Genomic DNA, 106,065 nt, shown 5'->3' with positions numbered 1-106,065 from the left:
AGGCTAACCATCCAAGTAGCCTACACATGCGGAGTTAAGAGCTGTTAAGATTAAAACTGGCAACTCCGCAGTGAGTCATGGATTTAGGACAGAGCAAGTGTAAATATCTTTTCTAGTCTATATTTCCATCTTCAATGGTATACATATATATAATATAAATCATTTGTAATAGAGCAGCACTGTCTGACCGTGTCTACACCGGACGCGACAATTGTCGTGCCGCCCCGCTGCGCTAAATGTCGGCTAAAAGTCTGTCTACACTTGAATCCACAAAGCAACAATTGCAAATCATCTGAACTTAGCGTCAGTACAGTTCGTCATAAATAGAATAAGACATCAGTCTACTGATGGGGATCGTGTCGCGCCGCGCCACGCTGCATCGTGTAGACAACATCACTGGGTTCAATTGTCTTTTGTCGTATCGCTCCACTCGCGTCCGGTGTAGACGTGGTGTGTTTTTTTAATAAGTTATGTTATAGCCCTGCTTGTTTTTAATGTTTTTATAAAATATCTGTATTGACTGCATGATCATATCATCGTATTATTTACTGCCATGGAGCCACGCAATGAGTAACACTGATATAAATAGTCAAAAGTAGCTTACATTAGTGGTTGCTTAAGACCCGTTTACACCTGTTTCGGGCAACCGGTTTGAAACATCGGGCTCCAAAACAAATTCATCCACATGTGAAGGTGTTCAAAGTAATATTTAAACATTGCACTTGAAGTGTAAATGCTCATCTTTTTTAATTCAGATGGCTAATTTAATATAAGCGGTGAATTGATTTCAATTCATTATATTTGGAGATAGCTCTACTTCGAAATCTGCTGATTAGTGAATTTGAAATGCAAACTTCACATTGCCTGAGCTTCAGTCGACAGCTGTAGGTAGATCGATGGATGCCGTAACCTTATATAGAGTCATTTACATGTTGCCACAGTGACTCATGGGTTCCTGAAAGAAATGTGACAAATTACCTGAGTTTCATAAAGAGGCATAAGACCGCACACTCACTTGCAGGTGATTTTTTTTATTACCAACGTTTCGGCGCAACGCCTTTGTCAAGGTATCTGTTCATGTAAGATTTTGATCGTATTTTGCTGAAACAGGAAGCCTATTGGATTCATAGATTGAACACTTTGATTCCGAATGTGGATTTTGATCCGAGTTGTTTTCTGTATGATGTGTTTTTGTAAGTTAATGTGTACTTGGTCAATGTTTATACAAATGGACGAACTATGTGTTCTGATGGAGTGATTTTAATTCCAATTTCATTGTTAGTTGGACTGAGATTTATTGATTTGTTTACACCTGAGAGTGATTGTCTATTTATACCTCTCCTTACCTTATACGAAAATATACCTTGACAAAGGCGTTGTGCCGAAACATTGGTAATAAAGAATCACCTGCAAGTGAGTGTGCCGTCTTATGCCTCTTTATGCTACTTTGATATCTCAGATGGTGTGCATATGCATGCTTGTTTTACTAAGGAACAAATTAACTGAGTTTCCCATATTTAGGTGGGCTAAAGACAACTCTGAGAATATTTCCTTTTTTTTTGTGCGTGTAGCCTAATTATAAAGTTTTAATGTTGTTTCTGTGAAATGGAAATAAATGGGCTGTATAAACCAGTGACATTTTTTTGTAGGCAGTAATATTTTATTTTATGTTTGTTGTCATTCTGTGCAATGTGTCTGATTATGGTGTCTAATTTACAACTTTAAATAAAGGACTAAATCTAATATTCTGTAGCATTTATCAGGTTGATTTTATTTTTTGTCGTTGTTCTCAGGTGTTTTGACTGAAATTTTGTAATTTTTTTTAAAACTTCTTCTTCTTCTTCTTCTTCTTCTTCTTCTTCTTATTATTATTATTATTATTATTATTATTATTGCATTTACTTCAGTGCTCTGGTCTCAAAACTAAGACCAATATATAATCATGCATTTTCATCATGTAGATCTTTGTATTAAAGTGTACTTATAGCCGCATCGAGCTGGTATTGTCCCCTCCTACATTTTATGTTTCTTCCGATAGTCAACAACGTCCCCTGTCTCTGTCTCTAGAAACGCAAAACACACTGAGATTCTGAGGAGGCGACAGCTTTCGGTTGATCTTTTCCATCCGTTTTCCATCCACGCAGTACTCGCGTTCCACTGAAGCTAAATGCCGTTATGCACCTTCCTCTTACAAAGCCACAAGGCTGTTAACCGTTTGATTTAAAACTAGCATCTGCTTACTTGGTTTTGTGCTAAAGAAAAACTAGAGTTTGACTGCTTAGATAAGGCTTGTGATGACTTAGCCTTTACCAACTAGTCTACTGCAAGACTAATTTTATTTATTTATTTTTTGATAAATATACCAATGAGATGTAGGCTACCGAAGATGAATTTATGATATGTTATTTTTATCATGCGTTACTTATTAAGGGGGAGCAAAGTGGAGATAATTTCTATATGTGTTTTCTGTTTGTTTCAAACGCTGCTAATAAACTTTAAAAAGTGATGACGTCTCATTTTGCGTTAAAGTGCACAGAACTTTTTTGTAAAGGATATGAACTGAGAAATCAGGTTTTGTTAACCACAAAAATCCCTGACAGACCAGCTCAATCCACGAATTTCAGTGGGGGGAAATTAGAGTGGAAAGCATGTGAAAAACTGTATAGAACGTAATTTCCACATGAATACATAAGAGGATGTTCGTAGTAGCTAAAAGATTCTGATATATTTTCATTTCCTCTCTTCTATTCGAAGTAGCTACAGGGCTAAACGGCTGCAGATGTCAAGAACAAGATGTGCAGACAAAAATAACACTACTTCCTGGGGCCAGTTTCAATAAGGAGGTTCAACCAACTCTGAGTTAAAACTTGAACTCTTGAGTTGACTTACTCTGAGATGGGAAACTCTTGCGTTTTCGGGTTTAGAACAGCTGAATTGTGTAAGTTCATTCAACTCTGTGTAGGTTGACTCTTGAGTTTAGCGCGTGCACCACGACTATGAAAAGCCATGATCAATATTGAGCTCCGTTATTACGATTCGCCATAGGCTAGCAATAGCTCCCGCCAAAAAGACGCATACTTCAGACTCAATACAAGTTTAATTATTATCACTGTTATAATATCACAGGTGAAAACTGGCAGAACGGTAGGTTATTGAACTAAAATAATAATATTTTTTTATTTTTCTTATTTTACAAATGATCTGCCAATAGGGTAAGAAAAATATGGCAGCGGCTATTTACTCTAAGTGGAATTAACATAGCCTACTTTCTTAGCGATAGATCCTATTTACAGTAGGCTAAGTGCAAATAGCTCCAGGTGCTATTTACACTTAGTGAAAATCGTGATAGCCTATATTCTATTTACCATGTAAAAGTAGCAGTTCTTTGCAACAGGCTAAGTGTAAATAATAATTAGATGCTATTTATACTTTATACTGGCAGATACATACCATTTGCGCCTCAGTATTGTTGTACATTAACAGGATGCAATAATAACAGATTGTAAATAATTATATTTATTAAAATTATAAATACTTTTAGCATTATTAAACACTCGTTAGGCACTTTACTTCCACTTTTAGAACATTTTAATTTTTATTGAGAATAAATTCTAATGTGATATATTATCAAGTCAAGTCAAGTCAAGTCTGCTTTATTGTCAATTCTTCCACATGTACAGTACATACATACAGAGAATCGAAATTGCGTTACTCTCAGACCCCCGGTGCATACAGATAACACTAACAGTAGAGCCTAAAAATCTAGATCAAATATAAAATATAAGATAAAACTATACAATAAGGGAATGTAAAAAAGACATAATAGAAAAAAATGTAATAAAAATAAGGTTAAATAAAAGCAGCGCAAGGCACATCGCAGATAGAGTGCAAACCAGTGAACAAACAGTGCAGATAAAAAGATTTTTAGTGCATAAAAAAATTGCTTATTCAGTCTGATTAAAGTGACAAAGGGCTCAAGAGCAGTAATTTTATTTAAACTGACTGATGAGGTGGCAGAATGACGTCAGTTCCATGGTGAATGAGGTAGTGAGCAGACCAATGCTGCACAAAGTGACTGGTGCATGTCATCGTATGTTAGAGGGAGGGGGGGTGGAAGGACCTGGAGATGTGGGATCTGGGGGGGGGGGGTGGTTTCATAGTTCAGTGGTGCCTGGGGCAGAAGAGAGACGGGGGGGCAAGTAAGAAGAACGAGCTCGGCAAAAGCCGGATTCGAACCCGACCAATCGCTTTCCAAGATAGTTCTACGCGCCCAATGAGTTATTGCCTACACCATTCAAGCCGTTTGTTCACGTGTGTCATATTTAATTTAATGTGACAATGGAGGACGAAGCTCCAGTAGATTCACACTTAGTAATAGACACTCCGAATAATCTTGTTTTGCATTTGCATTAAGATTATTTTTATTACCACACTGGCATATAATTTTACTTAAGTAAAATGCTCTTAATTTAAATCGCCCCAGGAAGCAAGACTGCATCTTATCATTTTCTTATATAGAAAATCCATCTTGATTTAATTTATTATTATTATTATTATTATTTGTACTTGAAATAAGAAGAAAAATACTTAGTAAGAAAAGCATTTTTTCAGCGTGCATGAATGAATGAAGTATTCAAACATCGCTTGCGCTTTAAAAACGGGGAGAAGACCAAAAGAAACTCTGGGTTTATCGAAGAAAGCCTGCTCCTGACCAGGTTAGGTTCATAGAGTAAGTTACCATGGTAACTGTCTCCGAGTATAAGTTACCTCTCTTTCAGAAACGGGCTTGACTTACCCTGCTTTTTCGGGGTTGACAAACCTCCCATTCTGAAACGGAAAACCTAGAGTTTCCCTCATTTCAGGGTTAACACACAGTTTTTTTCAGTCACTTTGGTGCATTTCTCAAATCAGAAATGAAATTCTCAAAACTACTTGTACAACCTCCACATCATCTAGTCATTTATACACATCATAAAACCAGTTTCTCATTCTTTTGAACAAGTTGCGATTGCTTTTATACATTCATGTAATTGATTATGCACATTTATCTGCAGTTTCCTACATTATCAGTTGCTAATGTCATGTTGCTCAAAATGTATTATATAGTTTTCTGTGCAGTAGTCTTTCCCCTCAAAACATCTTGTCGTTAGTTCATCGTATAAGTCATTGAATGCAAAATGGTTCATCTAGTTGTCATAAACTGCCAAGCACATTTTTTTTACACATTATTATTAGAACTTTTTGTAAATTTGGCATGAATTGTGCAAGTGAATCTTGACTAATGGAGAGAATGCAGATAAACCAATGATAAAGCATTTCTCTGAAATAGCTCAAAGGTTCATCTCATGAATCTTCAGTTGGAAAGCATAGACAGAGGACAACACAAGAGTTACAAGTTTTGACAGTGGTCTTCTTCTTTATTATTTTCATCTTTGTGCCCATATTTCTTTTCCTTTTCTATATCACAATGACATTGTAAAGGGTTATTTATTATTTTATTTATTTGGTCAGACCACTAGTAAAAGTGTAACTAGGAATTCTATCCAGTCTCTTTCAATCAATATCCCACATACAGTAATGTGTAAATTTGTACTTTTGAAATGGATATATGGCATACATAAGCATATGGCATAATGTTCAATGCAGTAACTGTCATCCAAAATGTTGCCATAGTTTACATCAGAACATCCCTCCAGAGTACACTGTTATATTGATAACATGACTAAGTAATTTGAGTGTCTTATCCGTACACAGTGACACAAAGACTTGTCATTCTGATGGCACTGACATGTTCATTGACACAGATATTTATTTTTGGAGAGATGAACTAAGGATTTTGAGCAAGAGACTGGCTTTTGCAGGTAATCCATGGTGTTTTGCTATTTGTACCAGTTGTTTTGAGAAATGCACTTACTGTTTTGCAAATGTCAAGGATGATTCGAGAAATGTACCAAAGCGACTGAGAAAAACTGTAAGAGTTTTCACTTAAACTCCTTTCTGAAATGGGCCCCTGATCTCAAAGTCTGAGCTGGTTGGTTTTATTTTTTTATCTAAAATCAGTTTTCTGCAAAGATAACCCATGCTCTGCCGTGCTTGCATGACCAACAGAATTTTTGTGATACAATCTTTTTGCATAAGTGGTCTGAGAGCTCAATAATCTTGGAACCTGTTGATTTCCTTACTTCATCTGAGAAGGAACCACGTCCTTTGAATTCCTGTCAAAGAAGATCAGAGTTCCCCTCACGTTTTTAAATGGACTTCTTGTAACAGAGAGTAGGTTGTTGCAATATTACAACCAACTGTTCTTTTACTAAGAATAAGCTGAAATTATGAATTTAGAGAATCTTTATTAATATGCACCATTAAATTTAAACCTTGATAATACAAACAAGAAATTACAGACCCAGTCTATGAAATGGCCTTTGGCTTTTTGGAAAGGTTTTGCAAAACTTTAAACTCTCTATCAAAATGTGAATGTAGTTGTGGATGGACATGGAAGGAACATTTCAAACTAAATTCAAGAGTAAATTTTTCGATAGTACAAAAAATTTAATAATTTGTTTGGTCTATTTTACAGGAAGTGGTTAAAAATGTTTGAATTGATGCTTTTTAATGTGACTGATCTAGTGTAAGTGGCATAGCCAAAATACATTTCATTTACGGGTTTGTTTTTAACAGTATTTTAAATAAAATTTCTATGAATGGCTATATGAATGGCTTTATGTGAAATATTTAATAAAAAAATCACATTAGTTAATATTTTTAATATAAACATTTTTATATTATTGTATGTTTTATATTATTGTATGCTAAAGCTCACAGCTTTTTGTGTACGTTAGACTCAACAACAAAAACATGAAAAAAAAAAGTATGTTTTTCATGGTTGAGTTGAACTGCTTGCAATAGTTGTATTTTTAGTTTTGAGCTGCATGTATAATAAATGAGTATGACAATATGTAACATGAACTCTGTGGTGCACCGGATGTGACATAGGTTTGCTCATCAATTTTAATAGCTTACATAAAACCGAGAAAGAAAGGAAAAAAGTGTGAATGTGTCATAGTTTGATGTACGCTTATGTGACGTAAACCTCATGCAGAGCATGACATTTCACATAGACCACTTCAGTCAACTGCACTGAAACGGCAACAGCTCTGCTGGGTGTATCCTTTGTTCAAGAGACTTGTGCACATGACACCTGCACATGACACCTGCAAGACGTCAAACACACACACCTACTCAGTGATCAAATATATATATATGTGCACATTTGTTTCTTAACAAATTCACAGTTTTACACTTCACATAACTTTAATAGATGGACTAGAGTCATGTGGATTACTTGTTATGGATTATTGTGATGTTTTTATCAGCTATTAAATGCTCATTCAGATGGCACCCATTCACTGCAGAGGATCCATTGGCAAGCAAGTGATGTAATGCTATACTTCTCAAAAACTGTTCTGATGAAGAAACAAACTCATCTACATCTCTGATGACCTGAAGTTGAGTACATTTTCAGCAAATTTAAATTTTTGGGTGAACTGTTCCTTTGACATATATGACTCCTATAAAATGGTCCAATCCATCTGATTCAAAATAGACGATATCTGCATATAGTGATATTATGTCACTTCCCTAGATACAAAGGTGCAAATTTCTCTCAAGATTTGGTAGATCTCAGGCTTTTCCCTCACTGTTCATGATTTGTAAAAGATGGATGGATTTAACACTGCCAGTACAGTGACGTGACATATATTTGGAGTTAATATTTGTGGGTGGATGTTGGTCTTTAAATGAAAGGTCACAGCTTACTTGCAAATCTGAGCACACAAAACAAGAGATTTTTAAGCTTTCATCAGCTTTCAGTAACTGTAGATGTTTGTAGCAATAGACTTAAATTAATAGACTAAAAATAAATTATTACTATTCTTTTAATTACAGGTCAAGCAAAAGAAAAGAATATAGTATTATTCCACTGACATAACAGAGCAAATGACTATGGAGCAAATCAGCAGTGGTTGTTTATGGAAACCATAAAAGGTCATGCATTAGTGTTTTTCCCCTGTATTCTGTATTGACAATGTTGTTTTTCCAAGACTTAATTTTAACAGATTTTAATTAATGTTGTTTTCTAGCATTTTTATTGACTCTGAACATGTGGCCAGTAGCTATTGGTAACACTATCTAATAGCCTGTGTGGCATTTCACAACAGGAAAGTCCGTTCAGAAGAAGAGCATATATGTTTATTTACTGTAGTAAAATGGGTTGTGCATGCTATTTCACATTAATTTTAAGTAACCTGACAAATTAAAATAAAATTTAAAAAACTGTTTCCGACTCTAAATTTTTTTCAGTCTGGCACAGACGTTATCAACAGAGGTTTTAGAGATCCTTTCTGATGCTGCGGTCCTTCCTTTTGTACTACGCACTATAGATAACCTCGATAATGCTGGTGACTGCAATGTTTTTATTACCCATAGCAGAGAATGTAGGTGGAGAGAAGTTGTCTATCAGACAGTATTTGAATACTTCTGTGTGATGCCTGTCAAAACCGGTAAAGATGGTGGTTTGCTTAGGTTTCCTAGATTCTTTGAAAAGTGAGTATTACTGCTGATGCAGTGGGCTAGTGGTTGGTGTATGTGGTACTGTGATGCTGGAGAGTTTGATTCCAGCCCATGTCGTGATTCTACTCTTCTTCTGTTTATCCATCACTTCTTCTCATCTCTGTCTCTGTCTCTGAATTTAAAATGCCAAAAGTCCTCAAGCAAATAGTTGCTGTGTATACTTACAAATTTATGATGGGCCACAGTTGCCCCATCCATCAAAGAGGCACACAAACGTCCCCAACATAATCACCCTTTACTGCATGTCTGATGGGTCCTGGTCCAACTGACCCCTGACACCACTGAAGTCACGTCATCCGCCACTTACTGCTTAAACTGTAATGAGTACTTGTGTTTTTAGCTGACATGAAAAGAGAGAAGTTGTCCTTTCACCAGACTGGTACAAACCTGTTCCCTATTGGGGCCTCATGTGGTAAGATGCCACATGATTACTATCATGCATGGTGATACAAACTGAAAATGTGTACGACTGTTTTACTTCTGTGGAACGAACACAAGATAAGATTTTCTGGAAAATGTGTCAAGGTTTTGTCCATATAAAAAGGTTCCAAAATAATCTATCTTTGGGTTCCCCAAAGAACCTTTCAGTGAACAGACCTTAAAAGATATATTTTTTTTTCCGGTCTGAAGAACATTAATATAAAATATAGCCTCAAGCAGCGAATAACAGGGTTCAAGCACTTTAAGGCCTTTATGCATCAATGCTGTTGTGGTCTAGGCCAACCTGAAATTTTAGGGTGACATCAGAACACATCAATGATAATGAATAATGTAACACTCACATACACACACTGAAATCAAAGGGTTTATGTATAATACTTAATACACACTAAGCATACTTGCACACACATGCAAACATGTTTTGTTGCAGATATAGAGATCTGAAGTAAATTATAGGTAACAAAATGCTTACTGCATGTCTTCTTTTTATAACACAATTTTCAATTGCACAGTTTTTCACTGCAGTCATAATGAGCCATAATTGTAAAATGTGATTCCTCAATGTATAAGTAAAATAGTAAACTTTGACAAAATGTGATTTTACATGATATGATAGTGATTTCTTAATGTATAAGTATGAATCTAAAAGCAAAACATGTGAAAATAATTAACGAGTACAATGAACCAATTAGTTATTGAGTACTATGAGCCAATTAGTGGTCCTCTGTTGCCATCTATTCGTTATAATGGCAATTTCCGGGAATTTGCCATTGAAACATATGGTTTTCACCATTTTAACTGTTATTAGAGGCAACTATTGTCCGAGCTCCATCAATTTTGCATTTTGCATACTTGTTCTAGAATCATGACACATGCATTTGATGTGATTTACAGGGAATTGGGTACACTAGGTAAAGACCATATTATTAAATGGCCCTGTTATAACTGTTCAAATGCAAAGCTGTTCAGCGTTGCTTTGATAATTATTGACAATGAGAGTCCAAATAATTGTACTGCACCTATTTTATTTAGGTTGAGCAAAAAAACCTATGGCTAGTTTGCAAAAGTAGATTTTTTATATAATCTCAAGTATTTAAGGAACAGTTTGATTGACAGCAGTGGTCCAAGAGTCAAAGCTGATCAGAATGAGGAGATCTATTGTATGATATGAAGATCCAGTGTATGTGTGAATATATGAACAGTGTGAATATATTAACATTTTTTAGCAAGTTAAGGTCACCTATCATAGCAATATTGTGTTATAGCGCCACCTAAGGTCAGATCTCCTTGAAACTTTACATACTTCTTTAGAATCAAGAGTTGCATGTGCTCACCTTTCATGGTTTTGAGTTTTCGTTTAGGATTTATAGGCTTTTGGTATATTTGGCCACAAACATATTTTTAAATGTCCCTCTTATAGCTGTCCAAATCAATTTTTTTATTATTATTATTTGGACAGAGCTCGTCATGAATGTTTGTCTGTGATATGTGGATATTTTGAAGGGGTAAGTGAAAGAGAACTGTACAGTATGGTGGAGAAATCAAAACAAATGAACATAACTGCACACAGAAGAAACATACTGTGGTTAATACATAGTTTCAGACAAAGAGAGTGCAGTTTTCCCTGAAAACCACTACTGCAAATTTGAAATTGATTTAATAAAAGAATTCAAACGAGTAGTGATTATTAAGTGACTTAAATTTTAGTACAATATTGTCAGTGTTGACTCTTTTTGGTACATTTGCTTAACGAAAATAGTTCCAAAGATCACAGCAGAACAGTTGCGCATCTCTGAGCAACACACAGTGGTGGTTCCTTACTGAATGATTCACGTTTTTAAAATAATAATTTGAGTCAATGATTCAGTGATTCATTCTTGAATGAATCAGCCGTCTGAACGAATCGTTTGACTCACTGCTCAATGACTCACTCATTACAGTTTTTTTCAATTGCTAACATCCTTTTGTCCAGTCTGTAGTAACATTTTCAAAACACTATACACAATTAGCACAACATCAGTCTGTTGTGACCATACCTTTAACAAAATTCATGTTGTTTTCACACAATATTCAGTAAGTTAACACGTTTCTAAAATGCTTAAATTTTATTTTCACACAAGCTTACCCCATACCAAAATCAAAGATCTTTCTTATCTTTTTTACATATGCTTAAACACAGCATGACAGAAATGAAGACGTAATGTTCCAAACTTTAAATATAGTGTAAAGCCTCTACTTCTGCAACAACAGCAACTCAAAAGTATTGAAAAATATCTCTATACAAAATATTGTAACAACTGATAAGCATTTTTAAGTAACAGATCACTAAAATATTTAAAAATAGCTGATTCCAGTCTCAGTGGGAGGAATAGTCAGGTGTTGATGCTCTTTCAATTACGTCAACATAGAGTAAAAAAGACCTATTTGAACTGGTTTTGCTGGTGCAGAACAACACAAAGAATCAGAGAGAGAAAAAATAATGCCTGGGAGAGGGAGAGGAATAGTTAGGTCAGAAGAAGATAGGTAAGGGAGAAGAAGAGGTAAGGGAGGGGTAAGAATGTGTGCTGGACTGTGCATTTTTATGTTTGTTTGTTTTTCCCTCTTTCACATGTGGAACCTATGGAAGCTTATTTCTGCCATGGAATATAAAGGGTAAAGGGTAATTGTGACTTTTTTTCATCTCACAGTTCTGACTTTTATTTCTTGCAGTTGTGAATTTATCTCACAATTCTGATAAAGTCTGAATTGCAAGATGTAAACTCGCAATTCCAAGAATAGAAGTCCAAATTTTGAGATAAAAAGTTCAAAATTACTGTTTTTACTTTTTTATCCTGTGATGAAAACTTGCATAATAACCAAAGGCCATGTATGTTGTAATTTTTGTTGATCTCTGGCATCAGCTACCATGGGGCTCCATCCACATCCAACCCCCTCCCACTGGAGAGCAATGTCAATCAAGGTTCCAATTGAATTTCTGCATAGATGACGCTATTTTTTTCTATTGTACATTCTATAAAGTAATGACTCATTCAGTTTTAGATAGTATTTTGCCAAGAATTAACACATTCAACACTTAAAAATCTAAAATGGGTTTCAGTTGAAGGTAACTACAGTTTTATACAGACGCTAGGACACATTTCTCAATACTTAGTTCACTTTTGCAAAACTCTTCACACAGTTCTCTTAACCAACTTTCAGCTTGGCAAATCAGTTAATTTCACATTCAAAATGCACTGAAACTACCAAAACACTTTATTCAGGTCTCAAATCAACTCATTCTTCCAGAACGCTAGCAAAGGTTGACAGCCGACAAACACACTTTGTCACCCACAAAACAACGACCTAAAAAACACTAACAACATGTAGCATTATACAGTGTTTTCTTGTGTAAAACAAGGACACATCTCTGTTTATAATTCACTGCAATATATGTTACTGGAATGAATCAGACATGATGCAGAATTCATCAATATTTTATGTCGTTTATTAATTTTTATTTTTTATTTTTTGCACTGAGTAATTCCAAAATACAAGAATTTGTATACACACCATCCACTGATACAGATACAATTGTAATGCTAATCTACTCGGTCTTCTCCATTTGGCCACAGGTTCTCATCCACATCACATCTTATGTCATCTAGGGCAATACACCTAGGAAAGAATCTTCTGGCATGCCTGATCCATCCCTGGCAATCTTCTGCTGATACGTCCAGGCATCCAGCATTCATTGCGTCCAGGAGGGACATTTGATCATGTGGATGGTCATATTTATAATTGTTTTTATAGCATTTAATTTTAAGATTTAAAATATATTTCATTCAAATATTACTGTAGAAATTTAGCAAATTGCTGTCTTACACATTTTTATAATATTTTTGAACATAAAACAAAAATTTAACAAAACAGAAAACAATAATTAATAAATTGTAAATTGGCCTGTTTGTACAAAGAGTTTTTGGCAGTTGTTGTGTCTGAGTGAGAAAAGAATTCATGAAATTTGAGAGATGTAGTCATTGAATGCATTTTGTGCCAAAACAATGATAATTGATCCTCAGTTTAGCCCACATACAGTATAGACTTCTGTTGTGCTCACTGTGTGAAGAATTTTGCAAAAGTGGCCTAAGTATTGATAAATGTGTCCTAGCGTCTGTAAAAAACTGTAAATTACAAAAAACAATGGATTTTTATATTGTCTATATGCAGGTAGAACTGAAACATGTATGTCAAACGTACAAGAAAGTTATGCAGTTTTTGTAAAGCCATAAACTGTTAGTATTTTGACAGTCACTGTGCTATGATTGACTATATATTCCTATTGGATAGAAAGGTAGTTATAATGTTTTGTCTGAATTACTCAATTTTGAATTGGGTTTGCTGTGTTTTGATAGAGTTAGTATATGTAGAAAAAGGTATTCAGCATTTTGAAATGTAGAGTTTGTATTTATTTAACAAAATGTGGTTTTGGCCAGAAAATTAACTATTTGGCTAATTGTGTGATGTAGTGTTGCTGTGTTAAGAGTTTAGAAAAAGTACTTTAAGTATTGGTAAACGCTTGTTAGCAATTGAAAAAAAATTTAAGACGGTCACTTACTTACTGCCACCTACTGACGTTTTTCTTTCATATTTAAAAGTAGCTTATCATTGCATTTTTTCCCCAACATTTCGTATTTGTATATTAAAAAAAAAAAAAAAAACTGATTTAAAACACCAAGCTCATAACATTTGTTAATACTGTTTTCATTTGATTGGTAACAGCCCTATAGTGTCTTATATTAAATTAAATTATTAATAACATAAGAGTTTGAAATGAAAGATGACACAGGCATTTAATGGAAAAAAACACCCTTTTTATAGGCAAAAAAAAAAAAAAAATCATTTTAAATAATTTTTAGTACACAGTAACTTTAGTCATATAAAACCTAATTTGCCAGTGAAAATACGTGATTGGCTAATTTTGGAAAACCCCTAGCCACTGTGGCTGGAGAGCAAAAAAAGTTAGTCAAGTCCTGCATGCAGTGAATATTTACGATTGCAGTTAAAAATGTGTTTTTTAAAGGGGTCATGTGATGCAATTTAAATTTTTCCTTTCTCTTTAGAGAGTTACAAGCTCTTGGTGCATAAAGAAGATCTGTAAAGTTGCAAAGACTAAAGTCTCAAACCCAAAGAGATATTTTTTATAAAAGTTAAGAGTCAACCACGCCCCCCTAAAACGGCTCGTTCTAACACACCCCCACATGGCTACGTCACGATGTGGGAAAATTTGCATAACACCGCCCAAATATTCACGCAAAGAAAGAAGGCGTAACTTTTATTCTCGCTTTGTTCCGACGCAGTTTTCAAACCACTATTGTATCACACACTGTGCAGGTGCTTGTATCAAAATGGCAATACCACGTGACTGATGACGATGAAGCGTCGAACGTCATGCAGTATATCGGAAGGTCGGGACAGCTGGTTTGAAAAAAATGGTGCTTCACGATCCCACCCGATGCATAAAATGATTATTCAGCCACTTTGAGTGCAGTCAGTACATTTATTCGTGTTTTATAAATGGGGTCTCAGAGACTCAGAACAGAACATAACCGTAACAGTTTACCCGAACTATTTTTTCAGCTACACACGTAAATGATTAATTATGATCACGTTTGTGTATTTTATAGGCCTATTATTGATCAGTATGTGAATCCGTTGACCAAGCTATACATGACACGAGTTGTGGTCTTACTGGCACAAATTTCTATCTAATTATATCATATTAGATAGAACTGTATTGATCCCAGATTGATTCCATTCTTGTATGTCACGGACTCGGACTTCCAAAGCTTTGTTTGGTCACATGCTTTTTCAAACCATCCTCTGTGAGATATTGTGGAGAAAACAATTCCGACCACCAGATGTCGCTAATGTGCATTGTATTGAAAGCTTCGAGTAATGAACCGTTTTTCGGCACAATTTCATGAAAGCCTCAAACGCGTCAGAAAGCCTCGGTTTCTCATCACTAGATGGAGCAGTTGAAAACAATAATAAAACAGCACTTGGTGTCTAAAAAGACAACACGGCAAGACAAGGCAAACATGACAAGATTGTCACGAGCGAAGCATTGCACAACATACAACTACGGTCTGACAAAAGACTAACCACGAGAGGATCTAAGATAGGGAGGGCTAATGAGGAATGAATGGCAACAGGTGTGTCAGAAAACACTAATGAGAGTTAAGAATAACGAGTGGGAAGAGAAAACGCCACACTGACAGCAGAGCTCATAGCGAGCTGTCAAAACAAAACCCATGTGCTCTGAGACAAGGCACACAGACACTAACAAACAACAGAACACGGCAGATCAGACCGAAGTCACGACACAAGTGTGTACAGTGAACGATGGACAAAAACAAGTTACTTCAAAATACATTCTCTTCTGTTTCACAGAAGAAAGAAAATGCAAGTTTGGAAATAACATGAGGGTGAGTAACTGTTGACAGAATTTTCATTTCTGGATTAACTGTGACCCACAACCTTATATGATCTGTGAAACTGTGTTTTTCATAGATATTTCCTGGATATTCACATCCAGCCAGGGCCGTAGCTGGGGTTTGCGGGGCCCCAGTGCAGGTTCCTTGTTTGAAATTGTTTATTTTGTATGTTTGTTTATTTATTTATTTGTGCTATTTACATAATGTTTAAGTTTTTTCAAGTTTTTCAAGTTATTCAAGGTGCAGAAACTGAATAATCAAATGTTAAATAGCACTGCATAGTCGTCACTGTAAAAATTAAATATACAATCAAACCAAAATTTATTCAGACACCTTCAACATTTCTCAACAGTCCACTGTATGAAGAATTTTTGGGCATGTCACAGTTTACTTTATTTTGCTATACTCACTTTCATAAATGAAATAGTGTCCTGCACCCACTAGTAAAAAAAAAAAAAAAAAAACTGTTAAAACTGCTAAGTAATTCAGTCAAGAGCAGTGAGTGAGCAGTGAGCAGTGAGTGAAATTCCTATGATATAATTGCATCCTTTCACAGTAAGCAAACCATGCACACATAGGATGGTATTGCCTTCAGATACATGCAGTTGCAAATTATACAAGATGGAAAAGGATGAGGACTAGGAAGACCCTTGCAAGCATGATGTGCACAGCTTTCCTTGAAGGTTCTCTGTAATGTGAATAACACTGCACAAAGGTGTCATCTCAGTTTCAAAACTGATTCATAAGGAGGAATGAGCAGAGGGTGACGTTTATGTTTGCCAAAAAATCCTATCAACTAAACATATTAACTGAAGACGTGCAACGGGAGTGATGCTTCCTGTTAATTTTATATGTTACCTTGTAAGTGTAAAAACTGTTAAAAGACAGGCTTTCAAATTTTCTACAAGAGAAGAGAACAGTTTGCATTATGCAATTAAGTAACGCGTGTAATTAAACATTACAAATGTAAGGTTTCACAATTAACCACAATTAACAAGATTAACCTGGGGACATGGTAATGAATATAGAAGAAATATGTATTAGACCAAAGATTAACAGACACAACGGCCAGCCTTATTAATATGTATTGTTTCATATATGTCTTATTTTTTTTTATTTTTTTTTTTAAATGATGTTCTGATTTCTCTTTTGTCACATGTGAATACTTTCTATAGTCCACTTTTTATAGTCTAGGTTCTTCTGTACATATAAAATCCATCATTTGAATACTTTTGCTAAAAAAAACTATTTGTCTTGTTGTTGCATGTTAGGTTTTGACTATGCTTTTGTATGTGTGAAATATTTTAAATATTGTCACTGGAATTGTGTGTACATCTTATTTCCAATTATTAAAACTGTATTAGGGTCATCATTTTATTATTGTTTAGTGTACCGTAACACATGCTAAATATATTTTAGGTACAACATAACTTGCATAATGGGAACAACAAACTGGGACATCAAAACAAACACAGTTAATAAAATTAACATTAATATATTAAAATTTTAACATTAATTAACTATATTAGTTAACATAAACAATGAAACATATTTCTAATTTATTATTTTAATTTAATAATTTTTTTAATTTAAATTTTATTTAAATTTTTGACATTAGCTTAAAAGACTTTTCGCCGGAACTGCAAGCCTGCGCAAGAGTGGTGCAGCTTTAACGCTTTTGAACACACACTGAGTTCGCAAACGTTTCACAGTCATATGACAGTGGCCAGTTCCTCTCAAACACTACGTTACGATTCTAGTTGTGAAAAACATTGCAAACAACACAGACCTGTTTAATCAAGCATCAAAATGTTGGCACTCATTAACCGCCTCCTGGACTGGTTTAAGGCTCTATTTTGGAAGGAAGAAATGGAGTTAACCCTCGTCGGACTGCAGTATTCGGGGAAAACGACGTTTGTTAACGTAATCGCGGTGAGTGCTTGCGGTTAGCATGAGCTAGATCCAAGGTACGGAATGTCAGTCCAGTACACCAGGCACGTAACACGCTTGCTTACAGATAATAGATAATGAAGCTAAATTTATTTAAATTTACAGTTTATGATTAGGCAAGACCTACTCAGGGGCCGTAATTCTACGGTTTTGGGAAAGCTACCCGGCTAACATTAGCTCTTAGATGACCACCAATAATTTGATTGCGTAGTGTTTTGACTTCTGTTGACAGTTTACTAAATACATATGGCAAAATGAGCTCCCCATATCTCTGACGCGAAAAAATCTTGTAATAATGTCAACTCAGTTTAATCATTTGTTTTCTAGATCTGAGTTCTAGAGAGAAATTATAATCCTACTGCTTGTGGCAACTTAAACCTACTGGATGTATTGATTGTGTTATGGATGCATAAGGAGTGTTTTGGTCATGAAAGAGCCGAGAAGTAAAGAATAATTCACGCGGGAATGATTAGAGTGACATATTCAAAAAACATATTCCGAAATCAACAACACTTTTGAGAAACATGATGATGTAATGACTCCGGGTGTGTGTGTGTAGCTTTTGTTTTATTTTTTAAATCAGGTTTATTTTACATAGAGTGGGTCACCCCATCATGGGCCCCACCATGTTGGCTTTACATGATCAATCATGCAATTGATACATTTGCTATTATTAATAATAACAATTAAAAGCAACACAACCATTAAAGATGCACCATAATGGTGTCCTGAATACAGCCATACCTTTCTGGTAACAGAACATGGTAGCAGTCATATCTGCATGAAACACAAACTACCAACAACATGAAATTGGATTAAAGAATGTCTATTATATGGAAGTGTATGAAAGTCAGAAAAACAGACACTTTTCAAAGTAGCAACCATTAGTAAACAGACTTCATGCATTTACACTAAAAGTTGTCCGTATAAAGTTCCAAATCACTGGTACTATACGAGCAAACAAGAGCCACATAAACATGAACAAAAATGTACTGCGTGCACCCTTAAAGAAGAATAATATTAATCAAGGCTGTTTAATATTTCAGTTAATAAATCAGTGGTTGTACAGGATTTCATGCTCAAATATCCTGTTGTTGTTGTTCCTTTGATGAGCTTGTTTTTGCTGTTGGGAAACTGGATGTGTGGTCTTGGAAGCACATGAGTCATCTTGCTTTCTTATCTTCTCCGCAACATCAGCATTCACCCATGCAGGTATCATCGATCAAAAGTGAGTTCTTTGCACATTATATAGGCAAGACGGTGACATGCTGCTTGATGCTTGTTCTGCATAAGCCTAGATGTCACTAATAAGTTCCTAATAGTAAGTACTGTTCATCTGTGTTGCATTGTTGGTGCAACTAGTGCCCTGTGTCTGACTGGACCACATTTGGGGACAAAAAAAAAGTATATAACCTACACCCTCAAGAAAGTAGGACTTATTCTGCAAGATCATTCCTAACCCTGATCTTAATCCTATCTAAAGACAGAACAAAGCACAAAAGTGATTTTTGTACATAGAAAATACAGTTCAGCTGGTCAGGTAGTTAAAGGTTTAGTGTAATTAATTATAATAGTATTGTGCAATAATGAAAAAACATTCATAAATGGTGAAGAAACAGATTTTCTGAGTTATTTGATCTGTCTTTAATAATTTTCCCATTAAGATGGACATTTTACATTTACATTTAGACATTTAGCAGACACTTGTATCCAAAGCAACTTACAAATGACGACAATGGAAGCAATCAAAAACAACAAAAGAGCAATAATATACAAGTGCTATAACAAGTCTCATAGAATCAGTTCTTATCTAAAGAATAGTTGCAGAATTGCAGTACCTTGTGTTTTGGTGCATTTTAAAGGCATTTTATGTTTGGGTGCCAGTCTGATTTTGTTTTTAGTGCATGGTATGGTGTGAGAGTCATTCAACCTCTTTTTTTATGTCTTAATGATAGTGCTCTGCATAGATAGTGTTCCTTGGATGATCCAGGGTTTTTTTTCTATTATTACAAGTTTCTTTGAATCAATGTTGAAAACAGTTGTGCTGCCTAATTTTTTGTGGAAATGGTGATAATTGTTTTCAGGAGTCTTTGATGAATATAAAGTTCAAATGAACATTACCATTTAAAATTTGTCATGGTTTATCAATCACCTAAAGATCAACATGGAGTACCACCATTTGTCTGTGTCTGCATTTTGGGATGCATTGTATATATGTGTGTGTGTGTTTGTGTGAATTTAGACAATGTGGGAGTTTCTGGCATTAGTCACAAGACTCAGACACATTTTAATGCGGTTCTTCCTGGTCAAGTGTCGTCCCCATCATGTGATTTGGTGCATGAGTACAAAATAACATAATGTGCCAGTCACAGTATTTCAGTTACATTTCTTTGTCTGCATTGGTAGAAGGCTAGATAGTGTAAGGTTGAAATGTGTCTTTTAATGTGGTAAACTAAGAAAGCCTTTCAGATTTCAATTGTGTCTCTCAAAAGAGGTGTTCAGTGTGCACATTTTCCTAGTATGATGTTTTATTTGTAGTTCTGTTTTCTGTAATCACTTCCCTCAAACTGTTGGAGAGCATGTGTGGAATTTTCAGAATGTTTCTCTCCCAAAAAGGTCTGATTGACCTTTTGAGGGAGAGTTCTTTAAGCTCAAGGTCTTCTGCATTTCTGGCATGATTATGAATCACGAGTATGAAAGGGAAGTCTTAAAACCTGGAGCCCCTTCATAAGCAGTGGCGTACATATCATGTGACTATATAAGTCAGATTCATCACCTAAACTTCATGAATTGGTCACACATTTTTGCATTTTGCATCATGTAATATGAATATTCATTGGTTGGGAAAATTTCCCTTGGATGTTTGATATTGTTCGGTTCAACTGAAGAGGATTTTGATGTGGAGACCAGTTCATAGAATTGATGTTAATGTTGAGTAGCTTCAAAGTAAATGCTTCATACAGTGAAAGATAGGGATGTAATGATTCATTCAACTCACGGTTCGATTTGATTCACGATTTTGATTTACGATTCGATTCGATTCACAATTTTTCTTTTAACAAAATGAGATTTAAGACAAATTATAAATTAAATGTGTCCTTTTATTATTGCTTGGACAAAATTCTGCACATTTCTTTGTGAAATTGAAATATAATACTAATAATCATATACTAACATAGCACCTGCATACTATTGCTTTTTTGTTGGTTTTGATTGCTTCTATTTTCCACATTTGTAAGTCGCTTAAGTCGATAAAATCGTCTGCTAAATAACAAAATGTAAATATAAGGTAAATAACAAAACTAAATTGAAATTTTTAAAACAAGCCACAAATCAAATAAAAAAGTAACACAAATTAAATATCTTCATATAAACAAAATAAGGCTTTGTCTGTGCTCTTTCCTTTAAAATGAGAGACAACCACTGCATTTTAATCATGATCCAAACAAAGATGCTGCACAAATGCAACATGAGCAGTTTTTAATCTAAATTAGATTGTATAAATTTGAAATTTGAAGCAAAAACAGAATAGTTTAACTTCAGTTTTGTGAAACTATAAATAAAAAATATCTGCATGAAACAGAAACAGCAGACAAGCTGAATGAGATGGAGATTCACTCTCTGCCAGCAGGTGGCGCTTAAAGTGTTTGCTTGGTTTCCGCTGTAAACAAAGCAGCGCTGCACTTATGAACTTTAATATGCATTATACAGTGGCAAGATGAAAATAAAAAAATACAATCTAAACTTTTCTAAAGACTTGCAATTTGTTTGGAATCTCAACTGGTTTGAATAGTCACATATTTGAGTCGATTTTCAACCAGCTCACGGTTAATCGTTACATCCCTAGTTAAAGACAACCTAAACTCATGACGAAAACATACCTGTGGGAACTTTTTTTAATTTGTTTTTGGATTGACATTTTTATAGCCTAAACTTGAGAGGATTTGTTTTGGAGAGAAACTAATAACTGTTTTTATAATGTTTGTAATCATTTTGCTTTAACCTACAGGCATTTTAGCCTTCATTTTTTCGGAAAGTAATAGGCTAATAAAATGCGACGTGAGCTGCAACTTATGTTTTTTTTTTTTTTTTTCAATCTCAAAACGCAGTCTTTATACAAGTGTTTTTTTTTAACAATGCAGCAAATATTTTTAAATATTTTAAAAATACATTAATGTTTTTAAAGTGTTGATAGATTTTTTTTGTTTGTTTGTTTAGTAGCCTACATTTGGCCAAAATCTAGAAAAGATGATGCTGTATTGGCTGTGACTAAGAGCAGCGGGTTATAGGCTAACGTTACCAGATCTCTTCCTGTTTTTTCTTTTTGAGTAAAGAAAACGCTGTACTTTATTATTATTATTATTATTATTATTATTATTATTATTATTATTATTATTAGGCAAATTATAGTCAAAGAAAATCGTTTTTAAAAAAATAACGTTATTAACCAGTATTTCTTCCACCCGAACCGTTTTTTAGAACGGTAATAATATCAGAGGAACGCAGGAACAAAAACATTAAAATATTGATTCTGTTCGGAGCGAGCCGATTGAATTTTTTTTTTCCGTTTTCAAGTCCTGATCAAAACTGATTCATATCAAGAGAGCTGGTCTTGTGGTTGAGATGTGAGATGTTAGAATAGTCCTGGCTCATTAGTGGTTATCAGTGACGTGACTTATAATAAAAAGAATTAATTGCTAAATGGGTGAACAGATTTCTTTTTGAGATTGAATAAGTTGTTTGAATAAACATGATGAATGTAAGAAATTCTAAATTACAAGTTCTCAAACAGTTAACGTTTGGTGCCATGATGGTGTCGATTGCAAGTTTTTGTGTACAATACTGTAGTGTTGCTCGATTATTGCAAAAATCATAATCATGATTATTTTGGTCAATATTGTGATCACAGTTATTTAACAGGATTATGAGGGGGCCATATGACCAAAACTTTATATGAGTGATTTATTTAAAGATAAGTGATACTGAATATGTATTTTCTGTAAATAAGGTTGCTATGACATCTACATTGCAGAGACCAGCGGAATTTCAAACAAACAAACAGACAAAAAGTCATCAAAATTATTGAAAATAATTAAACTGTCAGACAGTAATAAAAAAGCAAAGGATGAATACAATAGCATAAAAATATACAAATGAAACAAAATGTGCTTAAATGTTTTTTTTTATGCAAGTGTCAAGCAGTTTACAGCCAGAAATTAATAATCAAATGTAAAATAAAACAGCATAGTAGTCTTCACTGTAAGAATGAAACTTTTTTGTTTCTTATTAAAGCTACAAAAATCCTTCACTCAAAAGAAGTGTGTGATTTTGAATTTGTCTTTTGTTTTTTGATTAATAAGCACACAGTCGCAGCAGGAAAATAGCCTGCTGTCACTTTAAGAGCTGCATGGATCCAACTTACCGTTACACGTTTCATTCTCAACTCTTTAGGTTAATTTATTACATGACTGATGAATGTATACATGAATAAACACTAAGCGCAGCATTTGTACACATTTTTTCATGTATTTGACCATTTAGGTGTGCACCTTGAGCTAAAAGGGGGCAGCTGTGGCCTAATGGTTAGAGAATTGGACTTGTAACCAGAAGGTCACAGGTTCAAATCTCTGTGCCGGCAGGAGTTGTAGGTGGGGGGAGTGAATGAACAGCGCTCTTTTCCACCCTCAGTACCATGGCTGAAGTGCCCTTGAGCAAGGCACTGAACCCCCAGTTGCTTCCCGGGCGCTGGATATAGCTGCCCACTGCACCGGGTGTGTGTTCACGGTGTGTTCACTTCTCACTGCTGCAAACTGCCACAGAAACTGTACAAAAACCTGTCTCTCCATTACACATATTTTTCAATAAAACAAAGTTATACATTGCAGATCACTTTCATGTCACGACTTTCACTTTCAAAAGATGACTTTACATGTGTGTTCTGAGCACATATATCTTCCTGAGGAGCAGCACAAGTTCTCAGTTTTTAGGTGAGATAATGAAAGCAATTCACCACAAATCCAACTCCATGAGTTAATATTCTCTATGTCTCCCCCCCCCCCCCCCCCCCAGTCAGGCCAGTTCAGCGAAGACATGATTCCAACGGTCGGGTTCAACATGAGGAAGGTCACGAAAGGCAACGTCACCATCAAGGTTTGGTCCTAATGATTAATCTTGGCTTCTTGGGATTCAGGAGAAATATAAGGTGCAAGATTAATTGTAAATAATACATATTGAAACTAACATGGGTCTGATTATTGTGCAGGTCTGGGATATAGGAGGTCAGCCGAGGTTCAGGAGCATGTGGGAGCGATACTGTCGTGGAGTGAATGCAATAGTGTAAGTATCTATCCATCCTTCTTCAATGAGGGAAAGAGGCAAGTATTCTCAGTTATCAAGTAATAAAATGTGCATCCTTTCATTTCTCCACTTTCTCTCAAAGGTACATGGTGGATGCAGCAGACCGGGAGAAGGTTGAAGCTTCCAGAAATGAGCTGCACAATCTTTTAGACAAGCCACAGTTACAAGGAATCCCTGTAAGCCAGTTGTCTTTGTTTTTACAGTGCATCATTGCTCAGACATCTTCATTGCATCAGTTCTTATGAATGTATTTGTGTTTTAGGTGTTGGTGCTTGGGAATAAGAGAGATCTACCTAATGCGTTGGATGAGAAACAGCTAATTGAAAAAATGTAAGGAGCTGCGTGTGAAACACTACACATGCAGTAGATGTTTCCCAGTTGGCTTTTTGAATTAAAGTAATAAAAATTGAACATACTTACTTAAATAGATTTATGCACACTGTTTACATTAGAATGTTGAATGAAAAAAAAAAGAAGAAAATTAATTTCATTTTCAGCCAATGTCATCTTGGTCACGTGGGTAGGTGGGGAAATAAACTTTTAACCAATATAGCTTTTTATACTAATCAATAACTGGTCCATTCTCATGCATGTTCTTGAATTTGAAGGTAAGGTAGGACATTTATTACTGAAGCTGCTGCATTGAGAGCTACTGGAATGAAGATTGCTTTTACAGTCTCTGATCACATTCTGCCAAATCATATGATGCTAATAAGATTACCTTGCCATTATAGAAAACTGAATATAATTGCATTACTGGCTCTGGCCATCTCAGTTTATTTATTTTTATCTTCGTTTTAAAGGAATGCTCTATTTGTAAAAATCAGGTTCAGTTCTCTCTTGAGTAAAATAATCGCATACATTTTATTCACACAATGTCACCACATTTTTTATGCCAGTGTCAGATTGAGGTTTCTTTTCGTGTTTTCAGTGAATTGTGTGAGAATGAGATCAGTCACAATGTCTAGACCGGATTTTAACCAGCAGTCTGTATGAAAAGGAAAGGTTGTGTGATTTGGGGGTCTCATGTTGTTGCAAGAATTATTGCCATCTACTGGCTAAGAGTTACATGTGCTTCATTATTTCCTGTGTGCTCTTGTTGCAGGACTCAGTTGACAGTTTATCCTGAAATAACTAGTTGGCCTCAAATGAAACCATGCCATACAAATTGTTTTATTTATCCTGTCTCCTGTGCTATTTCTTTAGGAACTTGGCTGCTATTCAAGACCGGGAGATCTGCTGCTACTCTATTTCCTGCAAAGAGAAAGATAACATTGGTAAGTAATGAGGATGAGTTGTTTTGTCTGCTATATGATGTTGCTAACCTTTTCTTAAATTACACTGTTATGTCCCCTGAACCTCACAGACATTACACTTCAGTGGCTAATCCAGCACTCAAAGTCAAGAAGAAGCTGAAAGTGTCTTCAGAGGGCCCAAGTTTATCCGCTGCCATGTTACTCTCACACCACATCCTGCTCACTTTGTGAAACTGTACAGTTCTCCATACTGCCCCCCCTCACACTACCCTGCTTGTCTGTTCCCATAATTCTTCACAAGCTCCTCCTCCCAACTGCATCAGTTATGTCAAAGGTACATCAGTCGCTAAAAGACAGTAGTCTGCAGAATGAGTTTCTCCACCTCTTACAGCCTGCTGTCAGATGAACATTATGGATTCATGGTTTTGCAAATCCCAGCAGCTCCAGTGGTCTCCACTTGGGGTTTCCTGAACAAATATATTAAAAAACTGAGAAAAAAAAAAAAAATCAAACTTTAATATCGTGTTCTGCCTTTTTCCTCCAGTCTGTCAGATTATGCTCTTGAGAGCGTGTAATATCGTTTGGACTGTTGCTTTTATTTCTTTCCTTTTCTCCCCGCCCAAATTGTCTCTTGAGCAGTCTGTAATATTTAAATATGAGGAGCAGTCCAGTAAATAAACAGTTTAAATGAAGATTCAGAAAGATTTTTACAGAAGTGAGTGTAATTATATTTGAGAGGATGAATGTTTTGCTGGTAAAGGTATTCATTGAGCTCGATGAAGTCTTTGCATCCTGTTGATGAGCTGAGAGAGAGAGAGTAGGTGAAGTTAAAGTGCCTTGTGCAGTGTATCTGTCCCTCAAGATGAAAAGTATACCGGGTGTGCCTGCCTGGAACTAGATTGGATAAAGACAGCTTACTTTGAACTGCAAGAACTGAAGGCATGCTTTTTAAGGTAGATTATTGTACTGTTGTCATTATCAATTAAATATTTGTGAAAAGAGGCAAATGTTGCAAACCCCACTATTATCAATGCACTTTTGTAAATATAATGAACCAATAAATAGATTGTCAACATGTAGGAGGAATCTTGCATTGTTGTGGTTGATTTTTATTTTTATTATCTCAAGTTATGGTGAATCAAGTATGAAAAAGCTATACATGGATATGCTATCTCAGGTTTTCACATTCCAAGTTTGAAAGGTGCAGTACTTTTTTTTTTCTTTCAAACAGCTACTGCTAATTAAATCTCAAAACACATTGCTAGTGCTATTTCTATTTAAAATCAGCCTACATGTTTTAACGGTTTTGGTTTAAAATTTTAACTTGTAAAAAAATTCTTTCTAATTACTAAAAACAGTTAATGTGGTATTTGTAATTAAGTTTTTTGTGTACTTTATAGTACTAGTACTGTATACAGTGTGTGTGTGTGTGTGTGTGTGTGTGTGTGTATATGTGTGTGTGTGTGTGTGTATATATATATATATATATATATATATATATATATATATATATATATATATATATATATACAGTACAGGTCAAAAGTTTGGAAACATTACTATTTTTAATGTTTTTGAAAGAAGTTTCTTCTGCTCATCAAGTCTGCATTTATTTGATCAAAAATACAGAAAAAAAATGTAATATTGAGATATATTATTACAATTTAAAATAATTGTTATTACATTTATTATACTTTAAATTATCATTTATTTCTGTGATGCAAAGCTGAATTTTTAGGATCATTATCACATGATCCTTTAGAAATCATTCCAATATGATGATTCATTATCAAAGTTGGAAACAGTTCTGCTGCTTAATATTTTTTCAGAATATGTGATACTTTTTTAGGATACTTTGATGAAAAAAAAAGTAAAAAAAAAAAAAAAAAAAGAAGCTATGTTTTTAAAATATAAATATTTTGTAATAACAGTATACACTACTGGTCAGTAATTTGGGGTCAGTCATTTTTTTCTTTTTTTTTTTAAATAAAATCAATACTTTTATTCAGCAAGGTTGTGTTAAATTGATAAAAAGTAATAGTAAAGAAAATATATTATTAGAATATATATTATTAGATTTTTTTTTTTTTTTGAATAAATGCAGTTCTTTTTAACCTTTTATTCATCAAATATATTAGACAGCAGAACTGTTTCCAACCACTCATAATAAATCAGAATATTAGAATGATTTCTAAATGATCATGTGATAGACTGGATGTTACATGTGACACTGAAGGCTGGAGTAATGATGCTGAAAATTCAGCTTTGCATCACAGGAAAAAATATTTTTTTTAAAGTATATTCAAATAGAAAACTATTATTTTAAGTTGTAATAATATTTCACAATATTACTGTTTTTTCTGTATTTTTGATCAAATAAATGCAGGCTTGATGAGCAGAAGAGACTTCTTTCAAAAACATTAAAAATTGTAATGTTTCCAAACTTTTGACCTGTACTGTATTTTTTATACGACCTATACGATTTTTTTATTAACCAGTATGTGAAGTATTTCACTATTTATTTCAATATCAAATTCATAAAATACTGAATAAATTCTCAAATAGGGGTTTTTACCATTAACATTTATTATTATTATAATTATTATTAATAATAATATTATTATTAGGTAATTGTAGCATTAGTAGTGGAGGTGGTAGCGGTTTACTGTGGGAGTAGTTACAACTAAACAGATAAGACTGTGTACATTTTCACAGCACACATGTGATTTTCTCATTGGCTTAGAAATGCAGGGATGCTTTTATCTGAGCTGCCACGACATTTCCGCTGCTTACTTGTGTGATTGGCCTGTTTTTCAATCATTTGCTCTCTCCGTCATGACGTTACCGGCGGCTGGCCAATCAGCGTTGAGGATCAGGGAGGGGCTGGTTTGTTGACAGGAAGTGTGTGAGAACTGAAAGCAGGAGGAAAACTGTTGACTTTTGCACTTCGATAAGTCGCGACGTCGAAGTGAATTATGACTTTTAAGGCCGACAGCAGGCAAAGATGCAATGGAGGTCAATAGTCGTGGGTCTTCTCGTTTTGAGGGTGCTGCTGAATTGCGCGGTGTGGCTAGTATTTGGACTGGGACCCAGCTGGGGCTTTGACTTCCCCATCAAATTCACGTTCAACTTACACAAGATTGAACTTCTCAAGGATGGCGACGGAGCCACCGTCAAAACTAACGCCTGGTCACAGCACATGTACGATAACAGAAACCCCCAAGCAAATACCTGCTCCAAGATTAGTGGGAATTCACCGAAGAAGTCCTACCTCAGCTTCTTTCAGGAGGGCAGAGATGAATACGAAAGAAAGTACAGCTCCTTTCCTGACGCGCTGAAAGTGAAGATGAGGGGAATGGCGCGAGACATGTTTTATTTCGGATATGATAACTACATGAAATTTGCCTTTCCAGAGGATGAACTGAACCCTATAGCTTGTGAAGGTCGAGGGCCTGACGTGCTCAACCCGTAAGTTACTGACTAATCCATAGCTCCCTTCAAAACAGCCACCTTGGTGCAGCGTAATGTCATTATTATTGCTCTTAGGTCTTTTGACTGCTATAAGCTTTAATATATACTCGGGAAGAACTGACTGAGATCTGAATGTGGGGGAAAAAAATAATTAAATATGGATATATTCATCTACACTTTAACTCTGTATTTCCTTCTTCATACCTGCATTGTTCTGATAAAGAAGTGCCCTGAGTGGGAATGACATTCCTAATTCACAAAAATGTGGCTCATCAAGCTTTTTTCTTTAGTCTTTTGATAACAGAAGTGTAGCAATTCGATGATAATTAAAAATAAACAAACGAACAAAACATTTATTTGTGTAGCACTTTTCATAGTGATCTTTTATCAGAAATAATAATAAATGTACATTTCTAAGATTGTACAAATCATGCAGTTAATGTCACTTGTATTTAATTAGAACAAGTAACAAGTTGTAACTTTCTAAATCAGCCCCAAGGTCTGTGAATATGAGATCTAAAATGTCTGTCATATCCAGTACCTGGATTTATTATAACCCAATGTATTTGAAAAATGAACCTAAGATACATTTGCTTGTGTGTTTCTCCTAGATCAAATATCAACATCAACGATGTCCTTGGAAACTACTCTTTGACCCTCATCGATGCTCTTGATACGCTTTTGGTAAGTCAGCCTATTGTACAGATGGCTTGAGTTTAACTTCTTATAAAAAAAATTGTGAGATAGTTTTAATAATTGAATAAGCTTTTTAGTTTTAAAGTAATGTTTTGGGCTTTTATACTGTCAGTAAAAGGATGCTTTAGTATTTGTAGTTTTGTCTAAGCTGCAACAAAATTCAGCTGAACTGCTTAATAGCATAATCTTCTAAACTGCTGGTTTATGATTTATGAGAAAAGGTCTGTGGTTTATTTTACTGGAAGAGACTTTTTGTTCTACAACATAAATTACACGGTCATGTTTCGAAACCGTTGCTAAAATTTGTTCTGCTCATGTTTCATGAATAAGGCCCATTCTGTGTCCTTCACTAGAAGGCAAGAGAGAAAAGGAGTAGCTGTTTTCATAAGTGTGTTCCAGTAAACAACCTTGAGTTTATCTGAGCTTGCGATTTACTTTGTTATCTGGTAAAAAAACAACAACAAAAGATATGGCCTCAGCTGAACAAACTATGCATCTTGTTACAGGACTATTAATTACAAATGATCTCAGGAATTTTTCACTTCTGTGTCACCTCAGCATAACTCAGTAGTCAGACATGTACATTAATGCACTATGTACTTAAAGTTTTGCTGTCCATTCCTGCAGATTCTTGGAAATGTGACAGAGTTCCATCGAGCTGTTAGGCTTGTGATTGACACTGTCTCTTTTGACAAGGACTCCACTGTTCAAGTCTTTGAAGCCAACATTAGGTGCAGTAATTCCCTTTAATGGATCTTTTTAAGTGAGTCTGTTTAGTGGTTTGTATCATGAGAGTGAACAAATTATGACATAATTGTCATTATTGAGTTAAACTTTTTATATAAAAAGTTGTTAGATAATGTTAATAATTGACTTAACTTTTTTTGTTTTAAAGTTGGGCTTTTCTGTAGAAGAAACAAATCCTTCATAAGGCAATGCAATAATTATGCTGATCTGCTACTATTGCCTTCCTCCTAAAAAAAAAAAAAAAAAAAAAAAAAAATGTTTTCAAAACAGGATCTGTGTTGTTAACTTGTGTTCCCTTTTCAGAATTCTTGGCAGTTTGATCTCGGCCCATATTCTGCTGACTGATCCACGGAACCCATTTGGGGACATAGCACTGAAAGACTATGATAATGAGCTGCTGCACATGGCACATGACCTGGCGGTTCGACTACTACCTGCCTTTGAGAACACTAGCACAGGCATCCCCTATCCCAGGGTCAGGCCAACTTGCATAGTACTATTTTAGAGAGATGGTGCCTCGTATTTGCTTCATTTGATATTGGTGTCCTACCATGTGTTTGTGCAGGTGAATTTAAAGAAAGGCGTCCCTCCTGACAGCATTAATGAGACCTGTACAGCAGGGGCGGGCTCTCTGCTCGTGGAGTTTGGCATTCTGAGCCGTCTGATTGGCGATTCTACATTTGAGTGGGTTGCCCGGCGGGCTGTTAAAGCTCTTTGGAACTTGAGAAGCAATGAAACTGGGCTGTTGGGTAAGTGGTTGCTTTTTTGATCTGTTTTAGTCCTATCTTAAAGGGAGAGTTCACTAGGGCTGCACGATTAATCGCATGCATTTGTCATGCGTGTCTCATCAGTAAAGCTGGTTCCGTGATTAGCGGTAAATATCCGTCACCTGTTTTCAAATGCACCGGGAGTTCATACACAGAGCCGTAGTTCACTGACAAGCTACGCGATATCGTGTTCATAATCGAATGCCATTAATCTCAATTATGAACAGAATATTGCGTAGCTTGTCAGTGAACTACGGCTCTGTGTATTAACTGCCGCTCCCGTTTGAAAACAGGTGACAGACATTTACCGCTAATCACGGAACCGGCTTTACTGATGAGACACGCATGACAAATGCATGCGATTAATCGTGCAGCCCTAGAGTTCACCCACAAATTCTGCCATTAATTACTTACCCTCATGTCTTTACAAACCTGTAAGACCTTCATTGATCTTCAGAACAAAAATGAAGATATTTTTGATGAAATCCAAGAGCTTTCTGACCCTGCAAATAGACAGCAACTCTTTAAACAGTTACTTGACTTGATCTTTTCTTTTTCTTTTGTTTTGAATCCAGTGTCTTTTATTTGTGATCACATCGCTTTTGTCTGACCAGTGCTGATTCTCTTGTCCATCTTCCAGGGAATGTGGTGAACATTCAGACTGGTCAGTGGGTGGGGAGGCAGAGCGGTCTTGGTGCCGGCATGGACTCATTCTATGAGTACCTCCTCAAGTCCTACATCTTGTTTGGAGAGAAAGAAGACAACAGGATGTTCTCTGCAGCTTACGAGAGCATTCAGAGCCACCTGAGAAGAGGGTGAATATAAACGTGTGCATGTGTGACCACAGCTGCTTGTGGCTGCAGTTTGAGCTTCAAAGGGAGTATTCATGTGGGTGTCTAACTAAACTGCAGAAAAAGTGTGTCACTTGGGATCTGTGGTTAAGTGTGACATGGTTTACAGTTGATGAATGTACTGGTTGCAAGTTTATTTATTATAAGCATAATTGGATTTGTACTTATGAATTCTTTGTTCTGATTGTTTGAAGTCTGGGTTGACATTTAAGGTTGTTATTAATTATCTGTAACTGCATGGATATGCAAAAGTTATAGTGTGAGACTTTAATCTCACACCTCAGGGTGTTCATTCATGAATTCTTATTAAACTGTTATGTTTTTGTTGGTAAAACTTGGGCCTAAATGTGCACTTTTTTTTTCTATTTACAGAAGAGAGGCATGTAATGAAGGAGAGGGCGACCCACCACTTTATGTGAATGTAAACATGTTTAATGGACAGATCATGAACACATGGATTGACTCTCTGCAGGCATTCTTCCCTGGACTGCAGGTATGACTGTGTCTTAAGTGACTTTTGCATCTCTCACTCAATTTCTCAATTGTCATTTTTTTTCTTCTTTTTTAGGAAATTAGTATAGCAAGGATCCATTATATTGATCAAAAAACTTGTTTGCTCTGTATATTTGTTTATTAGGAAAATAACCCCGACAAGATTCTGTTTCTGTTCCACCTGTGTAGAACAGAGCATTTGAATTAATAGTGAACATGAACTTTCTGATGTAATATTAAAAACTAGTTGTAGTGTGTTTCCGTTAAACAGGTGTATATACAGAGCTTTTTTAACCTTGTACATCCTGACATACTTTAGTACAAGACTGGACTTTGGATTGTTGAACTAAAACGAGACCTGCTGATAGGCTTTATTTTTCTTTTTCCATTCAGTTCATTTGTGTTCTAACCAGGGAAACACATCTCTGTTTGTTCAGGTTTTGAATGGAGATGTTGAAAATGCCATTTGCCTTCATGCCTTCTACTATGCAATTTGGAAGCGTTTCGGCGCTCTTCCGGAAAGATACAACTGGCAGCTTCAGGCCCCAGATATTCTCTTCTACCCTTTAAGACCAGAACTAGTAGAATCCACATACCTACTCTATCAGGTACAACCTGCATTTTTTTAATTATAACCATATTTTTAAACTTTACAGCTTTACAGTATAATTAACGATAAACTTGACTTTCTACAGGCAACCAAGAATCCTTTTTATCTTCATGTTGGGATGGACATTCTTGAAAGCCTTGAAAAAAATGCCAAAGTCAGGTATATGGTTTAAAATGCTAGGAAGTGATTTGATTGGAATTCTGGCATGTTCTCAGGACAGATGTTTTGTTTATATGCTTCTCAGGTGTGGTTATGCCACTCTCCATCATGTGGTGGATAAGTCCAAAGAAGATCGCATGGAAAGTTTCTTCCTCAGCGAAACGTGCAAATACCTTTACCTGGTTAGTTGTCTGCTGTTCTCGCTTCTTGCATCTAGTCTTTTTTAGCCATACATTTATTAGAAAAACTACAAACATTTTTAGTCAAGTTTATCAGTCAAACATTGTCAAGTTTTATGCAGCTGACATGTCCATCACTGATTGATATTTTACAACCCTTTATAGCTTTTTGATGAAGACAACCCACTGCACAAGTCTGAGAGTAAGTACATCTTCACTACAGAAGGCCACATAGTGCCAGTAGATCAGCGCTTCAGGGAGAAAAGTTGGGAAGACCAATTCCCATGTGAAGAGCCTATCAACAAGCCCCCAGCCAACATAAGCAACGTAAGAAATTGATTTAATGCACAGTATCTGTCCTTCCACTTATGAATATGAATAGTGATGTTGATCTTAATAAATGAAACCAGTTTTACTATCTTTTACTAAAATTTGTTTAGGGGTAAGTTTTTTCAGTCAGCTTGTCCAGTCAATTATATGCTCCTTCAAAACTTGCCCTTTAAGGATATTTGCTTAAATGCTGCTTTCTCATGCTACAGTCAAAAAACAATAGTGCATGGATATGAATGATAATGATTCATTCACTTACAACAGTCATTCACGACTGCACTAATAGTAAAATTATGTTTATGTATATATCACAATTAATTGATTTGACAGCTCTTATTATTATCTATTATCTATTCCCAGCTTTTTGTTTCTTGATCATTTAAACATAAAACTGCTAAAACATAATTTACAATGTACTTACAGTGTTTAAAGTAGTATTTTGTCAGGAACATGACAATAGATCTTGAAAGTGGTCATAGAAATAAGAATGACTTATTTTCATTTGTCTAATAGTGTGAAAGGATTCCTGAAGAGCGACGTTACAGCCTTCCGCTAAAGAGCATATACATGAGGCAAATAGACCACATGGTGGGGCTGTCCTGACATCAGTACTGTCCCTGGACATCTCAACACACATAAACCCCCTGGAGGGGTTCAGTAACTCTCCATTCAGAGAACTTTTCAGTCTCTTTTTGCACATGAAGTGGCAAGATATTCAGTCAACAAATCAACCAGTGCCAGTTGTTTTTTTTTTTTTCATGAAAGTTGTCTTCTGTGGTCATATATTGTCTAAATTTGGACCAGGTGTTAGGGTTTGGCTACATATTAAGATCCAGCCAGCAAAGGTCCACAGCATAAAAAAAAACACATTCAGGGCAGTTTGGCTCTTCAGAATCCTAAATCCATTACAAAACTGCGTCTGATTCTTTGGGCTGATCGATTTCTGTATTGTGCAATCAAGTGTGTTTTCACACACTGTTACATGTTTTCTTCAGTGCCATGTTTAATGAAACTTGATCTAGTATTATAAAGGGCTCTACTCGGTTGAGATGATATGCATGTTTCAGATTTTCTTCTCAAGGAACAAACTCTCAAATAAGCTTTATATTTCAAAAAGTTTTTTTTACACCTTTCAGGAACACACACAATAGATGGGCTTCATTTCATACAAATCAAACTGCATTCTGAAAAAAAAATCACTTTGCAATATGACATTCTTTGTTTTTTCACACTTTATGCCTTGGTTTGCAAGGTGTAACCATTTTGTTTTTCTGGTGTCAGTCTATTGTGATAAAATCGGAAAGGTTTTGTTATGTAGCGTACATGTTTGAGGTGTGAAATCTCCACTCACAAGTTATTTTGACAGAGCAAACCTCATAATTTGGTACATTTTACACAGTAGGTCGAGGAAGTGCTGTAGATTCTCTCTCAATAAGGTCTGGACATCTAGTAATTAGTCTCCACTCCTGTATTTTGTATGTAAACAAACATGCATATTAACAATGAAATACATCAAAAATGTGACATTTTTTGGACCAAATATTACATTTAACAAAAAACATGTGCCTTGAACAAATCTCATTTTTATTTTTCTTCAGTCCTCAGGATCAATAGTATGCCATAATGCAGTCACTCAGGTGAAATGCATGTGTTGTTAACACTTTTAATGCTTGCGTGTTGGTGCAAATGTTCTTTGAACAAAAGTCAGAAATAAGGGATTCTGAGAATGATCAGTATGCTGATAAGAGAATAAATAATTTCCTTGATATAACAGATTATAATTTCCTTGGGGCACATACAGAGGATACTCTCAGTGAATAGGGGTTGATATTTATTCAGATTTGTTTTTATCAGATGCAAGTATTCTAATTAAAGTTGATTAGATTAATGTTGATTTGCTTGATGATTTCATTGTGATTTAATCTTTAGTCTAACGAGACAAAGGTGTATTTGATCAAATCAAAATTAAAACCATGACTTTGCCAAACTGTTTAACAATCTACCTTGATGGAGCTGCAAAAGACACATAATACAGTGTTTTTCACATCAGTGAGTGGTACAGTCAGGTCTTGATATTCTAAAGGAAATGTTCTGGGTTAAACAGTTTTAACTGTACAAGTACTGTAGCATTTCTGGCTTACAATCAGTAATCACAGAAAACAATGTCAAAGTTATTTTCTGGGATCAATAAGTTGTAGCTAAATTTCTCAAAATTAATAAACCTGGATATAAAGGTGTTAAGAGGCTTTTATTTTGCAGGTTGTGTGTGTATTTTATAATATACAAATGATACAAATATTCATAAAATGATAAATTAAAATCTAAAAATTCTCAAGATTTTTTTTTTTTCGTATATTATGTAAGTAGGCTATATATTAAACACTCGACCATCCCAATGTGGTTTATGATGCTAAAGCCCATTTTTCTCTCGATTTAAGTTGTTTATTGGATCACATTCGTTCAGGACACTTAAAGGACAAACACATCAGGTTCAGTCTTTTCTACAGAAGCTTTATTCATTCAATTTACATTTGCTTGGTTGTTTATGGTTTATGTGTCATTTTAATCAATATTCGCTGTTGTATTTTTATCAGTGCACTCAAAAATTGTGTTCTTTGTCTCTCAGCTATAGCTGCTCCTGAGCTAAACAACTAAGTAAATGCTATCTTTTCATCAAAGTCATCCATCTTACATAAAGATTCTGATGGGACATAACGTGATATAACTCCTCTGTAAAATATATAGAACTTTGTATCCCAGTCAAGTCGCAACTTTTCTCAATCAGCTTAAAAGCCTGAACTTTACGCAGTAACTGCTATAAGGTATAACTGAAATACTTCAGAATGTACTCTTGCAAAACATTATCTTGAAGTGCATACGCAGGTGTTTCAGAAGGACGGTTATTTGGTTTACAGCTGTGTGAAGTGTAGTCGTAAATCTACAGGACAGATCACTGCAAAAAATAATAATAATAATACTAATAGAGCCGAACACACCTCATATATGTCTTGGTATATATGACTATGCTATGAATTTGTATAAGGCTCAGATATTTAATTACATGCAGTGTGTTCAATCAAGTGTAGAGCCCAATAACTATATATACATTCATCTTAAAGATTTAATCAATTCAGTTCCCTCATGCATTTGTATATGTGTGTGTGCACTAAGGAGAATTCCTTATTGCCCAGGGAGGAAAGCAGGCTACAATGGGCAATGGGTCAGTATTGGGTTTTGTTGATTAAGCCGCTCTGTAAATGAAGAAAGACTTTTTAATTATGCACATATTGAAATTGTATATGCTACAACAACATAATGCAATACTATTCTTATATTACTACTTAATATTTATGATATTATATTATAATCGTGTCTTTTCACACATTGCTTGCTTAGAAGAGACCGCAGTCTTTGAGATTTTCTTTGATAATAATGTCTGTTACGGCATCAAACACAAACTTGACGTTCTCTGTGTCTGTGGCACAGGTCATGTGGGAGTAGATTTCTTTGATGTCTCGTCGCAAGTTCAGATCTAAGAACTGCGTCTTGATGTAGTTACCAGCATCCTCAAAGGTGTTGGGACCTGAGAGAAACATGGCATTGTCATTTTTAGCATGATTTTGCATATCAGAAACCAAAATATTTATATCTTAATAATTAGAAGTGATGTTCCATGATAAATCCCTACGGAAAATGTGTTAATAATACTCTTTAAAGTAAAATCTTTAGTTTTTCTCTTTTACTGTAAAAGTCAATTGTAAGAATCTATATGTTAAAGAATGAATTTTATATTCTTGTTTGCAGACAAAATGCTGTCTCACCATCATAATCAGGGAAGCACATGCTCAGATGAGCTTTCTTGATCTTCTCCAAGAAGACGTCCTTCTTGTTGAGGAAGAGTACAATGGATGTGGTGGCGAAGTAACGGTGATTACAGATACTGTTGAACAGGTGGAGACTCTCATGCATTCGGTTCTTTGGTTGGAAGGACATGGAGAAACGGTTTATTAATAAAATGCCTCATAGTAATAGTTCATGTAAAACTTCCATTGATGGACCACAAATGACAACCTACCACTTCATCATCCTCCACCAGCACCATGTCGTATGCGCTCAGAGCAGCGATGAAGATGATACAGGTCACACCTTCGAAGCAGTGGATCCACTTCTTCCTCTCTGAGCGCTGACCGCCCACATCAAACATTCTGCAGACCACGAAGAGCAGATTATTGGCATTGGTGTTACTCAATTCTTCTTGACCCTTTTGCATTCTTAAACTTCCTTGGATTTTTAAGATGAATGATGATGGTTTACTTTATGCCATAGTTAGGACTGAGGAGGCTCTTTGTATTTTAGGTGTACCTGAAGTTGAGGTCCTTCAAGGAGAACTGGGTCTCGATGATACCGGTGGTCTTCACTCTTGATCGCAGGACGTCCTGCTCAGTAGGGACATACCCAGGCTTGACCAACCTCTCCAGGTCATTCAGATACTTGGAGATAGAGTAAGAATCAATACAGTATTTCCGCATACTTAATGTTTCAAAGATGATTTGATTACTGTTTTGATCATGTACATGAAAACCTTGTTAACTGTCATTTTTATGCTTTAAACGACTAATTCTAAAGCCATACTATCCAGCAGAGTCATTGAGCTGGTATTCGGAGGCTCTGTCAAAGCACGCCTGGATGCCTGAGTCCTTCCACAGCCTCAGGATGATGTCAGACATCTCCTTTGGCATGCTGCCTTCCTCAATGGTGTCTGCTAAGTGCATCAGCTTCCTTGAATCATCCTGAAACAAACCGGTAAACAATTTTTTTTACATATTTGTCAGCTTGTATGGATTTGGGCTGGTGTAACTAAAGGTGTTTAAGCATTAAGCATTAGCTACTATACAGACTTTTCCAAAGGGATGATGTGCGTGACTGTAAATACTGTAAAATTCTTCATCATGATTTAATAGTCTCTTTTAGATGTGTAGCATTCATAACCTCTGCTAATAGTCTATTTTTATGGTTTTGTTTTGTAGTATACAAGATAATACTAATGCAGTCTTTCTACTTAAAAATTTCACATTTAATTCAATGTGTTACTGTGAGTGAAAACTGTTTCAAAGGAAAAAAAATCATAATACATTGTATACTCTAGGGTGAATTTAGTAATTAATCTGGGACATCTACGCTTTGTCACAGTTACAGTTTTGTGCATACATTTAAAAGAAATATCTGTATGTAATTATATCTATAATTCATTACTGGAATTACAATTGTAATTAATACTTTTGAACCTATCCCTGCCCCTACCAAACAATGAATGTTTTTGACATATATAAATACACAGTAGTTAAACACACCTATAGTAAAGTGGGATTCTATATTTTTGGACAAGGCAGATTGCATAATCATTCAATACCGTAGTATTACCATCTGATATCATCGTTGTGCCATGGTATCACCACAGTTCTTTTCCAACATTTAATCTGTTTATTTATGCAAATGACTAATGGATGCTTGAGTGTTTGAGTAGAGCACCTGTGCAGCAGCGTCTCCAAAGGAAATGTTGAGTGTGGTCATGGCTCTCACAATGGCCAGCATCGACTGCATGGTGTTACTGTAGATGATGACAATGAACTCCAAGAACTCTTCAGGGGTGTAACCATCTTGGTGAATAATTCTGTCATGAAAAATACAAACAAGCATTTAATGGACCAAGCTATTCATATGCAAAAGCACTGAATATGAGTTAATAGTGAGTATAGACTCGCATTAGCCAATTTATTGTATTAACATACTTTTTTTTTTACTTAACACTTACTTCATCTGTTTGACAATTGTGCTTTTCCCCGACTCACCAGCACCTGAAGATGATAGTAATTGATTTGGTATTGCAGTTATTGCTTTAATTCATTTTTATTACATACGTATTCACCGCTGTTCAAAAGCGTCGTTGGTAAGATTTTTAAATGCTTTTGAACCAAGGCTGAATTTGTTTGATAAAATATATAGTAAAAACAGTAATATTGTGAAATTATTACAATTTAAAATAACTGTTCTATTTTAATATTTTTTGATGCAAAGCTGAATTTTCAGCAGCCATTACATCAGTCTTCAATGCCACATGATCCTTCAGAAATAATTCTAATATACTGATTTAGTGCTCTAGAAACATTTCTTTTTATTATCAATGTTGAAAATAGTTGTCCTGCGTAATATTTTTGTGGAAACTGATATATATATATATTTTTTATTTTTTGTGATTAATCCCACCTAACATTTAAGTTTTAAATATACTTTTACATTGCAATAATTTTACATTCATGTGAACTTAAAACAATCTTCACATAAACGCATTATAATAAATGCCATATTTAGCCGTGCCGTTTCAACAAGTAGGAAATATACAGAAATTGAGTAAAGTTATCAAACACTAAATTTTTTTCTTTTGTTCTTTGATTAACAGACATAAAAAAGAAATAATGCAGTTAAACGGAAAAAATTCATTGCATGCATAAACATGCTAATTTTTACAGCACCAGTACATATATATATATATATATATATATATATATATATATATATATATATATATATATATATATATATATATAATATTATTTTTTATCTATTCGAAAACCATAAATCTACATTGTGCCAGTGTTTTGAGGTGTAACACCACTAAGATTTGTCAAACTGTAGGCATTCAAACAGTAAGATTTATTTATTTATTTATTTTGGCATGCAAATGTGAATTAATGAATACATCCTTCTCCTCTGTTGTGTTTATCTTTTGGAGGATTACATTAAGAGGCTTATTATATTTGTCCTAAGCCTTGTCAAAGCTTGACGTCCCATGTCCCTGACCCACATCACCTCACGGACAAAGACAAACACAGTTATGATAAACAGAGATACAACTTTTGTTGAATATAAATGCATACTTTTAATCCGTCTTGATTCTGGCATGCAAGTTGTTTTCTAGGCATACATGTTGTCACTTTTAGAGTCTTTTGTAACAAGATTTAGATATTGAGAAATATCACATCTATGAGTCTCCAGTTTGACTCCACTTTGGTTTGAATTTCCGTAAGGCATCAATTTTTATCTTGAGCTTTATATAATTAATGTTCCTTTCATATGACAAAAAAAAAAAAAAAAAAATGGATAAAACAAAATGTGAAGTCATTGCCTGATTATTAGGAAGTTTTAAATGGAAAGGATTCGAATCACATCTGCAATATACTGTTTTCTAAATCTATGCTATTCTAGAAGCTATTCTTCATGTTTTGACTTGAACAGTCATCTGAGTCCACTTGTGTGTTGTTACCTAGCAGAAGAAGTTTGACGGTCCTGGCATCTTTGTCGGCGTCCTCTTTCAGTTTCTTCTCTAGCTCCTTGGAGTGTTTCTCCTCGGCGCTCGCCCCTGCCCCCATACTGACTCTTGATTAGGGAAAAGAAGTCTAGATGCCTCCAGGTGCTGGCAACGATACAGCTCACACCTCGACTGGATCTTGGAATTGTTTTGAATTGTTTGGAGTTTTAGAAGGATTTTGGAGATGTCTCTGACCACCTGGGGGTTGGTGGGGCCAATGAAGAACAAGGACAGAAGGCATTGAAAGCGTGGAGAGGTCATCTAACCTCAGATTTAATGAGAAGGTGCTGTGCTTAGCAAAAGGTGATAATCTGGCCAGCATCTTCACAAGCACGTGAGAAAGCCATGGAGAATGTGTGAGTGGAATAATGTGATGTTGCAAATGTTACGATAGTTTGTCATCAACTGCTGATGACTATGTTATGTTATTTAAGGTAGAAGCTCAAAGTAAATGGGTCTCATAAATGATTGGTTATGTTGACTTTGAACTTGATCAGTTTTCCTATATCTATATATATCTATAAAATTACATCTCTGTGGCTTTTTCAATAGAACTTGGACTAAATGTGAAGGTGTTTTTGATGTTGAATATTGAAATCGCCATGAGTAATTCTAATCTCACCATCCCACTGTAGTCATCAGGATCAGTTGACATTTTCCAGCAGACAGTGTGCAGTGCAGCGTTTAAAGAGCTTTAGTCTTTTACCTGACAGAGCATATTGACCCTAATCTGAAGATTGATACATTTTAATCCACAGGCATCACAGATGAGAGAGACACTTTCTCCATTGTACTTCATCAGTAGCAATTCATTTCATTTTTGAGAGTTTGTTTAATACATTTTTAAGATTAAATTATCTTGCTAAACATTTAGTTTAAAAAAATACTCAAAAAGTAGTGTTAATAAAACCTTTCTTTGGACACACTCTATAACACAGTTTCCATAAAGAAACGTTAACATCCATAAAACCTTTCCACTGCTCAAAAGGTTCTTTGGGATGGAACCAAAATGGTTCTTCTACAGTATGGCATAGTACAAGTTACACTAACATTAATTAGAAAAATGGCTAAAACTTTCACAACTAGCAGACATCATCAAACCATACCACATTATTTCTGTTACTTTTGTGAATTACTGAAATTATGTTTTGAAAGATTTTTTTTTTATTTATTTTTTTATGAATGCCAGAAATGAAATAATGCAGCATATAATCTTATAATCAGTATTTAAAAAGATACATATCACACTAGTTCTTGTGAATGACCCTAATGTAAAATTACCAAACAATGTACTGTTTTCTCAGTTAATTAAATAAGCAAATCAACATTTTAAGACCACCTTCCTTGGTGTACTTTTGGTGTAAAGTGTTTTACAACAAGCTATTTTCTGATTCATCCTTCATTTTCATTATTCATCCCTTCAGTGTCTCTTTCAATATTTACTTTAAGTCTGCAAAAGAAAGGAAGTATAGGTTCACCTAGTAATATTTCTGCAGAAAGGCCAACCTGTATTTGTTATAAAATATATAACTTTAATTAGTCAACAACAACAATGAAAAAAAAAATACTATAATATTAACTGTTCATAACATCTAATTCTGGATCTTTGTCACATAGAATATCCTAAAAAAGACAAAACAAGGGGACAAACCACAGTGATGAATAATGTCTTACAAATGAAAGAAAAAAAAACATTTACAACAACCATTTCACACAGCCTGTTTGCCATGCGTGTTGAAAAAACAACGGAGGCGAAACAGACACATCAGGTAATTGTGCTTGAGTTCAGTAAAGTCCTGTCTTTAAAAAACAGTCTCTCTTTCTCTCTCTCTCTCTCTTGATTCATTATGTCAAAGACCATACAGCAACACAGCAATATCCAGAATTTGACTACATATTTGTACAGTACAAATACAATTCATGCAAACTCAAACAAGCCCCCTAAAGTTTAGTTCCAAATGATTTAATGCTTTCGAATGATCACCTGTTAAATGTTTAGAGGTGCTTGCTTGGACGCTTATTACTGAAAATGTCTGGAGAGGTACATATTTAAAAACAACGCTTTAAACAATTCTGCTTTGCAAAGAGATGGACAGGTTTTAAACCCTCCGCTTTTCGACATTCTTTGTGTGCAATACATATATAAATGAAAAGAACAGAAAAGTGATGTACAGGAGGCTGTAATCAATAATAAACCAAACGTATAACACACAGAAACGACTTTATATTTTACACACATTAGCATAGCAACATATGGAAGATCAAGAAGATTGAAAGATGAGTTCTGATGATATTAAAGTGTTTTTCAAAGTCTTTTGGGAGGTCACAGAATACTCAGATGCGCCAAATATACGTAGAAATTCTTTATCCGTACATCTCCAGAATGAGAACACGTGCTGGGCTGAACCAGTCCGCTAAATGTACAACGGCTTTAGTCCCATCTTTCCTCCAGTATCAAAACATCAAGTGCAGTCAAACTGTCCATCAAGAGTTTCAAATGTCCAACTATCCCGTTTTAAGTTTTATGATAACAGTCACATGTTATGTATGTGAATACCGTTGTAATAAATATATTGGAAGAAAAGTAACAATGATAAAATAATTGCACAGATCTATACACAAAATGTTTTTTGTCTCTTCTTTTTTTTTGCTATTTCCATACAAAGATATCCACAGAATCTAACTATGTACAGCCTACAATAAATACTATGAATTTTCAAAAACGGATTGTTTGTTTTCTCCTCGGTCATCATGGTCTATGTTTGTGTGTTATTGTAGTCAAAGACCTTGAGGTCAACCTCAAGTCTCATTCATTTGGATGGAGTGGGTTTTTCCATCTCATGTCTCAGACATGCTGCCCTGCTCCTGGTGGTGTCTCCTGTTTCGTGGCTTCTGGAGGTCCTTCTGTACTTCCTTGAGGTCTTTCTTCTTGTGTGCGTGAGCTGCGGGGTCGTCCCCCAGCTGCCAGTAGTCCTGGCAGTACTGGTTGATGAGGCCCATCTCTGGTTGGCTGAGGATGGTCAGCAGGTCTTTATACTGCTCTGCGCTGGGCGTCCAGGCGCTGGACTGGAGAGGCGGCGCAGCGGGAGGGGTGGATTCAGTCTGGATGGTGTTGATGGTTCGGGCGGAAAGGACCACCAACTGAAGTTTGACCAGCGTGTGCTTGAAGTTCTTCTCAGTTGAGGTGCACAGGTAAACCCCTCCATCAGAGAGCTGGAGAGAGCGCAGGAGGAGACCCTGCTCCATATGAACGACACGCCCATCAGAACGGATCTGAAATGCATAGGTTGTTGAAAAAAAAAAAAAAAGATTTTAGGTTCAAATGTACATTAATGCGAAAAGGGATTTTTTTTATGTAATGGTCATCATTTTTTTTCCTTCATCGTTTCATTCACATAGTACATGTATCAATAAGCATTAAGTTATAACAAAATCCTATGCTCATCAATACTGCATTTTTTTATGAAAAATGTCATAAAACAGTAATATTGTTAAATATTATTACAATTTAAAATAATTGTTTTCTATTTTCATATATTTTACAATGTAATTTATTCATGTGAAGGCAAAGCTGAATTTTCAGCATCATTACTCTATTCTTCCGTGTCACAAAAAAAATCATTCTAATATGCTAATTCAGAAATATTATAATTATCAATGTTGAAATAAATTTTTGCTGCTCAATATTTTTGTTGAAATGACTACCATTCAAAAGTTAGGGTACATAATATATATATATATATATATATATATATATATATATATATATATATATACATATTACTTTATTTAACATGGATGCATTAAAGTGACAAAAACATTTATAATGTTACAAATGATTTCTTTTTTAAAATAAATGCTGTTCCTTTGAACTTTCTATTCATCAGAGAATCCTGAAAAAAAAAAAAAAAACAAGTTTAATGGTTTCCAAAAAAATAAATAAAAAAATCAACATCGATTATAATAAAAAATTTTTCTTGAGCAACAAATCAGCATATTAGAATCATTTCTGGTAACACTTTAGTATAGGAACCAATTCTCACTATTAACTAGTTGCTTATTATCATGCATATTATTAACACATTGGCTGTTAATTAGTACTTATAAAGCACATATTCTGCATGAACATATTCTACACCCCATTACCTAAATTTAACAACTGTCTTGCTAACTATTAAAAAGCAGCAGATTAGGAGATTATTGGGGCAAAAGTTGTAGTTAATGGTTTGTTAATAGCAAGAATTGGACCTTAAAATAAAGTGTTGCCTAATTTCTTAAGGATCATGTGACACTGAAAACTGGAGAAATGGCTGCTGAAAATACAGCTTTGCCTTTACAGGAATAAATTACACTTTAAAACATATTAAAATCTAAAACAGTTATTTTAAATTGTAATAATATTTTACAATTCGACTGATTTTGTGGTATTTTTCATCAATTAAATGCAGCCTTTGTGAACATAAGAGATTTCTTAATTATTTTTCAATATTTGACCAGTAGTGTACAGGATTATATTAAGCAAATAAAATCACTGGCAAAAAAAAATGCATTATTAAAATGACACAACATACAGAATTTTGATTTAAAATTACATCACTTATGGTATAACATTATATCACACACACCTCTCTCCTCCTATCGCTGTTCTCCTTCTGGAAATGCCACTTGATTGAGACATGAGGAGATCGGGCCTGGCACTCCAGGAAGGCTGTGCTTCCCTCTACTCCATACTGCACTGCCTCCAACGTGTTCTTATTGGCTGGCAGGAATTAAAACAAAATACCATCTAAAACAATAACTAAAATCAAAAGGAGTTCTTTTACTTCTTCCAAAGCATGTTTTAATAAACTAAAAGAATCTTAAGACTAAGTGTATTTTTTGGTTTCTCACCATTGGAATTATAGCCCCTGCATTGTCTTATAGGGTTGCCATACTTCACATCTTGCCTCCGACTCCGCCTACAAGATTCAGAAAACCAATTTCAAAGGAGAAAAATGAATTCAAACAAATCTTGTAAGATATATTAAATTGTATTTTAAGTATAATTATCTGATAATAAAGATATTTACAGACATGCAGCTCTCACCTTTTTTGGTTTGCTGAGTAGCGAGAGCAGGACTTTCCATCCCAGGCACAGTAAGGGTCTCTGGCCAAGCAGCAGTCAGCACAGGCCTCTCCGTACACATCACACCTGTGCAGCGCCAGATGAGTGACGCCCACCACTGAACTCACATACAGCTGTTGCTACACAGGAAGACAGGGAAAAAAAGAACAGTTAGAAGAGTATCATTCACACATCATATAATATGTCATTCAAATAATATGTCAAGAATATAAACATAAAACCATCTGCTAAATAACAATGTAAATAATCAAACTATTTAAACTAGATTTAATTTTATTACTATTAATATTTCAAAATGTATTTTTAAAAATGTTGTGCTTACCCGTTTTGGAGAAATTTTCATAGTAGTGATTGGAGTTGGAACCTGAAATAAGAATTATAATTATATTTTATGATTTTTCTTTTTTAAATAGTATTTAACAATAAAGAGATTTTAGAATTGTATGAAATATAACAACATAAAATATTCATTTTAATAATAAAAAAGTGTTCCTGTGGCTCAGTGGTAGAGCATTGCGTTAGCAGTGCAAAAAGTTGTGGGTTCGATTCCCAGGGAACACAGACAGTATGTTGTTCTCAGTATGTTGACACAAAGTGTAATGGAAATATAACAAAAGAGGATCTTACTCTGAAGACCTCAACCTCCTCCAGCACCAGCTCTTCAGTCTGTAGATCATCTCTGGGCAGTACGATCACTTTATGAATAGTTCCTTTATCTGTAATCAACCAGAATATAAGAGTCAGAGCTATTTATAAAATATAATATTCCTTTTGAGTGAATAAAGAATAAAGTTTCCTTAATTCTTCTGAAAAGCTTTATAAAAAGGCTTTTAGACCCCATAGTATGTATACTGTATACGTATAAAATAAATATATAACTTAAAACGTGTATCAAGTTCACCTGTTCCCAAGAAAAGAACTTCATAGTTGCCATCAGCTGCAGCCACTTGGTCCACTGTGATGGTGGTGAACTCATAATCCACATTGGTACGGACCACTAGGGGGCGCTTGTGGACTGGATAAACAGCATTGAACATGGTCGGGTGGTTGCGCATGAAGTTGATAACCTCATCGGGGTAATCTTTAGTAGATTTCATGTTGGGGGTGAACGTCCCTCCTGGACACTGAAATCACAGGGATAACATTTGTATTCCAGCATTTAAGACTGTCCAACATTAACTTTCTTGTTCATATGATGTATTACAGTTTTTCTGAATTGCTAAAACACATTTCTTGAAACCATTACTCATTTTCTCAAAACCTTAAACACAAATCCACACCATTTAGACTAAATTCACAGAACCCGACTCTTCTGGCAAAATCAAACAATCGCTTCAAAACCATTTCACCTGTACTCAAAATCAAACAAAAGCTTTTGAATCACATTAGTCAATAATATACACACTACAGATCATTCATTAGACATTAAAACAATAAAACACGCACACACACAAACAAAAGAAATCACACCTACTGGTTTGGTGAATATGTGTGTATGTGTGTGTGTGTGTGTGGGGGGGGGGGGTCATTTTGAGTGAGAATGTGTTTAGAGTTTTGCAAAAAGAGTGCATGAGGTCAGCAAACAAAATATTGATTTATTTGACAAATATAAGGTTTTGCAGAAAGAGTGATTTATTTGACAAATTGGTTTAGGCTATTGAGAATTTGGTTCAGAGAATGGGGTTTAGTGTCTTAGCAAATGTGAAAAACTGTAAATTTTAGAGATGACACTCACTGTTCCTGGTCGGGGGTAAGGAATTTTACCCTGGTAGGCAACCCACTGGTAGTTTGGCCCTTCCTTATGAGCAAAAGGGCCATTGAAGACCATGCGGACATCAGCCATTGAATACACACATACTGCTGAACCTTTAAATACAGACCTAGAGATGCAGAAAGAGAAAAATTCATGCATTAAAACAAAAAGATAGACACAGAATTACAGCAAATCACTCAGGCCTTGTCACACAGATATTGCAATATTGATGTACAAAGTAAAATATATCTATCTAATTTATATATATAGAGTCAACATTTGAAGTAGATCAAAAAAGTTCATCAAAGCTGTTCTAAGACCAGAACGGGTATTGTTTTGGTTTTAGGACAACTCTGATGAAAGGTTTTGATATATATATATATATATATATATATATATATATATATATATATACACATATATATTTATATATATATATACACATATATATTTATATTTATATTTATATTCTAATACATGTGTGCACACAACTTTAAAATTCACACAAAATCTCTTTATACACATTTCCTGTGATACTGTGCAAGATTCATCATGTGCATTAAATAAAATATGCTTGTCTTTATGAAAATCTGCTGACCACTATAACCATTTGGCTTAATTTTGTATGTAATGTCACAATCCAATCAATTCATTCTGGTTAAAATCAAGCCTTAAACAAAGTGGGATCCAAATGTATGAACACACTGAAAATATGCAATTCAAAATCTAATTTATTTAAACTTGGAAATAAACAAGGTTTCTGAAATATTTAAAACAAAGTAAAGTTATACCCTAAAATGACTAATAAATACACAAGGTTCTGCACTATTACTAGGTCAAAAATCAAATGAAGATAAAAGACTTATTATGAGTAGAGAATGCAGTTTTACAAACAACATGAATACAAATACAGAGAGGGAGAGGGAGAGAGAGAGAAGAGACAGAGGGACAGACAGAGCTGTGAAATCACTTGCAGTTGATGGAGAGAGTTTTCACTATTATCACCAAGGATGGTGCTTTTGGGTTTAAAGAGCTCAGACAGAGCCTGAGGGCTTCACTGATTTTATCTGAAATCTATAGGGATACTGTGAATTGCTCTAACACACAAACAGCCTTGTGTATTTACACTGGATTATTAGCATGTGAACCTGATCTAAAATGTTGACAGAGCCCTCTGAGGCCAGTTGTATAATATTTTAGTGTGTACGAATATCCTCTCCTAACCACATCTGATAGTGGTGGTATTATATACTGTAGGTAAGTCCTTGCGAATATGCGAATATCACATATCAGATTCACAGAAAGGCTCCTTCCTTTCTGCTGTTGGAGGACTTGTACTACTGTCTGTGAAGCCTGCCAAACACTTGTTATTCAGTATGTTAGAAACAGTCTTCAGCAGTGGAGAAAATTGGGGTGTTGCCCTATGGGCAACTGGAGTGTGAATATGAAAGCAAATATATTCAAGCTCCCTTGCCAATCTGATAAGTGGCCTGATTAGTAAGAGGCATCGAGGAGATGTGAGGATTGGATCTCGTATTTAGGAAAAGACCATCGAGAACTTACGCACCCAGACACGGAGAAGACGCCATAGATGACGGGATTCTTGGTGTCTTGGGTTTTCTGGATGTACACGTCCCCTGAAAGGAAGATTAAATTACTTTAGTCAATTTAGCTAATCCACATACTTAAGTGTGTACTTTTATGGTGAGAAGAAAGCAGATATAATGAGTATGTAATGGGACATATTATATTATAACATCATATGATTGTGTCCTGACACCACAGATTTCTACATTTCAAAATGTCAAGGCGGCTTTGGGTATTGCCTTCCGTACTACTTTTGCACTGGAAAAGTCACAAATTCCTCCCTTGTTACACAAGGGCTTTAGGGAAAGATTGGCACATTTTGAAAATTCACTGGAAATCGTATGCCATTCAGACACCTCTCTGGCATGCTGTTTTCTGCGGAGCCTGAAGGGACATGGTCTTGGAAAAAAATGAGAGGTGAGGCAAAATGATATCACTGCTTTTGTGTTCTCTCACAAAACTGCTGCGTTCCCCTGAGAAACTGTTGTTGCTCGCAAAACTTTTTGTGATGGAAATAATACAAAGTGAGAAGGAAAACCATGTTAAAAGCTTTAGCAACAAATGCAAACTTTCTTGGTTAAATGCAGTACTTTTGTGAGAGACCACTAATGCAAATGAATGCAATGTTTTTCAAGAGAATTCTGGTGTGAGAGAACACATACATTTTGAGAACAAACGCAAAAGCACTGGAATATAATTTTTCCTCCCATCTCCCATTTTTCCATCACCAGAGAGGGCTCCATAGTTTTCGATGGAGAAAACTATGGGACACACTTATTCCAATTTTGAGCTCTGTTTGTTTAAGTGGCTTGGTATAGCCACAATGGCTAAACCAGTGTGGGGATGGATCTTTATTAATTTTTTTTTTTTTTGAACAATGAAAGACTGGTGGATTATTGGAGAAAACCTGTTTGAAAACATTCACTATTTTTCCAGCTCAGTTTAGCACCACCAGTGACACCAAAAGTCTGCGAGTGTATGTGGGAAGTCATCAAATCTATCTCAGTTCAGTTACATCATACAAAACCCATCACATTAAGAGGACAATCTTTCTCTCTCACTGTTCATCTTTGTTTTTGTCTCAGCTTCCAAAGTTCTTCTTTGAACCCAAATTAACCACAAAGGACCAGTGATAGTCTGCTAGCCAAAACGAGTAAGATGAAAAAGGCCATTGGGAGAAAACAAGTATAACGGGCAGAGCAGGACTTTTTTTTTTTGCATTTGAGCATCATTAACGTTTTAGTTGAAGGACAATGTTGGGGGGATGGGAGATAGAGGTACATAGAAGAAGGTTAAAAAAGGGGCAGAAGGAAAGAAAACAAAAGGAGACTCAGATAGTTTAGGGAATAAGGAGGGCAGGCGGTAAAAGCATAGACAGATGTCCTATCAAAAACAGAAAGATGATGATCTCAGGCGGATAGTCACGGCTAAACGGACTAAGTAATCAAGTGCTGAGGGAAAATCCCACACTGCAGTGAATGAATCTCACTCTTGCCAAGCCACAAAAAACAACCCATAAAACCTCACTGCCCATCTGAGGAAAAGGGAAAACAACTAGTCAAAAACTCCACTGACAAGTTCATTCCTCAAACACAGAGGCAGAGGGAGGGTGAATGACCAACCAAGTGAGAAAGAGAGGGCAGAGACGAGAGAAAGGAGTCCTGAGGGTACCTTGTGCGCTATGTTACGGGAGCTGTGAAAGGAAGCAAACACAGAACGACCGCTTACTCAATTTAGGCACATTGCAAAAGCAATAAAATTGCAGCATTCATGTGCTTGCGTTCATTTGCCTCTGAAGAGTGGCAGAGGCTGTTACAGCTGGTTTGTCAGCCAATCCTATTCAGTCCTGTCAATCAAACTCTCCCACACCGAGAAATGGCCATTTTGTGTAAGCCTGTTAACATGCAGCTTATATGCATGAGTTACCTCACACATGTGTACATAAATGCACAATCACGTATGAAGCATAACTTAAAACCGCAAAAAAGAGAGATGTTTTTATTTTCAGGCAGTTGTAGTACAACTTTTTAAAGCCCAATTTGTCATTTTAAGCTCTACAGGAACTTCAATTTCATACTCAGAACTGCTTGCCTCTATATATTTCTCATAGGCCCTTGTGGCACTTTACACTTAAGCACAAATGCTACACGCTGCACATACAGGAAAGAGAGGAAATTACTTTTTCCAAGTTATACCCTCTGGAGAGACATATCCATTGAACCATCAGACATGAGCGGTTTCCACAAATGAGCTATATCATGCCCTATCCTGAAATAAGAGGCCTCTTATTTCAGTGAGTATATTGTGGAAATGAACACAACAGAATTGAATATAATGCACCTTGGGTGAACACCTCACTGTATATATGGAGTCAATCAAATGGTAAAGCTGTTTTATGTCATGTTCTGTAATCTCCACAGAATCATAGAACATAAAATGCCCCCAAGATGGAATGAGATGGAAGTGACATTGGGTACCATATAAAACTCATACATTTCAATAACAAGATATATGCAAAGTACTATAGTAGTACCATAGGATCACTCATGGCAGCACCAAAATACAGTTCTTTTTGTACTTTTTTTTTTTTTTTTTACTTTTTAAGTACACTGACAAAAAAAGTAGTGTGGTATTACCACAGTATTTTGGGCATGTGCAAAATAAAATAAAAAATCATAATTTACAAATTATAGTACCATAGTACATTTGAAAGTTCAGTACCATGCTTTTATCTAATGATGCTAACACTTTACCATGGTACTGCCACAGTACTAAGAGTAAGTATCATGTTATATATCAAAGTACCATGGTATTACACTTACAAAAAGGTAACAAAAAAGTACTATGATATTAGCATGGTATTCTAAAAATAATAAATTATAATTAGTACAATGGTGTATTTAAAATATTTAAAAGTACCATGGTTATTCTGAAATAACCAATACTTTATATGTAATTATATGTATATGTACTCAAATTATATTCAAAAGTACCATGGTTTTATCTGATCACACCAGTATTTTACCATGGTATCACAGCAGCAGTAATTCAACTATATAGAATTGTCTTCTTGGACTGCTTGTATTTAATTTAAAATGTCCTGTACTATTCATTCAAACAGTCAAAATAACAATTAAAAATGGGCTAAACAAAAGTAAATCTGACTTAATATTGTAAAGCGTCCTGGTCTAAAGTTATCGAATCTAGATCAAATGTCCGTATTTAATACAAGAAATGATCAGATAACAGGAAATTATACAGAATTTACAGCTGAGATAAAAGAGAGACTTACGGAGCTCATCGAAATGTGTCTCAATGCCATCAGAGCCAGTCACAGAGCAGATGAGCCGAGCCTTCAGGAAGGTACTCCACTTATTCACCAGACAGCAGTGTCCTCCGTCATCATTCTGTAGATGAAGTGAGGTCATGTTAGCCATGAAGATTCACCGTTAGACACCACACAAATTCTAGCAGTAAAGTTTGATTTGATGGACACCTTGACACTCTGTATTTGTGAAATTAAGGCATTGCTTTACATCAGGATCCGTCCCTCTCTCAGGGCTATTTCTGTGGGTTTGCATTAACTGGCTGTGACTGGGTTGTAAACATTGGCTTTGAGCACTTCTCAGCCCCATCTGCTGTGGACAACAGCCAACTTCAATAATGAGACGCAGCGATGCCCAGTGACCAGCCGCCAGCAGCTACCCACACATTACAAACATGCTGCTTTGATTCACATTACAACAGCAAAAAATAACCAAGAAACAAGCGGTTGCTCATGTAGGAGGCATTGGACAATGATGGATCCCGAGGATCTGCCAATCAACAGTTCAGTCCTAAATGGACATCATTTCTTTAATATCATGTTCTGCATAGGAACACCAAATAATCGACAAATGTGTATATTCCATTATATATAATTTTGTATATAAAGGAAAAAGAAAGTCATGTGGGTTTAAAACAACATGAAGTTGTGTAAATATGTTTTACTGGAATATAAGACAAAGGTTAAGAAAATGTCTCACCAAACAAATCCTGCCAATCCTAGACTGAGCCATGGGAGTCTGACCCATCTCAGAGGCCTTCTCACGGAAGAAGAAATACAGCTTGTCATCATTCTTTTCTGCACTATCAGGGATGAGCTGAGCGTGGACGAATGTTGGATCTAAAAGAAAAAAGAGAGAGAGGAAGGGAAACAGCAAAAGAGATGAATTATAGTTGGAGCAGAAAGCAAAGAGAAAATAAAAAAGGACAGCAAAGGGATAATATTAAATAACACTAGAAGGTGCAACTAATGCAAAGTGTCTGATGACCTCTCTCACGGTTAGTCTATCCTCTCATTCACTACACTGAACAGTCCACATGTAAGACATCTGTATGAAATTTGTGATGGTTATCACAGTGGACACTCATGATTTAAAAAGGCAAAACTAAAGTAAAGAAGTCACGTGTTATATAAGGGAAACTCTGTTTAAAACACTCGAACAATGCTAATGAAAACTGTGAAATATTTTTGTTAACTGAAATAAATATAATAGTGTGAGTTTGCAAAAGAATATGAACATGCCTTTAATGTGACAATTAAGGGTAAATAAAAAAATAGAATAGTTAAATACATTTCAGAAAATACAAAAACTAACTAATGAAATCACAGCTATAATATAGTCAGGGATTATAAAAAGGGTCAAAGATTGAGCTTAACTAAGCAGTAATTGCTTGAGGGATATATTTTGCAAAAGCCTATGAAATATGAGGTTAGTTTGCAGGATTTAGGATGAAGGGTCAGTGTGGAATATTCATATCTGGCACTTTCCCCAGTAAACAAAGAACTTTGTCTTGATGGTACGCCATGGTTCAAAAATGTTGTGTGTACCGTGAAGCCAGCGGGAGTTATACTGGTCGGTCCTCATGGCCGTGTGTTTTCCCAACGTGCGAAAGATGGCCGAGTCTGTTCCCATAAAATCGATGTAGACGCCGGCGTACAACTGGCCATCTGCCAAAACAAAGCGAGCACAAAGGAGATAACGAGAGATAGATAGATAAACTTAAGAAAAATGAGTCTGATAATAAATTATGTTTTGTTTATTTTATAAATGTATTGAGAAGTAGTATGATGGCAATGAGCAGTACATACTTATCAAAGCTGAGACGCTGTTTAGTTTGGGGTCAAAGGGGCATTTCCCCTTCCCAGAATCTACCTTACCAGGCTCCAGGCGGAAAATGTATTCCTGGAACAGGGAAAGCATGAAGGTTTCATTAATGACAGCACAACAGATCACATTAGATCAGCAGTATTGATTCTCAGCTTACTTGGATACTTTAAGTTTCCAGTGTTTAAGAGGTATAGCCAGGAAGTGAAATGCACATAGGTTCACTGGGATAAATGAAAACAAAAACTAGCTGAGGTTGTAACATAATTAAAATATCTTAAGGTAACCAATTGTTTGTGCTTTTTTAAATGTTGGAGTCTAACATATTGTCTAATGCCAACACCAATATCTTGCCATTTGACAAAAGAGAGCTTGTGTAAAACTGCCCAGAAAAAAAGAAATTAATGCCAAAATCCAAGGTTTCCAAGGTTCTTGGTAGTTGCCAAAGAAAATGAACAGTTTCTCACAATCAACTTCTCAACATATGAATCTAAAACAGTCTATATGGTTTTGTTGGGTTAGTGACAACTATTGCATTCTGGTATTTAGAAAACAAAATCTTTTCAGCTAATAGTCCACTTCACTCCATGCAGTCAAACAGATGCAAAAAATATTATTAAAAAGCTTGGTGACTGCTGGATTTGCACCAGATATGCACAACAACATCTAACATGAATTAACATGTTAACTAAAATCTAAGCAGAGATGTAGAAGGACATCTTAAAGAGTCTACAACATGTTGCAAAGAATTTATCAGCAATTCAGCAAATTCAAGTCTCAACAATGACTTGCTTTGGATAATATGCAAAAAGTTTTTGGAACCTTTCTACTTTCTAAGCTTTACACGCACACCACAAATGTAAAATAAGCCACAGATAAATTTTCTGCTGACTAACCACTTTCAAACATGATGGAGTTTGGGTGTGGGAGTAATTTTTGCATGTTCTGCTAGAATTCTGCGCCAAAGGCAGGCTCTAGACAAGTGTAGGCAAACTTGAGAAAGACAAGCTCTAAAGACAACAGTTCCTCTGCTGTTTCTCTCAACACCTTTAGTGGCTGAGGTAACCAGCTGCAGAAAATCCAAATACTGTGAGAACAGAACCTTTCCTTAAACTTCTAAGTAAAAATATATATTGTAAGTGCATCTTAAGAAGAAAAAAAAGGCCACAATTAAGTACAAAAAGGACCTCATCCCACAGAAGAGTTCATTTCCCACCTTGGGTGCATATGGTTCTGGTGAGGTACTAGGATCTGCGGCTCGACTGGTTCGGCCTCCCTCATGAGGCATCTGATCTTGGAGCATGCCCTATAAAACAAGGTGTGTGCCTCAATAAAGGATCCAAGAGAACGTTTAAGGCTGTTTCCAAACAAGAAGATGTTGAGATGCTAGAAAGATGGCTGCAGTTTGGTATATCCATAGTGGACAAAGAAGAGTTGATGTTAAGTTGTCTAAAACATGCACATGCTGAAAATCCTTATTAGCACAAGTAATTCCCTTTGCATATATATATTTTTAAAAAAAAACAGACATGCATATTGCAGAACCCCACAAAAGAACAAAAAATGCTGTAAGACACAAAAGCCTGAGACCAGTGAAAATGCTAATTTTATAATAATAATTTAATACTATATTTTTTTTATCAACTGCTAATTATTTCATCAATATGTGAGTGGAAAAAGAAATAGGTTCACATCATCAATGTCACAAATTTGCTTATATTTGAAAATTGACCTAGAAATAGCACATCATTTTACATTTTTCATTATGCTTTTTTTTTCTTTCAGATCTTTATTTCCAGTTTAAAACTGAAAGTTTAAAAATAAAAAATAAATAAAAAACTTTCGAGATTTCCAATCTGATCTCAGACTTTTTTGAATGATGTTCTTATGGACAGTGGTTAATGATGGGACATGGTCATGGGAAAGAAGGTAGGTGAAATTAGGACTATATTTAAATGCAATTACCCTCCTAATCACTAGGAAGAGTTTTTGAAGTAACAGAGTCAAAAGACATGCAGGTGGTAAAGATTATCCTGTTTGTTCCAGGGTGGAGAAACATTCCTCTCTAATGACATAATACCTTTTGACTAAGGTAGCAAACCATTTGAACCCTTGACCTGCAAATGGTAGCAGGTCACCTGCAAATGACAGTTTACCTGTGCTCTTTGACCTCTGTCCACATAGGTACAGATGGGGTTGTAAGCTCCCGTTCCGCACACATACAGGTGAGTCCTGTTCCATGGCTCTATTAGACGGATGAAATTGCCACACTCGCCCTGTTGACACAGAACAGAACGATATCAGCGGTGCTGTCATGGCGAAATTATACTTTCAGATGGATATTGATTACTGACATGCTCACGTTGGAATAACTAGTTTAGGATTGACAAAGATTGTGGTAATTAGTAGTGATCCACCGATATTAAAATTCTGAGAAAAAAAGATAAAAAATGGCACCTATAAAAATATAAACAGAGAATATTAAAAAAAAAAATAATAATATAAATGATTACATACTACAATTCAAAATATTTGTGTTGGTAATATTTTTTTAAAAATATTTTTGAAAGAGTTCACTTATTTTTATTTAAAACTGTAATATTGTAAAATATTACAATTTTATATAACTGTTTACTATTTTAATATATTTTAAAATGTGATGAATAAAAAGATCAAAAGAACAGCATTTGTTTAAAATAAATCATTTGTATCTTTGTGACTTTGGATTGATTTAATGCATTCTTTCTGAATTCAGGTATTAATTTCCTTTAAAAAAATCTTACTGACACCAAACTTTCATAAATAAATAATTACAGCAGAAAAGAATATCCACATTTTTCTTGGCAGATTCTTACATTGATGTCTTTTCCTGAGAGAACACACTCAGTCCTCCTCTGAGGAGCCACAGGCCAATGAATCTGAAGAAAAAGACAGTGATAAAACAAATGTGAGTCATCCTTATCTACTAACCAGATTCAAGTTTACCACTGCCACGCCTTGCTTGTAGTTTGGTTTGTTGTTGCAATCTGTATTGTGTAACTGATAAATCTTACTATGAGGGGCTCTTTGTTGATGTCGTTCAGGTCTAGTGACAGGATGTAGTCCTTGCTGCCCACGTACATGCGATCATGGTCCTCGTCCATACGAAGGATTCTGTAGTCCGTCGAGTTGAGCAGAAAAGCAAAGTGATGTGCAGTTCCAGTAGACTTCAGCTCTAAAAAAGGACAGAGTGAAAAAGTTAATTTATTTATTTAGCAGATGCTTTTTTAAAGTGACACACAAACAAGGTAAAAAAAAGTTTTTAATATTTTTTGTAATAGAAATGCCTTTTATATGGTTATGGAAATGCTGAAGGGTCTGTTCTGCCACAAGCAGCACCAAATATAATTGCAAAAATAGTGACTGTTTCAAACTAGTTTCCACATCTGCCAATGGTAAAATGATATGCTATAAACATGCTATTGGTTAAAAAAAAATGATGGGTTAGCTACATCAACTACAACAACTCATCCCAGATAAGACTTGAACCCACAATGCTCAGCTTAGGAGGTTAGAGCTTCCCTGAACTGTTGGTCACATTGTTTTATTGCCCATTTGTTTTACTCACAGTAGTTTCTGGAATTCATACGGACACACTGACTTGTCAGTGCAATTAGGATTATGAACATTAAAGATAATAAAAAAAAAGAAACAGAAGCAACCTGAACGCTTATCAACACCTCAAAAGATTTATTAAATATAATAGGCTTTCCATTGGATGCATCGCCACACTCCAAATCTGCAAACTCTACAAGGACCCACATACAACTAATCCAAACACCGAACGTGTAGCCAAGTCACAGAAGTTCTTCTATAAAATGGCATCTGTACTGCTGCATGAATATGACCAGTCTTAAGTTCTTCCCCAAGGTTCAATGCCCTGGCTACATTCCTACGTCCTTTGTTATTATTATTGTTACAGTCCTGTTTTTACATTATAGGTTACGGTTCATGGAGTTCACAGCACAGTCCCTTTGGATGACCATAGAGGACTGTTTCAGATGCTGAAGGAAACCTCTGAAGAATGTAATGACACAATGTTACTGTAACACAACATATTTGCTTCTGTCTCTGATAAGGTCTACTTGAGAATCAACTGCAGAATGGCCGATGTTGGAGAAAGAAATAATTAATTGCAGATAGTTGGCAGAGCATATACAACAAAGACTGGCCAAGCACAATTGCAATTCCAAATCTACTGTAACAATTCCCCATTCTATTGTGAAACAGATCTATGCTAAAACTCTGAAGCACATACTTACACTTAGCAGCCCAAGGTCAAATTTGCAACTTCATAATGAAAAGAGACACCAGACCACGTAACCACGTTTTAGAAAGACATAATTTCTGATTGCTCAAGGCCCAATGGATGGAAAAGTGCCATTAAAGTCTTTTTTAAAAATGAATGAAATGGTCTGTATTAAAACCACAAGAACATGATGTCTACATAGATGTAACAAAAAACTTTTAAAATTGGATAAATGCAACCTTGGCTTGACAAAAAAAATGACATAAAACATCTCCAATTTTACTTTCCTTAAAACATGTTGTAGATTGATATAAAAAGAAATGGACTTATTCATGACAGGAAAGGTTTTTTTAAGCATGTTTAATAATAATAATAATAATAATAATTTTATAACAAGATCCAACAGTCAAGCTTGGCAGAATGTTTCGCAGGGAAGTTTGGTAATTTAATGGAATGTGCAAGCCATAGAGAAGCAACCGTCTCTGCAAAGTACCAGTATATGAACATTCTATCAGAAGACACAATCTACACCACTCTTATACAAAGAGATTTACCATTCAGTGCAGACAGCATAAAATCTCATTTACCTGTGTGGGCATTCCTGGCACATAGCTAGAATTCCTCATCTCTATCATTTCAGGTTTCTAATTAAGCACAAGGGCAGGTCCACCATGTTCCAACAAGTTGTCAACCATGTCTGGCGTGTCTTTGCAAGCACTAATAATGCACTCAAATAACAATCTCTATAAAGAAAATAGCAGGATTTTTGATATCAAGTTATATACTGGCACAATATAACACGTTGTCTTAAACATTTTACATCTGAAACTGGGGGAAATGTGATCGCATTGTGTTGCAAACCAAATCTGAACTGGCTTGTGACTGGCAAAGACACTGGAAGGACATCTGCAGCAACTAGTTTTTAATACTACTTTATTATCTACTGTCTGCAGTGACAACCTAATTTCATCTTGCACAAACATACAAACATTTTATTTTATCTTTGGAGATTGAGCTTTATCTTCAGCTGTCCAGCCTAAAGGATCACTTAAAGATTAGGTCTTATCTCATGTCTTTAAAGGGCTGTCACTTGACAGACTGCATGGATTAGAGTGACCGGCTGAAGGATGGTGGACCGAATATGATGGAGGGAGAGACCTTACCTGTGTGTGACTTTAAATGAATGAAAACTTTCCTCTAACGTTGAGCATGTGAGGCATTGATTTTAACAGCCCTCATCCCTGACAGAGGATTATTCCATCATCCTTATCTTCTGGGAAGACAGGACGGGGTGATTAAAGCAAAGGATTTAATCAAACCACACAGATAAAATGTCTTTTTTCTCTCTCATCTGTCCATCAAAGTCTTATGACAAATAAGGGCAAACATACAACTTGCCGAGTGTATGGTAGAGGTACCCTACTATATCAAAAACCATGAGGGATACATTTAATCTGCAACATGATATATACATATACTTGGCTCCAAGTAGTATTTGAACAGTTAAGCCACAATTTAAATACATCTATTTCATAAGGCATACTGTATGTATATGACAAGTAAATCATTTCACTATGTTTAAACTTTCACAGTTGGAATGACTGTGCACACAAAAGTAAAAATGCACTACCTGATTTTTATAAGAAAATATGTACTTTGGACATTTAAGTCACATATCAAACCAAGAATCCAGTTTCCCTTAAGTTAAGAATACAAGTGTCCCAGCAGAATAACCACCAATGTTCAATGTATTAATGTTCCACAAAATATGACAATTTTTTTTTTTTATTAAATAGTGTTTATTGAGTAAAATAAAAATAAAAAATAAATAAATATTTATATATACTACAAAGTGATACAAATATTTGTGGCTTCAGTAACCAAATTCTTTTTGTGGCCACTGTATTTTCAAAACCAGGCATGTCACTGGCAGGCTGTTTAGTATCATGCACCTACAGGGAAATGCTCCTCATGTGAGGAGAACTTGTAAAGCAAATGAGAAATAAGTCAAAGAAAGAGTGAATTGTGGAGAACAGTGATGAATTAAAAGAACATAGATGGAAAAAGGAAAGAAAATAGCACAGATGAAGCAAGAGAGGAGGAGATGGGGTGTGTGAATCTCTATGGTTGGGAGTCTCCCCTCAGGGATTGGTGGGAGCCACTGTTTGCTGTGGGCCACAGTTTCAGTGAGAGTCATAGATCATGCTCACAGACACAGGCACACACTAAATGACAAATCGAGCACCACGTGTTACCCTGAGCCATGTGATTCTACAGTGAATTCTTTTCTGAAAACTCTTCATTTATCCCTTTTCACAAACAGCAGCCCAACAGCAGAAACATGGTAATAATTAACGGGCCACGACTTCATTTGGTGCGATGACCCAAAGTCCTTGCTCTAGTTTAAGAGCTTATTTAAGATGTCAGAATGTGTTTTCACAAGATCACAGCTCATAATACGTTATAGTTAGGCCTATTTATTTTACATCAGGATTTGATGCGACAGTCTATTATATATGGTACTGTATGTCTGGTAAGCCCTGACCTTCCTCATTTTGTCTTGTGTACTGAACACAGCAAAAAACAACACCTCAGATTATTGATTCATATCACTTAATGTGCTTGAAGAATCAGGCTTAGTCTTGGTGAATAGTTAAACAAACTGTAGCACTCCTTTTCAGGTGTCAAACATGAAGTGTGGGAAACAATGTGTGAAAAACAATGCTAGCTTGTCAGTGTTGTGGAGAAACAAAATAAAAAAGTAGCTACACTGGTAATTTAGCTAAATTTGTCCCCAGTTTGTTAGCAGCTAAGTTGTTTTCAATAGTGCAGCTTTTAGTAACTTTCACAGTAATTCCAATTTGCTCAAGCAGCAATAAAGCACAAATTCAATTTAGCTGACTATATAGCTTTGCAATGTTCATGCTGCAAAATAGCTAGCATTTTTTTCTACTTTTTCTTGACTGCAGTTTAAATCCTATAAGTCTATATTATTTTAGTATTTCTTTATTAATATATTTTAAATTAGCTTTTAGTTATTTTCAGTTTTCATTTTAATTTTAGTTCAAATTTAAGTAATTTTGTTAGGTGCATTTTTAGTTGTATGCCTTTTTATATTTATTTATTTATTTATTTATTTTCAGTTTTAGTAATTTTTGTACTTCAACTTAATTACAACATTTTTAACTGTCATTTGATTTTAAGTTTTGTATTTTATTTTATTATTTTATTTAATCTCAATTACTAAAAACAAATTTGAATAGCTTTGTTTAACAATAGGCAACAACATCAGTTTTAGTTATGAATAGCTTGGCAATAGCTTCCACAACACTGTTGCTAGTAATGTTTGCAATCAACTTGGCATGCTGTGAAATTATGTTAGGCAAGTCTATTCATAACAAACTTTTCTGAGTTTTCGTGACCAAAAAAAACTTTTCCCCAAGCATGCATCTAACATAGCCTTGTCTGATGACCCTGATTAGCTTCCACTCTACACTCTAACATGCAAGCGTGTTAGAAGACCTTGAGGTGTTTATCTCACTATCTTCTGATATCACTGGGATGGTTCTTCTTAAATGAGGTTGTCAACATACAGACACAGATAAGTGCAGCCTCTCTTCCTGTTCCATGTTATCATATTGGTAAATCTGATGGTTGCGGCAGATCTTTCAATAAGCATTCCAATGAGAAACGCAATCAGTGATCTGCTTGTTTCCTTCCCTCCTTTAATCTGTTTCCTTTTAACGCGTTTCAACACCAGATCGGTCCTGCCTCCTGTGTTTCACACCATCATAGTGACACTTCAAAAAACATAAAACATTAACAAAACATCAAAGCAATTAAAAGAACACATCTTGAATTTGAAGTTAGCAAATTGCTTTCTACTTGTTTTAAGCATAAATCTAAAAAAAAAAAAATAGTGAGGTTTGTGCTTAAAGCAAGAAAAAAAAAATCTTAGAACAAAAATTTAATTCAAGATCATATCTCTGAGTCAGGATGTATTGTCTTGCATAATCTTGCATTTTATTTCATTTTAAAGATGGATTTAGCTGGGGGGAAAAATGATTAAGACAATTATTTTTGTAGTGCATTTCATCAGCCTGTTCTTTCATTTTGCCTCTAGCTTTCCTCTCTCTGATTCTTTTTTCATTGAGTTTATATCTACATACCAGGAAAAAGATGACAGATAATTCTGATCCTTCTCACTCAATCTCTCTAACTTTCACACGCTCATCTCTACATCTTTCCATCTTCTTCTACTTTTTCTGGGTCAGGTGAGAGTGTTAAATAAAGAAGAACATAAATGCAGGTGTAGAAGATAATTCTTCTTCACTAATTTATGTTTTTTTTAATGGTATTTAGCTTAAGGACGCTAAAAGCCTTTTGTTCACTATGCATTATGCAGCACATGCTGCTCCTATAGAGCTATTCATACAGGGATTGCAAATCCCATTATGATAAGACATTTTTGTAGAAAGCGTGATGCATTTTATTTAAAAAAAAAAAGTATATGCACACATTATTTCTATATCAAATACAGAAATATTTAGCATGGACAAATTTGAAATATGTCTCAAAAATTTCTATTGTTACAACATCACTCTCTCTATCTTTCACACAGGTGTGTACAAGGACCTTACTTTTGACTCCTGACCTGTTTTCAAATTAGCAACACTTGAGTTGAATTAACATGTAACATACTGTGACATTCAATCTTGAATCCTTATTTCAATGCTCTCATTTGTGTATGTCTGTCACAAGAGATGCAAAGAAAGGCAATTCAGGATAAGTAAAATACTTTTTAACAAACCACAAATTCATAGAGGCTTTGTTGATTATACCAGGGTGTATCTCAGGAATCTTGAGAAGCATTTTCAATAAAACTAAGGAAGAAAGCAAACACTTTTTGTTTGTTTAGTATCCTTTTATTTTAAATTAACCTGCTTGAGTGTGAAAATCAGTCTTTTCACAACTTTATTGTGCTCTAGTTGGGTGTAAGTCTCTCTGACACCACAAAACCACTCAACACACAATGGCTACGCTGGTTAGCTAGATCAGGGTCAAGGGGTCACAAAGGTTATCATACACACTAGCACTAACTAAAACTCCAGCCGAGGTCATTAAAAGTGGGGTCAGTGGGTTGCCTACTGAATACTCAGCACACATCCACTTGACCTCTGTTGCTTGGAAACAAGGGAGAGGTCATACCGGGAGTGAATAGTCATAGTGACCCGTAACCAAGCGAAAGATCTTAATGGCATGTGACAGGCGAGAAACAAGCATCTGAAAGCGGCAGCCGCTGCTCGTCTGCTGATTAGGAGTGTGTGAGAGAGCCTGTAAGCTTTGATTTGGCTGTTGTGGTCCACTCATTCACTGAGTGCCTTTCACCTCTGTCTTTGGCTTGATTGTGAATGCTGTAAAAGCATGGACAGGCAGTGGATTTAAAGGGATAGCTCGTGCACAAATGAAAAAAGTATTGGTCTGCATACCCTAATGTCGCTGTAAACTCTTCTACACTCTTTCAATCAAACCAGGAATGTGTTCATGAGAAGTTGGAGTGTCATTTCTCCTCCTGATATGGTGTCAAGTGTGCTGTGCTACCTGTTTCCATATTTATCATCATTTAAATTCCCTTCTTTATTATGATTTAAACTATCACTTTCATTCTTTAGTATAAAAGAAGCCTTCACATTCTACTAAATCTGTCCTTTTGTGTTTCACGAACTCAAATCAATCAGGTTTAGGAAATCAATGAGGGTAAATTAATGATTCGATTTCATTTTTGTGTAAACTATGCCTTTAAAAAAAACTTTCCATTATTCACTCAGTGTAATAAATAAATAAATAAATACCTTTATAAGGAAAGCTTTTACAAAGTTTTACAAAGTTGTTTTACCCCTAAAGGTACTAATTTTACAGTGTAATGTAATATCATTAACTTTCATTTTCAATATGAATCATTAAGTTTCAAAATATGCATTAAGATCTAATTACACTCCACGCTCAAAAGTTTGGGTTTGGTAAGATTTTCTTTGTTTTTGAAAAGTCTCATCAAGCCTGCATTTAATTGATCAAAAACACAGTAAAAACTATCATTTAAAACATGTATTAGATTTCAATATAAATTTGTATTTTTTTTCCTGCAATATCAAAGTTGAATTTTCAGCAGTCATTACTCAAGGCTGATTTGGTGCTCAAAAATCATTTGTTATTATTATCAATGCTTGAAAACAGACACACTGCTTGATGTTTTTGTTAACCATACACTTTTTTCAGGAATCTTTGATGAATAGAAAAAACAGCATTTATTTGAAACGGAAACATTTTGTAACATTATAAATGCCTTTTTTTTTGTCAATTTTGATCAATTTAATGCACCCTTGCTTTTTCAAGAAAAAAAAAAAATCTTCCTTACCCCAAACTTTGAACGGTAGTGTAGGTGTGTGTTAAAGGGGTGGGATTTGTATAATTACACCATCAATATTGACAATGCAGTCCAACATAACATTAGTTCTCAAAACTAATTTCTAATATAATGTCACTGATGCTCTGGTGCACTCTCCCATACTTTATTCAAAAGCAGAGGTTCTCAAAGACACAACATGATATGCATCACAATGCCACCATACAGTGCCAAAACAACCAAGCTGCATCAGTGTCTCTCATCTTTTCACTGTTTCTCATACTCTTGCATGCACAAACATAAACACGTGTGCAAACTCAAACACATCAACATACGTAGCTCAGTCTCATGGGCGAGAGACCATAAGAATTGGAAAGCATTTTCCCACTTTATAGGAGGTGTCAATCAAAATGCATATTAACCACTTAAAGCACTCAAATGCCTGTGAGAAAAAGCCTGCATGAATTGACTCTATTTGATAAGGACTGATGCCAGCAGCAAGCCATCTTAAAGATAATAAATTAGATGATATGGCAGAATTATGTAAATTCATATGTGGAATGGAAGAAAATATAAAGGTTTACACATAAAAATGTTAGTTATTTTTATAGATGTACATGTTTGTATGACTAAAATTCTACTGTATCTAAACATTACATTTATTTTCTATTTCCTTGAGTTAATAAAGACGATACATTAATCAAATATGTTGATGCCAACTTCATAGAAACAGTTCATACAATGAACTGCATTGCATTTAAAAATGCACTTTAAGATTCAAACATTTTGAATTATATTTCAGCTGAATGCATAATTTTTTTAACTATTTATATAAAAACAGATTTGTTATTGCAGAACTCTTACATTTTTTGTTGCAGTGCTAATATTGCTCATTTTCCTCATTTGTAAATCATGTTGGTTAAAAGCTTAATTAATAATTTAAAGTCAAAGTTGTTTACATTTAAAGTACTATAAAAGTGGCCTGTGGAAGAGTGAGCATTTAAAACTTAATTACAATTCAAATGTCCATCACCTCTAGACACTGACATGAGCATATGGAGAAAAAACTAACTCACAACAGCTCAATTTCAATAAAGAAAGAATTTCAATTAAAAAAAAGAATTGCAGAGTCATTGCATACTGAAAACCATTCTGATTAAGAGAGCAGTCTCTAGCTTTTATCTTCTGCACAAATACATAATACCCCATGCTATGCTAAGCTGATTGATAGCTTGACAAGCAAATTACTGCCTCTTTGCGGTTCCTGGTGACAGACAAGCTAACCCCGCCCACTAAAGGCGAGCATGAGCTTTAGGGCTAAATCCCCCTTTCTCATTTGACAGACAAGTGGGCAGTCCTTTCCAGTGCCCCATGACCTCTGAGCCCTGACAACAAAGATCATGTGATTTTCACAGAGAGATGGCATTGAACTTCTCATTAGTTCTGCTCTTCCTTTGTTACATTAAGCTCACTGTGTCCAACACGAGCTCTTCTAGAGGCACTTCAGCTGACAATATCCAGCAGAAACAGAAGGAGCAGATGAAAGAAACAGAACAGTGAGTGTCTCAAAATGGCTAAATTCCTATTATTAGCATGATGGAGATTAACATGAAAGAAGTAAAAGAATAATGTGCAAAATCACAGCCAGTGAATAGAAAAAGTTAACAAGCTTCAACAATGAGAAAAAACATCCTATTTTTCTCTTTTATTTGCTGGTTTGACATCAGCAATAGATAGTCCCAGAGGTTAGATGTGCCCCATAAAAATGGATCACCTTACATGTTTTAATAAGACCAATTATTTAAATCTATGTTACAGGCAATTAAATCCAAACCAGCCATGAAATTATATAATGGGATTGTCTCTTGTTCGGTTAACTAATTGAATTCACGAGCCAAATGAAACAAGCTAGTGATAAACGGCCTGTGAAGGAAAACAAGAAAAAAAAAAAAAAAAAAAAGAAATGATAGGGATTAATAAGGTATGCTTTCATTGGCAAAGTCAAGATGATCAGTCTTCAGGAGTTATGATGTGGGAAATTGCAGAGCAAAGTCTCAACATGAGGACTTAATTGGGACATTTTGATAAGGAAGTTCAAATACACTGTTTCCTTTTTTCTGTGTTTAAACTGTTGATTACTGGTTTAATCAATTGATTGAACATAAAGATGCCAAATATAGTTTCTAGCACTTGAAATGCATGTTAGTCTATATATTTTCCAGCACACACATTTTCTGGGTTATTTTGGAGGGGGAAATCTGTAGAAATGGGTTCAAAGGGGTCATATGATGCGATTTCAATTTTTCCTTTCTCTTTACAAGCTTGTTACAAGCTCTTGGTGCATAAATTAGATCTGTAAAGTTGCAAAGACTTAGGTCTCAAATCCAAAGAGATATTCTTTATAAAAGTTAAGAGTCAACCACACCCCCCTAAAATGGCTCGTTCTAACATACCCCCACATCTCTACATCACTATATGTGGGTAGATTTGCATAATGCCGCCCAAATGTTCATGCAAAGAAAGAAGGCGTAGCTTTTATTTTCTCTGTTGCTGCAGCTGCCATGTTGTGGAGTCGCTGTGTGTTTCATTGTGAAAGCAAAACTACTTGTTTGGCCTTCCAAAAGAAGACACGACTAGAAATCAGTGGATAAGTTGTATTTCAACACTGTTCCAGAACAGTCCAACCCAAATATTCCGATGTGTGCTGCGCATTTTATGGAGGATGAGGACGGTTTCCTGAACCAGTAGCCTGCACTGCGTCTGTGGCACAACGGCTGTTTCTATAAAGTTGGGCAATTCAAACTTTGCAAGGACAGTCTGGCGCTTCTGACTCACAGCCTGTAAGTAAGTTTTTTGTATTTAAATAATTTGTCAATGATGATTCAAATGCGAGTTTTGAGCAGTAGAGTAGGCTTGTTGTTTGTTGTTTCTCAGATCACAAATGCAGACATGGTTTTATGTTTACACAGTGCGATACACAACACGTAAAAAGACAGTATAAGTCATTATAATCAGTAATTATGTCCCTACTGGTTGCAACAAATGCCTCGTTTGTAATGGGTTTTATTGGTTTCGTCTCGTCTAGTGATGTCCGGATTGCGAACAAATCTTTCTATTTAACCGGATCTTCTTAGTGAACCGGTCGAACCAGTTCACCAAATCGAATTGAAAAATTTAAAGACGGTTCGCATCTCCAGTATGCCCTAATCCACAAATTACATAAGTTAATCTGTTTATAAACGTGCCTTACACTCCCTCTGGTGTGAAATAAACCAATATCCCAAGTTATTCAGTTACTCCTAACAGTACATTAACTGAACTGCTAAAAGAGAACTGATGATGGGATGTGCACAAGCAGAGCAACTGGACTGAGTCTCGTGCTGCTGGCTTGGGAGACGGCATATGTTAAGTGGGCGTAACATTTCCGTCACACGCTTGAGGTATTCGGCCAATCACAACGCACTGAATAGCTGGCCAATCAGAGCACACCTTGCTTTTTTAGAACAATGACGTAAATATATTGCATGCATGTGTGTAATATGTGAAAATTGTTATTATTTAATCATCCTCTTGTCATTCTAAACTTTTATGACTTTATTCTGTATAACACAAAAGAAGTTATTTACAATGAAGGTCAATGGGGACTAATGTTGCTTTTGAACCCACTGACTTTCATCGTATGCACACAAACAGTTGAAAAACTCTTCAAAATTCCTGAATTTCCCAGAATCTTATGGTGCCTCTGAAACCGTGTACTGTCTGAGTAGGTACTACGTTTGAATTTGGACTTACTTCACAATCGTTAAGAAAGTGTGTTCTATATAGTATGAATATGAATAGTAAGAATGTAATTCAGACATACAACATCTGCAATGTTGTTACTATTACATGAGAGTGTCATTTGTATTGCTTCACCGCCATTCACAAATCCTCTCCCATGGCCTCATAGGATAGTAAAGTGTCCATTGACTGCACACTTCAGAATCTGGGTGGAAGTAATACATCATCCAGGTATTTTTCGCCTATGCATTTCAAATACTATGAATTCAGACCTACTGTACTACACTTTTGGCATACTGTATACTATATAGTATGGAAGTACTCGATTTCAGACGCAGCGTTAATTTATGGGTGAACTACCCCATTAAAGCCAAGACAAAAATGGCATTTGTTGCTGTTTTCATAATCAATTTTATTAAATACAGTAGATGGTGCAGCCCTAGGTTTCACTTTTTCATAAAGTTTGCACTCACAATAATCAGTATAGATCATTGGTTGCTTGATAATTGAGAGAAACAGCTTCAGTACTTCATACACACATACTGTATGACCAGAAAAAATTAAGTTACAATTTTATACATGTGATTATAATGCACTCTTGGGTAGCCACCCAACACACACACACACACACACACACACACACACACACACACACACACACACACACACACACACACACACTTATGTCAAAGAAGCAGATTAGAAAGCAGTAAATATGTTTTCACTTGATTGTCTCTGTAACAAAATCACCAGGCAGCACAGACATCACATTTAAAAATTGCTGAAACAGATGTTAGCTGACTCTAGACACACATTCTTCCTGCCGTCTCTCCAGCATGCACCTCTCTTATCATATTACGTTCTTTTTCCCAATACATCCCTTCTACATTTCCATCTTGTTATCGAATCAATGTGTTCTCTGCTTACAGGAGACTCACAAACAGACATGAATTGTGGGACATTTAACGTTGGGACATATGCACAAAATCTTTCTAGCTCTCCTTTTCACATCTGTTTGTGTCTTTTTTCCGGCAAAAGGTATAGTTTAGCATATCTATTTTGCCTCCAATGGGACCATTTTGACAGACTTGTGATTCAAGCTGTAAATCTGAGCTGTAAAAAAAAAAAAAAAAAAAAAATCTGACCCCTGTGCTATTTTTCGAACTGTCGGGGGATGATAATACTTAATCTTGTGGTTTAAACCTATATGTGTCTGTAAGAGTGATGATTTTGACTTTATAGCTTTAACGTTTCTATAACGTGAGGCTCTAAAAGTCTTTAGAGGTGAAAATATGATCCAATATCCTGTCCCAAGTACTGAACTGAATCAGACCACAATTAATGAAATCTCGTCAGGCTCCATTCCAAAAGACTCACTACTTCTGGCAGATATTCTTGACATGCTTATCAAAATTATGTACTTTCATCTTCTGTCTAACATTTAAGTGGTAACGTTCAACTAATCCAATAAGAACATTTTAAAATCAGGGGTCTCAAACTAAGGGAGTCGGGTTTGTACAGGACGACCCCTTAAGTGTTAATAGTTTATCATTAAAAACAGCCTGCAAATCAATTATCGTTGTCTGCACTGACCTTCAATGTTATTTAAGAGTTTTCTTAAAAGATTGTTAAACAGTAGCCTGATGTATATTTTTTTTCTTTCACATAAAGTTTAATTTACTTATTCATCAAGTTGTACACTGTATATCTGCAAAATAACTATATACAGTAGATAAAATTAAATTAAAGAGTGTAAAACATTTATATTTGCTGCTGGCCCTGGAGTTTTTTTTTTTTATTATAGTTTTTTTTAAATGGTTAAATTACAAGGATTGTTTGGCTGTTCAGTGTTCACACTTTGTGTTGTTTTAAACCCTAATATCTCCTTCTCATTCTATTATTCTCTTCTGATTAAAAAAAAAAATGTAACCCACTTGTCAGCATCAATTTATATCCAAATGTGATAAAGGCCTAAGTCTGGGATTGAAAGAGAGTCTGGAGTATTCCCATCTTATGTAAGAAACAGAGGGACCATCTTTTTTCATTAAAAGTGAATTTCCTGAGTAATTGTAGCCAACAATATTTCACTATAGCAATATCAGCATGTCAGTCAAAGTTTCATCTGGGTTTTTTTTGTAAGCGTACACCTGTGTGTGGAAACTGACCTCATCCCAAGACCTCACTGGTGAATGATTGGTGATGTGTGTGTAAAGTTCAATGCGACAAAGATTATAAGATGAACATTTGAATTGGGTCACAATAGCATTTTGTACAAAAATGTACTGTGGTGGCAGGGCAGCATGATAATGGTTCAATGGTTAAACAATTATTTTGCTCAAAAAAAGAAAGATAGAAACAAAGAAAACAGACTGAATTAGACTTTTATTAGAGCAGATTATCTCAGTAGAGATTGTTAAACTCCAGCTTACATGTTTGCCAGTGTCTTCAGCTCATCAGCACTTTTCTGTAATGTAGAGAGAGAGAGCATGTGTATGGTTGCCAGGTTGGGAAGCTTAAGTAAACCACTGAACAGAAAACGTATTGATTTAAAGTGCCTCTATTATGCCATTTTAAGGTTCCTAATATTGTTTTGAGAGTCTCCAACAATAGGTTTACAATACAATAGGTTTAAATGCATGCAAGGTCTTTTGGAAGTGAAAAGAAAACAAATTTACTTTCACAGCGTAGGACACAGCGTCTTCTTGACATGAACAAGCTACAGTATTTGAGGGTGGGTAAAGTTGTTTGTGGCCAGGCAGCCAACATAGAACATAGGTGGGCATTATATGCAAATGTGTTACCCCGTGATGTGTAGCCATCACGGTAGTAGGATTCGAATTACTGACGACTCGTTTAAGCTGTTCAGAGTCGATTCTTTTCTTTGGGAGACAATAACTTTATTGTCATGCACTTTTGGCTTTACAACTATGCAGATCACTTACATTAACATACAGTTACATTATGAAACTGATGATGAATATATGGTTAATTTACATGGTACTCCACAGTATCTCACAGAATGCAGTACTGAACTATACTGTAGTATCCGAAACAAACTTTCAAATTTAGTTAGAAAACCTAATGTGATACTAAAACTAATGTGCTGTTGAATACAATTCTATTTATAGAGGTGCACAGTGTTATATAGAAAAAATAAAATAAAATGTATTGTACATATTTAATATGATTTATATTTTTATTAAAACACTTTTATTTATAAAGTAACAAAGAAATATGTAATATGTAAAAAAGCATTAAATAAAAATGGGACATAGTCTTAGTGAAAACTGCTTCAGATTTTCATATTCAAGAAAACATCCAGAAATAAAATAAAAGTGAAAAAAATTCAAACAATAAAATTTTAGTTTTGTAAGGCAAATACTAAGAGATAAGGGAGGGGGAAATGGGAATGAGACAACAGGGCACAAGAAGAATAGAAGAGACACAGAAAGACAGACAGAAACAGTGGCCAAATCTACAAGAACCAATGCAGCCTTAGGGGTGTCTACATTCACAGCCCTTTACTTCAGAGTACAAAAATAGAGACACGTCTGAGGAGGACAGGAAAACGGCATCATCTCACTGACCTCCTGAACAAACTTTGCCTTTAATGAGCATGAGATCACTTCATCACACAACAACATGAACAGACAGCTCGCTGCCACCACAGACAACAACAACAATTCCAGTCTCATCTCAGACACTCACAAACATGTACACAATCTACACACCATGTAAAGTCACTTGAGACTCCAGCAGAATTTGGCTCAGAACCACACGCCCATCTTTCCCACCCATCTAACTCTCTAGCCCACATGTGCCATTCCTCTGAAATGACGAGGAACATCTGGAGGAATAACTTACCTGAGAGATGCACAGACACGCACTGATGCATACTCTCACTGAATTAAACATAAGAGTAGTTTACCAGTGTGCTTCCAATGATTATGGTTGTTACCGCTTATCTAACCTATCATTAAATTGTCAGGTATGTAATTCGCTCTAACTTGTATATACTTTAGAAAACACTACATCAACATTTAACAAGCCCAGTGAAATCAGGTATCCAATTCTCTTTCACTATGTCATTGATCCCAAGAACATTAAAGAGCAATATGGTTACAGCAGCATTTCCCCCAATCCCCCTACAAAACAAGTATTATGGAGGTGCCATGGTAGTGATAATTCCATGATACTTTGATATACACTGTGATATAGCTAGATAGCTAGATAAATAAATGCAGCCTTGCTAAGCACTATAAACTTCTTTCAAAACAGTTTTAAAAAAACTTATTTATTAAGCTATTCATCCATCCATCCATCCATCAATATAAACTAAAATTCATCAATATATTCATCAATTTATTTCTATTTCAAGGATAAACAAATGCTGTACATTTTTGTTTTCTCATTTTCTTTTCTGTCCTTATCCTCTAAAATGATGAACAAATGCCAGCCAGTCAATGATGGACACATTTTTTCCTTTTACCACCCAATAACCCCTGTTGTGAATTCACATTCTGTTCTCTCCATCCAGTGGTGTCCCTGCGCTCTGATTGGCTAGCTCCCCCTCTGTTTCCTCTGTCATGATGCTTTGGTGTGTCAGCACAGGTCATTGTCTGAGTCTAAGTACAGCCATGGAATTAAAGTCCATGCCTGACTGACAGATGGTAATAAATGGTGGCAGTCTAAAACAACATGAAGGGAGAGGCGCCCTTGACCCCTCGCCCACCCTAAGGTCAAGCATGTCTGGTAACCTCCAGGCTGTTACTCCCACACCCAAAACACATCTGGAGGAAGAATCTCTCTCTTTCTCTTTTGATTTGTGTGTGCGTGTGTGTGCGTGTGTGTGTGTGTGTGTGCATGTGTGTGCATGTGGAAAGAGAGAGACTGTGTGTGTGTGCCATGTGCCATGTCTCCCATGGCTATACTATAAAATAAGACCTCCTCTATTCGCTTAGATCAAAGTCTGAATTTTGAGAAATTCTGAGAACGAAAACACAGCTATCAAATAACAGGTGAAATGTGCCATAACACAGTGACAGGTAACAAAAGAAATGCTGCCATGGCAACCAAAACAGAAGACACACAAGGGAAAGGCATTGTCTTTGCTGATGGAAAGAAAAGGGTATATGAACACAGACATGTATACACACGCATTGTTATAGGCACACACACATTTTTTGAGCGGGAAATTATTAGTAAAACCCACCCTTCAGCTCTTGTCTTCATGTGGCTCTTAAAAGGAACATTCTGACCTTAAAAGGCACAGTTGACCCAAAAATAATAAATTAATAAATAAATATAATAATAATAATAATAATAATAATAAAACATTAATTAAATCAACCTCTTGTCATTATGAATCTGTATGTTGATATTTTTCCATGCAACACTTAAGAAAAAACTAAATAACAAAAAAAGTTACAATAGATCTAAAAAAAAAAAAAAAAGATTAGTTTCCACAAAAATATTAAGCAGCACAACTTCAACATCGATGATAATAAGAAATGTTTCTTGAGCAACAAATCAGCATATTAGATTGATTTCTGAAAAATCATGTGACACAGAAGACTGGAGTAATGACTGATGAAAATAACAGGTATAAATTATATTTTAAAACATTAAAATAGTAAAGATTTATTTTATATTGTAATAATATTTCACAATATGACTGTTTTACTGTAATTTTATACAGTAATAAATGCAGCCTTGGTGAGGATAAGTGGACAAAAAGGAAAAAAAAAAATTGGTAATGCACAATTTATTTATTTTAGGGTGAACTATTATTATTTATAAGAATGATTCATTACTTTATCTGATTCTGTTGACCATATTTGCCTTCGCATATGTCTTCTCTGTCTCTATCTCTCACACTGTTAACCAGCGTCTCAGTAACTCCCCTGACTGCACAGAAAGTGTCATGGGGGTCCAGGTCTGGGGTTCACTGAAGCTGCCTGGTAACAAAGCCTATTGTAACCTCTCATTATAAACAGACCTGAATGCTGGTGTGTCTTACTGAATCTACTCACAGTGGACCACACAGTCTTTCTCTTTCTTCATTTGTGGCAAAAGACCACAATAGGATGAGACAACATGGATACTTTCTGAGAATGAAAGTGATAAATATATATATATATATAAATATATATATATATATATATATATATATATATATATATAGTTGCAGCAAGTTGAACTCTTGGATTTTTCTATTTTCAATCTATGGGCAATTTTAATGGAGCAAAGTCAAGAAACATATCAGGATATTTTCATTCTGCCGGACACATTTCCATCTGTCCTCACAAAACACAATCAGCATGGGAGATCTATAAGAGACACACACAGCTTACAAACAGAACATCTTTGTCTTACATCAGTGCAGAATACCAACGCTGCCTGTTTCTCAAAGTGACAGGTAAGAAGATTTGTCTCTTTTCCCAAAACTGCTCTCCAACAGCAATAGAATAATGTTTTGACACTCTGCATGAGTTTCTGCATTAAGTTACAGAAACCCCTGTGTTACACTCCAGAAGGAAACACATCAAACTGGCTTACAGTGCAACCATTTAGCCAGACCGGATAACCTTTGGTTCTGAGGCAGTTTTATAACAAGGCAGCTATCTACACTACACTGTAGTGATGCTTTTAAATGCCTTTGAAGTGTATCAGAGATGAGGAGCTGCAGACAGACAGACAATAGAACATGAGGGGAGTGATAGTGTCAGAAACGAGTGAATGTGAATGCTGATTAGCAATGAGAAAGGTAATGATAAAACACACAGGCTGCAGATGAGTGTTACAAGACAAGACAAGACAAGACAAGACGAGTAGCCTATGTGAGTCCTGTGAATATGGCTGTTTTACAAGAAGAGATTAAAAAAAAACTGATGACAGACAAAATATCTCAGTGTCTGCAGAGAAAGAAGATAGTTTGAATAGAGATTAAATAGACAAAAAATGAAAGAAATACTGACATACAATAAGAGTACAGAGATCTAAAATATGTGGACAGCCTAATTTAGACAATGTGGTCTGAGAAAATTCATATTGAAATCTCTTTTGACTGCAGACTTTGGTATTGTAGCAAATCTGAGCATACTGTAGTTTGACACATTTCAAGATACCTTCTGAAACTCTACATGTGAAATTAAAGGAGTACTGTATGTTTCTTGAAACATCCAATTCAAAGTCAATTTTATTTAATCTCATTGATATCTAGGAGAAACAATTGAGATATTGAGATTTAATTGTGTTTTTTTCTTTCCAATAGGAAAGCAACCAGAAGCTCTTGCAAAATACAGCACAAAATGCAACACTTGTAAAGAACCAACATATACGAGCAACACTCTAAAATGGTAAATTATTTTACACTATGCCGGTGGCTAATCTGAATGAATTGGTACAATTTCACTCATACGTTTTCCTTATGTTCCAATGACGGTTATGTTTAGGGGTGAACCTTCATGCTTGCTTTTTTCTAAAAATCATACATACAAAATCGCCACCTCAAAAAATTGTTACATTTTCCCATGAGATCACATGTATGCAGATGAAGATGATCATTAAGGGTGCTTTCACACTAGCACTTTTGGTGCGCACCCGGGTTCAACTGACGACAGAGTTCAGTTCGTTTGGATGATGTGAACGCTGTCTTCCGACCTTGGGTGTGCACTCGCAAACCGTACCTGAGTCCGCTGAGTCCTACCTCTCTGATCGCAAGCAGTTTGTTGTGATAGGTGATTGCAAGTCTGAGATCGGTGTGATGCACTGTGGTGTTCCCCAGGGATCAGTTTTGGGCCCTTTACTTTTTAGTATTTATATTTTTCCATTTGGCCAACTTTTAAGAACTCTTGGTCTTAACTTTCACTTTTATGCCGATGACACTCAGATCTATATACATTCAAAAACCTGGTGTCAATATGCCTGTGTCTCTTCTTTCTCAATGTTTTACTGAGATTAAAAAATGGATGTCTGAAAATTTGTCTCTGTCTAAACAGTGACAAGACTGAAGTGATGCTTATTGGTTCCCCTCATCAGTTGCGTAAAGCAGAGTCCATAACCTTAAGTGTGGATGGCTCTGCTTTACAATTCCAAACTAAACTAAAAAATCTGGGGGTGATATTTGACGCCAATTTAACATTTGACCATCATGTTCGTAACACAGTCAAAGCATCATTTTTTCATCTCAGAAACATTGCCAAATTACATCCCATGTTGACTTTCTCTGTGGCTGAAAAGTTAATCAACACTTTTGTTTTTTCACGCATTGATTATTGTAATGCATTTCTGGCTAGAGTTTCTAAAGCTACCCTAAGTAAATTACAGTTGGTACAAAATTCAGCTGCTAGAATTCTGGCTAGGACCAGTGCAAGGGAGCACATCACACCTATCCTGGAAAATTTGCACTGGCTTCCTGTTATTTTTTGTATTGATTTTAAAATTCTCATGCTCACTTATAATGCCTTGAATAATTTGGCCCCTCAATATTTGTGTGAGCTTCTAACCCCCCTACACTCCTACACGTGCTCTACGCTCTTCTGAAGCTGGTCTTTTAACTGTCCAAACAACACGTCTAAAATCTATGGGTGATCGGGCTTTCTCTTCTTTCGCTCCTAAATTGTGGAATTCCCTGCCCTCTGAGATTAGGAATGCAGAATCCCTTAGTGTTTTTAAATCGTCCCTTAAAACATACTATTTTAGGATAGCTTTTATGTGATTCATGTGATTACTTTGTTTGTTATTATATTGGCTTTCTATTTTATTTAATTTTTTGTATTTTTGTTTGATTAGTTTTTAACTCCTTCTAAACTACTTTTAAATTCTAAATAAAAAATAAAGTTTATTAAAATTATTAAAAATACTACTTTTAAAGGCGCTATATAAAATAAAGTTTATTATTATTATTATTATTATTAAAAAGGGTGGTCTGGGGTACGGTTCATGTGAACTCCGGTACGGTTCGCTGCTGATCTGAATGCAATTGTGCCAAATCGCGGAAGTGAACCGCTATTAATGACGTATTATTTGATAAAAACTGCGTGTTTGTGTGTTTCGCTCACTTTCCTGACCACATACTGTTTCTTGGCCACATACACACCACAACTAACCCAAGGAGTGACTCGTGTGAGGAGCTGTGATCCAGACCTCACTCAAAATTAATGTCTGCACTCTTTCTCGTCTCATGGGAGCACTTTCATACTCCTTTAGGGACTGGCATGTTAGACACCTCCCCTGGGGGAAGAGAGGATGAAAATATAGGACTGAAAAAAGTAGCTAAGGAAGACAAGCAAGAAAGTAATGAAATAGAGAATTGGGAATTGATGGAAAACAGCACAAAATACATTGGTAGATAGAGGGTAAAGCTCATATACCATGGTACTTTAATATATATAAATGCAAAACTAATAATTAATTAAATCATGAAAATATAAAATAAATAATTTTTAAATAACATCACTCCAAATAAAACACTTACTAAAAAAGTTAAATGCTATATTTTTATTTACTGGCGTGTCATGTGACCAATAACTAACGTCAGAGAACCGTAAACAAATGTGATACTTAGTTATTAAAATATTTATTTTAAAATCTCAGGGGTACTTCAAATATTAGGTGAAAGAGGTTCAGGGGACAAAAAAGGTTGGGAATGCCTGCATTGCATGTAAATAAGACAAACGACTTCTAAAGACATAGTACATGGTTAAATAACCCACTAAGTGATAATTCAAATAAACATGAATGTGTTCATCAGTAGCTGATGCAATATTTAAACACTTCTTAAAACTGAAATGACTTCTTTAAAACCAGTGGTCAAATGCTGTGTGGATTCTCAGTTTTCTGTGTAATTACAGTCACCTGAATAATGACTGCATGGTCTTTGTGTGAATGTCCACAAAACTGTAAGACTTTCTGAATGTATGTAAGTGCTAGGCTATTTTAGATACCTATCAAAAAAACCATGACACCAGGCTACTTTTGTAGTATTTTTGTTAGTGACAAAAAGAGGAAGACAGAGAACAGAAAGAAAGAGTGGGGGTGTAGGAGTACAGGGTCTCTATATTTAGCCCTGCTGCTGTCACCTCCACTCTCCTCTCGCTGTGACAGTTTAGATCCAGCGCCGCATCACAGGATGCTGGGATGCACCACCACCTTGACACAAACAGCACTGAGACAGCGTCTGCTGCACCCTGGCATCACATATAAAGTGTTTGGTCTAAATAAAACAACAATACATAGCACAGGATATTCAGAAGAAAAATTATTATCTGAAAGACTTAGATGCCATAATTTAGTTAATATAACACATGACCACATCACCCTTGGCAGAAAAAACACAACAAAGAAAAAAGAACAAAGAACAGGCCTTCCTTTCTGAGCCCACGCCTGTCTACGTGCCATGCAGCCTTTTCTAAGTGATTCTTATGAAGCTGAAACTCAATGTAGGGTCAAGAGGTTAAGTTTATTACTCTGCCAAGAGCTCCATTAGAGAAAGACTCATGGGAACAGCTCAGAATAATGCATTTTTGATGATTCCCATCGCTTTTGGTTTTTAATACCATTCTGATATGTCGCTGCGGTTTCGCTTATATAGCGAGAGCTTGCCCGAGCCTGCATGTTTCAGCTAAAATTGGAAAACCTCAGTGTTACTTGAAGACAAATACTTTTTTTTTTTTTTTTGGTTGATCAGGAGAAAACTGATTCAAGATGCCGATGAGAAACACTGAGGGTCAGGCCAAAAGTAAAATGATACTTTTGAACACAGCACACAATCCTTTCCAAAAACTTTCCCATCAAAATGCCACAGGTGAGCTGGATGCTGAAGTAGTAATGGTAACTGAATGGAACTATACAGTCTCCATGCAGCTGTAATTTAGTGCCTCTTGTGTGTGTGACTGAAAGAGACAGTGTCTCACCTTCTGTCTAAGCAGATCTCCTAGGCATATCTTGGCAGGTTGAAAGAGGTTCATCTTTCAGAGAGACACTGATTGCTCCGGGGCTCTCTCTCTCTCTCTTTCTCTCTCTCACACACACACATATTCTTTCTCATTCTCTCTGTATCTGTGTGCATTGTCAGAGGGAAGCACTTAGTGAAGTTTCTAGTGTCGCAATTGACCCAGTTAGAACCTAGGTAAAGACAACATGAAGGATAAACCTAATCATGTCATGAGTGGAAAGTATTGAGTGTAGAATGTTATAGTATAAGGTTATAGTTACTTACTTTCTTTTCTTTCACCTTTGCCATCATATAGTATAAAGCTCAGTTAATGTTCACCTTATAAAATAATCATTTCAATGTAATCCTAGAATGAATATTCAGTTTTTATACTGTACATTATATTGTTTTGATGCCTGAATTCCCCTATACTATAGCATTTCAAATGCTATAAAAAAGCACTTAAAGTTTTTAAGGTAGATTTATCCATTATCTAATCAGTCAAACATGAAAATGCATAGCAATTTTCTTTTTTCTTTTTCCCTATGTGCTACAATTAAAGAAAGCTCAATCCTTTTCACTAAATGTCTTCATTTCCATTTTTTTCTTTATCTTCATTTACACAAAATGAGAACTGTTGAAAGGGAATTGAGAAAATGTTTTTATAGCGTTAAAAGAAAAGCCACTATGCTTCATTCTCAGCCACACAATACAATGGATATTCTGAACTAACAAAAGAAAGCCACTGAATTCAAAAATGTGATGAGATGTTGATTGCAACACGTTCTAGAAATACAAAATGATTGTGGAAGCTGTAACGGACAATGTTTTCAGTAGCTGTAAGTGAGATAATGTTCTCACTGCAGCAGTGTAATGCTCCAGCTGGGTGTTTGGATACATTTGTTTAGCAGTTTTTTCCCCTTTTTCAGGGACGGCCAATTACGCATCCAGGTGTTACTCAGAAATTATGAAATGAACAGCCAGAACAGAGTTAAATGCTTTTAAATGGGGCTGCAGATTATCATTACAAGCATTTATAGCAGGAATTTGTTCACTCTTTCCCACACAGCAAGGATAGATCACCCTGACAATGACCTGCTTCTGTTTTTTGGGGGGTCACAACCTCAGCCTCTGGGACCCTCAAATAGACTGTTATTAGGGCTTGCTTGAAGTAAAAAAAAAAGCCTCCAGCACAGACAAATGCACACAGACAGACAAATATTGTGTCTAGGACAAAGTATATTTTTAAAACTTCTAGATGATTTTCAACATGCTCAACAAAATGCTGCTGGAAGCAGGTACAGTACTTTTAGCATTTACCTTAAGGGATATTAGCTATTTGCTAATACTGGTAAGCAGATAAAGTATAAAAAGAAATGCAGATGGGCTAGGTTTGGTTTACCACCATTCATCACCTACAGAACCATGATATTTTATGACACTTCAAAACATCAAGCATCTAAGAGAGTTCACAGGATGGTACATCCAAGATAAATCTATCTTGCCAGCACATTTAGTAAGATTAAACTCAAACCTGCTAATACACACATATACATTCAAACAAAAAGCTTAAATCTAAACCTTACTTTTAACTTTTCAAAAAAAATTTATTAATAATTTGCTAAGTAATTAGGCAGTCACACTAGCAGCTGTGTGTGTGTGTGTGTGTGTGTTCCATTCACATGTATGCAAATACACGCATGTGTAAAATGTTTTCATCTTTAGTTTTGTACTGAAATACTAAACTGCAAACTGCTACAGCAAAAAGACATTTAACCAATAAAGGATCTAACTGACACAGATTTACATCTATGATGAGACTCTTAGATGTAAGAATTTCAGTTTGTCCAGACTCCAGATGCAGCAATATTTAAAAAAATTTCAAATGTATTATTACTTAAAATTTGTGATTTATTACTAGACCAGAATCCCTTGAGTGTGACATTGTGTGTACACTAACAGTATTACGGTATAAGGTTATAGTCCCTTCTTTCTTTCTTAGCAGTCATCTAATTTTCAGTTAAAGTTCATTAAAAAAAACTACAACTTTAAATGTTGCTTAAATTCTCTACTAATTTTTATTTATTTAGTATTATTTTTTTATATTTCTGATTTATTATTAGACAAGAACCTCTAGAGTGTGACATCATATCCACATAATTTAAAAAAGAGAGCTTTTACTCTCATCCAGACTATCACCTATCACTGTTTAGTGTTTTTAAAGAACGCTACCCAGGCATTAGCTTGAACAGCAAAGGAAAATGTAGCAAGCTGCTTTAAATGCATTATTTAATTGTGGTTTTGCCATCAGAAACACCTTGTAGTTGTGATGCACCTTGAGATACTTACTTTAAAGTGTTCTTTGTCTGAGAACATTTGTTTAATTTGAGCAATAAGCGCTCTGCCCCTCAGAGAATCTACTGATAGAATTTAAATTAAAACAGTGTGCACAAACAGCACTCGTGACACACATACACACACACACACACACACACACACACACACACACACACTACCAATTCACACAAAGCATTCCTCCTTGAATCATCCCTGGGTTCTCTTAACCACTGTAAAGTGATATAATACACATAAACATGCCCATAAATCCACTGTCATGTCCAAAAATTAGGAGTTATGTGAAGGCTCATATGCAAAGAAATGAACTTAGGCTATCATGTGACTCTTCGTTAGTCCTCTGGGCTACCTTTTAGCATGTAAATCCCAGGCTTGCAGAGATACATGAGAAAGAGGGGATTTAAAAAGAAGTGTGTGCATGTAAAAGAGAAGAGCAAATCTAATATATCATATAGTTACTCCCATAAAAATGGAAAAGACAAGAGAAGAGCCATAGAAAAGAGTCTGAACTTGTAATAAGTCATGTCTGCAGAGACCTAGACCTCGAACTTCACAGATGATTGGGCTTCCAGGGATGTTCTTGTGATTTGGACTGTCTGTAATATGTAAGGCCACAACAAGACAAGAGTATCTGCTCTATTAACTCACCGACACCCCTAACAGCAGCCAAGTCCTCCCTCAGAGCCGAAAACTGATTGTCTGGCTGAGTTCCCTGCCCTCCCTCCTTACATGCTCATACTGGAGAATAAGAATCTATCAGAAAGAGGGAGATCTTGGTGAACCGCAGTGAATGTGTGTGTGAGTGGGTGCATTTATGTTTGTGTTCAAGCTTGCGTGTGTGAGGGACGTACTAGTGAATTATACCTGAATCCCCCCAGGGAGGATAACTTAAAAGGGATTCATTTCTTTCTTTATGCTGTTTTTCTTAAACTGGACCTCAAACTAAATTGAATCATTACACTTCATGCATGAAACACGTTAGCATTTAAACAACATATTACAACACAATGTTTTAAAATTCTGAACTAAAGAATTGATTGCCTTTCAATTCATGATTTAAATTGAATTGACCACAATCTACAGGATGTAGAATTGGAACGGTGCATAACCCTGTTACAACAGTGAACAAATGATGACCTCATGGCTCAAACAGTCACATTTAAGTAACTGAGAGGGATATAAAACAGGATGTCCTGTGTGTCTCAAAGAGTAAAGGCACAGAGGCAAGCAATTACAACATAAGCCTGGATTTTGGTTAGCCATCATAATGATTTTCTAATGGCACATCAAAGTACAACACCAAAACAAGATCCCACTAAGCTTGAAGCTGTTTGTGGGAGAGAACTTAATGTTTAGTGAGTTAAAGCCCTAAACAAATGTAGCCGTCTTCACTCACAAGACGTTCACTCTCAGGGGAGGAACATGATTCAAGTGTTTAATCAAGGCTGTTAGACAGAGGAACAGAAGTAACCAGAACTAAAAACTTTAATCCAACCAAACAGCTTTCACCATAAAGTAGACTACATCTTTTATTTCATCCTTACTTGCACTACAGTGTTTTGATAATCTCCAGAAACTCATAGATCATATTTTGTCATATTGTAAGCTGGAATATCCCATCCAGCGCATGCATGTAGTATGTCTCCAGTGTATATCTTGGCAGCAAAGAGTGGTCAGTGTCAGTGTTGACTGACAGAAGTACACTACGATTGGACATAAAGGTCCTGGGAAACAAACCAGACCAATATCGTATACAGTATCAGTATTCCAATTTGGAAGAAATACTGTAAACATATAGTTTAAGCTTAAAAGCAAATATTGCCTTCAAATTGCAATTCCTGAGAATAAAATTACAATAAAACTGCACTGTTGTAAGAAATCATGGATGTGTAGTGCTGGAAAATGGGCTACTACCAAGAACATAGATATTCAGAAAAAAAAACTGTTCAGAGAATCCCAAGGGAAATACTGTTTCAGAACTAAAAACTAATTGCATTGCTTAGCCAACCAAGAGCCATGCATGAACCCCAACCGACCCAACATGAAATCCAATTCCCCCAGCAAGGGTTAAAGTCACAGAGTATTGCTCAAATTCTGAATTTAGGTCTTTGCTGGTAGACATGCTCAATCCCAAAGAGTGTTTGAAAAACCAATTAAGAAATACAATAACAGGCAACAGAAAGGAAAATTAGTTCAGGCAGCAGACTGTGAAAACTCCTTGAATTACAAAGGTGAAACAGATAGGTAACGTAAGAAGGGAAGTAGCTTTCTCAGCATAAAACTGAAGAGATTCCCACAAAACAATTAAAAAAAAAACACCCTATTGCCTAATACTACAACAGAATCATATGCACTGAAAGTTAAAGGGATACTCCACCCCAAAATGAACATTTTTATCATTAATCACTTACCCCCATGTCGTTCCAAACCTGTAAAAGCTTAGTTCGTCTTCAGAACACAATTTAAGATATTTTGGATGAAAACCCGGAGGCCTATGACTGTCCCATAGACTGCCAAGTAAATAACAGTGTCGAGGTCCAGAAAAGGAATGAAAGTCGTTGCGCTGTTTTCTTTCAAATCAAAGCTAAATACACGTGATATGGAGAGACACAGAGGAGACTGTTGACAAAGAAATTGTTGAATAAAGTTGTTATTTTTGTTTTCTTCGCTCACAAAAAGTGTTCCCGTCGCTTCATATAACCCAGATTGCACGTCTGATGGCAGATGGAGTATTCTGACGACGACTTTCATACCTTTTATGGACCTTGACAATGCTATTTACTTGGCAGTCTATGGGACAGTTACATGCCTCCTGGTTTTCATCCAAAATATCTTAAATTGTGTTCCGAAGACGAACGAAGCTTTTACGGATTTGGAACGACATGGGGGTAAGTGATTAATGACAAAATTTTCATTTTGGGGTTGAGTATCCCTTTAATATTATGAGGCTCCTGAAAACACAGATGACAAAAATAATAATGCGTGTTTCCCATGCAATCTATATCAACTGCAGTTGTTTATATTTCTGTATTAATTTTAACAGGAAACCCGGTGCATGTCATCTACAGAGCAACAGTGTGAGACACAGCATGCACAGCAGCAATGCCACTTACCTTTGAAGGACAGGAAGACTCGTGGAGCAGAAGCGGGTGGCAGGGAAGACAAAGGGCTGCTGTGGACCAAGACAGCTGAGAACACAGAGACCAGAAGGGTCCCCAGCACCAAAGTCCCGACTCCCTGCATGGTCACTTTATCCAAAGACCCACAAGAGATTTATTCGGTCCTGCATGGGAAGGGAGGGAGGAAGCGGGTGAGGATCCACTGATATATATATTCATGATTGAGATTTCACATAACCATTCACTTATCTTTTTATTGAATGGAAGAAAATGGAGATTGATAACAGAGATAGAACGATAAGTCACAGTTTAAGTGATATCTTCACAAATATCTACACACTTCTACTTAATTGGCTGTATACTGAGTCTACCAATGGTAAAATACTGTTCTAAATTCTATGTGGAAACCTTCAATGATTAAAATATTCATAATGCACGTTATGTTTTTATTGTTGTAGTATAATGGCCATTTAGGTAACTGTATCAAAAAGATATAATAATAATGATAAAAATTACTTAAAATAACCAGTAAAGTATCAGTCATAAAACTAAACTGGTTGATCTCTGTCACAGCTAATGGTTATTTATTTTTATTTTTTTCAATCAAATTAAATTCAACAGCATATGACTTGCAAATGAAATTCAGTTATCAATAGCAGTGTCATTTTCATTTTTCAACAAAAAAATCTCAATAAATCGATCAAAATATGAGATTTAATCGGATTTCAGTGCCGTGTAATGGACTGATCCTCTTAAAAATAGTATATAAAAACATTTGGATAATAACTGTGGTGCTGATCTTCTGTATAAAGAAGAATTTATGATGTTGCACGTGACGTGAAGCATGAAAACATGTTACTCATAAATGAACGCAGAACGCAGAACACACCTATAAAACGTCCGTCACAAACGATCCTGTGTGTCCCAGTGTACAAATCATTTGCAATCCAGCGCAAAGAAAACGTAGAGAAACCAAAACAATGCGTCCAGTCAAAAGTAACTGCATACACGTGTCCACAAAGTAGTTGCTCCTTTAAACTAATTTATGTGACTGTGATTCCGTGGCAGTTCAAATGAAGTGCGCGTATCCCCTCTCGCCCAGAGTTTTTAAACGCGTCTCGTGTATTTTCGTCCACGCAGCAGCAGCGCGCACGCTTCAGGTCCACTGACTGTCTGCTGCTGAAGTAGTCTGGCAGGTGGATGGAGCGCTGTTCCTCCCCCTGGGCGGAGACTTACCTTAAAAGTAACACCCATTTATGTTTTCAGCGTAATTAGGCATTGCAATACATGCGGCGAAATCAAAACAAAAACACGAGACATGTTAGTGATGGGGGTGCAGCGCTTATCTTCACTAAATCACACGCAAACACGCGAACGACTCTCGCGTGCGCTCGCCTCGCTCTATCACTCTGGGCGACGCCCACGCGATACACCCGTTTCACAACAGTAGCACGCAGTTATCTGAAGATAAAAGACTACATTTTCGGCGCATTGCTCTGAAAATAAAGGATACAATGTGTCTATAATCATAGGCTAATGATATCTATATTCATTAAACATTAAGATACAACACACTTCTTAATGGAAAACGTGCCTTTTTCTGATACTAAAGTGCAAGATGACCCCCCCAAAAAATATTTTTATTAAATAATTATGAAGAAACACAGTCTGTATAAAAATAAATTACAAAATAAGCTTGTTTCACCTCCAGCATGGAGCAAATGCCCCTGCATACTTCTCTACTAGCCTTTACAGCATGCAAAAATCATGTAAAATGATATTAAAAAATAATAATTTGGTTACTTTACTATCCCATGAGGCCACTGAGCTGAGGAGGTGTCAGCCATTCACAAAACTGTGAAAAAAAATAAAATAAAAAACATGTCTGAAAACTCTGAGGCAGGCACCTCTGGCTGTTAAGTTGTTCCTCGTGGTTAAATTGCACTTGTTAAATTGAACAACAGCTAAATAAATCAGTTTTACAGTTTTTGGTACTGTATATCATTGGTCAAAATACTCAAGTGTGCGTCCGGTTTCCTTGCACTTAAACTTTTACTGAATGAAATGTTGATTTTATTACTGTTAACAAAACAAAAAATCATAGGTTTTCTGCTGCAAAATATATGATAAGTTCAGGGATTCTCAGTCTGCAACACAGGGATTCTTAGCAACACAATCTGCAGTATTATAAACATGATTAGCTCAACTTAGCTCCAAATCAAACTTTTGTCGACAACCTCATGGATCAAGAAAATTTCACGGTGCATGATGACAAACAGATGTGTTTGTTGTTATTCAGCACAGTGAAAGAGTCAAGAGTGATTTCTCCTGTGAGAACCAGTACCAGTACCTTTTTTTTTTTTTTTTTTTGAATTTTTTGAATTTTATTTTTTTGAATTTTATGCCATTATAGAATAAATTCCAATATCATGAAATCCGGCCCTGAGGAGATGGGAGTAGAGCGAGGATGGCATGTTAGTGCAGAACACATAAGGATTATGTGAGATTTGTTGTGACTTTTCTGTAAAAATGGCATAGAGTGCAGCATAATGATTTGTTTATTTTAATGCAATGTCTCTCAGTCAAGCCCCTCTTTGCATTTTCATTTGAACACACGCAGAACCTGGAGTCTTAATGCAATATGAATTTTGCATGCATGCTTGCCAGTCCGAGTATTTGTGCAAAACAGCACAACCTGATGTTAGACCAAGTTTGCACAAAATAGCCATTGCCTAACCACATGCCAGTCAGGGCTATTCATCAAATAAATGGATGAATTGCAACACACATCCAAACCACAATATACAAACCCTTAATAAAGAATGATCACTGACAGATTTGTGAATTACATTTTATTTATGTTACAGTTTAAGTGCTTGTGTGTGTGTGTGTGTGTGAGAGAGAGAGAAAGAGAGAGAGAATGAGTGAGAATGAGAGTAATTTAGAGTGGTAAGTCAATGTTGCAATGTTCTGACCTAATATAACAATCTACATACATGCAGTCTGTCTTTATTGCTGTTTTGATTGGAATTTTTTTTTTAAGCAAAATTTTTTCTAAATATGCCATTTCTACAGCACTTATTCTTGCTATTCTTGATACGGTCTCCAAAATAAAGGAATAGTTTACACAAAAATGGACCTTAGGCCATCTCTTCATCAGAAGAGATTTTAAGAAATGTATTTATTACATCACTTGCTCAGCAATGTATCCTCTGCAGTTGAATGGGTGCCGTTAGAATGAGAGTCAAAACTGATAAAAACATCACAATGATCCACAAGTAATCCACACCAGCCCATCAATTCATGTCGACTGAAGTGAATAGCTATGTTTATAAGAAACAAATCTATCATTAAGCCGTTTTTATCTGTAAAAAATCACTTCAGTCCAAAATATAATGGTCTATAATACATAATAATGCTTCCTCTAACGAAAAAGGTCCATCCCTTGTTGTACTCTCACATCAAAATCCAAAAAATAAACTGCTCTTTAAAACAAAGAAATATATGGGCTGGAGTTAAAATCAGTAATTTTTCTGTGATAGCTGATGAATCTCTGCCAGATTTCTCTTTGAAGTTGGAATGTGTGTGCAAACACACACTCTCTGTGTCTGTTGAGGCCATTGAAGAAGCACTGATGAAGATAGGCAGATAAAGGAGAGATTTCTTCCTTTCAACACCTGACTGTCTGCTAGTGAAGCATGTCATTCTGTGTGAGTGTGTGTTTGTGCACTAGAGGAAACAGCAAGTCTGATAGCCAAAATGACTCACAGTGCCTGGATTTCAAAAGCCTCAGCAATGACAACCAAATGTAGCACACAACAATAACCTTGAATATAAGAGAATGAAAAAGAAATGATTAAGCAGAGCACTGTAAGTGAGAGTTTGTGAACTGTAAGTGTCTGGTTGCAGTTGGCTCAAGCAGACAGATAACAGGTCCTGATCCAGGATGACAATGACACAGAGACACAAAGTGGCCTTGATTTTCACACTCCAAGCCAAGGCAATTACCACTCGCAGCACAGTAAAGCATCTCATTATCTCTGCATCAGCAGTCAGTCAAAGCGCAGGCTTGTGTGTGTGTGAGTATATTCCAATCTATTTAATAAGATAGAAAGGAGATGGCAATACACACTGAATGAGTGTATTAAGCATGATTTGTGTGTGAAATATTCAATAAATGTTTGATTTAGTGTGATCAACCCAAACCCAAAATATTTGCTCAGCATTCAAAACTGGCCACTCAGGTTCTTATAATTTTCCATTGTCTATATGAAAATATTACCATGAAATGTATAGCTGCAGGCCTGTTAGCTTAACATACTGTAGAGTTATCACTACTTTTTAATTATCGGAATGATTTTCTGCGGTTCTTTGTGACGCTTCATAATCTCATTTCTGATTATCATCAGATACCATGATTGTACAACCAGATGTTGGGTAATTTAGGTCAAATCAAAATGACATTCAGAATGAGACAGATGTCTTGGGATTTTATATATGACCGTATGGAATATTGATAGTGGGATCCATGGCCTCTTCCGACATTATCTTTGATAATAATTAAAAACGTCTGTGGAAATGAATAGATCCAGTCAAGGGCATTAAAGTAGAATGGAAAGATACTTAGCACTTAAAATCAGGGAGAAAAGGAACTGGAGGAAATGACATAATTCCTTTGTAGTTAATTTATAGATGAAGGTCAAGGGGAAGTTGTCTAGATCTGATTTTTCTGTGTAGCTGGGATGTATTTCCACTTTGACAAAATCAATGCTTGATGGAAAAATAAGTTAAAATAAAATATTTAAATCTTAAATATTTGTTATTAAATTTACATAAAAATAATAAGTAAAATATATTTAATGTTTTAAATTAAATTAATGAATAAATAAATAATGAGGATATATTGCCTCTGTGACAAAGACAATGTTTGATGGAAAAATCTAATTTATTATTAATATTTATATGTAAATCTATTTTATTAAATTATATATATATATATAATATATATATATATATATATATATATATATATATATATATATATATATATATATATATATATATATACACACACACACACACACACAAACTTTAAATTAAAATATTTTATTAAACATAAATACATTTTATATATTTAAAAAAAAAAAAAAAAAAAAAAAACATTCTTTTGTTCTGGGGTGTACACTTCCATCTAACAGTTATGAGTCATGAATAGTCATGAAAAGATTGCACATGCACATACACAAGTCCATAAATATCTGTGTCTAGTTTTGCCTAATTTCTCTTATGACAGGCCTGCAGGAATATGCATGTTTTCTCATACACATAAACACACGCAGGTCATGTAATGACTGATCATGTACTCACCCCTCAGTCATGGCACAGGAGCTGCTACCTTTTACCTTTGAGATAAGACATTAAAAATGCACAGCCTTCGCCACCACTCTCAGCACCCCAGTCTACTGTTCATTAGCATTTAAATGGGAAAGAGATAGCCATGTTTGCCTGCAAGTCATATGCCTACAGCAAAGAGCAGAGAGACTTCTGTGGACTACGTTTCTACTGAATTTATCACAACAAACAACTGAGAACAACTATAGGAGCTTCTGCTTTTATCTCCAGCTGCTGACAAAAGACTGCTGGATTGTTGAAAAAATTAGCTGTTGTGTTTGTAGGAGGATTTAGATTAGTTCAGCAACGCTGTTTCAAAAGCAGTTCACTGAACATCAGGGCTGGCTATTTAATTTGCATCTGCATATTCATGAGAACAGATATGGTTTGTGACCTTCTCAGTGTGTGTACTAGAAATTTTTAATTTAACCAGTTAGTTTTAAATGTTTATTCAATTACTTATACACTTAACTGATTGTTTAATTACTGTAAACATGTTTTGTTGCATTTACAAACTGTCAAAAATTACTCAAAATTATTTGAAAACTCAACATTATTTTATTGGTAATAAACAGCATTACCACAGAAAACAGTTTTGATTTTCAAATAATTCTGAATAATTTCAAAAAATATTAAGAGCTCATTGAGTTCTTAATACACAAAATTCTGAAAAATATCACAAAAAAATGAAAAATGGCAGAAAATATCCTCAGACCATCTAAGATTTGGAGGAATTTAGCATTACTTGCAATGGTTTGGAGTTAAAACCTATTATTTCTTCCAAACATGCAGATTTTGACTTTACAAGATTAATTGATGGGCTGGAGTCATGTAGATTACATGTGGATTATTGTGATGTTTTTATCAGCTGTTTGGACTTTCATTCTGACGGCACCCATTCACTGCAGAGGATCCATTGGTAAGTGATGCAATGCTACATTTTTCTAAATCGGTTCTGATTTGGGCCGATCTACATCTTAGATGGCCTGAGGGTTGGTAGAATGTTTTTGAAAATGTTCATTTTTGGATGAATTATACTTTTAACAGCAATAACCATCATGTTCCAGGTCTTCTTAGCAGGCTAGCATTACCAAGATCTGTTTTGAGTTATGGAAAGACATACTGCTGTGCCTGAAAGATCAATCTGTCAGTCTTTGGAACAAGTAGCTTAAAAGATGATAGTCTGCTTGTTCTTGATTTTTTCCACATCTTTAACTGAAGCAACAAACACTGTGGGTTTAAGGGAAAGGGAGAGCAAGTTTAACTAAAGACTTATGCATGTTTCCGATTTGTGGCCTTAGTCGAGCAGTCATGTTTTAATAATGTTTTGTCTATGGTAGGTTTTTGATTTTGTGAGTGACCTACTATCCTTTTTATAGATATGCAATTGGCTAAGCATCACTGAATTTTCCTTTTTCACAGGGCTGAAGGTATATAAGCTTCCCTGCATGGTCACATATGGATGTAATCATGGCTGTTACAAACTGAGGTGTCCTACGAATAACAACAATGGTTTCATTTTCAAATGGGCCCCTGTCTGAAAGAGCCTCTCTCCTCACATCCTGCGGCCAGCAGGGTTGTGTAACCATCGTCGTGTCAGAGTTGGCTGAATAAAACCCACCTCAAACTCCTACTTGCCTCCCCAGAAAACCACAGACGGCCCCTAGTTGGACGAGTTGCCCAGTGAACGCTGAGGAGACATGCTCCAAATCTGAACTATGTACTAAATATACAAAATCCAACGCTCTAGTGACTAAGGAAATGGTCTGAAAACATGAAGGAATCTACTGGAGTGGAGGTGATGGTTTCAGAACAAGACAGATATGGTTGTGTGGGTCTTTTTAGGAGATGGAAAAGAACAATCCAAGAACTGGAATTACAAAATCTAATTCACTTGGGATTAGATGAATACAATGAGAAATGAAGGACCGACTGATGTGGGTCACCACAGATTTGAGATACAGTATTGCAGTCTGCTGGGTACAAAAGTCTTTTTGAATGTTTTGTAAATGTCTATTTATAGTTAACTCCCATTCAAAGGAATAGTTCACCTAAAAAAATAAATTCTGTGAACTTTTTATTTACTTTCATGTCATTCCAAACTCATATGACTTTGTTTCTCTCATTGAACACAAAAGAAGCCTCAGTTTATCATGTTTAAGCGAGTGTATAGATAAATTTTTTAAGTCATCTTCATCAAGGCTGTATTTATTTAATCAAAAATACAGTGAAATTGTGAAATATTTGTACAATTTTATTTAAATATATTTGAAAATATTTTGATAATGAATTGGTGCAGTAGTCTATGGTCAGAGATGCTGGCATTCTCACATTGGCACAGTTGCCCTCTGATTTAGGCCAGCAAGACAACTGGCACACACAGCCCTAAATCACTGAGCCACGTCTGAACATGTTTAAATCCCCCTGAATTAATAACAGTTAATCCTTTTTCCTGTGGTGGATATGAGGATGAGGATGACAGAAATGCCATAAAAGCTCAGAATAAAGTAGAAGGTTCTTCTGCATTTTTTGACCAATTTATCCTATTTGAGCATTTAAATTTTTAATTTAACCAAAGTATATCAAAGTTTAACCAAAGCAGACCCATTTAGAGGTTTTCTGGGGAGAAAAACATTCTTTTTTTCTCTCTTTTCTCCTTTTCTGCAGTGTTACCTCTTTCTATATGCTATTCTCATACTATGGTATTACCACTTTTGTTTGGTCACCTGTGATAAACTACTTGTGCTTTCCTCATTTGCATGACTGTAGTTTTGATAAAAACATACACTAAATGAATAAATGTTTTCAGGACTGACAATTAAGTATATACATTATATCAAAGAAGCTAGGAAAATCTTGCATTACATAGATGTTTCATCTGTAACATCAGCATATCAATTTAAGCACAAGGGCAACATTCAAGACCAACAGTCATACAACATTTAAAGGAGAGGTAAATGAGCAGGGTCACCACAGTAAGATAACTCTATGTTAGAAGAGAAGAATGACTACGTTCACACATCTGCTCCGGGAATTTCCAACAGGACGCATGTTTTCAAGAGACCCGCTATCTCTTACCCAGATGTCAGCACGCAGTATGAGGTATCTGGTGCTTGTGTGCATGTGCACACTCACTGTGGTTTGGATTAAACACCAAAAAACACAACATGTGGCTCTGATCTTACAGTGATGTCACAGCTGCCCTTTTATTAATCCTTGAGGAATGTTTGTGATTGGCTGCAGCGTCCTCCACATCTTTAACCTCCTTAAGTAACAAAACCCAAGTGATTTCCACAGCTATGGGTCTATATAAACCTCACTGCATGGTCTGTCAAACAAACATTGATTATAGCAGCAATTATTCACGTTTAAGAGCCAAATAACAGCAGGTCCTTTCCCATAAAGATTAAATCTGCTGAACTGCCTCGATCCTGCTTACTTTGAATTACAAGCTGTTTTGCCATTTTCCCCCAAATGTTAAAAGTAAAATGAAATTTTTTAATAACAATAATAAAATGATTATTATATAATAGGTTATAATCATTTGTAAATTATGCTTGTACAATCAACAAAAGTAGCCATGAGAAAGTTAATTACTGACATTTCATATATGAAACAGCTTTTGCGTTTTAGATGCCTGCAGCAAAATAATGAAATTATTAAAACATAATATGATAGGAAACAATATAATAAAATATGAAGCACGTTTGTCTTTTCCCAGACCGTAACCTCCAATTAAATGTGTAACCTCTGCACTAGCATGCATATTGTATGTGTGTCCTTTTCACAAGACGTATTATAATCTGATCTTCAAAAAAGCCAGTTCAGCAGGAACAAAATGATCTGAATTGTTAAACTGAAGACCTCTTCCCAAAATGAGTCAATTAAAACCTCCTTAACTGAGCAACTTTTCTGCTGCATGAGCTGAAAAGTTCAAGCACTGTAACCTCATGTGACCTCTTGCTCATTACGCTCACTGGTATGTAGGGAGATAGTTGGCAGTATTTAGTTATAATGATCAGTTCTAATTTTAACTGCATGGTAATTGAAATACATCGACTAGCACAGAGTCACAAGATGGTGTTTGCATAAAGCACAGGTAAGATGCTACTGCGGAATGAGAAAGCACTCGCAACTTGACATGCTAATTTTCAATCACACAAATGAGATATTAATGAGACACGGCATTTTACACTGATGAGCATTTGACTGATGAGGTGACATGTTAGAAACATAAACACAACTACTCATTGTTCATAAATCATGCCCACTAATATAACAATTCATAGTCAATGTTTCATGTACATACACACACTGAAAAAATTTGGGGTCAGTAATACTTTTATTCAGCATTAAATTGACCAAAAGTGACAGTACAATGTTACAAAATATATTTCAAATTAAAAATGCTCTTTTTAACTTTCTATTAATCAAAGTACCCTGAAAAAAACATTTAGCAGGATTTCCATGGGGGCAGTTGTGGCCTATTGGTTAGAGAGTCAGAATTGTAACCCAAAGGTCATGGGTTTGAGTCTTGGTACCAGCAGGGATTGTAGGTGGGGGGAGTGAATAACCAGCGCTCTCTTCCACCCTCAATACCACGACTGAGGTGCCCTTGAGCAAGGCAATGAACCCCCAACTGCTCCCCGGGTGCTGCAGAAAAAAATTGCTGCCCACTGCTCTGGGTGTGTGTTCACCGTGTGTGTGTGTGTGTTTGTTCACTACTCACTGCAGTGTGTGTGCACTCGGATGGGTTAAATGCAGAGCACAAATTCTGAGTATGGGACACCATACTTGGCCACAAGTCTTCAACTTTTCACTTTCATAAAAATGTTAAGCAGCACAACTGTTTTCAACACTTACAGTAGCAAATGTTTCTTGAGCACCAAATCAGCATATTAGAATGATTTCTGAAGGATCATGTGACACTGAAGACTGGATTAATGGCTGCTGAAAATTCAGCTTTGCGGTCACAGCAATCTGTAATAATATTTCACAATATATTCACAATATAAACTTCTTTAAAAAAATTACAAAAATAAAAACACCAAGTATTCCACCTGTCATAATATAGAGAGAAAACAAATATTTAAGGAATCTGTCAAAAACTTGTTTAAAACTAAAAATTGTATTGTCATTTATTAGGCAAATAACAAACTGAAACTCAATGGAAGAAAATGACATTGGTGTAGTATCTCTTTTAAAGTATCTCTCAAAATAACTGACTACACGCACACATGGTCTTTATTTGTGATAATGTTGGATAACCATCATGGTATGGATCTCATTAAAATAGGTGTGCGGGTCAGGCTTTGATATACAGCGAGATGTCAATCAAAAGTTAACATCTTGAAGAACTGGATATTCCTTGCACCTCCACAGGTCAAAACATATGAGATGGAATTTGTCTTCCGATGAAAAATGGTTCTCTTATATCTGAACACCAATACAGTATCTCGACCAATACTTCACTTCAAGCACTGTGCTGTAAAACTGTAAAGGTTCCATCAAAGCTCCTCAGCATTTAATGGCTAGAAATATAATTTACACCTTTAATTTGACATTAGCTGATGCGTGAGGTGTATTTGTCAGTGTTCATGCTTGTCTTACTCACCTTCAATCCCTCTCTCTCTCTTGCTTTCTCCATCTGAATTGGATAATGTAGCAAAAAAAAAAAAAAACTGTTTACAGCTGTTAAAATGAAACATTTTCTGTGAAACATAACAGAAGATTTTTAAAAATGTCTGTGCTTTTTTTTGTCCATACATTGAAGGACAACTGGCCACTCGACATTCTTAAAAACATATTTTTGTTTTCTGCAGATTAAATGAAGGCATACAGTATGATGACAACATTTTCATTTTTGGCTGGACTACAGTATACTTAAGATTGTTATGAAAAACTAAAAACTCAAATATTGCCCCTGTGTCTTAAATCAAAGTGTATTTTAATAAAAGTGTTGTCCATTTTGTTTGGTTAAAAAACAAACAAACAAAAACAAACAAACAAACAACATTGAAATATGTAAGAAATATTATACACTAATATTCTTTATAGGTGAATGAGAGTAATTAGAGGTTTTAAAATCCAAGATAAAAAATAAATACCTCAGGTTTCAGAATGAGTCTTGAGGATGTGCCAGCTATGATCACATGGCCAAATAAACAACATTAAAATATGTAAGAAATATTATATAATAATACTCCTTGGGTGCATGACAGCAAATAAGGGTTTTAAAATTACAAAAAATATATAAATTTCCTCAAGTTTTAAAATTAATCTTGAGGATGTGCCACCTAGTATCTCATGATCATACAGTAAATAACAAATTTACTTTAGACCAATTCACACCCTATCGACAGATGCAGACCAACACCAACAGCTGACATGATGCAGTACATCACTTCTCAGACAAGCCAAGACTCACCAAACGCTGATTCAGCGTTCAGTCACTGAAAACAAGCACCAACCAATGCATACAGACGCTGACAGGGGTAACACAACTGATCAGACAAAACCTGACAAATGCAGTTTATCAGCGTCTTTCAGTGCAGTGTGAATTGGCCTTTTAAGTGGCCTTCGTATATATCCTATGCTAACAGACTTTTGAAAGAGGCTATAGACAAAGGCTGTAACATAGACATTTGACAGTTAGGTATCTCATCAGTATTCAGATTTTTAGTCAACTCATGTGGGTTTTTCAATATAACTACAGTATATGAGTTTTCAGACATAGTTCAAACTCTCCTGAGAGCTTATATGAGCATGTATTGGGACTTAAGTATTCGTGCCACATTCTTCAATTTTATTTCTTTGTAGTTTTTCTGTATGATCGTAAGGCTGAGCTAAATTGCTCTAGTTTGTGCAGTGCCGAGCCTTCATATGCCTCTTTAACTATCCCTTTGTGCATTTGCGTGTGTGTCTATGTGTGTGCATGTCTGATACCTCTGCTCACAGGCCTGGGGGATTTTATTCTGTCAGGTCTCAAACAACACTATGGGAAATGTGATACGCTGAAAGGACCTGCTTATGAACTGAAGCTGATAACAGGCGTTCAGAAGTATTTGTGTGTGTGTGTGTGTGTGTGTGTGTGTGTGTGTCTGTGTGTGTGTGTGTGTGTGTGTGTGTGTGTGTGTGTGTGTGTGTGTGTGTGTGTGTGTGTGTGTGTGTGTGTGTGATATAGAGAGAGATCCTAATGGGCTGAGTTTTAAGTAAATTAAGGCACCATAATTACAATCCAGTGTGGAGTAAAATGTACCATGATTTGGACTAATTAATTTACAGCTTGAAATAATTAAGTGTAAATTCAGATTTTTAGCTTATAAGCAGGATATAAAAAAAGCATATAAAATATTTGTGATCATTCTACATGCACTAGCTTGTGGTTATTTTTTACCAACATCAAACTGCAAAGAGGAACATGCAGCATTGCAGTGTTGATTAAAACTGATGTTCCAACATGAAAATGAGTCACTCATGAAGAAATCAAAGAACTATCTATATCTCTGTCCCTCTTTTTCTCTGTTTCTCTGTCAGTCAGAGGTTGGTGCTCCTCTAATCAGCTGTCATCAGTGTAAATGTGAGCCGACTGCTCTTGGCCGCTGAGGACATCAGGCAGCTCACTGCTGTCAACTCCCATTAGCCCTCACTAGCGTCATGGCAGACTTCAGCCCCATTAACAGCATGGCAATATACATTATACATACCATAGCCTAAAAAAGGTGTTATGAACCATTTGTTTGGCCAAAAATACAGCCATCTGACCATCTGTGGCATAGACGTTTGAGAAACAAAGCACAAATGTGACAGGAACATCCTCCCGGCATTTCAGTGAGTGTGTTAATGATTATGCATAATAACCTGACAAAATGTAAGGTCCTGTAAACATGGTAAACTGTCTTCTTTAATCAGGTAAAGACCATAATAAAGTTTAAATCCATTGCCCACTACTTCAATTTCAGTTCATTTCCACTGTGAGATTCAGGATCTGTTCAGGTAGTTTGAAGACTAATGTTATCTAACCACAGTTCAGAAGTTGCTGGTTTTGTATAAATATAGCAAAATCAAGCATAATTATATGGAATATTTAATGATTATAATGATGTAATGATTACAATTGTAATTTAATTGTTTTTATTTGAACTCAGATTAGTCTTTAATTGAGATTTTCAAACTTGACATTTTGATCCCAGTTGACTAGAGGTAGACAACTGATTGCTCCTCAGAGGAAATCTACAACCTCCCCCTGCTGTCGTGATGAAGCCACGGTCACCTCATCAGCCTTGGCACCCTAATCTGCACTATAGAGGAAAGAGCGAGGGGATTGGTTAGGGGTGGGTCATCTCACCCTTTGGCTTCATATCTGAGGAGCTTCACATGTGACCAACTGCAAAGGGGTGTCCTTTCAATATTAATGCAGCAACAGAAGGTTTCAACCTCAGCCTGAGACAGAGAGTGAGAGAGAGAGTTGACAGGTCTGTGCCGATGGCTGGTATTGAACATATGTGCACCTGCATGTGTTAATGCCTGTGACCCAACTGGGACCAGTTAACACGATTTTATCCACAGAGGCAAAGCTCATTCTGAACGTAAAGCGTTTCAACAGCAAGTGGAAAATTACTTTGGATAGTAGCCGATGTAAAATGGGAAATCCTCGTAATTTTCCATCCCCGAGGGAAAAAAACAATCCAACCTACTGAGTTCACTATGCAAATGCAAATAAAGTATTTTTGTGTTCTGATTCTCACTCTAAAATTAGGCCAACATTTAAAGTAACTAACAACATGGACCCCCCCCCCCCCCCCCCCCCCCCCCAAAAAAAAAAAACAAACAAAAACAAAAACAAAAAAACAAATGGTATCATTAGAAATAAGGAATATTATCAGCAGCCGAAATTAAATAATGAATTTTAAAAAGTATTATTATTAACATTGTAATTAATATTATTATTATAAAATATATTACATTTAATGCTGATATTTATGTATTTGTATTATTCAATTTGGTTATAACCTGAAAATATACAAAATATTATTGAATTATACTCTAATATAAATGTAAAATATTATCTTTTATTTATATATAAAATGTTTACAGTAGGTGACCCTATAATAAATTATGAACAATTCAAAAAAAATATTTATTTTTTTAATAAAAAGAAATATTAAAAAAATAAGTCCATTATATATCACTATCAACTATCAGGGACAAGATCTGCATTAAAAAAAACTGACTTATGGCAGGTCTGAAACACAATCCTGTATAGTCTAGCCATATAAAAAGTTGTTTGTTGTGTTTCATCTGACTTGGCTTTAAATATTAAAAGATATTTCTGCACAAACAAGAGCACATTTCTGAAGATCATATGGTTGCAGCAATAAATGGCAGGAGAGGTTGTATGAAAAGCCTTTATACAGAGATGGTTGGAGTGTGTATTATGCAAATAACTAATCTTTAAACACCCCACATATAAAAAAATCTACAAAAAACAAAAAAAAATCTATACACAAAAACATCTTTTGAAAACAACAAAAAACCAAACAACTCTTGATAAACAACGTGAAGCAATATTATGTCAGAAATGTGGCTATTTTTGTTTTTTTGTGTTCAACAGACGCTCCTGATCCTTTCAAATATGTGAATTCCTTTGAGTTTTGACCTCTGCTGGGCCACATTTATGAGATCGTAGTGTCCATCAGGTCTGCCATGCTTATTAGACTGGTCACGCTGAACAAAATGAGCTTTGCCAAACACTGCAGACCACACACACACACACACACACATACAAAAGCTGTTGTTGCTTAGCACAGTTTGCAGACTTTCAATTACTCCCATTACTAAGTGCTTTTATGGCTTTAATGTGCTTACTACCCATTAATGTGGCCGGTGAACATTAAGGATAAACAATATTTTATTCATAGCTGAATGTTTAAATGTGGCCATGATTTTTTCTGTCTTGTTGGCAAGGTACCATTCACGTTACATTGTAAAGATACCATCAATCATCTCTTCATATAGACTGAATATTCATCACTAAATATAAGCAGTTTTCGCTAAATACATGAAACCCCAATAAGGACTTCCTGTCTTGTATTCACAGCTCATAAAAAGGACTGAAGAGATGAATAGAAGGGCAAGTCTCACCTGTCTGTGATGAATTATTCAGTGAAACATCAGTGCTATGGTAAAGGAAATGCTTCAGGCTTGCTTAAGGTGATGTCCAACATGTCCCATCTGTGATGATCTGTCACAGACATCCAGAAAATGAGTGCAAGCACAATTAACACACATACAAAGAAATACACATGTACAAACACACTCCATCTCACACCCTCTAAGCAGCATCTCAGAGAATTGTGTTACCATAGAGACAGAGGGATGAGCATTTTAATGAATAGTGCATGATGGGTGAAGAGTAAATACTGATTAACGGGACCCATTCAAGACCTCAGTTCCAAAAGACTCCTGCTCTCGAAATGTATTAGGCATTACTATTGTCTTATATTTATCATTAACATAGTTCTAGCACACTTTTAGTAATCAGCTAAAATAGTAATATGGTATTGTATTTCTATTTTATTTTAGTCAGTAACTTAAATTTAATCAATTCCTCACACAATCACCATACAGCTTAAGAAGACTTAAAATATATTAATATATATATATATATATATATATAAGTCAATATCGAAAATTTTTATTATGCTTTCTTTTTTATTATTATGCTCTCTCTTTCTGGAGCTTGACAGCCCCTGGTTACTATTTATTTTTCATTATATAGAAAAGAGCAGTGTGATCTCTTTTCTGTTGAACAAAAAAGGAGATGTCTTTAAAAAAGAAAGGGTAAATAATGACAGAACTTTAATATCTGAGGTGGACTGTCCCTTTAAAAGATGTGCTTGGCAAAATTGCATCAGAATTTTAAATAAGAAGTTAAAAATTTCTTTATTCAAAGAGTCTTTCCCAGAAGTCACTGGAAAGACAGTTAGATATTGAATGTCCTCTAAAATGGGACCTGTGTAGCCCTGAAATGTCTCCAACCGTAAGTGCAGCAGCCTTGGCCAGATATGATGCCAGAACACCCCTAAAAATAAAGATAATCACAGTCCTGACTCGCAGAAAACTTTCACACTCAGGCCGTGGTCCAATCACTGTCAGCCAGCAGTGGCCTTGCGGATCATATTGCAAAAATTGCTTGGACAGTTGATGATTGTTCTGTATCTGCTACTAATACATAAGTAATTTCTTTTTAAAAATCTCACGTACGCAAACTTCGACCATCTTGTTAGGCAGAAATGTCCCCCCTCTAAATAACCATCAGTCACAATCGTAGAACAGAAGGGAGAAATTTATGTTGGTGGATTGGAATACAACTCAAGCAAAATGCTTGACGGTCAGAACATAGCAATCTGTCTGCTATACTTATATCTATTTCACACCACCGCTGAAACAACATGTATAACAATATTTGGAATAATGATCTCTGAGGCCAATTTACACAGTATATCTCTATGACATTATTTTGACCTTGATCTTACTCAATCGGAGTAAAAAAAATGTGAGCAAGTAAAACTAGTCCAATCTTGCTGAACAAACGTCCGAATGTTTGGCACAAGAGGATTCATGGTCCATCAACTCTCACATGTCCAGATGACCCTAAGAACATCCATCTGGTCAGGAACTATTCAAAACGTCTCCTCACCTTCCTATAGGCCATGTGTTTTTCACATACAACACATACAAACGAACACACAGTTCTGTGCATTTTCAATTAATTATCTTTTACTTTAAGCTTCAAGCGATTCAGAATTTCAAGTGAAAAGGTGTTTTTAACAACATAGGCCTGCTTTTGTGCAGGCAATGAGTTCATGCTAACTTTAAGGGCTGGCAAACTGTCAAGTTATTTCAACCTTTCAGTCAGTTCCTGTTTTCATCAATGCTCCAGAATACATTCTTGTTGAAGGTGATGGTATTTAAAGCCAGGGAAATTATGGACATGCAGTCAGTCTCAAATAATTTGAGAGCAACAGGGCTGTGTTATCACAAATTTCTCACCTGCCATCTTCATAGTCTTGTTATTTTGATGGGTTTCCTATTGCACTAAAGTCCATTATTATATTCTCTTCCTCACTGTTCTCGATTTACTTTGGATTTTGGCCTCTACAACCCCGGCTTCAATGACTATGTCTGGAAAAACAGAAACGGGAGAATGAAAAGATGTTAACTACAGCTGTAAAGAATAGTTCACCCCAAAATTTGTCACTATTTAATGACCTTCCTGTTCGAAAATTTTAGCTTTAAACTCCATCTCCTCTACTGTAGTTTTCATATCTAATTTAGCCTTATTAACAAATATTCAAATTTTCCATGTCAGGATCAGTCACATATCACAAAAATTGACTTTACATTTTTGACCTAAGGTTATGTATCTATAAAGCCATCGTATCTGTACAGAAAAGTTTCTGATTTTCCTGTTTTAGAGCACTTCTAAACCTGTTTATTGTATATGAAATCTATACAAAACTTAACATTAGACCACATCTGCCAAAATATTTGAGGCTGATGCTCATGCTTCTAAATACTGGATGTTATTATATTCAGACTAAACACACCATATGATTTGAAAGCGGGCAGCAAACGAGCTTCCTTTTCATAGTCACTTGGTTGTCCACTCATTTCCTCCATCATATGGAGAACTTCCTTTCACCAAACTACACTGGCTAGCAAATATTAGTGGAGCGAAGATGGCTTCCACTGACCACAAAGGATGTGCCCCCTGATCTTTAACCCCTGCACTGTCACTCATAGTGTCTGGTTTGTGTTTCCATGTTGGCTCAAGTTGATGCGTGACCCCGGAAGGATTAATGAGAAAACAGGGTTTGGTTTCAAGCTTCAGGGAATCAGTTTCTGTTTAAAAGTGCATCTTTTGTTGGTGGAGTTTTTTCCCTGTTGGCAAAGTAAGGATGAAGTGTACAAAGTGAGACTGATTAGATGAGACGGGAGAGATGAGACAGAAATATGATCATTGCCTTACACTTGGAGGGAAACATGGGTTTGAGTGCTTTTAAATCCTAAGCACATGTGTGGTAGAAGACATCATGTTGCAACGGGACCTTGGTCAGAATCAATCAACTTCACTGACTTTTCTCATGACATGCACGCACACACACCCAGAGACATAGATCATATATCTGTGATTTGCAAAGAACCTTGTCTTGACTCTAGTTATGCTGTCTCTTCGTAAGCTAGACCATGTAACTTAATTTAATATGATAAACGAAAACGATTCATAATCAAGTGTTATTTATTTGTTATCTTCATTTGCATGTTAACACATGGAAACCATACACTTCATTCCAATGACAAAAAAAGCATCTTTCATGCTGGACAGCTTGATATGCTGTACCGTTTCGATTCCCTTTGATGTCCCTTTAGTGTCTCTCTCATGAAGATTTGATTTCATTGACCTCTGCAGTCTTACAGTTCATGTCCACCAGTCTTCAAAAGAGCGACAACTTCATAGCACTTGACCGCAACCTCTATCTTGTTATGCCGTTTGAGGCACATCCAGAGCAGAGGAGTCAAAAGTCAAGTACAGCCAAAAATAATCTGTTTATGGGAATCTCAAAGATGTGCTCAATGTTTATGCCCATAGCTAAACTCTTTGAAATTCCTGAGAGCAGTACAACTTTATAGAGGAATACAGTAGATGTGGCAATAATGCTGTTTTTCATTGTCAGCAAATGGCTTCACTATCTCATATATTTGAACTATTTAGTTAGCACAAATTATATTTTATATATCTGCCAATAAATAAGTAAATAAATCGATAGATGGATCAGCATTTTTTGCATTGTGACATTTTACATTATTGTTTTATTAAAATCAACAAAGGCTACCATAAATTTTTATTATATGAATAATAAAGTATTAATATTTATTAATACTTATTTTTATTTCTGCATTACAGTAATGTTTTTTTTTTCTAAAAATATATATCTATATAAAATATATATAATTTAATAAAATATATATAATGGTTCTAAAATTAATCTCAGATTTTCTTTATACAAAATTATTTTATTTTATTTTTTCTTTAGATTTTGGGTTGAAATGTGACCAGGACATACATGCAACACATGCATTAAGGCTTGTTTATACCAAGGAGGATAAATATAATGATAAAGATCCACACCACAACTGTATCAACACAGAAGAACAATATCTTAGGAACAACTTTCAGAGTGATTTTTTTTTTCCAGCTGATGACATTAAAAACACTGACAGCCAACCAGAATCCACCTTGTTTTTAGCTCAAGCATTTAAAGTGGCAAATGACATAACTGCAGCATGTGCTTATAATAAACAAGGATATTGTGTGTTGGTATGAGTTATCATTATAGTTATTGCTCTGGGTATGAACTGGCTTTTAGTCTTATTTTATTTATTATTTATTATTTTAATGTTTCAAATGATGTGCATTCAAACACCCCCCAAATCACCCCACCATATATATCACACCAACTTCAAAGTCAGTACCTCAGTCTCTTTGTGCTATTAATCAGTACAATTTTCATGCCTCCCATCTAAAATCTTATTTTCCACCAAATGGGTCTCACATGTTTCTGCTGATCTTTGACACTGCACTGCCTTCGGTTATGATTGCATTGGCCTCTGTCGCTTGTTTGTGTAAGGTCTCAGGTTTGGATTCTAGCTGTACCTATCAAGAGGGGAGAGAAAAACAATGAGAGAGAGAGAGTTTGCAGAGAGAATGGATTTGTTTGCTCTCTGGGGAGGACGGGGTAGACATCCACTGATCACAAATGACATCACCTTTCACAGAGCAACAAAATTGTTTGCTGCAAGGTTAAATGGAATTCTTAAACAAATGTCCAGACTGATTTTAAACCCCAGAAAGAGTTATAAAAGTACATTCTACATTTAGACTTTTACATTAAGTTTTTGGCCACAACTGCCTTCTGGTGCCACTTTTTACTAGCCACATAAACCTAAGGGGCCAAAGGCAACAGCTCAAAGTTTGTCCTTCCTCCCCAGTGGGCTTTATGGCTCCTCACACTGATTTTTAGGGCCAGAGGAAATGGGTTTCAGCAAAACAGCACATCCAAAGGGAAGTGATTAATCGCAACGTCTCTTCCACAGCACATCCTGCTGAGCTGATATCCTTCGAGAGGCTCCGTCAACTCCTGAGAGGTAAGCAGCACACCATTAAAATTGCTGTAGAAATCTCACTTGTATCTAATGACCTAGGTTTCAGAGTTATAAGCTCTTCCTTCTGAATACATGATTGAGACACAGGATGTTTTTGCCACATTACTGATGTTTTTGACCCCATCAATTTTTCATATCTACCTTAAAGTATGCAGCATATATTAAATTAAATTAAAT

At 35.6% G+C, this 106,065-nt stretch overlaps 4 protein-coding genes across 4 annotated transcripts; 2 read left to right on the top strand and 2 right to left on the bottom strand.

Moving 5' to 3' along the window:
- The first annotated feature begins 17,219 nt into the window (after positions 1-17,219).
- Positions 17,220-26,191, top strand: LOC109091497 (ADP-ribosylation factor-like protein 8B-A). Its single transcript, XM_042758719.1, has 7 exons — positions 17,220-17,474; positions 23,562-23,642; positions 23,755-23,828; positions 23,932-24,025; positions 24,112-24,179; positions 25,056-25,126; positions 25,216-26,191. Exons 1-7 carry the CDS (start codon positions 17,352-17,354, stop codon positions 25,263-25,265), a joined length of 561 nt encoding a protein of 186 aa, XP_042614653.1. The 5' UTR covers positions 17,220-17,351; the 3' UTR covers positions 25,266-26,191.
- A 1,737-nt stretch (positions 26,192-27,928) lies between these two features.
- Positions 27,929-35,301, top strand: LOC109091492 (ER degradation-enhancing alpha-mannosidase-like protein 1). The gene is made up of 12 exons (XM_042758717.1): positions 27,929-28,573; positions 29,188-29,260; positions 29,900-30,003; positions 30,323-30,494; positions 30,585-30,768; positions 31,427-31,601; positions 32,010-32,130; positions 32,567-32,737; positions 32,825-32,898; positions 32,984-33,080; positions 33,243-33,404; positions 33,921-35,301. Exons 1-12 carry the CDS (start codon positions 28,110-28,112, stop codon positions 34,008-34,010), a joined length of 1,887 nt encoding a protein of 628 aa, XP_042614651.1. The 5' UTR covers positions 27,929-28,109; the 3' UTR covers positions 34,011-35,301.
- A 596-nt stretch (positions 35,302-35,897) lies between these two features.
- On the bottom strand, positions 35,898-41,099 carry LOC109091073 (guanine nucleotide-binding protein G(t) subunit alpha-1). Its single transcript, XM_042758718.1, has 8 exons — positions 40,729-41,099; positions 39,220-39,262; positions 38,937-39,078; positions 38,040-38,197; positions 37,770-37,937; positions 37,483-37,612; positions 37,229-37,382; positions 35,898-36,990 (listed from the first exon to the last, which is right to left on the bottom strand). The coding sequence occupies exons 1-8, from the start codon at positions 40,832-40,834 to the stop codon at positions 36,800-36,802; spliced, it is 1,092 nt and encodes a 363-aa protein (XP_042614652.1). The 5' UTR covers positions 40,835-41,099; the 3' UTR covers positions 35,898-36,799.
- Positions 41,100-41,806: 707 nt separating this feature from the next.
- LOC109091074 (semaphorin-3F-like) lies at positions 41,807-86,642 on the bottom strand. The gene is made up of 19 exons (XM_042758716.1): positions 86,159-86,642; positions 85,264-85,433; positions 57,442-57,602; positions 57,244-57,306; positions 56,545-56,664; positions 55,605-55,694; positions 54,373-54,466; positions 54,112-54,231; positions 53,264-53,403; positions 52,531-52,645; positions 49,219-49,288; positions 47,634-47,778; positions 46,800-47,022; positions 46,526-46,614; positions 46,221-46,262; positions 45,860-46,017; positions 45,664-45,731; positions 45,399-45,532; positions 41,807-44,046 (listed from the first exon to the last, which is right to left on the bottom strand). The coding sequence occupies exons 2-19, from the start codon at positions 85,391-85,393 to the stop codon at positions 43,612-43,614; spliced, it is 2,397 nt and encodes a 798-aa protein (XP_042614650.1). The 5' UTR covers positions 85,394-85,433; positions 86,159-86,642; the 3' UTR covers positions 41,807-43,611.
- Positions 86,643-106,065: the final 19,423 nt, after the last annotated feature.

Source organism: Cyprinus carpio, chromosome A6, assembly GCF_018340385.1.
Source record: "Cyprinus carpio isolate SPL01 chromosome A6, ASM1834038v1, whole genome shotgun sequence".
Classification (NCBI taxonomy): Eukaryota; Metazoa; Chordata; class Actinopteri; order Cypriniformes; family Cyprinidae; genus Cyprinus; species Cyprinus carpio.
Note: the sequence above shows the minus strand (reverse complement) of the source record. Positions and strands in the feature narration are given on the sequence as shown.

Coding starts and splice junctions, on each gene's coding strand:
- LOC109091492 (XM_042758717.1), top strand. CDS start 28,110: ATGCAATGGAGGTCAATAGTCGTGGGTCTTCTCGTTTTGAGGGTGCTG. Junction 32,899..32,983: donor GAAAAAAATGCCAAAGTCAG/GTATATGGTTTA, acceptor TATGCTTCTCAG/GTGTGGTTATGCCACTCTCC. Junction 33,081..33,242: donor CGTGCAAATACCTTTACCTG/GTTAGTTGTCTG, acceptor AACCCTTTATAG/CTTTTTGATGAAGACAACCC.
- LOC109091074 (XM_042758716.1), bottom strand. CDS start 85,393: ATGCAGGGAGTCGGGACTTTGGTGCTGGGGACCCTTCTGGTCTCTGTG. Junction 52,646..53,263: donor GGATTGGCAGGATTTGTTTG/GTGAGACATTTT, acceptor CTTCATCTACAG/AATGATGACGGAGGACACTG. Junction 46,263..46,525: donor AGGAGGTTGAGGTCTTCAGA/GTAAGATCCTCT, acceptor TTCTTATTTCAG/GTTCCAACTCCAATCACTAC.
- LOC109091497 (XM_042758719.1), top strand. CDS start 17,352: ATGTTGGCACTCATTAACCGCCTCCTGGACTGGTTTAAGGCTCTATTT. Junction 24,026..24,111: donor CACAGTTACAAGGAATCCCT/GTAAGCCAGTTG, acceptor TTTGTGTTTTAG/GTGTTGGTGCTTGGGAATAA. Junction 25,127..25,215: donor CAAAGAGAAAGATAACATTG/GTAAGTAATGAG, acceptor TGAACCTCACAG/ACATTACACTTCAGTGGCTA.
- LOC109091073 (XM_042758718.1), bottom strand. CDS start 40,834: ATGGGGGCAGGGGCGAGCGCCGAGGAGAAACACTCCAAGGAGCTAGAG. Junction 37,383..37,482: donor TGGTGGAGGATGATGAAGTG/GTAGGTTGTCAT, acceptor TTCCAACCAAAG/AACCGAATGCATGAGAGTCT. Junction 36,991..37,228: donor GTGCTTCCCTGATTATGATG/GTGAGACAGCAT, acceptor TGTTTCTCTCAG/GTCCCAACACCTTTGAGGAT.